The sequence below is a fragment of the Pipistrellus kuhlii genome, unplaced genomic scaffold (assembly GCF_014108245.1).
Source record: "Pipistrellus kuhlii isolate mPipKuh1 unplaced genomic scaffold, mPipKuh1.p scaffold_m20_p_4, whole genome shotgun sequence".
In the NCBI taxonomy this organism is placed as follows: domain Eukaryota; kingdom Metazoa; phylum Chordata; class Mammalia; order Chiroptera; family Vespertilionidae; genus Pipistrellus; species Pipistrellus kuhlii.
This window is the reverse complement of record NW_023425540.1, coordinates 32,416,590-32,560,768: the sequence shown is the minus strand read 5'-3', so window position 1 is coordinate 32,560,768 and position 144,179 is coordinate 32,416,590.

The window sequence follows — 144,179 nt, the reverse complement described above, 5'->3', positions numbered from 1 at the left end:
GCTGGCATTCTTCCTCATCTGAAGGTCTCAGCTCCTGTCAGCTCCACACAGCCTTGCCTCTGGGTTCTGCTATGTGGACCAAAGTGGGTAGCATTGCCTAGTAGGATTAGCTTTGAGGGAATACTAGTATATTATGCCTTGTGGTTTTTCCTACCCACTTCTCTGTCCTTACCTTTGTAAAGAGTTCCTTAATTAAGCTCTCCTCAAATTACCCAAGTTGAGAGTGGCCCCTGTTTCCTGCGGGGACTCTAACTGATACAGGAGGTTATTGAATAAATGATTTTGGCAAAAGAGTCCCGAAGGTGACTCTCAGAACCTGGCAGTGAGCACGGACCACCGGACCTTGCAGGGGAGGGAAGTGCTCCTTGCTCCTGATTTCTGCTGCTGATTCTGAGGTGCCACCTGGGTGTCCAGCCCCTTGCTCCAGGAGCAATTGCACCACAGCTCTGGTGCCTGGGAGAGAGGAGGAAGCAGGTCTTCTCTACTAGTGCTGCTGGCACAGAAAGAGGTTCTGAGTCAGCAAGTGAGGAGAGACGGTTTCATAGCATCGCCTGTCTCCGGTGTGGCTGTCTCTCCGCTGGCACTGGTGGCCCTGGTCCATCCTGGCGACAGACCTGCCCTGGACCAGGGGGCCTGGTGCCTCCCTCCTGCAGTCCTCTTTGGCATCCATCTTCTTGCAAAGCAAAGCCCCATTAGCAAGTGAAATGTCACAGAGTCAAGCAAACAAACAGGCCCTGCAGTCTGCCAAGTCGTCTGGGAGAAATCACAAAGGAATCTCAGTGTACTGTGTCTCCTTGGGGCCTCCTCTGGGGAGGCCCAGTAATCCTTTCAACGGGGAAGTAGGACTCTCCTCCTGCTGGCTACTAGGTGACCATCTCCAATGCTGTGACACCTTTCTACCAGTGACTCTGCCCACGGAGCCTAGAGAGTCCCAGGGAGCTGGGTCACTCTTACCCACTGCCCATTTAAGCTGAGTGGCCCTTGGGACTTAATCCATTCCCTTCCTGGCATCTCTTCCCACTCACAGGCTCCGGGAGGGAAGCCCCTCTCTCCACTTGCCTTTTCTTGGCCAGCTCATGGGAAAAAACCCTCAGACTTCTCTAGACTGAAAAAAAGTGGTCAGGGGCGCTATTTCTTCTCAAACCAGCAAAGCTAACAATTGAGCTCGTATAGCCCAGGAGTAAGAAAGATGTGACTAGAGTTGAGTTTCCTGGCAAATAATAAACAGCGAAGCAGTCATTTAGAAGCCAAACTGTTTGCCTCACTAATAAAGCATGGCTCATGATGGAAAATAACTCAGAAGAAAGTAGGGAGCAAATGGATTTAGTTGCTATGGGAACGCAGTTGGGAAAAAAAACACATGAAATATGTAAATACTGTAATTTGGTATTTTAATGCACTTCTTTTCCATGAAGAAAATTCCCTGACAACTAAACCTAACAACTCATTCCTCTGCTATATGCAGCAGCACTGATTGACAGAGGCTAGGCAGGGGGGTTTATGAATTCAGTTTTGCTTCTAGGAGCAAATACACTTTTGTTGTTAGCGGTTCTTCACTCTGGATGCACACTGGGGATCACTCAGGGAACTTTTAAAAAACCAGCCACATCCCAGACTGATTAGATCATAACTATGATTTGTAAGTTAGGAGCTCTAATGGAAAAGTAGACAACATACAAGGACATATAGATAATGTAAGCATAGAAATGGAAATTCTAGGAAAGTTTGAAAGGAAACACTAGAAATAAAAAATACTGTGGCAGAGATGAAGCCTGTCTATGATGGTCTCACCAGCAGACTGGAAATAACCAAAGAAAGAATCAATGAGCTTGAGGGCAGGTCCATAAAAAATTCCTAAGCTGAAAAAACAAAACAAAACAAAAAAACACACCTTCCATAAAAGGCAGAACTGATCACCCAAGAACTGAAGGTACACTTAAAAAAATTTATATATATATATATATATATATATATATATATATATATATATATATATAATTTTTAATATATATATTATTGATTATTATATATATATATTATTGATTATTTTTTTACAGAGAGGAAAGGATAGGGATAGAGAGTTAGAAACATTGATGAGAGAGAAACATTGATCAGCTGCCTCCTGTACACTCCCTACTGGGTATGTGCCCGCAACCAAGGTACATGCCCTTGACAGGAACCGAACCTTGGACCCTTGAGTCTGCAGGCCAACGCTCTGTTCATTGAGGCTTTCGATCCACATGTGGCTCTTTGGCCCCTTGAGAGTGGCTCTTCCATAAAATACCATGACCTGGGTGAGTCTATTTTGAAGAAGTGGTGTTAGAAGAAGTTTAAGTTTTTAAAAAATGACTCTCAAAAGAAATTTCAGTCGTTGTACTGTTGCTATTTGACTCTGTTGACTAATGAGTTTGCTGATCACTGGGTTAGGGCAATGGAAACTCTTTATTTATTGCAAAATGATAAAGCCACTTTGGAAACTAGAACAACAATTTCTCACAAATTTAATTATAGTCTTGCCATATGATGCAACAAACATACTTGTAGGTATTTAGCCAACTGATTAAAAAACGTATGTTCTTACAACAACCTGCACGTGAATGTTTGTAACAGTTTTATTCATAATCAGCAAAAATTGGAATTAACCAATATGTCCTTCAGTGGGTGAATAGATGGCAGACTGTGTTACAGCTATACAAAGAACTATTATTTTGTGATATAAAGGAATGAGCTGACAAGTTATGAAAACACAGGCCTGAATTTTAAACATATATTGTTAAGTGAAAGAAATCAGTCTGAAAAGGCTATAGATACAGTATGATTGCAATTATATGACATTCTGAAGAAAGCGAAACTGTAGAGCAGGCGAAAAGATCAGTAGTTGCCAGGGATTGGGAGTAAGGGAGGGTTGAATAGATGAAGCATATGGGATTTCTTTCTTTTTTTTATGGTGGTCAAATTATTCTGTAGGACACTATAATGGTAAATGCATGTCAATTAGAATTTGTCAAAACCTGTAGAACTTTAAAGTGCAACGAGTGAACCTTAATGTCTTCAAATAAAAAAATGTAGAAAGTTGGAGGTTCCCAGGATGGAATAGAGAATGTGACAGAACAACAACCTAGCTGCCTTATGAAGTAAGAAACAACCTCCCGAGTGGGGTGGAGGAAAAAGGTGCTGACCCAAGGAACTTTGGAAATGAGCAGAGTCTATAGGACTAAAGGCAAATGGGAGTGTACATAAGCATCGTGCTCCAATTAGTAAGGTTGCTTCCCATTGGCGCTCTGTGAAAGCTAGAGCTCCCGTGCAGTGATGGAGCTCTGCATCCGCCCTCCTCACTCAGAGGGGGCGTTTGCTTCCCACAGAGCACACCTGCGCGACCAGATCCCACTCCACACAGGGAGGCTGCGCTACCTGAATTTGAGCCTGGGCAAGTGGACACAGGGAGTTTGCTTCCTTCAGCGCGCACATGCGACAAGACCCCAATCCTGCAGAACCTGTTTCCCATTGGGGCATGATACGAAATGATTAAGTACATGAATGGTGGGTGGCGGGAGGCAGGATTGTTACTGTTGGAGTGAGAGTACAGGTAAGCAAGGGGAGGAGGTTAGAAAGATCCATGTAGTCTGAGGTGTCAGTATGAACTCATATTGAGCCTAATATATCATAGAAACAGCTGGTTAATCTATGCTCATAAAAGGTTAATATTCTAATTAGACCAGGCATTTTTTATGGATAAAGCCACAGTGGTGGGGGTCAAGACAGAGGCAGTTAGGGGCGATCAGGCCATCAGGGGAGCATTTAGGGGGCGATCGAACTGGCAGGGGAGCAGTAAGGGGTATCAGGCCAGCAGGCAGAGTGGTTAGGGGCAATCAGGCAGGCAAGCAGTTAGAAGCCAGTGGTCCTAGATTGCGAGAGGATTGTCTGACTGCCGCTTTGTCCGACAGTAGTCAGACATCCCCTGAGGGGTCCTGGATTGGAGAAGGTGCAGGCCAGGCTGAGGGTTTGCCCCTGCCCCCACCCCCCTGTGCCTACCCCCCCCCACATGAATTTCATGCACCGGGGCTCTAGTATAGACATATTTATACATAGGACCATATACGTACATGGGGTGGTATACTCACATGTATTTCCTTACTCTGTCAGCTGAGGAGTCTGAAAGCAACACCTCCCCTATAGCAAGAAGTGCCCCTAGTACCTGAATCTTGGTTCTAACACCATTCTCCAATAATAGAAATAGCTGATTCTAGGAGTAAGGCAGGACATATACAAGATGATCCTGGAGCATCTTGTAGTACCAGAAAGTAAATAAATTTGCAAAACTTTTTTTACAAATACCCTCACACAACAATGGGGGTATGTCAAAGGGGCAGAGGAGCTGATGGAAAGTGCTCCCCGTGGCAAAAGCTGAAACAATCTGAGAAATAATAAATAAGATAGTATTGGATCATAACTCAAATATAAAATAAATATACATGAGTACATATTGATATAAGTAAATAATTGAATAAATAATCCAATGGGAGAAAGTAGAAGTCTTCCATGTAGAAGAATTCCAAATAATTTATGTAGTTACTCTGCCCTCAAGGAGGGGGTGCTTAACTCCCCACAACTTAAGTGTCAGCTGTGCATTCCAAAATGCACATGTGGGAAGGGAAAATAAGTAGTAGCTTCACAGTGGAGAAATCGGACAGTTGCTGCCTGAGCCAGGTGATCAAGATGAACATCAACAATGATAAGTCAAGTTGACGATAATATGTACCTTTGATAAAACGTGATGAAAATGCTATTTTACCTCTGGGGTCTTCTCCCCAAGAACATATAACTCCAGCCTAATTATGGGGCAAATCTCATCTGAGAGACATTCTACAGAATACCTGCTAGGACTGCAAAGTTGTTAAAGTCATCAAAAACAAGGAAAGTCTGAGAAACTGTCACAGCCAAGAGGAGCCCAAGGAGCTATGCGTATTGAATATGTTTTTCAAAGACTGACTTGTGTTTTAGGAGTTATTGGGGAGATTTTTTCAAAATTTTGTTCCATCCAGTATTTAGTTTGAATCAGGTAGTATCTTTGCTGACTTTTGGTGTACTGGCTTATGTTTTATATTTACTCTGAGGAAAGAAAGCCAAGCACAGAAGCCTATGTTAACCTGAATTGCATGAGAGGAATATGAAATTTCTTTTCATGTAACGTCCTAGTGTAACAGGAGGAAAGGCTACAAGAAGGGTTTCGGCTCATTATAAGAAAGACTGCCACCAAATAAAATGAGCTGTTTCCTGAGGTAGTGAGCTTCCTGGCCACCAGAAGGACTCAAGGATAGGCTAGGCCCATGGTAGGCAAACTGCGGCTTGCAAGCCACATGAGGCTCTTTGGCCCCTTGAGTGTGGCTCTTCCACAAAATACCATGGCCTGAGCGAGTCTATTTTGAAGAAGTGGCATTAGAAGAAGTTTAAGTTTAAAAAAAATTTAACTCTCAAAAGAAATATCAATTGTTGTACTATTGATATTTGGCTCTGTTGACTAATGAGTTTGCCGACCACTGGGCTAGGCAGCCACCGATTGGGGATGTGGTAAAAGGGACTGAGATATGGAGGGATGCATTGAGTTGGACAAGAAAGCTACGGTCCTCTCTTCTGCTTGCTCAATACTGGTGGGCACACCAGACCAAGTCCGTGACATGCCCCGGAGGAAGACTCCCTTCCCTGGCCATCTGCAAGTTTAAAATAATGGCTTGCCAGGTCGGCTCTCTGCCCGCACATGGCTCTCGACACCTGGCAGCAGAGCTGTCTGGGCCTGACAGGCTTTGCCAGAGCATGTGATGCCTTGGTGGCCTGGGCCTGCTGTTCACGTGGCCATGGTGTGTCTTGGCCACGTTGCTGTCAAGGGGGAGGTGTACTGGGGGCAGAATGGGTGAGTGACAGGTGTGAGCAGGAGTCTAGACAGAAAAGTATCCTTATATCCCCAGGGGGATTCGCTTAAAATAGCTTTTCCCCAAATATTCTTCTGGTGGCCTGGGCCTGCCTGTGCTGGGGTTTAAGATCATTTGTCAGTTCTTGGTCTTGCAATCAGAGATAGCTTGTGGGGCTATAAAATCACCAGCAAGCTCCGCCAGGAGAGGATTAGACACATCAGCTCTAGGACGAGGGCAGCTTTGTGCAAGCTGATGTTACAGAGCTTCAGTGTTTTTGTTTGCCCTGCTTCCTTTCCTGAGGGCAGTCATAGCTTACCTGGGATGAAGTGCTGGCAGGTGAGGCCTTGGGTGCTCTCTTAATTGCCCGTGGAGAAACGGGGTGAAAAGTGTTCACATGCTCACGCTTGGGGTGGTTAGGAGAGGACTGCCCTGCCATCTGTGTGTATGAGGAGAGCAGTGGAACACCCTTTCCCTCAGAAGGAGTTGGATACTCTCACATGGTTCAGTCATGACTCATACTCTCACAGGGTTCAGGGATGGGCTCTAGAGAGATTGTGGGTGTCCTGAGGGCACTGGATGGAACCCAGGTTGATAACGAGGTTAAATCCAAAGGGTCAGTCCACATGTAAACACGAGGGAGTTGTTTGTGTTAGTGCAGATCAGTGCTCTGGGTTCATGTGGGATTGTGGATAGATAATGCCACGTTATTCTGGAATGCAGAGGAGAGAGTCCACAGCAAGACTTGAGATTGTAATAGGATCCTCTCTCCCCGATGGCTTGTTTTTTGTTTTAGCCCTTGTTACAACAGCACCTTGAGTTGCAGAGAGACAGAAGGATAGAGAGTGAGAGCGAGAGCGAGAGTGAGAGCGAGAGCGAGCGAGTGAGCGAGAGAGAGAGAGAGAGAGAGAGAGAGAGAGATTGAGAAGAGAAAGAAGAGAGAGGAAGAGGTGGATCTGTAAGGATATACATCAAAATGTTAACAGTAGCTTTCTCTGGGTGTGTGGACTTTTTAAAATTTTCTTTCTCTCTCTCTACAGAAATAGAACTACACTCTTACCATCTGCTTTCCCTCTTCTTATATTGATTTGATCAACAGATATTTAATGAATGACTACTATGTGTCTGGCCTGTTGTAGGCATTGAGGGTACAATGATGAACAAAACAAAGCCCTTGTCCTCATGGGTCCGTGTTTATGTAAGCATTCTGTAGTGAGCATTCTCCCACAACCATAGATTAATTTGTGGAATAGCATTTTGGGAAGCTAAATATTATTTCATGATAGAGATAGACTTATTTGTAGCCTGTGGTTGGACATCCAGATAGTTGGCAACCTTTTGGATGACAAACAATAAGTTGAGGAACATTATTGTAGCTAATATGTGTGTACATCTTTTTGAAAATTAGAGGCTATAATGGGAATTAACAACACAATATTTCCTCAGGTGGGAAAATAAATGTGCATTCTCTGGTTGTGACCTGCAGGCAATTTGTCCCAAAGACACTTGAGCCCAGAAGGGATCGCTGACAGACTTGGCTGGCTGCATGGGGCTTGAGTTGGTTCAGGCCAGCCATGTGTGGATGAATGTGTCGGAGCTGACCCCGGTGGACTAGCTGGCAGCCCTCGGACCTGTGAATCAATTAGGGACATTTATGGCTTTTAGGAGATATTAGAAACCCAGCTGCCTTTAAAATTAAAGTGTGCTGCTCCATGATGATAAGCTACTTTAAATTGTATTTTAGCAACCCAAAGGAAAGGATCCTCCACAGCACACACAGAGGAGTCGGGCATAGGCTGCCTTTGTGCAGCGAAGATGGGCCTGGACAGCAGGGTGTGCAGAAAGACCAGCTTTCAAGAAAGCCTTTCTATGTACTTTGCCTTTGGAGCAGAATGAGAGATGAAGCAATGAGAGGTAGTAGATCATAGGAAGCAAGTGTTGGTTCATGGAGCTCCCTAACTTTGTAGCTCGGTTTTCACGGGGCATTAGGCTATCTGTATGCTCCAGGGTCTGCTCTTATGCTCGCTGTTAGAAGTGCCGTTTTCTCTCTGCTGGACATGGCAACTGCTCTGGTGTATAAGCCCCAAATATGGGTATACTTTTAAATACTTCCCTCCTTGACATGTTCTCACCTCCCGCATTCTGTCCAATTTCCCAGTTTCCTGATCTGTCTTCAAACCCTGATTCCTTCTGACTTGAATAACGGCAGGAGCTCTCATGGGCCTTCTTGTCCCTACTTCCTTCCAGTCTGTTTCCCACAAGAGAACCTAAGTTATCTTTGTGATGTGAACTTTTATGTCATATTACCACCCAGTTAAAAACCTTCAGGGATTCCTTTCGCGTCAAATTCAAACTCTTTAGAGACTGAAAAACTTCTAAGCTGCCCTGGTCTACCTGCCCAGCGCTGCCCCCAGACATGGGCCACACCTGTTTTCCAGCTGTGAGTCACTTACAACTGTCTGGGAGTGACATATCCATTCAGGACCGAGTATCCTTGCACATGCTTATCCCTTTTGCATGGGATGCTTTTCACCTTTTGTTCCTTGGTGTGTTCCTGTTCATAGCTAGGCTCCCACGTGGCCATCTCTGTAGTATAATTTACCATGCTGCTCATTTACTTGTCTACTTATCTGTATCCCTTGGACTGTGACCTACTTGGGGATGAGGATCGAATCTGTCATTTTTGTGTGTCCTATTCCATAGCAGTGTTTGGCATCTATGTGTTGCTGAATGTTGGAGGAGCTGATACAATCTGGACTGCAAGAATATGCCCTTTGATGCAGACCCAACCAGCTAGATGGTGTTTACAGCATTTAATTCTGATTTATATTTTCAGACATCATTTTAAAGATTTTTTTTTTTTACAAAATTAAAAAAAAATATATTTTAATGATTTTTTACAGAGAAGAAGGGAGAGGGATAGAGAGTTAGAAACATCAATAAGAGAAAAACATCAACTAGCTGCCTCAACCAAGGTGCATGCCCTTGACTGGAATCAAACCTGGGACCCTTCAGTCCACAGGCCGACGCTCTATCTACTGAGCCAAACTGGTTAGGGCAAAGATTTTTTTCTAAAGACTATATTGTTACATAAGGGATGCTTATTAGATAGGGTTGGTTGTCAGACATGTTCTCTCAGACATGATTTGATGCTTCAGATACACACCAGCTATTCAACTAGCCAGTGGTGAATACACAGGGGCTCTCAGACTTCAGACTATGCTCTGACTTCTATACTCTAATGCCTGGGAGTGCTGGTATTTGGGCTCCAAAGAGAAAGTTGTAAATGGAGAAATATGGAAAAGAAGAAACAAAAAACACTCCTCCATGACTCTCAGTGTATTTATATAGATGTCAAAAGATGTTAAAAGACAGACAATTGCTTTCTCTTTCAGTCTCTGTTGCCATTTGTCAAATGTAAATAATATTATTCTCCCAATAAGATAGTTGTAAGGATTAAATAGAATAATGTATTTTACATAGTACATACTAAGAAAAGTAGCAATTATATTTATTTTCCTAGGATTCCTGGCTTTCTCTTCTCCCACATGCCCAGAAATCTGTGAGAGGACCCTAATAGAAATAAATCTTTGCAGAGGGGAAGCTCAAGATGGTCTGTAATTGATGAAAAGGAGACAGCGATTAAATGCTCCTTCAGGAGTTTCTGAAGATCTCCATGCACCTTCTGCCCCACCACTTCTCTGTTTACCCCAGGAAATCCCACAGTCAGACTTCACCCAAGGCCATGTTCATGGAGCTGATATCCTTATTAGAGTTACTAAGTTAACACTTCTACTTTATAAGTCCATGGGTTTGAATTTGAGTTCTTTTCCTGAAAGAGGATTTTTTTTTTCTTAAGCAGCAGACCTGAATCTAGGTTTGATAGAGAAGTATCTTGTGAGAAAAATGCTGAAAAAAAGAAGTAGTAGAATTAGGGGTTCTACAGAAAACTACACTGCATATACTACCTTCTTCTTCCTGAAATCTTATTCAGGATCATCTCTCAAATGATTTCTTTCTTTCTTTCTTTCTTTCTTTCTTTCTTTCTTTCTTTCTTTCTTTCTGTCTGTCTGTCTGTCTGTCTGTCTGTCTTTCTTTCTTTCTTTCTTTCTTTCTTTCTTTTTTAAAAATATATTTTATTGCTTTTTTTACAGAGAGGAAGGGAGAGAGATAGAGAGCTAGAAATGTCGATGAGAGAGAAACATCGACCAGCTGCCTCTTGCATACCCGCTACCGGGGATGTGCCCGCAACCAATGTACATGCCCTTGACCAGAATTGAACCTGGGACCTTTTAGTCTGCAGACCAACGCTCTATCGCTGAGCCAAACCGGTTTTGGCTCAAATGATTTCTTTAATATCTTAGTTCAATGCTTTGATGTAATTCTGTTGGTCAATTTATCTCTGGTGGGTGTGTGGTGAAGGAAGTATGTTGGGGGCAGAATGAGGGAGCAAGGCCTTTACTCACTCAAATATACATCCTGGAGATGCCGAACTGAGTTTACTGGTGGCTCCAGGTCAGGGCACAGCCCTGGGGCAGAACTCCTGGGGGATAAGATGACTTCACAGCATGGGATGTGGTTGAGAATTTCACTTTCCCAGCTGCTTTCCACCCCCTCTATAAAATATTGCAGTAAAATATACATAACATAAAAATTTAACATTTTAAGCATATGGTTCAGTAGTATTAAAGTACATTTATGATGTTGTTCAGCCCTCACCAGCATTCATCTCTGGAACTTTTTTCATCTTCCCAAATGGTAACTCCGTGCCCACTAAACAGTAGTTCCCCAGTCCATTGACTCCGCCAAACCTAGCCCGTAGCAACCCCATTCTATCATCTGTCTCTGTGAATTGGACCACATTAGGTACCTCATGTAAATGGAATCATACAGTATTTGTTCCATTGTGATTGGCTATTTCACTTAGTGTAACATCTTCCAAATCCATCCATGTTGTAGCCCAGAGCTGCTTCTGGAAACTCTCTTGGAAGCAGAAGGATGGGAGTTGACCTCAGACCTTAGGCCTGAGTTCAGAAAGGGGATTGGTTCCTGGGTGCTCATTTCTCTTTAAAGAAGATTGGCGATGGCATTGTTGGCATTTCCTGGACACCCCGGAAAAAATCTGCTCACCATTCTCCTTGCCTGTTGCCTTCCCCTTTTTAGGGACCATTAACATCCACAGCAGCCAAGCGCTTTCCACTGAAGAGCCTCTGCAGGCTTGGCCATGAGTCTGGGCACCGTTGGTAGCCAGGACAGACTCTGCTCCTGTTTAGGAGCTAGGCTATAATGTACCATGTTTGGGCCAAATTCACGTTTTGAAACAGCATTTCCCTGCCTCCGGTGGCTCCTGCCCCAATACATAATGAGTGGCTTCTGTGGTAGACTGTAGGAAGGCTGCCGCCTTCTATGCTGGTCATGCTGACAGCCACGTGGGGGTATTGGCAGAGCTGGCCAGTGGCTGCCAGTCTCCTGGATGATTGCCTTGTCTACTGCTTGGAAGTCTTGTCATGTCTGATATGGCAGGGTCCGGTTTCTAGGGGAAAGGTTCATCTGGGATTTGGATGAAATCTCGACTGTCCTGTCCTATCCCCAGAAAATTCTGAGCAAGCAGCAATTGTAATTAATACGTGGTGAATTGTGCCCACTGGAGAGTTAACTCTTCACAGCCCAGTGTTCTGAATGGGTGAAACACATGGTTTTGGGTGCTAGCCATGCTTGCTAATGAAGAATTCTCTTCACTTGTTTTGGCCTTGGAGTTAGTCAAGGTTAGAAGCCCAGAAATAAAGTAGGGCCCTAAAAGCCACTTCCCACAGCTCTGATTGCTTTTCTTTCCCCTCCTCAGGGAGTCATCTCAATTCAACTCGCTTCTATGTATTTTACCTTCTGAGTAAGGCAACTCTTTAAACATTTTAAATTGAAGTATAGCACATATAAAAAACATAAATCATAAATGGACAGACCCATGCGTTCTCCCAAAGTATAAAACCCGTATAACATACAGAACAAGAAACAGAATATTTTTAGAATCCCAGATACCTCATGCCTCCTTCCCAAGGAAAACACTATCCTGACTTTTAATATCCTCGATTAGTTTTGCCTGATTTTGAATCTCTAGTGTCTACAGTTCTGTGCCTGGCTCATTTTACTTATGAGCTTCATCTATGCTATCGTGTGTAGTTGTAGTCCACTCATTCTCATCACTGTATCGCTTTCCTCAATTTATTTCTCCTTTCTATTCTCAGTTCTATGTGAAGCCAGAATGGAGCCTGAGGCAAAGGGAAGAATCAGTAATACTGATCCTGCCTTTATTTAAAAAGTGGATATTTTATTTATGTTTTTTTGCATTAATTCAGTGCTTTAAAATTATTTATTTTTACTATTTCCTTCCCCCACCCCTTATTTAAATCTTGCTCCTGAGAGAGGTTAAGGAAGAGGCATGGTCCAAAATCCAAGGATCTTAATTCCATGTTAGCAATTTTTAACTTCATTCTGATGGCAACAGGGAATATTTGAAAGGTTTTAAATAGAAGAGTGATATATCGAGTTTATATTTTTAGAAAGGTTATTTTGCATGCTGTGTGGAAAGTAGATGAGAGGTTGGCAACATTAAAACCATGAAAACCAGTTGGGAGGATGTTACAGTAATGCAGGCGAGAGATGATGGACCCTGAATTATGGTCATGGTAGCCAGCATAGAGAGAAGTGCTCAGTAGATGTAATTAACAGGACTTGGATGGGAATGAAGAGGTGGGAGGTGGGGAAATGGAAAGGATGATGAAGGAGAGGGGAAGTAAGGAATCTGACTTCTAAGTTCCTGCCTTGGGTATCTGCTATTCCTTGATGTAGGAATATGGGAGGAGGATAAAGGTAGGAGTTGGGACATTTTAAAACAGGTGTCAGGAGGAGATCCAAAGGGGCAGATATCTGCAGATTTTGGTTTTAAGGCTGTCAGCCTAAAGGCAATAGCTGAAACTGCAGGATCAATCAGATGGCCCCAGGAGAATATATAGAACGAGATTTACGAGAAGAGGAAGAAGCTGTAGAAATAGGAATCCTACCAAGGCTGCCATTTAAAGTCGGTATTGCTTTTTCATCTGGCCATGAATAAACCTCCTGTCTCCTAATTTTCAAAAAAAGGCACACAGAAAGGCGGGTAGGAGGCTGCACGCGTGTGCGTGCCTGAGGCCAGGGTTTCCTGATTAAAGCTCTCCTTGGGGCTTGTGGTGTTGCACCTGTGGCTTTCCTTGGCACCACCTTTATTTTGAGAGAACGTTTTTGGAGGGACTGATCTTTTCTTCTAGTTTCTCCTCTGGTTCAGCCTTATGCTATAATATTTGTGTTGGCCATTTGCCTTTCTTTTACCAGTTGGGACTAGTTGTATCCCCATAACCATTTCCTCCCTCTGTTTTAGAGAAATAAAAAATAGAAATGCCAGGCTTAAAACAGAAAGTTTGCCAACGGTGTCTTTCTTTTGCTGACACGAGAAAGAAAGCCTACCCATGACAAACCAGCCCATTTCTAAATCTAAATGCACACTTGCTGCCCTGGCTGTGGGGGAGTGAAAGTAGAATCGGCTTCAATGATTCCATTTTTGCACTTTCCATTGGTAAGTTAAATTCATTTTCCACCACGATCTGCAAATTGTGAATTATTAATAGCCTCCTCAAAGTATTCCACTGGCTTAATCCGGTTCTGCCCTGTGTAAATTGGTTTTGATTCTTCTCATTTTGAAGAGACTTTTGCCATTATTGAGACCAACCCTTATTTGTATTACTACATGAATCTCCACCTGAACACATTCTAAGAAGCCTATTCAATTTTTTTTGGTATGTATTTGTTGAAAATCCCTTCCTTTTCCATGCCTTTGATTTGCACTTCAGAATCACACAGAATAACTCTAATGCCTATTCCAAAAGACAGGCTGTCAAATATTTAAACTCCCCTATGGTGGTGGCCTCTTTTCTCCTCTTTTAAATGTCCCTACTCTCCTCTTTTACAAGACTTACACTGACATATACAAATTAGTCACTGTCTTTTTGGAGTTAAACCAAATCTGTGCCTTTTCAGTTTAGGTTCTACACTTTAAGAGGAAATTTAATAAATTAAAGTGATCATACTTGTGAAGATACTTGAAACTCTATTTGGGGTATCACATTTCTATGCATATAGCCTGAGATCCAATAGTCCTTTGCTTGGCAAACCACTTCATACTTTTGCCTTGTATTCTGTTGACTATCAGATAAAACTTCATATTATTTTCATGAAAACTACCATCTTCCTTCTCCTGAAGTTGGGTGGAGGATTTTATATTTCTTTGAATTAAATGGCATCTTGCTAGACCTACCCCATTGTTCCAGTTTGTTTATCTCTTCTTGGATCTTGATTCTATCATGTAAACTATTAGTCATTAACTCAGGATCTTGTAATGTGCATGCTTGAGTACTATTTCCTCTTTCTAATCACTGATTATAATAGGTATTGAGAAGAATATCAAGGAAGGAAAACTTTAGTAAGGTGCCAGACACTTTTGTCTACATTGACGTTACTCTATTAGTCAATTCCCTTTGGCTAATGTGTAACTTAGCTAAAGCTTAGTTAGGTTATGCTGCAGTAATCAACAATCTCCAAATCCTAGTGGCTTTCAACAACAAGGGTTTATTTCTCACTCAATTTATACTGACTGTTGTTCAGCTGTGACTCTGCTTCATTTGTCTTCATTGCAGGACCAGGAAGAAGGTAAAGTCCCAATCTGCAATACACTTTTTTTCATGTCAAAGAGAGAGAAAAAGATATTGTTAATCTACACACACAGTGGTTCCTAAAGTTTCTACTTGAATGTGGATGTGCCACACCCCTCACGGACTATTGGCCAAAGCAAGTCACATGACCAAGTCCAACATCATTAGGCTAAGGGTACATATTCCTATAGGAATGTTCTGGAAATATGGTAATGAGTGACAGTGAACAATTAAAAGTAATTATATAATCATTTGGTAAAAATATTGAACAGTTATCTATTTTGTTCCAAAATGTTTCACCTCCTGTGTTAATCCCCACAACCACCTTCTGAGGCTAGGGTTGTTATCTCAATTTATCAAATGAAGTCCTAAGAGGTGAAGTGTCTTTTGCGGCTGGTAAGTAGCAAGTTAGGACTTAATCCCAAATATTCTGAAGCTTATAATGTCCTTTCCAATACTGATAATGATGACAACAAATGTTACATTTATTGAGTGCATTTTACCCAGCAGGCACTGTGGTGAGTACTTTATTATTCTTATTGCACAGGATAATGAGCTCTAGTGACTTCAGTAGATAAACCACAAAATCCCATTGTCTTAACACAATAAAAGTGTATTTCTTGTTCACATCATATTACAATGTGGGTTGGGTGACACTTTAAAGTAGCTCTTTCATTTAAGTCACATGTGTCAAACACAAGGCCCGCGGGCCAAATCCGTCCCGCCAGGCCTTGCAATGTGGCCCGCACCACGCTGTCATCACTGCACTCCGCTGCGTTTCCATCACAATGACAGTTTATGACTGTTCAGTAAACCATTCGGCCCGCGATTTAGGCTGGATTTTAGATTTTGGCCCCTTCTCTGATTGAGTTTGACACCCCTAATTTAAGTGGTGACTTGGGAATCCAGGCTGCTTCTGTTTTTTTTTTTTTTTTTTTTTTTTTTTAATTTTAAACTAGGCCATCTGGAACATGTGACCTCTAAGATTGCCATTGCAAGGTGAGATAGAGGGAGGGAGAGGGGGATTAGGGGAAAGATTTATAAATATATAGAATAGATAAATAGGTAGATAGATGATAGTGAGACAGAGATATATGGAGGCAGGGCCAAGAAAGGAATTGGCTTACATGTCTTCTACCCACATCCCATTATCCTGTATTAGTCACATGATCTCCCCTAGATGCAAGAGGTCTGATAAGAAAGAAGAGCATTGGCTATTTGGTAAACATTAATAGTCCCTGTCCCAAAGTAAGAAGCATTATCATCCCCATTTTTATAGATGAGAGAAAGAGGTGGAGGAAATTTAAGTACTTTTCCTAGGCACATATATATAGAAGTGAAAAGATGGGATTTGAACCCAGACAGTCAGGTTTTGGAATTTGTGCTCTTAGCAACTATACTAGATTGCCTTTCTTCTTTTATCATGATTAGTTAGATTATGAATATAATGACAATGATGATATCCGGCCACATTTACCCATTTTTTCAAAAACATTAAAACATTTTAAAACTACTTCCTTGAAATTTTGGTACACTGGAGATACGTATCATGAATCTAATCCTCTTAAAATCTATAATAATAAAAGCATAATATGCAAATCGATCAAATGACGGAACAGCAGAACGACCCTCTGAACAACCTTCCAGATGACCACCCTATGATGCACATTGTGCCAGGCCAGCCAGCCAAGGTGGGTGCCTGATCGCTGGCCAGGCCTAGGGACCCTTACCCAAAGGGTCTCGGATTTCAAGAGGGCACAGGATGGCCTGAGGGACATTGCTTTAGTATGCAATAAAGCTAGTACAGTAGGGTTAATTATCAATGATTACTGTTTTGTTTTTCCCTACTGAGAGGTTAGTACTGTTGGACTAAAAATGTCTAACACCTCCCCCCCTCCCCTCCCCCCCCCCACATCCTTAAAAAATGGGACTGGCTGTTCCAGTACCTCTCCTATGAGTCTCTGGTTCCTCATTAATTACTGACTATGAATCAGCCATTTAATCTGCAGATTTTCATGAAAGAAATATTACATGTCAAACTCAGGGTACATAACTGACTCTGAATACCTAGGTAATATGTCATGAGCTCTTCGTTTATCTTGGGTTTTAATTTCCTCTTCATCAAATTTATCTCATGTTTCCAGAATATCTTTATTGACAAAGAAGCTGAAAGCAAAATTGGAAGTAAAAAGTTATGGTTTCTTATTGTCTTCCATTGCCTAGCTTGAATCCCAACTTTACTCCAGAGTACTCATTCTAGAAGTTAGATGTGAACCTGCCTGTATTATGGAGCCAGCTTGACTTCTTTACTTGAAGATCTGAGGATGCTCCAGGGATAGAATTACCAGAAAAACAGAGATAAAAGAGAATGGAGGCCAAGAAATTGGTCTAAGGAGAATGGGCCAGTTATCAAAAGGAGGGACAATTCTGAGCATAAACCATTACATGTCACTACAATTGTCCTCTGGCCTAATCATCATGAAATCATGCCCTTCCCCAGGGTGAGGATGCTGTTACAAAAGCAAGAAAAGCAGAGAGGGTCATTTCTTAGCAGCTTTTGTGGGACTTTGAAAGAGCAAGCCATGGTGTTGGCAGTAGATACATTGACCAGGAGGTGGTGGCTTCTTTTACCACTGTCAGTAGCTGCCACATATAGTGCTGACCTTGACATGAGAATTTGCCATAAAGAGTCAGAATAGGAAAAGAGAAAAATAGCAAAGACAGCAATGAAATCTGGAAGACTTGGCATTATCTTTAACCCGTGGGCTTCCAAAAGCCACATGGAAGAAACTTTGTGGAGAGAGAGAAGAGAGAGAAGAGAGAGAGAGAGAGAGAGAGAGAGAGAGAGAGAGAGAGAGAGAGAGAGAGAGCGAGAGCGCTAGAGAGAGAGAGAATATGTATGTATGTAAACATATACCCATAGTTATAACATTAGGATCATACTACACATGACATTTTGTAAAATTTTCCACCTATCCCTATAGCATGATTCTTTCCCATGTTATTTATTTTTCTGAAACATCATTCTTAAAAAAAATATTTATTTCAGAGAGAAAGGGAGAGGAGGAGAGAGAGAGAGAGATAGAAACATCAATGATGAGAGAGAATCCGCTGCCTCCCACACACCCCACACCAGGGATGGAGCCTGCAACCTGGATATGTGCTCTGACCGGGAATCGAACCGTGACCTCCTGGTTCATAGGTTGATGCTCAACCAATGAGCCATGCCTGCTGGGTTGAAACATCATTCTTAATGACTACAAAATATTTTAAAGCTTTTGACACATCTTGCTAATTTGCTTTCCAGAAAGGAGATGACAATGTGTGCTCTCACCAGCACTATTGCTGTTTTCCCTGCATTCTTATTAACACAACACTTCATAAGAATTTTGTCAATTGTGTAGATAAGAAATGGAGTCTTACTGTTATAATTTGCATTCCTTTGATTGCTAATAAGACTGGACAGTTTCATGTTTATGGTTGCTTGTATTTTTCTTTTATGAGTTGCTTATTTGTGCCTTGTCATGCATTTGTAATGGTCTTGTTGAAATTTAATTTTTCAAACATTTTCTAATTATCTTGCTCTCATTTCTCTATCAAGAGTCTCAGACAATGTGATCCTGTTGATACCTTATCTGAGATTTGGAAACTTGCCTTCCTGAAGTCTATATCTGACTATACTTAGCCACTACCTCCCTGACAATTGCACAATGAATGGGCTTCATTTGTCTCCAATACCTGACTGATCAGATACGATAGATTATATCACATGGCTTACCCTCATTCCCTTAATGTCACAATTAGCATGGGATTGCCCCAGTGATGCCAGAAAACTGAATAAAGGAGAGGAAGGGAAAATCCTTGAAGGGGGTTGGATGTGGAGAAGTAAGCTACATGTCAGCAGGGCACAGGAGAGGGTATAATTTATGTGTGGGTAAGGAGTCCTAAGGATGTATTTGCAGAAAGTCCACCGAGGCAGGCATTTGTTAAGTTGAATGTGGTGTCATGCTCCAGAGAATTTTGGTTAGAGACCAGAATCTTATTCCAGAGGGGAGGACAAATATAGTTTGGAGCTTAGATTGTGATAAAAAGTTAGTCGAGGAAGGATGGCCAAAAAAGAACAGGACCTAAATCCTGGGACTATTAAAATAGAGCATCATGGTGGACTATTCCTCTAAGTTACCAGGAACATGTAGGAAAGAAAGACCTTTCCATCTAAGCCAGGAAGCCAAGGACAGCAACGTTGAAGGGGCAAAGGTTGGGGTGAGGCTGAATATGAGAGGGAGACCTGGGTTAAAAGTTGACTATGTCCAACCAATGTTCAGTGGTTGAGAGTTGACCTATGAACCAGGAGATCAAGGTTCATTCCCGGTCAGGGCACATATGCCTGGGTTGCAGGCTCGATCCAGTGTGGGGCGTGCGGGAGGCAGCCAATCAATGATTCCTTCTGATAATTGATATTTCTATCTCTCCTTCTCCCTTCCTGTCTGAAATCAATAAAAATATATATTTTTAAAAAGTTGGCTGAAATTGAATGGAGTGAGGACTAAGAAGGTTCAAGAACCTCCTTTTGAATTCCCACCCACCTCCCAATGCCACAGACTCATCACTGACCGATCCCCCATATTTAGTCCACTCTCATCCCTTTACTGTACCCTATGAACATCATTTTATTTAACTTTTCTGTATTCTGGACTTCTTACAGAACATTCTCTTCATCTTTTTCTTTCACTAAAATTTATTCCTTCCCAGAATCTGCTTTGTCAGTGGCCCTTTTGAGGAAAGGAAAGCCATTCCTTCATATACCACACATCACTGGGCCAAGGGAGGTGTTTGTATTTCTTCATGTCCCACTAAACCATTTCTCTTGGATCCTCTTGCAAAAGTCTCTTTTCCTTTGAAATTTATGTGGTCTAGCTATGCCACACTTCCCCGCCTTCATGTCATAAATGTTGGGTAAGCCAAGTCTTTGAAATTTAGCGTATAGGTTTATTTTTCGTTTCACTTCTTGATTGACTTCCATTTCTATCTAAAATTTCTGCCTAAAATTTTGTTTCTTTGACTCCTATGTCCTTCACCTCTACCCTATTTAAGGAACCCATTGTCACCGTCTTCTCTATTTCTGTCATCAGGATACTGAATGCTACTGGAGAAACTGCACAAGCTTGTCACTTGGTCCCACTAATACTTGATGGTTTGACCTTAACCTCACCTCAGCTCATCAGTCCTTTCATTGCCCCTGGTCAGCCATCTTTCCATGTCCCATAATAGTTATTCCCAGTCCTCTGATCTTCTCAAGCTGTCAATTCTAATCCCACCACCTTCTGTCTAAACAGATGCCCTTTCTATCTCCTAGGGGAAATTGAGGTCATTAGTTGTAACCTTACTAATTTCTCTCCTTCCCTCCTCACTTACAAACTCATTTTCCTCTAGTATCCAAGTAAAAATGTTCCTCTCCTGCTCAATTGTAATTCTTCCCTCTATGCTTTATATCATATATCTCCTCTTTTCCCTGGGAGCTTGTTAATATATTTTACTCACTCTGTTCTGTATCTTGATTCTTTCTCCACTGATTCTTTCTGTTGGCACATAAGTAATTTCCTGTCTCTTCCTTCTTAACAATCCCTCTCAATACTGCACTGCCTTCCTTCCCAGCAAAACTTAAAAAAAAAAATTTTTTTTATTCCAGGCTTCTAGTGTCACTTATATGTTGTTGACTCTAGATCTCTTCTTGCATTTGAAACCAGAATATCCAGCTGCTCATACGAAGCCTCCATTTGTATAACCCTACAAAGCTCAAACTGGAAATGGTGCTTAATTAATGATTGTTTTATGAATCAGTGTCCAAAACTCAATTCATCATTTCACTATGTTTCCAAATCTACTTTTAGTTTTCTGTGCTTAAAATGAACACGTTGTGTCATACTTTCTTAGAGTATCCGGAAGTAAGACTTTCTGTGCCTGAAAAAGACCCCTCTGTTTTATTGAAGAAAGAATAGGGAAAGATGAGATGCCTGTAAGATATAGTTTTGATTATCCGACATAGATATTTACCTTTTTTGCTTTCACCAGATGGAAATAATCCCCCTTTTTGCTTTTGTCTACATCCTGCTCTATATAGGTGTGAAAAGCTTAGTTTCCTTGGCCTGAACATGTGTCCTCATTTCTATAACCCAGTGGTTCTCAAACATTAGAATGTAAAATATTCACTTGAGAACTTTTGATTGTTTATTTTTGTTTTTGCAGAGTAATTATAACTCTATCTATGATATTCTAGGACTAGGGTGGGGCTTAGAAATCTGGATCTTCAGAAGCTTTCTAGGTATTTGTGTTAAAAGTGGTTCACAGACCACATTTTGAGAAATACTGTTCTAGTATCTTGGAGCTGCCAATTGCCGCCTGCCATTTTCTTTACCTGTTAAAGATCTCTCGCTGTCACTGAAGTGAGATATCAGTATATTTTGGGGCTTGATACTTTAATATTTGTATACATAAATCCTACTGGGAACAATATTACATCCATCCAAAATAGCATTCCATTGGTGAGCTGTGTTTTTCCTTTGGAGATGGAATTAGTTTCAAATTTTGAACAAACTGACTTGTAAAGACAAAGCCGTCATTTTTAACTTGTTTACTTGGAGAATAGATAAGCTTTTTTGGTCTGAATATGCTTCTTGGATTTTGAGTGGAAGAAAACTGTTGTCTTCCCATCTCATTGTAGAAGAGCAAAACAGAAAAATGGAAGCTGCTTCTTGCCGAGTGTTTCAACGTAGGCTCCAAAGGTGGCTGACTCAGAACATGCATGGGATGGGTTCAGGGAACAGGTACCTGCTCATTCTGTGATTTTGATCCTCTAAGGTCTGTGCTCTCTATTACTGGTATCCTGGCCAAGGCAGTGTTTACATCTCTCCCTTTCCACTGCTTTGTATCGAAGAGGTTTTTCCTGCTTGCCAGTAGTAGAACTTACATCTGAAAACAAAGGAATTATCCACAGCCTCCTGAATTTTTGTGGGCTTTATAGCCAGGAACTGTACAAATGCTGAATAGCTCAATAACAACAACAGCATTAAGGCAAGCTAATGCTCACAAACTTTACATAACCTCAGAAACGACAGCACAGTGAGCCATTAATCAGCCTCTAAGATTTCAATGGTGTGTTTTTTTCCCCAGCTGCTTCTGTTTTTTGTCCCCCCCCCCCACCCCAATTGCTTCTGTTTTCTTCTCCAAATGTAATAAGATGTTCCAAGTGACTGTTTCTTATGACTTCAGTGAAATTCAAATGGCGACGAGTCCCTTTTGCTATTTGGTAATCGTGAATAATTCTGAGCTTCAACTGGGGTGTTTCCAAATGTGGCTGCATGGCTCAAGAATAATTCCTGTTCTCTGACTCTCGCAAAGCCCTTTAAAGGGTCAGCAGGAGGGGACTGCAGGGGATAAATGTGCTAGAGAATAGATTAGCGAGATTTCCTATTCATTATCGGGTTTCCTATTAGTGGTGTTTCAGGCCATGTAGAATTGAAAGGTTGAACGTGATTGTTGTTGGAGGCATGTAATTAGGAGTCAGGCGGGAGTTGTATGTATGTAACTCCAGCCGAAGGAATTCTCTGCCCTAGAATAGGCTAGTGGTTAAGGGATCAGAGTTTGGAATAAAAAAAGGGATGGGTTCCTATCTTGGTTCTACCACTTATTAGCTAGGTAACATTGAACACGTGATCGAACTGCTCTGAGATTCTATACCGTAGGTTAGCAATGCTCACAAATCACTCTTTGAGTGGGAGATCATTAACGTCCTCTGGCAAGGAGTTGTTTTGAGGACCAACAATAACTATCAGGTAATAATTATTCACTTATTTATTCAGAGAATTCTTATGAGCCAGCCACTGTGCTAGAGGCTAGAGACAGAGTGGTGAGCATGAAAAATAAAATCATTAACCTCATGGAGCTTGCTTTCTAGCTGTGAGGCAGACAATAAACTAATATTCAAAGTAATTACAAATTATGATTCATGCTATCAAGAAACGAAGCAAACTGGTATGATAGAGAGTAGCCAGGGCAGGGAGGTCAGTTTAGATTGGTTGGCAACATGTGAGTGAGGAATTAAGATTGAGAATATCTAAAGAGCATATCAGAAAGAGAACACCCTGTACTGTTTTATTCTCACAAAACCCGAGGCAGAGGGAATTAGTATCTGTATACTTAATAAAGAAATTTAGGTTTAGAATATGAATATGTTGCCCAAGATCATTTAATAGGTTGTCAGGGATGGGATTAAAGATCCAAAGCCCACATTTATAACCATGACATGCCTGGGATGATGCATTTTAGAGGAGGGTAGGAGGGTTAGGTACCATCTAGCTTAGGGGTGTCAAACTCAATCAGAGAAGGGGCCAAAATCTAAAATCCAGCCTAAATCGTGGGCCGAATGGTTTACTGAACAGTCATAAACTGTCATTGTGATGGAAACGCAGCGGAGTGCAGTGATGACAGCGTGGTGCGGGCCACATTGCAAGGCCTGGCGGGACGGATTTGGCCCGCGGGCCTTGTGTTTGACACATGTGATCTAGCTCATGCACTCATATTTTGAATAAAGACAAATGGGAGAGCCCATGTGACTTGTTCAAGATGGTGAGCACATGACCAGAAACCTGGTCTGCTCTCGTGTCCAGATTTTTCTCACCACTCACCAGTCACTACTGTCAAATGGGTTTGAAGTAAAGGTCTTAGTGACCCAGCCAGCTTCTCCATTCAACTCTAGTTTCTGATAAAGATAATAGCTGGCTGATTTTTAGATTCTTAAAGTATACAATAGTTTGTTGAAAGCTAAATCCATTTGACAGGTTTTGTTTTAAGATGCATTTTTACTTTTGTTTTCTTTAAATGCCTACCTGCACATTATAAAAAGAAATGGAATCAACATATAAAAGGGCATTTATTTATTTATTTTATATATATATATATATATATATATATATATATATATATATATATGTTTTTTTTTTAAAGAAGGAATTCTTTTTTTTAAATATATTTTTTTATTGATTTTTTTTTTACAGAGAGGAAAGGAGAGGGAGAGAGAGTTAGAAACGTCGATGAGAGAGAAACATCGACCAACTGCCTCTTGCATACCCCCTACCAGGGATGTACATGCCCTTGACCAGAATCGAACCTGGGACCTTTCAGTCCACAGTCCGACGCTCTACCACTGAGCCAAACAGGTTTCGGCTTTTTATTAATATGTTTTTATTGATTTCAGAGAGAAAAGGAGGAGAGAGATAGAAACATCAGTAATGAGAGAGAATAATTGATTAGCTGCTTCCTGCACACTCCTTACTGGGGAATCGAGCCCACAACCTCGGGCACATGCCCTTGACTGGGATCTGACGCTCTATCCACTGAACCAAACCAGCTAGGACTAAAAGGGCATTTAAATAAAGCCCTTTCCTTCTACAGATGTTTCTCTGTTCCCCGTTTTCATTTTTTTTTCTCCCTAAAGGCAACCATTTTTTTTTGGTGTAGAAATATTCTGTAAATATGCAAGCCTATGTATGTGTATATCCTTTTTACATAGGACATGATATAGCATATTGTACACAATATCTTCACCTTACTCTTTTCACTCAATATTACAAGTTAAAGCTCTTTCCTTGTCATCAATATAGAGTTGACTCATTTTTTTTAATGGTACAGAGTATTACATTGTATGAGTAAAATATATTATTCCCATCCCAATCAATCAATATTTAGGTAATTTCCAGTCTTGTGACTGCAACATGCTGCAGTGAACATCTTTGCAGAGATATTTTTGTGCACGCATGCAAGTCTATCTGTAAAATATATTTGCAGTGGAATGGCTGCATCGAATGACATGCAGATTTTAAGTTTTGATAGGTGCCAGCTCAACGACTGTGTGGATGAGTATCATCTTTAAACTGGATGGTTTATTGGGGGAGGGGAGTCCTTTTTTTTTTCTTTTTTTTTCTGTGATGCCAGACTAAATTGGCGGGGGGCAGGGGGTGTGGGGGAAGCTTCTGAGGAAGCATTCTGATTTCTCTGCTCTGGATTGCCTGGAGCACCCTCCTCTTCCCAGCATGTTCACAGGGGGCATCTGAACCTCCGTTGTGCTTGGTGTCAAGCCTCTCTGTGGCCCCCGCTCTGAGTCCTAGCTTACCTAGGCCCAGTTCTGAACATGGTTTTCCTGGCTGATATCTCATGAAGCACAGCTTTAGGCAACTGCCCTGGCCTTTGGGCCCTTGCTGGGCCTTGGTCTGGGGAGTGTGAGAAAGGATGAGAGGGAAAGGAACAGGGTGGGATGTCAACCTCCATGTTTCTGTTCTCACGTCTGTCTCTTCTGGGTTTACTTCTTTAGACTTTGGACCGCCAGCTCTTCAGCCATTTTAACCTGTTCATCAGTGGGGTCTTCAGGGTCAGCTGCACCACTGCTGCTCAGCTTGCTTCTTTGCTTTGTGCCATTTGAACCCATAGGAAACTAAAGCTGCAAAGGATCTGAGGGAACATCCAGTGACTTCCACAATGTCCTCTTTGGGGAGGGACAATCTCCCATGGAGGTGCCTCAGGGAGTTCTGAAGGACACTGAGGGTCATGACCTATAGTGGGCTCTGGGCCATTAGTTTTGCTTTAACCAGAAAGTTAAAAAAAAAAATCCTCACCTGAAGACGTGCTTATTGATTTTAGAGAGGAGAGGGTGAGATAGAGAGAGAGCCATGTGAGAGAGAAACATCTATTGGTTGCCTCACATACGTGCCTGATTAGGGATTAAACCCGCAACCTAGGTATATGTCCTGGGAATTGAACCTGCAACTTTTGGTATACCAACTGAGCAACACTAGCCAGGGCTTAACAGAAAAATTTTCATCCAGTTTATATTATTGTACATTTGTGTAATATTATATTGTTAAAGGGACTCTGCTGCCTAATAAAATACATTTTTAAAAGCTCTGGCCAAGTAGCTCAGTTGGTTAGAGCTTCCTCATGATAAGACAGCGTTTCAGGTTTGATCCCTGCTTAGGGCACACAAAAGAATCGACCAATGAATGCATCATTAAGTGGAACAACAAACCTCTCTCTCTTCCTCCTCCTCCTCCTCCTCCTCCTCCTCCTCCTCATCCTCCTTCTTCTCTCTCTCGCTCTTGTCTCTCTCTGTCTCAAAAAACCCCCAAAACAAAAAAACGGGCTTTTAGAATAAAATACAACAACAACCCACCAAATTTACTCCTTTAGGTGTACAAAAACTGGTCTAGAAAGAAAAGTTGACTTATCCAAGGTCATTTAGATATTTAAATAACGAAGAAGGAATTTAAACTCTGCAGACTTCTAGTTCCATGCCCCTAGGATGAATCTAATAAGTGCTTCTTACAGAAACAGAGCCAACCCCTCCAATCACCCAGGAATGGAGAGGCCTCAGTCACTAACTTAAATTCAAATCAAACCTTTGTTGAAATTTCTTTGCCCCTTAAAAAAATAATTTTCACTTTTGCACTGAATCCATCTGGGGATAAATGTGTTGAAAGACTCTCAGAAAAGCTGTTCTCACTGTACACATTTCTTTCCATCTACAAATTCCATAAGGACTTGCCATATAGCGTATCTCAGGAGAAAACTGTTAAGATGTATTTTTCTAGCTATATTCAGCTGACTGCCCATCTCCCCTCCAGAGAGCTTGGGGAAGACTGAGAAGCAGTTAGGTCTGGCCCAGAACTTATTTCAGATCTGTTGGAAGCGTTGAACTTACCAATAGGGTTTGGCATTTTATTCCTCAAATCACCATTATTGAGCTTATTTGTTTGTACCAACAAATGATGCACACCTGCTGGCCTCTAGTGCCACAAGACCAGGCCACATACAAATCACATAACAGGGAGTACAGGTAAGAAGTATAAAGAAAGCAAAGACACCAGAGGCAACGAAGTACACGTGAAAAACGCACAGAAAGTATGGACACAAGAGACAATACTCAAACATGTATGTCCCAGTCCAGACAAACTCACTGAGAAATGGATTGGGAATGGAAACACAGTTTCTGGAGAATAGAAGTTTCAGTCTAGGGGTTGTACTGACACCAGTTTTCTCTGTATAATAGACCTTTCTAAAGGTAGACTTTTCTTCATAGTTTAGTTTAGACTTCCTTTTGCTAGTATTTCCCAGTTACAGCCACTTGAACCATCTTAAAAAAAGAAGCCCCTCTTTGTGGTGTTTGGTTACACCTTTCAAATGCTCCCGGGGAATTTATTTTCCATTTCGGACGTCACTTAGCCAAGTTCTGCATACTTAATTATTTTACTTTCCCCCCATAAATGAATATTTCTGGCCCTTTGATCCTCCCATCTTTATTCAGGAACCAGCTGAACTGAGCTATTGGCAAGTTCAGACCTCCTTCCCTCCCAATCATGGGGGAGTGAGGGCAGGTACTTAGTATGCTGCTTATCCTAGTACAAGTGCACAGATTTTCTTCTTGCAAGATACAGAGGAAGCTGTGGTTTTGAAGGTTGTTTAGATGGGGTAATGAGAGAGTTGCACGGGGAAGCAAGGAACGACAGAAAGTTATATCAAAGGCTTGGCTCCTCATACGGGGCCTTCTGGAATTTCCTTGCCTTGGAATCCCTCCCTATTCCAAGTTGAACTGGATAAATAGACCTTAAAAAATCATAGAGCCTGTGCTTGTTTACCCTGGCCGCTTTGGTTTGATCACTTGGATATTGGAAGTATGGTGGGGTTTGGTTTGGGTCCCATCTGGAGCCTCGTTTGATCTCCCTCCTTCATGGGAGCATTGGGAGGACTAGTGAATCCATTCTGATGAACGTGTTCCAAGTCCAAGTGCAAATGCACACCATGATGATTCTTGTCTGGGTATCAGTTTTTCACATGTGTGTGTTTGTATGACTATCCACACTGTTCTGTTATTGCTGTAGCTGTGTTAAGTATGTTTGCACACTGTTTATTATGGGGATTAGTGACATACAGATAGGGCTGTAATTCAGAAACTCATTATTAGGATAGATTGTAAGTGTAGTTTCACTACTTCGTTCGAATGGAGCCTTGTTGTTAAAAGAGCTGATGTGGGCAGACAAGTGATGCTCGTTGCTGGAAGAGCAGTGGGAACCCTTCACTTGGGGTCTCTGGGCTGAATTGCTGCAGCAAGTTCTCAGGGTTCTGATACGAGAGGAGAAGGGAGGCTGTATCTCCTTTCCTTTCTCCTGTCCAGTGTTGCTGTGTAGCAAGGGGTAGGCTAAGGTTAAAAGAATAGAGGAAAGAATTAATGAAGACACAGGAACTAGACTCTCTTATCAACCAGAGATAACCACTTCTAACCCCAGAGATTTTTTTTTTTCCATCCAGAATGCTTCCTTTGTTTTCTCTGCTCTTCTTATTAAGGATGAACTTGAGGCCAGACATATTTAAGAAAGATACAGAGAACTCCTGGGCCTCTGTGGGCTTTTCTGCCAAAATGTCTAATATGACAAGAATATGTTTAAAAGAAGAGAGAGAGGGAAAAAAAAGAATATTTTTAGTCAACATAGCCTTGGTTTTCACAGTGTATTTATTCATTCCATAAACTGTTAGGTAAGTGTGTACAGATATGACCTCTGTTAGCATTATACAATCGATGTGCCTATTTCTTCTCATTAGTTGTAGTCCCAGCCTTTCACTTTTTACACTTTTCAGGCATTTATTCATTCTTTTATCTATTCAACCATTTAACAAATATTTATTGGACACCTAATATGTGCTTGAGATAGATTCTAGCTGAGACAAGTGTGAGTTGTAGGTCAGTCTCTATCCCTTCAAACTCCAGGGAATGCAGGCCAAGCTCTCAAATGGTCCCCTTCAAGCTTTTTCCATAGAGATTGGGTAGGGTTGAGAAATGCATTATGTGCTGGTAACTCTTGCCAAGGAAATCCTTTCTCCTGATTTTACAACTTGAACTTATTCTATGGGCTAGAGGTGGGTTTAGGAGCCAACACCCCCTTCCCTTACCACTATGTTTTTGTTTCTTTTGGTGACTCTTGCAAAAGTCTGAGACAACCAGAGAGAGAGAGGAAGAGTTGCACATGGCATTTAACATCTGACTATACTTATATGCTCTGTGAATATATGGTGCTGGAGAGATCACAGGGTAGCATTCTAGGAGAGGGAAAAAGAAAGGGGTGGGGGAGAAGGAGAGAACAAGAGGACTTAACAGTGAGCAACTCAGTCAAAAGTGCAACCAAATCCTGATTACTAGGTGACCTTTTATCATCCTTTAGCTTTCTTTTCTCTACATCCTGTATCTTACCCCCTTTTTTGCCCTATTCCACCTGGGTCATGCAAATTCATCCTCTGTCATTTTACTTAACTTTTCATTGGCCATCCCCACCCCTTCTTCCATGTTTCTCCCAGGGCACAAGAGCCCCTTCTTCAGGCTCCCATGCAATGCCTATGCTCTCCAGAATACATGTATGCCTTGGTTTTTGGCTATGCCTTGGTTTTTGGCTATACATTGGCAAATTCCCAAGCAGTTGGGGCCATGGCTTTGCTGTGTTTTGCTGAGTGCCCCGAGAAGCCCCAAGCCCCCCTAAAATTCTACTCATCATTGTTACATAAAGGAAACAGGATGGGTCTGAAGCCACTGTGGAGTGATCCCACTTTAGTGAGGCCAGGGACTGGGGTACCTCTGTGCTGGCATTTGCTTCCCCAGACCATTTGGATTTGTTTTTTGCCTTCAGGCCCCTTCTGTTGTCAGGAGGATGTACATAAACAAACAGAAAAAGGGCATGCGAGAAGGTGCCAGTGAGGGACACAGAAGAAGGTGCCAACATTGGCTATCACAAAGGCGAGGCTCTTAATTGGCATCGAAGCAGAATCAAAACACAGCCCTCAGTCTTTTCAGGGCCACAGCTGTTTTGGATCAGAAAAACTGTCAGTGAGTGTAATGGATAATGGAAACTCTTCCATGCTTGCCTATTAGGAGAAAGAAAAACACTTTGTCATGTATGTCTTAATAGCCATTACGATTAGTGGTGCTCAGGTTCTGTGAGGAAACCAACTGCCAAGACCAGGGTGGACTGCCCATAGCTAATAAGATGAGATCGATGTCTTACCATAGGCATTTTTTAGCCTCTTAGTGGAAAATGCCTGGTGACTCTGTACCCATGATGGGCAAGCTGCACTGGGTGAAGCCATAACCACAGGGGTTTCTCCACTTCGAGGTGATTCCGCCACTAAAAGTAGGGTTTGTGCTTTGTTCGTTGGTGCCCTCTCAGTGCCTAGCATGCTATCCAGTTTGTAGTAGTTGCCCAATAAGTGTTTTTGGAATCAGGTAGAGGGGGAAAAAAAGTGTTAGAAATATTAATTCAGAAGTCTGTGAAACATCCAGTGTTAAAAAAAAAAGTTTAGCTTTTTTCTTTAGATTAGTGCTATTGGGCAAATGTTGCCAGTGTTACTGTTAAGTCCTGCCTTGGGGCTTGGAAAAGCAGATGAGATGTTATTAGTCCAATGGTAATGGGCATTTTATATTTGAAATGGAGTTGGACCTGCCCAGCAGCCAGCTGGGAGAGAGGGACGTTCTGTGAGGTGAGGCCAGGAGGGAGCATTGTTTTTGACTTGGCTGGGGCACCAAAATGGGCTCAGCAGGGCCACTGATTTCCATGCAAATAGGTGGCAAGTTTCCTTCCCAGCTGCAGCTTGTGGCCTGTGTCACTCAAGTACAGGTAGAAGGGAAAAACCAAGGCAGGTTAAATGGTGCTGGCGTGCCAGGGCCTGGTGGCCAGGATCACTGGGGCCCAGCCTCTTCCAACCTTCTCCCCAGTGTTCTTTTGACATGGTTTAAGAGAGAGGAAAAGACAGTGCACCAACTAATAGAGAAAAAGGCTTTTCTTTCCCAAGGTTGGGGAGTGTGAGGAGTGTAAGAAGGCTCTTAATCACTTGCTCAGAGATGACCCAGTTTTGAAGGGAATGAAAACCAAACACCACCACTGCCCATTACAAACAAGACCCCAAAGATGACAAAGAAAGACAAGTATGTGGCGACAGGACAAAACAAAAATGTCAGGAGAAAATGGTCCAGTCTCCTGCTTTCCAACTTCCCCGGATCCCATCTCTTTCTAAGGGAACGCACGGACCCCTACAAAGCCCCTCCACTTCAAGGAGGAGGGACCAGCCCATTCTGAGCCTGCCAGGCATCCAGCGAGGGCCGAGAGGGCATGAGGCAATTATCTGGCCTTTGCTTGCCCTTCGCCTGCGTCTCCCCAGGCCGGTTTTGATTTCTGTTCCAAAGTACATGGGTTCTTACATATCCTATTTCAGTGTTGAGATCCAAGCACTACATTTAAAAATTAGGCATATCTATTGAAATAATACTCCAGCTAGAGTGAGAAGAAGAAAGCTTGGAATTTGTTTGGGAGCTCTCACCCCTTTCTCACTGAATGGAAAAAAGTTCTAGGAGATGCTGCCAAGAATAAGGGGATCCCGCAAAGGATTAGGAAGGGTCTTCCTTGGGGGGAAATTTATTGGAAAAGCATAATATAATGAAAAAGAATGTGAGCTTTGGAGTCAGACAGCCCTGGGTTCAAATCCCAGCTCTGCCCCTTACTTGGAGCAAGATCACAGCCATGGGACTTGCCTTTTTGTGGCCTAAATTCCATCAGCTGTGAAATGGGTAATAGTAAGTAAGGGCATTGTTGTGAGAATTAATGTAAGCAAGCCTTTGAACAGTGCCTGGAACATGGTAAGTGTTGGGCTTACTATGCCCTTACTATTGTATTTGTTAAAAAAATATATAATTCATAACCATTATATCATTACTCATAAATTATGAGAAGGCAGGGAGAGGAGGGAGTGACCAGACCCTCTGCAGGTGGCAGCCCTGAATGGAGCTGGGAAGTAGCCCAAGCATCCTACACTCTTCCCCCAAATCCCAATTCCTTTCCTTCTGGCTATGAAGAGCCACACAAATGGTGCCACAGTGAAGCAATGGCTCAAGGGGCTCTGCCCCAGCAGGACAGAGGCCTGGCGAATGGGTTGTTTGCCTCCTAGGCACACGGCCTTCTGCAAGTTGCTTCATGGAGGAGAAGGAGATGTAGTTGCTCTTCCTCTTAGCCTGAGAAAAGAGTCACTGGGAGTGAAGTCAGCAGCAGCCCTGCTCTTCATCCACAGATATGAAAAGCCAGAAGCCCAAGGCCACCTTTCCAGAGGAGCCAGAGACCACTGGCTAGCCAATACACGAGAGACTGTGGCCTTTGCTCAGAGATCAGAAATCTAGTTAATTTTGATTCTTCCCATCTCTCTTTCCCTGTAGTGCTTAGTAGTAAACCCTGAAAGTAAAACCAATCTCATATGATGATTTTGGGGGGCTACAAGAAAGTGAGATATCTGAGGTGAATGCCTCCCTTTACAAGCCACCTTGGAGAAGAGGGAGAGGAACCCCAAGAAGCAAGATGAGGTGTGAAGGCCTTGAGAAGAAATGAACAGCTGAGGCAGAGGCGTTGGGCCTGCTTAAAAAAAAGAAAAGAAAGAAAAGGTGGAAGCTTGCTAGAATCTGAGATAACAAACATGACCCCCCTCAAACCAGGTTGAATAAAAAACTTATGTGGCCAAGGGACTGTCTGCCAGGACATTCTGCCAAGGACGTTCCATGTGTTAGATCTCATCACTGCAAAGGTCCTGCAAGGCCATTATCATTCCTATTTTGCAGCAGAGGAAACTGATACTCAGGCTAGAAAGTGGCAGATCCAAGAATGTGCTCAAGAGTGTCTGATAAAACGTGTTTTTGCCCTCATGACTACTCCAGAATTATCCTTCCTCATTTCATTTCATGCAATATTCCTATTTTTCTCACAACTTTTATCTCAGCTAGCAATCCTGAGTAAAAAGTAGCTTATAGACTGATTCTGAGTGAAGTGGTAAAGACCGAAAATCACTCACTCTCCTCCCTGCAGTTCTGGAAGAGGACTGGTAATAGGCTAAGAGGTGAGGCAAGAAGTTGAATCTCAAAAGGTGGGATTTTGTTGACTGTGAAACAGAATAGGAGGAATAGGAGATAATATTTAGCAGTAGTTTCTTCTTGGTAACTTTTTTTTTTCTTTTAAGATTTTAAAATTATTTTTAGACAGGAGAGGGAGTGGTAGAGAAAAACATCAATGTGAGAGCAAAACATCGATCCCTCACCTCACGCTTGCCCCCACAGTGGGGAGGAGGGGGATCCACCCTGACCAGGAACTAAACTGGAAAACCAGCAACCCTTTGGTGTATGGGATGACACCCAATTAACTGAGCTACACCAGCCAGAATAGTGCCTGTAACTTGCCTGTTTATTATTGTCATCCTGGATTCCTGTAATTATTAAAGTGTGACTATAGCTCATTAGCTTCTGAGCCAAGTCTCCTTTGCTGTTTCCATTTTAGAGCAGACTGACAGGGAGTTTTACTCTCATTTGATCATCTGTACCCAATTCCATGAGGGGGCCAACTTGGAGTTCATGCTCTGACGCTGCTTTTGCTTCTTGGGGTATGGGATCCTTGAGGCCCTTACCCTGTCCTCCAGCCCCATCACTGGCGTTAATTACCACCCCGCTGGTATAGTGGGAGAGTCAGAAGATATGGCAGTTAGAAGACAAGTTTGGCAGCAGCAAAATGGATAGGATTTTGCTCAGAGATCAGGCAGGGGACATGGTATGGTTAATGCAGGGAGTACCCTGGGGCCAGTCAGAGAAATAGAAATCACAAGAGGGCTTTCAACAGTGAAGACCGAACATAGGGAATTAGTTTAAAATGTTTCAGAAAAAGCAAACAGGGAGCACCGAGGTAACACATAGGTAGGAACTGTGTGAAGTCTCAGGACTGGGGGACAGGACTAGGGGGAGTTGGGGGGTTGATTTAGAGGGGGTCTCACAGAGTTGAGACTCAGACCTCTGAGGGTGGTGGTACCACCCAGCTCCAGATACCTCAGCAGCTTGGGGGAGCCTCCCTGCGCTGGAAGCAACAAAGCTGGTTCTGCAGCAGGATATTGGGACCAGCTGTCACCGGCACGATGAAGGGGCCGTTGTTGGGGTGATGCCAACCGGAACTGGAAGAAAACAGGAAGGAGAAAGCTTTCCTGACTTCTACCTTGCAGTTCCTCTGCCGTCCCCTATTGGCAGAGTCGAATGTGGAGTATCTGACAAAGGAGAAATGTGGTTTGCTGTGCTATGCTCCAGCACCCCAGAGCAGAGTTCTGGAGGTGAGAGAGAATACCTTAAACGCTGGCATGTAGGGTGAACAGTTGTGTGGTTGCCAGTGAATCACTACCCAAAAGAAGCTTCAGTCTTGGTGTTTGAAGAGAAAGAGACTGTCTTTAGTGAAGTGTCAGCTACCTCTCCCTATCTGTGAAACTTTCACTGCTGTGAATATTGGCCGTGTGTGTGTGTGTGTGTGTGTGTGTGTGTGTGTGCATGCACTTGTTTAAGGATTAGGAAGAGGGCTCGGCCTTTTTAAGGTCTGCAGGAGTCCACTCCGTCGTGCTGGGAATAAACACTATCACTCTCCTCTGAGCTGTTAATGAGACTCCAAAATAAATGTTTTCCTTTAGATTGCACCTTATAATTTATGGTCCAGTCCCAGAAAAGAAACTTTAGTGTATTGGGAAATGGGTGTACTCAAAGAAACTTCATGGGGGCCAGAGCTGGAAGGATTTGGAATCAAGACAAACCTCAGTCATGTCTCCAGATCTTAGAAGCCAGCTAATGGTTTACAGTTTTCTCCCCTTGCTTACATAGTTCCAGGAAGACAGGCAGCTTGCAGTCCAGAAGGCTTAGTAACTGAACTTTCCATAACACCTGGGAACCTAAGCGAGCATGTGTGGGGAAGTGATGATGGGGCCATTTTCAGGTTGGAGCCAGTGCCTGGAAACTGTTCATTGCCTGCTCAGCATGCAGAACCACTAGAAATGAGGTTGACGGTGATTATGCAAGAGAGGTAAATGTGAGCAAACACCACGTGAAAGGCATCATGATTGTTCAGTGAATTCAATAGAACCGAGTTGCAAAGTTGTGTTTGTTGGCTGGGTCTTGTTCAGTTTTCTGTCAAACATCGGTTCAACTGGAACCCACCATGAAAAAGAACAAAGTGTAAAATTGCAAGTGTGCTGTTTGGAATCTCCTACATGGCACCGAAATAGATAAGAGCTGATCTGATAAAGAGCATTATTTGTTGGCTGGGTAATTCTCTGATATGGAAAATGATCAGTGATAGAGAGAAACCACAGTAGCCAAAAACATTTCTGAGGGATAGATGGCTTATCCTGTTCTGTTTGTAGGATTCCTGTTGGTGGCACCTAAGGGTTACTATGATTGGTTACTAGTACATAATGAAATTTATCAGTCAGACTAAAGAGTTTGCATTCTGGAGTCCGATGTACCTAGATTTCATCCCTCTCCTCCCACTTATTATGCATGTAATCTTGATAAAATTACCTAAAACTCAGTTTCTTTTATCTTTTAAGTGGGGATAATTATACTCCCTCGCCTGAAGTTCCATTGTGACAGTTACCTGAGATGATGCAAACAAAATGTTTAACAGAGTTCTTGGTGCAAAATATGTGCTAAAAATGTTTGCTGCTCTATCTTTATTATTACGACTGCTACTATAAATACGTACTTATTGAAAACTTACTCTATTACTAGTGCCAGGCCCTCAACATAGAAAGATGAATTTGACCTATTCCCTTCTGTCAAAGAGTTCATGACCAACTGAGAAAGGTACTCAAAAGCCTTGATTTAGGGAAGATGAGGCAGCTCAGATGACTGTGTGTGGACTCATTGTGGGAGATCTTAGTTCTTGAAGGAAACAGCAGGGCTATGGAGGAACACAGTTGTACATGTCAGGAGAATATTGAGATCTGCCTGTGCAGACTGGCTGGCCATGACTGAGGAACCATGACTGAGTTTCTTTGCCTACTGCTTACATTTTAGGGCACCATGGAGCAAGATCGATGTAAAAGACACACCTAACTCCCCAATTATATAAATGATGCAACGGTGTTGGGCTAATGACAGAGGCTCTGTTAGATACTCCTGTGAAGGGTTGTGGATTTGTGTCACAGTGACAATTCTCCTGCCATCCAATGGTAATCTACTTGCTGCTGAAATTGGTTATTGAGGATTGGGTGTGAAATATAATGATTACAAAATTTTTGGCAAGACCACGATGGACAGAAACTCCTCATAATCCTTGAGCAGGTGGGCCTCCTCTGGGCCTGTCAGCAGACCCCAGTAAGCCCCTCATGGCTCCTGACAGATGGGCTTTCAGCATATTCTCTGAAGAGAAACAGGGTGGCTGGTTCAAAAAGGCCCCTTGAAAGGTTTCAGTGTGCTGCCTTGGGGAAGATGAAGGGTGGCAGGACCCTGAAGACCACAGAGGAAATAGCTGTGTGCTGCCAAGATTTAATACACAGAGAGGTTATTTTAGGGGCCCTCTCTACCTTAGTTAAAGGAAATAAAGAACCTGTCAATTAAGAGGGTCATTAATTGTTCTATCCTGTCATGTAATAATATTACATCTCTATTAACACATGTGTTTACACAACTGGGTTTCTGTGCAATTGCTAGTGCTCAGCTGTCAGCATTTGCTTATCTTTAGTGATTCCCTTACACATTTTGTGAGAAATTCTAGGGTTGATAGGCAATCACTATTCTCTTCCATGTTTTTATAGAAATTTGATAAACCACCAGACTAAAAAAAAAAAAAAAACACACCACGAACTAACACTTCAGCGAAAAGGAGAGCATGGCTTTTGGAGTATAACTTTTTTGGTACACTTTTTTTTTTCTTTCTTATATGGAGTCTGCTATTTTTGGTTGACATGTGCAAACAGACGAAAGAAAACTTAATCTTAGGTTTAAAAAAAACCCCAATAAATGGTTTATATTTTTGTGAGCCAGTAAAATCCAGATTTTTCCTCTGGAAAAAAACTTTTTCCACATAGTATATCTTTCCAGAAATAAGAAAAAACTGGATCATTTTCCTGTGTTATCTGTAATTTGGTTTGACTTTTGGAAAGGGAGGACCATATGTGAAGTTTATAGGGAATTCATTCATTCACGGGACAGTGGAGCCTGCTAAAATTTTAAGGTGAAATACCTTAAAATTAAATCATTTCAGATCTTATTTTAGTGCTTTGGTGAGTAAATCTCACAGCGAGAAGTTTATCAGGAGGCTTTTATAAACATATGTGTTCCAATGACAGGTTTTCCCCATTCAATGAAGAGAAATATTATAGATAGTCAAGTTCCAGAAAGATATTAAAATTCATTTAGCATATTGCATCATTTTATCATATATTTCCACTGCCCAGTTTTGAATAAATTTGGATATGCATATCTATATGCTTTAGATTTAGGTTTAATTGCAAAAGTTTAAATATTAATTAAAAATTTAAAAATTGCTCCCAGAAAGCAGTAGTTGGTTTAAAAGAGGATGCTATCTGTAACATTAAAGAAAATGACTAAGTATGTTAGAAAATCAACTGCCCAAGTGTGCTAGATTAGAGCATAGCTACCCTAGGAAGCTTGCTGTCCCTGACTCTCCTGGTCTGAATCCTTTTCTCCTTGAATATCCTTTCTCCCCTGTCCAGAATGCTCTGTAGGGTCTTCTTCCCGGAGGGTCTAGGTCCCTGGAGTTGTCCATTGAATAGTTTATTTTCCCCTCAAATTTCTTCTACTTAATTTTTTTGTTCATTATAAATCTGATTCTCTATCCTTGGCCCATAAAAGTTATATTTCTTGGTGTAGACCAGGTAGCGACAAACCTACACTGGGCTTGGAAATGAAAAGATATAGATATAGTGATAATAAAACCATAGTTATGATTTACTACTTATTTAACTAGAGGCCTGGTGCACGAAATTCATGTATGGGGGTGAGGGGATTGTCCCTCAGCCCAGCCTGTACCCTCTCCAATATGGAACTCCTCAAGGATGTCCAACTGCCCAGGATCTGGCCTAAATGGGCAGTTGGACATCTCTCTCACAATCCAGGACTGCTGGCTCCCAACTGCTCTCCTGCCTGATTGCCCCTAACTGCTTCTGCCTACCAGCCTGATCACTCTGTAACCACTCCCCTGCCAGCCTGATCAATGCCTAACTGCTCCTCTGCCGGCCTGATTGTCCCTAACTGCTCTCCCCTGCAGGCCTGGTCACCCCCAACTGCTCTCCCCTGCAGACCTGATCACCCCCATCAACCCTCCCCTCCAGGCTTAATTGTGCACAACTGCCCTTCCCTGCTGGCCATCTTGTGGTGGAAATTCTAGGGTTGATAGGCAATTGTGGTGGTCATCTTGTGTCCATATGGGGGTGACCATCTTTGACCACATGGGGGTGGCCATCCTGTGTGTTGGAATAATGGTCAATTTGCATATTACCTCTTTATCATATAGGATTAATAGCAACTTTATCATAGCATTTTTATAATGGCACCCAAAAATAATCTGAATGTACATTAATAGTGGAAATTTTGAATATATTGAAGTGCATTTATATTGTAGAATATGGTGTGGCTATTAGAATTAAAAGGTAGATATAATGACCTAGAAAGATGACCAAATACTTTTTAGTTGTTTTATAAGAAAGATAAATTTACTAGAATCAACATAATTAAAATGTTCATACTACCCAAAGCAATCTATAGATTCAGTGCAATTCCTATCAAAATACCAATGGCATATTTCACAGACCTAGAATAAACACTCAAAAAATGTACATGGAACAAAAAATGACCCCAAATAGCTGCAGCAATTTTGAGAAAGAACAACAAAGTAGAAGGAATCAAAATACCAGATATCAAGTTATACTACAAAGCAACTTTACTCAAAACAGCCTGCTACTGACACAAGAACCGGTATATAGATCAATGGAACAGAACAGAGAACCCAGAAACCAAACCAAGCCACTGTGCTCAATTAATATTTGAAAAAGGAGGCAAGAACATACACTGGAGCAGAGGCAGTCTCTTTAATAAATGGTGTTGGGGAAAATTAGGTACATACAAAAAAATAAAACTAGACCACCAACTTACACCATACACAAGAATAAACTCAAAATGGATAAAAGACTTAAATGTAAGACATGAAACCATAAGAGTCCTAGAAGAAACCATAGGCACCAAAACTACAGAAATCTCTCATAGCAATATGTTTACCAGTACATCTCCTAGGACAATGGAAACGAAGGAGAAAATAAACAAATGGGACCACATGAAAATACAAATCTTCTGCACAGCAAAAGAAACCATCAACAAACCCATGGACACAGACAATGAGGTGGTGAGAACCTGGGGTAAGAAGAGGATAGGAGTGGGATGGAAGAGGTTAATGGGAGGGGGGGAAGGAGGACCCATGTAATACTTCCAACAATAAAGATTAAAAGAAAAAAAGGTAAATTATATATTAGAGTAAAAGAAAAAAGGGAAAACTCTCTATATGAGCATTTCTGTTTTATGCATTTGTACGAGTACAGAGAATGGTGTGAAAAGATACACACCACACTTTACACTGAAAAAGTCTGAGGATGAATATACTAGTAGATTTGAGAGGAAGATTAGGAACTTAAAAATTCAACTCTATTTTCTTTTCTTTTAAAAAAATATATTTTATTGATTTTTTCTTACAGAGAGGAAGGGAGAGGGATAGAGTGCTAGAAACGTCGATGATAGAGAAACATCGACCAGCTGCCTCTTGCACACCCCCTACTGGGGATGTGCCCGCAACCAATGTACATGCTCCTGACCGGAATCGAACCCGGGACCCTTCAGTCCGCAGACCGATTCTCTACCGCTGAGCCAAACCAGTTTCGGCTTCATCTCTATTTTCTATCGGTTACCATAATCATGGATCACTTTGGTAACTAAAAATTTCAATCAAGTAAAAAAAAAAAAAAAGTTTTTATGCCCCCATGAAACCTAATATTTAATGAGGTCTTCCTATGGGAAATCACCATCTTCAACTTTAATAAATTATAATAATCTTAATAATTCTACAGGTAGCTGCTAATATTATTTACACCTTATAATAGAAAAAATGAAAGGTTAGATAATATGTCCAAGTTCACAGTGACAGAACTTATTTGATTATATTTCTATGCAATAAAAAGGAACGCAGTACTGACAGACGCTACAACATGATGAAACCTTGAAAACATTCTCAGTGAAAGAAGCCAGTCACAAAAGACCACATATTACACGATTCCATTTATCTGAATGTCTAGAATAAGCCAACCCATAGAGACAGAGTAGATTAGTGGTTGCCTAGGGCTGAGAGGATGAGGAATGGAGAGTGACTGCAAATGAGTAGAATTTTTTTTACAGGAACAAAAATGTTCTAAAGTTAGATTGGGGGGTGGTTGCACAACACTGTAAATATAATAAAACCCATGGATCGTATGCTATAAATATGTGACATGGATGGTATATGAATTATATCTCAATAAAATTGTTATAAAATAATAACTCTATTAATGAATATTTTTTAATGGAGCGAAGGGACTCATACACCATTCTGCCTACATTGTTCCTAATTCTCCTGGGACAGGACTCATTCTGGTCAGATTGCTCTGATTTACTGATGTTCAAGGAAGCTTGCAAGACAATGTCAATGGAATAAATGCTCCCAAGGATGTGTGTGTGTGTGTGTGTGTGTGTGTGTGTGTGTGTGTGTAGAATGTCATGTTCAAGAAGTTTATATAGCTCTCTCTACTTCCTTGAAAGGATCTTAATAGTCCCTATTGTTCAGCAAAGGCTGTCCTAATTTTGATAAAGTCATCACGTCAGAGTTGTGAAAAGTTCTGGCTCTGGGGATTATTGCTACTTCTTTCTTCAGCCAGTTCTTTCCCCCCAATGACTCCAAACAAATTCAGTTTTTAAGTACTGGTTTTTAAACCTGTCATTCTTTTCATTCACTCTTTCCTCTGACCGATTCATTAGTACAGGTTCAATTGTTACTTTTCTGTTGCTCAAACACCACTAACAATAGCTATTGTGTTTTACTAGTAAAATAGTTACAGCTGCAGTTGTTTTTAAAAATTAAAAATAGATGATTACTAGCAACCAGTTAAGATCACTCTAAGAAGCTTTCTGTTATAATAGGCACTGTAACCATTTGGGTTATGACTCACAACTACTGAGATGACTAAAAAACAGACCCCCCCCAATATATCGAGAATGATTTGTAAAAAAAAAATCCAACAGTTATGTATTGAGCACAGATTATGTTTAGGACATTGGGATTTTAAAAAATTTATGGGAGTAATATTGTTTACTAATATATAAGTTTCAGATGTACAATCCTGCAATACATCATCTGTATACTGCGTTGAGAATGCTTGGATTTTTATGGGAGATAGAAAACCTGTTAGGAACTTAAAATCTTTTAGAGGGGCTAAGATGTGAGGACCAGTAAGGTTGAGAAACAGTGTTAAGAGTTAAGAATAAATACCCCAGATGCTAGGATCATTCATTGATCAACGTGTAAAAGGAGACTGCTAATTCATTCACTAAACAACTGTTTACCGTATTCAGCATCTCTTATAAGCAAGCTCTCGGGGTGAAGTTGATACTATATTGTGGGGTCAGGAGCTGATGAGAGTGCACTCTCTGTCCTTTTCCAGGAAGTGGAATAGGAAGCTACTAAGACTCAGGGAGCTTATAGACTATGAGAGGACATGCACTGGAGCAATGACTCAACTCCAGTCCTCAGACCCAAACTTCGGGTCTTCTTCCCTGGGCCCAGCCTTTCAAAGCCCCGCATTAACCCTCTCTGTGGAGTGAGGAGCCTGTGGGGCTTATGGGAGGTGCCCACCCAGTGTCCACATCACCCTGCTTAGCCACTGTAGGTATGCAGGGCTGTGGACTTCCCTGCCTAGATGGCCTGAGTCAGCATTTAGAACTTGCACAGATCCCCTCTTTGGAGCCACCTCTGCTGCTGGTGTGAACATCCCTGGGCAAGAGGAGGAGGGTCAAAAGGCAGGCAGCTCTTTGTAAAGGACATGGACAGAACTTAAACATGTCAGTTGGGGTGCTTGTCAGTGCATGTAAGGTGGATTGTGATACAAGAAAAGAAGGGGAGTGGGCCACAAACCAGGGGCTGTCTCTCCCCACCTGTCTGGTTCTGAACTGGAACTTGGTGGAGTCCAAGAATTGTAAATTCCAACCTGGCCTTCCAGATCACCGTGAAGGTCATTTTTCAAAGGAGGTAAAGAGGATGAACCTACTTTATTTGACAGTCTTTTTCTCTGGGTCCTGCAGATGTCGGGGGTGAGTCTGCAGAGTGTGAGGGGTCATCATAGAGGGAGGAGCAACACATTCTGATGAGGCAGCTTTGTAGGAGGGTGTCCACATTAGGCCTGGAAGGATCTGTTTAATAAATATTTTCCCAGCACTTGCTTGCAGGAGGCACAACCTGAGGCACTCAGATACCTAAGAGACCTGTTGTGGTATCTGCCAGCAGGGAAGGGCCAGGAAGTAAACTAAGCACCAAAATGGAGACTCTCTATTGCATAGTGGGGACATAACTGGGGACTGATAGCTCTTCCTGGAGGTAATGTGTCAAGGCTTCACAGAAGGTTGATTTGGGTCCAGAAGACAGGAGGATTTGAGGTAGATGTGAGGATAACGGAAAACCTTTCCAGGCAGAAGAGACTAGCATATGCAAAGACATAGGTGTGGTATGTTTGGGGAAATGCCTGCAGTGCAGACTTCCAGGAAAAAATAAAAGATAGTACGTGTTGGGGAAATAATGAGCAGTACATTTAGTTTATAGCAAGAATTCTTAACCTTTTTGGTGCCATGGATTTGATGAAGTGTATGGCCTCCTTAGAATAATATTTTAGATACCTATGTTAAAATAATAGGACTACAAAAGAAAGCTAGTATATTGAAGTAAAGTTATCAGTAAAATAAACACATTTATGATACATTAATATACACATTTCCTCAGTAAAACAATAAATAACAGGTTCAGGCAGCAATGTAATAATCACAGTAATTTCTAAGTTGATGAGCTTAACTGATGTTTTGGGATATCTGTGACAACTATAAATTGATATGCAAATATCTGAGACCTCAGTTGGTGACACAATTACTGGGTACTGCGAATACTGTGCCTACAATCGTAACAGGTACAGTCAGAATGCAGGAAAGTAAAAGTTTGAGTGATTATTGAAAATGAAGATGAATATTTTCCCCATACAACTTCATGCACTCTGTCAATTCTATCCACAGACCCCTGGGGAATCATGGACTCCAGTTACAAACTCCTTTAGAGAATGGGGTTCAGCAAAGGAATGGACCACAGTGTTACTCTAATTTGTAAGTTCTTCTAGGGCTTTCAGACAGAATTTGATTTACAAAATCAAGCTTTATTCAACACTGGAAAGGACATGCTTACTGAAAAAAAACCAAACCAAGAATGTCCACAATGTTGTAGTTTTTAAGGCCATCGTAGTGTTTTGCCCTCTGTTGCCTAAGAAGACCTCTTGACAGTATTTGCAGAATGAGAGCATTCTTCCCAAGTCCACAGAAAGGCATAAAGCGCAAGGTGTAGGATAGAGTCTGAGTAGCTCAGGTGGTCAGTGACACAGTGTGTCCTTTATTTGTCTTCCAAACCTTGGGGAGGAGGTGGAGGGCAGGAGAGATGCACCCTGTTGTGCTATTACTATGTGCTGGTCCCTTAGCTACTTGTTAGTTGGAGAACTCTTAGTAATTGACAAATGGAGCAAGTGGTTAGACAGAGAGATGGAAGGACAAAATAAGCAGAAGGAACAAAGAAAGGGTGGCATTGGCGGTAGTTGTGTCTGCAGGGCCCACTCTATACTCTCATATTTTTCTCTGTGCCCGAGGCTCAGTTTAGATGACTGCGCTTTGGGTTTGGAATGTGACAAAAGCTGTAGATATGGCTGCTTACATTAGAGACAAATAAGGGCCCCTTTGTTTTCTAACAGTCGAGTAGGAACAAAAGGTCTTTACCTACGGATGTGGCTCCAGTCACAGCCTGACCACACAGAATGGGAAATCTTGGACACTTGGAGCTCCTGAGGTAGAAATAAAATAAACCTTTTTAGTCCTGCAGCTTTCCTACCCGCTCCCTTCTTCCCTGGGCAGTGTGAGTATACAGTGATGTGGTCAGTATTGTGCTTGTGAAATGAGCTCCTTTTTTCAATTTATGACTGCTGTTCCTTGTGCCTCTTGGCCCCTGGAAACACCTGGCATGGCTTTGAGCTCAGAGTCCTCAGGGCATCTCAGGTAGGCGGCTTCATGGTTCTTGTCATCCACCATCAGATGCCCAGGCTCACAGAAAATGCCAGTTGTACCACTCTCTGCACAAAGGAGTGATTCTCTCTGCAAAGGCAAAGAGGAAATATCTGATGTTGTAGCCAGCCATCTGGCTATCTTTGGGGACTGAGCATGCATATTAATGTAATCTTTTGTTTATTACCTAGATCACCCTCAGATACTTAGATGGTGTTAATTGCAACGAATGTAAGGCAGGCTCCCCACTGCAATTCATCCTTTCAATCCCAATCGCTGGACAATTACCACCACCAATTTACATCTAGTTGAGTGTAGTACCAGCAAGCAATGTGGACTGCCTGTTATCTTTTTCTGTGGGATGTTGATCAGTCAGCTATTCTGGATTCTTTAAAATGTAAAAATGAAATACATTATTGAAAGACTTAATTTTCTAAAGTTAAGAAATCCAAAGGGAGTTCCTTGGGAAAGCAGCCTATGTTGATGGAATTGTATGATCTGAAACTTATTCACATGAGAGGTACAAAAGATTTGGGTGGGTCAGATCTTCACTGGGGGTGTAGGCAAAATAAATCCCTAAGACAGATAGTTTGGAGTATTTTGAGTGGGTTGTAGTCACTGCTTTGCAAAATTGGTACACTCAAAGACCACACGCCCCATAAATATCCTTTTTCTGTTTGCCGAGGATATAAATAAGCCTGATGACAATCTAGTACTGACAAGGGCACCTGTGTTTATGTGGACTTCTCCTTTTGTGTCCTCTTATAACACATAAACTACCAACAGCAAATGAAAATAGTGTCTGCTTCTCCACAGCAGCAAGTCAAGTGGAGAGACACTGGTTGGTTAACCAGATCACCATGCACACTAAATTGATCTCTAATTCCTCCTTCAACTATGGCAGCAAATGTGAAGTGGCAAGTTGTTCCATCTCAGAAGGTGGTTTGGCAGAAGTTGCAGAGATAGGGATGGAAACAGAAATATAAGGAAGTAAAAGAGGAATTTAGGATAAAACTCTGATATATCATGTTTTTTCTTTAACTGACATTTCAGTAATGTGTGATAAAGAAATTTCTATATGGAATGTTTGTAATTTCTATCCCTAATCTGTCAGGGCATGGAATTTATTGAGCACTAGTATAAAAGCTTGAAACCCAGAGTGGGAAGGAGAAAGAGAATTGGGAAATTTAGGGATTTTTAGAACTGCTTGTTTAAGGAACATGAAATGTGAATCTCTCCCAGAATCAACATTTCTAAATATATTCAGAGCTTTATGCTTAGCATCTTTTGATACACACACACACACACACACACACACACACACACACACACACACACCTTTTATTTGTTTGTAATTTCATAAAGACAGGTAGCTGGGTAGTCATTTGTCTTTCATGGTTCTGCTGTCAGCACACATTTCTAGGTGTCAGAAACACAACACTTGTTTCCTTGTCCTTGCTCTGTGTTATGTAGGCTACACTGAGACATGTACACTTTGAGTAGCTTGAAGGGAAACCAGAAATGTTTGTTAACCTTGTTTGTACTGCTTTGCAAGGACTAGTTATGTAAAAACTTAAGGCAGGTAATAAACACACATGGATTCATTCTCTACAATTGGTCTTATTGGAAGAGACTTTTAGAATAAAGGTGCAGATTGAGTATTTAACAGTTTTTGGCTATTTTACATTCCCCCCCCCGCTAAAATTCTGGCTTGCCAATACTTTTTAAAAATCAAATTAGTTTGGACATTAAAATCACTTCCAAACCAAAATCTGAAGCACATAACATATTATATTACCAATAATAGGCATCCAATGAATTCTTGTTGCATAAATGCTGAGCTCAAGTCTAAAATCTTATGGCTTTCTCCAGATTCTAGACATGTTTACAATCACAACATATATTTTTAATAATTACCTTTTCTCAAAGTGTGTTTACATATATTCCTCATAACATTGTTATTCCTTCCATTAGACTAGGATATTGAAATTCATAAAGTTTCAGCGCTTACACATTTTCACTATTTTTTGTTCATCATTTTATCATGAAAAAAATTTAAAAAATTCTAATGTGTTTTTTTTGTGTGTTTTTTTTTTCTTCCTGAGGATCCATATTTCCATAAGCCTGAAGAACTTCCTTTTGCATTTCTTATAGTTCAGGGCTCCTGGATAAATTCTATCTGTTTATTTTTGTCTTCATTTTACCTTTATTCTTGAAGAATATTTTTACTGAATCAAGAATTCTGAGTCTACAACAATTTCTCTTTCAGAACTTTAAATGAGTTTGTGATGTGAAGTCAATTATCATTTGAATCATGTTACCCTGTAGGTAATGTTTTTTTCTAGAACCCCTCCCCCCACTTCCCTTTATTGTTGGTTTTGAAGTTTAACAATGATGTGTTTAATCATGGTTTTGTGTTCATTCTGCTTGGGATTCACAAATCTTTTTGAACTTGTAAATTTATGTCTTCCACCGAATTTGTGGTTCTTAATTTTAAAAATATATTTTCTGTTTTTTTTCATTCTCTCTTTTCTGTCCTTCAGTTCTCCAGTTACCTTATGTTGAGTAACTTTAGATATTGTACCATAGGTTCCTGTTCATTTTTTTCTCAATATTCTTTATTTTTTTTAGATTAAAAAAAATTTCCATTAATCTATCTTTAAGTTCACTGACTCTTCCTTCTCTGTCACCTACATTTTGTTGTCATGCTTGTCCAATGAATTTTTTCCAGATATTTTATTTTCCAATTTTAAAATTTCCATTTAGTTCTTTTTTATAGTTTCTGGTTTCCTATTAAAATTTTATTTATTTATTTTAAATTATAGTTTATTTTAATATTATTTTATATTGGTTTCAAGTGTACAGCATAGTTAGACAATCATATACTTTAGAAAGTGTTCCCCTGATATTTCCAGTAGTCCCTTAACACCATACCTAGGTATTGCAATATTGACTATATTTCCTATGCTGTACTCTATACTCTTGACTGTTTTGTAACTACCTATTTGTACTTCCTATCCTTTCACCTTTTTCACCCAGACTCACAATCTCCCCCCGCCCCTCCCCCCCCCCCCCCTCTGGCAACTGCTCTCTGTGTCTATGATCCTCTTTCAATTTTGTTTGTGTATTTTGTTCTTCAGATTCCACATATAAGTAAAATCATATGGTATTTGTCTTTCTCTGACTGATTTCACTTAGCATAATACCCTGTTTCCCTGAAAATAAGACAGTGTCTTATATTAATTTTTTCTCCCAAAGTTGCGTTAGGTCTTATTTTCAGGGGATTTCTTATTTTCGGGGAAACACGGTACCTTCTAGGTCCATCCATGCTGTCACAAATGTTAAGATTGTATTCTTTTTAATTGCTTAGTAATAGTCCATTGTATATATGTACTACAGTTTTTTAACCACTTATCTAGTGATAGGCAGTTGGGTTGCTTCCATACTTGGCTATTATAAATAATGCTGCAGTGGGTGCATATATTCTTTTGAACTAGGGTTTTGGGTTTCTTTGGGAAAATCCCCAGAAGTGGAATTGCTGGATCATAAAAAATTGGAACTGCCTTATGAAATTTCTTATCTCTTTATTTGTTAAAAGCACATTTAAAAAAATTCACTGAGCATAGTTACAATAGATGCTTTCAAGTCCTGTTTGATAATTCCATTTACTAGCTTCTCAGGATTATATTTAGAATGGATTATACTTTCCATATGTGAAGAACTTTTGGATTATATCCTGAAGATTATGAATTATCTGTTGAGTAAACTCTGGATGTTGTATAATTCTTTGCATAGAATTGATTTCTTTTGTTATAGGAGGCAACTGACTACTAAAACTGAAACTGCTGTCTCTTGGATGGCAACTCTAATATCGTCTTAGTTGTTTTACTCTTGGCTGGGCTGCTTGGAGTCTGACCACACAGTGTGGTTCAGTGGCCAGAAATTTGGGAAGAGTTTATATACAGAATTTAGGGCTCCCATTGCTGACTTTTGATTTCTTGAGATCCTACCCTCATGCCAAAAGCTATGAAAGAAAGCAGGACATTCACCCAGTGTTGCTTTCTTCTTTCAAGTGTTATTAACTTCTTCCAGAATCTGTCTGTTCTTGGTTGCTCTTCAGTGTGTCCAGGTAGTTGGGTTTTTTGGCTTTCTTTTGAATTTTGTCCAGAGTTTATAGTTGTTGTCTGGGGAAGATTCAGCCTGTTAAGAGCTTATTTGGTCATTTTAAATTATTTTTGAGCCTTTGGTTATAGCCACACACTGGCAGAACTAGGACTCCTTTTCTAGCTTCCTCCCTGGTCTGTTGTTCTTTAACTCAGTTGTTGCAAACTAGTTTTTCTTAGGTGAATGAAAGTGAGAGGGTTTTGTTGTAGATCATAAAAATATATGTCAGCTTGGATCTGACTATGGTGTTCAAGCCAAATGTTCACCTTTTATGGACCTATCTTAGAAGTCTAAATAATTAAAGTCTTCTTCTGATACTTTTATATTGAAACTGTGCAAAATTAGTTAAAATAAGGACCATTGTAATTATCATTTTATAACAAAGTTAATTTCAAAGTTAAAATGCCTCATTTATTTCAAGTCATATTCAAGACATGAAAATTGTCACTCTGATAAAGAACTGGGGCAATCTTGTGGATTTGTCTATGACGGGATTTGAACTATTTTAATGGAGTGCAAACATGGGAACAGTACACATAATCCTAGTTAAGTCATTTAAAAACAGAAAATAATGTAAACTCGTTGACTTTTCTTTTGTGTTTAATATTCCATTAGTTTAACTCTTAGAAACATTTTTCATGGAGATAATTTTCATTTGACATAGTTTTCTTATTACATAGCTGATTTTCAGCCTACTAAAATATCAGATACTTATTTATAGAGTTGTAACAGAACCCAATAATATTGAGCAAATATCCAATATATTTAGCATTGAGTAAGGTCAGTCTAAATAGAAAAAATTCTGTTTTTATTAAAATCACCACTGGAAAAATTCTTCATGAAATATTTCTTATATTAAACAGGTTTTATATTATTATTTTGGAAATGAGTATTATAAAAACCTTTTTCTTTTCCTCTATTTCTTTGTATTTGTGATATTATTCACTTGAGATATTATTTGAATGGACATCATTCTCTTCAAAATTAAAGATTGCTTGAGAAGCAAAATGATATACCATTTCATGGTATAGTTTTTTGGTTTAAACTTGATGTTGATTAATTTTCCCCTCAGTGGCTGAATACTTTTTCTGCAATAACTTTAATGAGCTCAATCACTTACTTATTCTTCTATTGTTTTTCTTTTGATTTGTCCTATTGTAATAGGACAATGAAAGTTTCATCAAATTCCCTCCAACACCTTTTATTAGATGGCAATCAGTGTAATTTAAGAAGAAATTGCAGCCTTAGCCACTTTGGCTCAGTGGATAGAGCGTTGGCCTCCAGAACAGAAGGTCCAGGGTTTGTTTCCGGCCAAGGGCACGTGCATAGGTTGTGGGCTCAATCCCTAATGGAGCGGGAGGGTACGTGCAGGAAGCAGCCAATCAAGTATTCTCTCTCATCATTGATGTTTCTAACTCTCCCTTCCTCTCTGAAGTCAATACAAATATTAAAAAAAGAAGAAATTCCAGTTTGTATCTTTCCACATACAGGCTCACTGACATATTATGTAGGAAATACATTTCCTGGGATTTATGTTTTAATTCTGTATCTAGTGTATGATGCAAGAAGTCTCTGTTCCATTGGAAAATAGCTAAACCAATTTTTTTTGTTTCATTCTGATAGTGATATTCAGACTCACTTATTCAAAGCATAAATAAGTGCTTTGCTTGAGAGTTCAGCTGGTTAAACTGATTGTTAGGATGTTATTCTGAAAGGGTAGAGATCATTTTTTTCTCCTTCCAGTAATTATGTGTCCTATACAGAGTAGGTGTTTAATTGGAATATATTTAACTTATGTCTATAATTAAAATTCTAAACAGTGTTTTTTGGCAATATATAATTTTCATTTAAGAGTTTATTGAATTAATTTCCATTAACTTTAAACCTTTTGGTTTTAGGATAATTAAATGTTGATGGTTATGCTATGACAAATAATATTGTTCTTTAATTTAAATGATATTTTTTATTTGATGTAAACATTAAAGACTTAAAAAATTTTCTTATGTACTTTACCAGTGAGGGGGTGAAATTCCCAAAATGTTATATAAACTAATAAAGTCCCTCTAATTCAGAATGCCACTTGAAATTAAAACTATTAAACTTAGGGAAGGAAATTGACACATAGTAGTCATGCCATAGATGCCTATGCAGTTGAATTTTATAATTTTGGGTGCATTATTACAGTCTTAATAACATCTAGACATTGGTGAAATTGGAGGATGACAGTTTTTAAGCTTAAAAGAATTTTGAGAGAAGGGGATGGGAAGAAAATTATAAAACTGTATGAAAGCTTTTCCCCCTCTATGGATTTCAACATGCTAAATTGGATATTTTGGAGAAGAATATTTCTTCATAATCTGTGTATGAATGTATTTTTTTATTGCTGTGACTTATTTCCATTTTTACAGATCCATGAGCAATATTGCATCACCCCCCCTCTCCTATTCAACTAAATCTTCTTCTTCTGTCTAAATGAGGGTGTAACTAGAGATTGACAGAATCTGGTGGGTTGCATTTGCATTATGGTGCAGTGGAAATTTCAAGGCTGGCTAGTTATATTTTTAGCCTGCATTAGGTACTAACTGTCCTCCTCCTCTCTCCCCTATTCTCATTCACTACCTTCTAGTTAGTTAGTACAAGGACTTGTGAGCTTTTTGAAAGCAAGAGCTCAGCTTTACCCATCTTATCCCAATGCCTCACATAGGACATGATATAAAGTGATGATTATTATACAAAATAAATCACCTTAGTTGTGAAAGAAATAACAGTTGATATTTTCATTGTCCTTGACCGAATGAGTGAAGTGATTATAAAGTAATGATATGTAGAATCCTCCTTAGCCAGATTGTATAGATCATTGATGGGAAGCTGAGCCAGGGTCGAGGGTTGGAAATCCCTGCCAATAACCACGAATACAAACATTGTGCTTCTCAGGCTGCTGTCAGTTTGTGAGAGTGACCATTTCCTTCAGAGAAATCAACAAATAGAAGCTAACACAGATTACCTATGAGACCTGGATTACTCAGTGTGGTTGCATACATTAATTAAATTCTCCAAATGTGTGCATGATGGAGACAAAGACATGCAAACTCTCCTGGTGTTAATTATAATAAGGAAAGATGTTTGAATAATAGTCAGTCAGTTGTCTGCTGTTTGGTCTGCCTAGAGCACATGTGTCAAACACAAGGCCCGCGGGCCAAATCCGTCCCGCCAGGCCTTGCAATGTGGCCCGCACCGCGCTGTCATCACTGCACTCCGCTGCATTTCCATCACAATGACAGTTTATGACTGTTCAGTAAACCATTCGGCACGAGATTTAGGCTGGATTTTAGATTTTGGCCCCTTCTCTGATTGAGTTCGACACCCCTAGCCTAGAGTATCAAAACTGTGATTTGGCAAAATTGAATCTAAGATTGTTTGGGCCTTTAGCTTTGTGTGTGGAGTTTCAGCAGGGCTGACTTTTTCAGAATTATTCATGAAAAAACATCACACTAAGCATTCTAGGACAAAAATGAGCAAATTTATCATGTAAGAATTAGTGCTATCTTTACAATCTGCCAACATCCTGAAACAACACTAGCAAATGTGTGAAGTAGGTCTAAAATTATTGACATGAACACCAATGAAATTGTAATGTAGGCATTAATAATCTTTAAATAACATCAGGACATTTGAGGGTAGATAACTGTTTCCTTAGCTCTGCCTTTATGGGTAGCTGGGAGCCCCCTTCTGATTGACCAGATTTTGAAACAGTAGTTCTGTACTGAGGTTGTCAGATGTACTGGTGGCAACTTTTTCATAATCCTTGAAAATAATGTTCACTGTGAATATGGAGTCGCATTGAATAAGAATGTGTTGATATTTATGTCTAATGGAGATATAGAGGATTAAAGAGAAAGAATTAGAGGTGGGGGTGGGAAATAAGCCCCTCCATTTCCATAAGAAGGATACAGAGAGGGAAAAATGATTATAAGAATTATAGAATTGTGGAATTTTAGAGATAGGAAATACCTCAGACTTAGATTAGGGTAAATATGGATAGTAACATTGATAGACTTAAAATTTTCTGGTAATTAGACTCAGTTAGATGGTAGTAATTCACTCTCAAGAAGCTCAAAGCAGTATATTTTGAACCTTTTTATGATGTTTGTAACAGTTTTCTATGGATTTGTGCTATATGTTTAGTTATAGGACTTTGGAACAGTTTATAAAGTTAACGCCCTGTCAAACCTTTATTATAGGACAAACCCTTTCCTAATTCTTCAATAACCCTGAAATTTCAGAGCGAGTTAATTGATGTTAACATTTGGTCTAGACAATGAAAAACAACACTTAAACAATAGAGGAATGTAGAATGAATAGGGGCAATGAACCCAAGGTCTTAAAAATAATTTCCAGGAAGTCTCAGGAGAGTTTCCTAAGGTGTCTACTTCCACTAGTCTACAGAAGAAGTTGTCTGAACAAACCACATTTCTGAAGTGCATATCTGCATGTACTGTTCTAAACTCCAATCCTTTCATCTTTTTGTACTTGTTCTTTTTACGAGTTTCTGATGATTCTTACCATAAATGGAGTTGGTCTTTCTGTATTTTTCCCATCATTTATTTTATAGGTCTCATTAGGAATTACAATATCAAGTTGAAGTCAAATGTCTATCTTTTCTCTTGTCATGTATCTATTTTGAGATCTTATCTTTCCTAAGACTTAAGTTTTACGTTGCATCATAGTGTGGGGATCACACCTGACAATGGGCAGGCAGCTCTAAACTGATGTCATTACTAAATCCATTGGTTTAACTTCTTTTTGTTGTGAGACTAACTCCTAAGAATGGGTTGCGTTTTGATGTATGGACTTTGTCTTCTATGTTCTTTGTGAATGATTTTCAGAGATTTTTATATGTTTCCGTGAGGTCTGTAGTCAGAATGTCAAGAGTTCAAGGTATTGCGAGTTGTCAGTAACCTGAGTATACCCAAGGAAACTTTTTTTCATAAAAATGTTCCTAAGTTTATTTCATTTAAATAAATCAGTTGAGAAAGCTGGTGACATGAGTAAAAGATAGATGTAGACAGGTAACTTGTAATAAAGTTACTCATGGGAACTAACTTAGGTAGTTCCCATCATGAGTGATGGCCCACTATGGGTCGAGGTAAATAGAGTTTCTCAACCTGACCCAAACACTGATGCTGTGCCTCACATTCTGCCACTTGGTTGCAATGTAGTACAAGTCATAGCCAAAGATGAACTCTGAGTGCTATGTCTAAGTAGCAGTAACATGAATCTGGTCCTCCTCTGAAAGTCAAGGGCATTCTCCAATGTCAGATGGTGGTTTCCACAGGCTCTGGTGAAGGAACCAGAAAGCCTCTATATGGAAAAGAAGGCACAATGGAAATCCAGACACTTTGGCCAGGAGAGACCTTGGAGAGCAAGGGGTGTGACATGTGTATGGAGAGTTGTCTTTGGCTGTCATCTGTTTGGACTCATCTAACATGGAGACAGGAAAAGCACTCAGTTTCTTCCCACCTTGGTCTCCTTTATTTGTACATATATTTCACTCTTCCGTAAGACTTCTCTTCCAGGACTAATCTAAGTGACACCAGCTGTACTGAGCACAGTTCTTTATTCTAAAGCAAAGCTCTTAAATTGAAGAATGGCTCATTTGACTTCTGGATATCCTGTACCTGTATTTGCTCAATTTATCTAATTGCCATGAAGGCTTTCAGTACAGATTTTCCTTGGGTAGATGAAAAGACTTGTGGAAACACCCAAGGTTGTTTTTACTTTTGCTTCCCCTATTTAAATGGGAAAGCGTTCCAATGCCCAGAGCTGAAATTTATGATATGGCATTAACTTTTCTGAATAGGGTAGGGTAGGGCTTGTGCTTTAAAAAAAAAACACAAAAACAAAAACTTTTTTTTTTTTTTTAAATGCCAACTAACCACTATGAAGCTGGACCAGGAAGCTTCCTGGCAGTACAATGGTCCTGAGGAGAAATGTGGTCACTGATCAATAAAACCCCAAATGTGGGGAAAATGACAAGAGGCTAGCTGTAATATTAAGAATACTCTTCAGCTTCTTTCTCATTTCTCCTAAGCCTGTAAGTTTGTGTGTGGCAGGCAGCTCTCTATTTTCTCACATAAAAGCTCAGTGGAGGAACTGTTCTCACTAATTGCTAATGGGCCAAATGCTGGTGCTCACAAGGAGAGACTCTGATGGCCGATAATTATCTAAGTAGCTGAAAATGTCAGGAGAGAAAAATGATGTCTTCACCTCATCAGATCCATTTTTTAAACTGTATTACTTGGGCTTGTTTTCTCCTCTTTCCCCTCATTTGTATCAATGAGAAAAATTCAGAGAAACCGAAAAGAGCATCAACTCCAGACTTCTTTGCCCTTGACCTAGATCTTAAAGGGTGCATAGGGGCCCCGGAAGCCACCAGAACCAGAGTCCCTAAGACTTCCCTTGTTCTTTTGGAGAGGGTTGTGCTTTCTGTCTGGAATGAGCAGTACTTTCGTAGGGCACTTTTTTTTTTTTTTTTTCTGGAGTAGAAGTGGATGTTTACCTGTGGTGATGAGTAGGGTAAGTACTCTAGGACAGTGCAGGGACTCTCTAACCAAAAGTTCAGAATAAATAAAACGACTGGGGAAGGAGAGAAGAGGGTTTTAGATTTAAAGGGAATCCTTCTGTGAATTTTTTTTTAGTAAAATATTGAATCTTTTTTTTTTTGAAGCAAATTATCACATCCCAATTTATCCTGTGTAAATCTGGAATGCCACATGGAGATTTGACTTTAACTGGAACATGCCTTCACTTAGCTACTTCAAAGCCAACTCTTCCCTTCCCAGCTAGAAAGGAAACTCCATGAAAGCCAAGTCCTTAATGCTTTATGGACTGGTGTTGCTTGAGAGGACATAGTTGGTACTCACTAAATATTTGTTGAATCAATGGGACATTGCAGAGGCAGATAAGGAGCTAATATTCTAAAATGTGATCAAAGAGATAAGATCCAGAGTTTCTTATCAGAGCTAATATTTAAAAGAGATATTTTTGGGCCCAGCTGGTATAACTCAGTGGTTGTCAACCTATGAACCAGGAGGTCATGGTTTGATTCCCGGTCAGGGCACATGCCTGGGTTGTAGGCTCCATCCCCAATGCGGGGTGTGCAGGAGGCAGCCAAGCAATGATTCTCTTTCATCATTGATGTTTCCATCTCTCTCCCCCTCTCCCTTCCTCTTTGAAATAAATTAAAATATATTTTTAAAAAGATCTCTTCAGGTTAAAACTGAAAAGAATTTGGTTTGGGGTCTTCACATAAGAACTGATCACTAATTTTACCCCAATGCAATTTCTTCAGATCAATGGCATCCTTTATCCATTTTTGCAGGCCACAAAGAGTATCTACATGGAGAGGTGGCCCAAAGCAGGCTATTTGGAGAGGCTGGGTCACGTGTTCTGGTTGCTTCCTTTTTCTATATCAGGCAAGGTTGTAAATTCACGCACAGGTCATGAACTGTTCACATGTACACTCATAGCACTTCTCATCCCATGCTATGACCTTCCCTCATGAAAAGCGTAAGTGGGAACTGATATGGGCGGGGGGTTGGGGAGCACCATTAAATGGAAACATGGGCCTGCTGTATCTCTTACTTACAGCGACGGGAGGACGGGAGACATGTGCCCCCACAACATGACTCCCCTGCTCATGTTACACTCCGAGAAAACCAGAGCCACGGGTTTGAGTGGCACCTTTTGAGCTCCTGTTTCCAAATTCAAACTGAGCTGACACGTGGTATACACAATTTCAACCCAGGAGCAGATTTCACAGGGCATCTGAGTTACATGAGTACAAAATGAGAAACAGACGTGACTGCAGGTGCTTTCTGCCCTGCTCTTGTGCAGCTCACTCAGAGGTATCTTTGATTTCAATAAGCAAGTTGGCAGAGCTTGTCCATAAAGCAGTTTAATGGCACTGGTTTTTGGTAAAAAGGCTTCTCTCTCCCCCTACCTCACTCTCACCACACACGTTCAAACACACATAAAACTTGCATTAGGAAGAGTAGAATGACTGTGTTAAAAATAAAATTTAAAGGGCAACCTCAGTAACCTGTAAGTTTCCCATTCTCTCCATAAATGGCCATCGGTTTTCTTGCTTTGCCTAGCCTGATTGTAACTAGGTAATAATTATCCAGTAGTCCAGAATGGCTCCAAATCTATTGTGTCAATAAAATGGCTTTAAAATATATTAATGAATAAATATTTAACCAATAAACCAAAGCAGCTTCAAAGAAATCAGTCAGTTCCAACAGGGACATAATGTATTTTTAAAAAGTTGCCTGAATAAGGATTTGTTCAATAGGCCATAACCATTCATGGCTCACAAAAGAGTATGTTACCTTTGTGCCTGGAAATGTTTCTAGCCAAGTCCTCGTTTCCTGGACCAGAGGTTGTGTGACCAAGCAAATCTCTGCCCTACTCATACTCATGACCTGAGTCCTTTGGAGAGACCCTTTCTGTATTCTCAAGGCTTAGCATGTAGAATGTGCTCAATGAATGTTAAAAGATGATAATGATAAAGAAGACTCAATTTTCAATCTTGGTGGATTCACAACCAAATGTCCTATTTTGACCATGGATGGGAAGCAGGGAAAATTTGTTTCATCTTTTTGACATAGGCTTGTTGACCTTGGGGAAAACATGTCATGTCTCTCAGCTTCCGTGACCCCATCTGTAAAATGAGGGGATGGTCCAGACAGCCTTCAAGGTCTCCCCTGGTTATAATTTAAGGTATGTTTCTGTGGGGAGTTTGGGTTTCACTGTGTGCATTAAGAATTTTCTGCAGAATAATCCACAGCAGTTTAATATTTTTCTCAGACTAAAGCAACCACACCTGTGTCGAGGGTATTGTGGTCACTTTTCTGACTTAGATACCCTGAACTGGGCTAAGTTTGGAGATTCGTTTCACAGGTGTATGCTGCACAACTCCAGGGGGCTCCATTCACATAGCCTGTCAAGTGAATGGCACCCCTACTTTCCCAAGTTATGCAACGCTCCTGCCTTGCTTTAAACGTACAATATATTTTCTTTCTGGCTAGTGAGCAGATGCATGTTGTTAGATTTCTTTCTTAACGCTTATGTTGGTTGGAATTCTGCCAACTTCTTTCTTCAGACTCCTTTTTTTTTTTTTTTTTTTTTTTTTTTTTTTTTTTTACTTTTTGAGATGATGCTTTCTGCAATCCTGTTTCCAAACCTTGATTAGAAGGAAACTAACATCTAGTCTAAAAGGTAATCATTCTCACTCAGTTGGGTTCTGCTCTGAAAGTGAGGGAGAAAATATCCAGAACTGGGCCACCAAGCTATTTGGTTACCCCCTCCCTGGTATGAGCCTGTAGAATAGGATGGCATCAGACAGCAAAAGAAAAGTTTTTAGTGGCCTGAAGGATAGGTAGCCTGTATATTTTGTATGTCCCTCATATAGAAAGGAATCAGCAATAGATTATTGTTTCTTAAAACTCTGCCCAGTAGTTTGGCTAATGGGATTTTTCCATCTTGCATTGTGGAGAGGGTTTCATCTTGAACTGGGGCTGATCCCATCCCTAGGCGGGCGTCAGGGGTGTGGCCTGGAGAGGGCACAGGTGCAGTGATGGCTGACTGCTTCTCTGTTCCCACACTCAGAAGAGACAAAGACCACTGGGGTTTGCTCATGCCAGTCCTCTTCCTTGTGGGCTCTTTTAAGAAACATTATTGCTTAAAAATAACAAGTAGGAGCTGAAGTGCTTTCAGCTAATGGGTCAAACCTAGCTCTTTCTTATTGAAGTCAAATTAATATTTAAAGCCTGGATTCTGGGCTTTGAGAGATGTTCTTACTAATTTGGAGTTTTCACCACCTGCTACTGATGCAAGCTTCTTTCTGTCAAGTGTATTCCCCTCTAGAGCGAGCTATGGGCACAGGCTCTAGAGTGTGTAGTGTGCAGGAGTTACCCTCCTCCCCCATCACGTGTCCAGATGGTTTAACTTGAATGAAGAGATTATTTGACATTGAAAGTTAAACCTGTCTTACCAGGTAGCCTATATATTCAAGCTTCTAAGAAATGAGCAGCCCAATGTCTAATAGTCCATATCATCATAGCAATATTTAAGCCAAAACATGGAGATTGAAACTCCTTCAACAATGGAATTCTAATGTTTGTATATGGCCCCTGACTCTATCAGATACAATAATAGAATTGTTAATCCAAGCAAGGATGCCTTTTATTGAGACCCTGCTTTGTGTCAGTCACTGAAGATATATTATCATGAATCCCTACCCAGACCTAAGAGGTCATACACTAGATTATTATCCCTATTTCACAGAAGAAGGTATTGAATCGGGAGCATTTGCTCAAGATGGAGTCAGGTTTCAGGGCCAGGAGGAAAGCCTGGCTCCAGCCTCCATGCCACATTGCAATCCCACTCTTCCTTCCTGCATCTCATTCCGTGCTCCCCTCCTTCCTCGGCCCAGCCCCATTCTTCAGTCTGAGGCCATTTTGCTGGTGTACTGTCAGCTCCTTTCCCATACACAGAGGATTCTTCTGTCTTTCCTCGAGGTTCCTTTTCTTGGCCACTTTCTGGGTATGTGGTCTCGAGGAAGTCATTTAGTTTTCTGGCTTAAAGTTTCCTCAACTATAGAATGTACATAAAATTATATGCTTCTCATTATAGGCTTCCCCCACCCCCCAAGGCTTAAATGTGATTCTGTGGCACCTTTAGCATAGTGCTTGATATATAGTAGGACTTCAGTAAGGTACCTTCCATATGGCAGACATTCAGAGATGGTGGAGTTGATGCCATATGCCAATTCCTGCCTCTTAGTGTCTCTGCCAGCTGTCCCACCTTCCATGTGCACTTTTCACGCACTAATTCATATTTTCAGGACTTGGTGCTTCAATGTATTGCAGTGGTCTCCTAATTTTTCTTCTCATGTCAGTTTTTCCCTTTTATAATCTGTCCCATATATTTCTGAAAAACAAGTTTTACTCAAAGCAAAGGTCTGATCATGCCACTTACCGCTCTAAAACCTTCAGTGACATCAAATGTCCCATCGACCTAGGTAAATGTTATGTGGTATTGTTCTAATTGTAAGGCTTAAACATGTCTCTTTCTACTGCCAACATGCACGCTCACTGGATTAATGTTTATCCCAGAGATGTGATCCTATCTGCCCTGCCATCACTCCTTCCACAGAAGCTGCCACAAGCACAGCCCTTGCTGAACAACACACACGAGCACAGCTGGTAGGACCCGAGTTGGGCCCTGATCCCAAGGCTGCTCGTGTGGTTGGGTGATCTATTAGGCCCAACTCAGGTCCTACCAGCCAGGGCACACGTGCAAAGTAACTCAGCTCTGAAAGAGGAACTGGTCCAGTTAGATTTTGTCTCGGGACTCTCAGCTAAAACCTAGGAAGAGTTGTCTAGATAACAGAAGAAATGAAAGCAAACAAACAAACAAACAAACAAAAAAAACCATGAGAAAGGCTGATGGAAACATGGAAAACCAAAGTCACATGCACAGGAAATAAAGGAGAAGCAGAGATGATAAGCAAGTAGGATTACCATGGCTTAACCCATGTCGGCCTTCAATAAATATTTGCTGAGGGAATGAATAAATGCCAGTTGGAACAGGAGAGGAAGAAGTGGATACACGGAATGTGTGTTAATAGTATTAATAGTGAACCAAAAGGAAAATTCCATAGAGGGAACTAACTCTTCAGGGCCATTTTGAAGGCAGAGCCCTCTTTCAGCTTTGGCCTATATGGGCCCTGTTCTTGGATTGAGAGACACTGTACCTTGTCACTCCATCTGTTTCCTCACAAAAATCCCCCTTACTGAACTAGCTCGAGTGGACCTCTGTTTCTAATAAAGCAAAGGGCAGGATTGCACCACCACTGGGATGTTAACTGAAAAGCATAGATTCTACTTCCGGTTCTATTACTGTTTTGTAGCATCAGCCAATCAATAAGTTTTACTGAGCGTCTGATCTGAGTCTGGCATTTTTCAGGAGTGGAGGAATGTGGCGATGACTTAGAAAATCTGCTCTCTAGGTGTTTACATTCTGTGAGGGTGACAGACAGTAAGCTTGCAAACAAAGGAGTAAAACAGTCTCAGCTGCAAATAAGGGCTATAAAGAAGATAGACTTGAGGAGAGTGACTGGGGGCTGCTCTAACCAGTAGTGGGCTTTCTGAGCCGAGACCTGAGGGATAAGAGAGTGGTAGCCATGCAAAGATCTGTGGGGAGAGCAATCTGAGCAGGAGGATTTACCCACTGTGCAGAAACAGAGCCAGGAATGAGAAGGGTCTCTTTATGGCACAAGGATGGCCAGGGTGGCCGGATTGTGGTGAAAAGGGGTGGGTAGAGAGAGAGAGTGGGTGGAAGGGTTGGCAGGCTGAGTGAGTAGGGCCCTGAAGGCATGGTAAGGAATTTAGGTTTTATTTTTAAGTGTAAAGCGTTTTAAGCAGGGATGGGAGATGATGCATTTTTGTAATAAAAAAAAAAAGATTATTTTGATTACTATGTGGTAGATCTATTGGAAAGGGAAAGAGTGGGAGGATAGAGACCAGTTCAGAGCTTTTGAAATAAAATAGGCAGGAGTTGACTGTATTGTCAACAAGGGTCATAGTAGTGGGGATTGTGGAAAAAGAGTTACAGTAGTGATTAATTTTTGGAAATGGAACTAGTACCTCTGTTTAGTTATGGGGCGTATGAGAAATGGAGAACTAAACGATGATAGCTAGGTTTGGGACCGGAGCAAGTTTGGAAGAGTCGTGCAGCCTATGGAGATGGAAAAGGGGAATAGGATGGGCGAGGCTTGAAATAGAAGAGCAACAGTTCCATGGGAAAGTCTGCACTGAGAGTAATTAATATGCAATGGCATTAGTAAACTCATGGGATGACTGGGCGAGCTTTGTAGAGAGAATGTGGGACAAAGAAAAGAGGAGGGTCAAGGACAAAGTTCTGGGCACTCTGGCTGACCTCAGGCTGACCACTTGTTTTTAATTTCCTCTTAAAAATGAGGGATGTGAATTAGATCTCTAAGCTCCCCTCTCACTTTTACATTCTTAGGTTCTATCGTCGAAACAAAAACAAATACATAAATCATCTGAATTTGAGCTTAAAATTTTATATTGTCGCAGTCACACACCTGAGCAGTGGCTTCCCCAGCCCAACAGCAGCCTGCAATGAAGTTGGGCTCACTTGGCTATGAGAAGCTGATTAATATTATGGTCTTTGTTCAGGAAGTGGTCTTTCAAGCAAGCAATGGCTTTGCTTATGAGAAGTAACTGGTTTTATGCTGATATAGAAGATCAACTGAGAGAAAGGGACAGAGGTGCAGTTATAAAGTGGAGGCCCTTCCCACCTGCTAATTGGGGCCTCAATATTTGTGTTTCATAAAAGGGAATCTGCCCAGTACCAAGCAATAGCACCCTTGATCTGGTCCCTTGGACTTATGTTAAACTAACACCAAGGAATTAGCAGCAGACAAATTCCAGCTCAAAGGAGGAAAGTGGCTGATAGAATGCAGCCCTCCCTGACATTCCATAAGGAGAGCTCCAGGCCAGGCTTTGCTGTCTGCCAGGGCACACGTGCAAAGTAACTCAGATGGGCCTGGAGCATAACTCTTGAGCTGGGGAGCGAGGTTGAGAGGAGCAATTAATCTTGGGACTTGTGTGAAAACTAATAACACCGGGCCTGACACTTCGCTATTACTCAAGGAGCCCGAAGCACTTCATAAACATGGAAACATTTATTCAGGCCTCCAAGTTTTCCCTGTAAGACAGCTCAGTGTTCTCCGTTCTTCCTCCCGCTGCTCTGTGGCTGGGGAAGCATGCTGAATCCCAGAGAGGGACGCCACCTCCAATCCCACCACAAACTAGTGACCAATTCCAGGATATGAAAATCTCAGTGCAAGTATTGTCACTCACCTTGCTCAATATTTCCCAGTTTAATGAAAATCGTCCCCATCACCTAGGAGACCTGGTACAACTTTGTAGATAGGCTGAAAGCATTTCTGAGTTGTACATGTGTCAGCCTGATTTTCTACCCTGGCTAAGACTTACCGGAATTGCTTATGTGGCTAAGCTGGAATCACATGGCAGGTGACTTCCTCGTGTCGGGGTGAGGATGAGATGAAAGCTATCAGGCATTTTTTTTTAATGTCTTCCATTTGAGCACATTCCTTTTACCAAAAAAATCTGGGACTCAGTCATGATCAATTAAGTTACACTCTGGGATTGGGATTTGGGCACCCATAATCTTTAAAGGTTCCCCAGGTTCTACTCTGCAACAGCTCTCCATTAGATGGGCTGGGCCAGTCAGGTCCTGCATCCCCTTGCATGCCCCAGAAGGCAGTACAGGATGGGCCAGAGGGAAGTGATGGCCCTTGTCTTATCAGAAGCAGAGCTCTGGCCACCAGGAAGGATAATCTGACTGCAGCCTGAGTTTTCCTTTGCTTAATTTGCTCCTCTGACCCTCAGTTTCCCTGGTGCTGGTGCCTTGTCCTTCCTGGGCACAGGTGCCCTGCTCAGATGTCTGTGGAGCACAGTTGTCTCTCTGTGACAATTGGTCTCTGTGCGGCTGGAAATAAAACTGAGCCAATGCAATGACATTTCCACAAAACCAGCTACTTCCTTTCAAAGGCTTGTGGCCCTTGGGGTTCCATCTTGGGGAACAACATCCCAAGTGCATACTTGGAGATATCGCTGTCCTGCATGATGAATAGGCTGCCAGAGCTCCTGGCCCTCCTCAGCTACGTCTGGGTGAAAGGTCAGTGGGCAGTGGAGGCTACAATTTCAAGCCCCTGCCCAGGCTCCCTCACCAGGATGGGGCCAGAGAGGGACTGTGCCTCTACCCCTCTCCTTACAGAGGGACCAGCATGAGAGGAAAGAGAAGCCAGCCTTGGGTTATAACAGTGAAGGTTACTATGTTCCACAGGTGACCCAGCATGGTTCTCTTCTGTGCCTTCTATGGAGGAGTCCACCTCCACCCCCAACTGTAATAGATTAAGTTTTGGGCAGCTGACTCACAAGGCAGGACAATGACTTAGAGCCCTCAGAGCTCTGTGGGTTCCAAGATCAGGCCCCGAGCTGCAGGGCACAATAACTCAAGCTGTACTTTCCAACATCTTAGTGTAACACTAAGGAAATTCCCTGTTCGTCTGTCCGTCCATCCATCCATCCATCCATCCATCCATCCATCCATCCATCTATCCATCATCTCCCCCTTCTTCCCTCTACTCTTTCCCTCCCTCTGTCCATCCCTCTATCCATCCAGCATTTCCTGGGCACCTGCTATGGGCCTCACACTACAATGTGTGCAAAGGTACATGGATGAGGAAAACAGCTTTGCTGTCAAAGATCTCAGGATTAGTGAGAGAGACTGACAACGAATAGATATTGGTTGGTTAGTGATACACCATTGGGTGAGGTAAGAATGATCACAGGATATGCTGAGATTCTAAATTTTTCAGTAGAAGCCCTGGTCAGGAAGGGGGAGAAGACATACTTCTAAGGATTTTCCTGAGGTTAATCAATGCCCTGGGCCAATGGACTCACCTCAGGGACCATCTGCTTTGAGAGGGACCCTAGGGGGAAGTAGGGAGGTTGGGGCTTGGTGCCAACTCCTAGGTGGAGGACTACTGCTGTCCATCCTTCCCTCCATCCCTAAGGGAGGGTTGAAGAGGGGAAGGACTGAAGCAGAGGGTTGCTCTTCTGTGCCTCATTACCCCACGCTGCTGTCTCAGGGTAAAATCCCAAAGACCCACCCATCCCATTTTATTATTTTGGAAGGAGTAAAGCTGCAAGTACAGGGATGACAGCAGAGGCTGCTTTCAGGGTTATATTTAGAGATCGACTCCTACATTCAAATGGAATCCTAAGCAGGCTTTCAGGTGGGTGGAGCAGTTGCTTGGCTGGGCAGCCTTCCTTTGGATGCTGGGAACAGCTACCTAAACCTTGGTCAAGGAGAATCTTTGGTTTGTCGGCAGGAGGAAATGTGAGAAGGTGTATTTTATGAGCTTAAATAAGCCCCCAGCCTCCACTCCAGCTGGAGCAGATTAAAATTTGTGGCTCCTTCTAATTTCCTGAGGAAATAGAGTTTTTTTTTTCTTCCCCAAAATGATATGTCCCTGGTTCTGCCATGAGGCAGTAAGATTTGAAAAATGAAGAAGGATGGATCCAAAATTCATTTTCATCGAAGCCAAATCTGGTTTAATGCCTGTTCACAATGACCTTAGGTCATATGCCTCATTACTAAGTGTGTCATGTTTGCATTGGGGGTTCTGAAAAAAAAATGTTAGTTATGACTGAGATATCACTATTCATCATAGATTGAGGATACCTTGAGGATAGAACTATGGAATGAGGATGGGTATGAGAAGAACAACAAAAGAAAGATGAGAACATGTATTTCCACTTTCCTCTAACAAGGGTGCTCCCAAATGAGCCTAATCCCTTTTCTTCTATCTGTTACATGGGACCTTGTTCCCCTTTGGCCTAGACTCTCTTGACTAATATAGCCCCATTGCCCTTGCCCTCATTAGCATCTTCATTGATTGGCACTGTGCAGAAAAGTTGAATAATATTTTATTCATGTGTTGTGGTTCCTCTTGTCCATGGCAGAGATTCTCCAGGAGAGCTCTGCACATACTCAACTCTACCATCTCATTAGTCAGTAGCCACAACTTGGGATCTGTGCAGCCCAGTTCTCTTTCCTTCGCCATCATTGGGAGAGTTTGTGATTGTTGTAATCTCAAACAATTTTACTGTCAAAAAAAGAGTCCCTAATATAATCTCCATTCTGTTGAGCTGATGCTGAGACAGTAGTTATCAAGGACCAAAGATGACACAGAAGCCAAAGTTTCTTGCACATGGCTGATTACAAACACCTTGCTTTCCTCCTTTGCCCATGTCTATAGTTCCTGCCTCTTATCCCACCAATTTATCAGAATTCATCTGCTATTCCTTGACAAAGCTAACACAGCCAGCACCACTTCTTCCATATTCAATTATTTATTCATTCAACAGATATTTAATCCAATACTTTCTATGTATAAATTGAAAGACTTGGTTCTGTTTTTAAGATGACTCCAGTCTAGTGGGAATACAGTCTTGCAGAACTGGTATACCATACAGGGGCTGGTGTTGGGGTAGTATAGATAGATATACACAATGTGGAGGGAACAGGCGAGAAAGTGAGTCTGAGTTGCCCAAGGGAGCCTGGGACATTTCCCAGGGGAAATTGCCTGCAGGGTTGAGGGATGACTAGGAATGACTAGGAATTTTCTAGGAAGATAAGACAGGAAAAGGAATTACAGCAGGAGGAATAGCATGTATGAAGGCTCAGAGCCACGTAAGAGAATGGTAATTTCTGGAACTGGAGCTTAGGTTCCATAAGGGAAATGGCACATGGCCTCTACGCCTGAGAAGAGCCCATAACTGCTTTGCAGTGGATGCTATAGTGTGCTCCCAATCAAGACACTTGCTCCCCAACTGTTGGGAGTAATGCCTGCTAATGTCTCAAACTGAGACCCTCCCAGAAAACTGGCTGACGAAAGCATCTTGACCAAGACCCTGTGGGCATATAAAGGCTTCATTTCAGCTTAGGACAATTCTGAAGGGCTGTTTCAGATCCAGGGTGCCAGCTGACACCTTTCTTGAGACCATGCCACAACTCAACTCCTCCTTTTGTCTAATTCTTTTTCATTTACTTCCTCACTGGTGATGTCCCAAAGAACCCTACCCAGTAAGCTCGTCTATGGGCACATCTCCATCTCAGAGGCTATTTCCCATGGGCCTCAACCTGCACTACTCTTCCCCATTCCAGAGAGTTGGTGTCCTGTCTCTCTTTGCTTGTGTCTCTCTCTCTCACACTCCTTTAAGTCTTCATGGCAGAACGGTTGGGACTCTGACACAGTATGTTTTGCAAAGGTTTTATTCTTCTTGCGAACCTAAACCTTTCTCCAGGCACTATTCAAGACTGTGTGGAGGCGAGCAGAGGTGGCCCTTGGCTACCACCCCCTCCCTCCAGTGTACAAATAGAACGTGTTTAGGCTCATCCCGCATTTGCTGCAAGGACCAATCAGATCTATGATTTTGTGGGATTCTACTGGGAAAAAGGACTTGGTTTGTTTTCTTGGCATTTGTCTTGGCTCTTAACCATTTCAAAGAGAATCCATGACTTAATATTTACTAAAAGTCATAGAAATTTAAATAAAAAAACTTAACAACTGCAGATAGCACAAATTTCATAAAGAGTTCTTTTTGAAATAAGTAATAAATGCATATAGCAAAACTATTCACAGGGTACAGTGGGGTGTAAGGTAAGCTTGCTTCTTTTCTCTTCCCCTAACCTTTTAATACTTCCCCTTCTACCCATTCCTATTCCTCACCCCAAACAAACATTGGGACTAGTTTCTTGGCACTTTGCAAAGGTAAAAGATTTATCTCTTCTCTCTTTTCTGCTGAATTGCTCTTCATTGGCAGGTCCTCACTAAATAAAGGTTGGGAACAAGGTGTGTTGTGTAATTGAACTGTTCTATTTCTTAGGCTGTTGCTGTTCATAGATTTTCAGTACTACAGGGGTCATTAATAGATGCTTAGCTTGAGAAGCCTTTTATAATTTCCCTCAGGAAATCTTTACCCACTTTGAAATGCTATGCCTTTGTATTTACATCTTAAGACATAATTTTCTTTAAAATGTCAAACATAGTTTTCATTTTTTAACTATAAAGTCATATTTCATATTGGGATATAGATAAGCAATACCTCTTCTATCACCATCCAGAGATAAACACTTATACCTTGCTATACATACTTGCAAAGCTTTCTCTTTGTGTGTGTATGTACATTTATATACATACTAGAGGCCCAGTGCACTGCAGGGGAGGGCAGTTAGGGGCAACCAGGCCTGTAGGGGAGAGCAGTTGGGGGGGACCAGGCCTGTAAAGAAAGGCAGTTGGGGGTGACCAGACTGGCAGGGGAGAACAGTTAGGGGCAATTGGGCTGGCAGGGAAGCAATTAGGCATTGATCAGGCTGGAAGGGTAGTGGTTAGGGGGTGATCAGGCTGGCAGGCAGAAGTGGTTAGAGGCAATCAGGTAGGCAGGCAGGCGAGCAGTTGAGAGCCAGCAGTCCTGGATTGTGAGAGGGATGTCCGACTGCTGGTTTAGGCCTGATCCCAGGGAATGTGCCTAAATCAGCAGTCAGACATCCCCTGAGGGTTCCTGGACTGCAAGAGAGTGCAAGTTGTCTGAGGGACACCCCCTCTACCTCTGAGTGCATGAATTTCATTCACTGGGCCATTAGTTACAAATAAACAGTCACATGCTGGATGTACACAGCAGCAGAAGTTTATTTCCTTCTCTTGTACCAGTCCTGAACATATCAGACCATGAGGGAAGTTTTCCTCCAAAGCTTATTGGCTCTCTGCAGCCTCAACACAGAACTTCTGTGTTTGATTGATCTCACCATCCCAACCAGCCAGAAGGAGGAGAGAGCATGCAGGCAGGATCTCACCGGCACATCATTGGAAATGGTGCACATAATTTCTATCCAGTTTTCATTGACTGGAACTCAGGCACATCACCACACCTTACAGCAGAAGAAGTTGGGAAGTGTATCCAGCTGTCTTCCCAGGAATAAGAGGGGATTCAGTGAGAAGCTGGCAGTCTCTGTCACATGTACATTGATATATCTTATGTGTGGTCTCACCTGTGCCTGAAAAGCTGAATCATCCCCACAACACTCTGGACAATACTTGGCATTGTCATTGCTGCTATTCCATATTTGTTGAATGAATGCATGGAGCCCACTTAGTTCTGTTGTTCAGGATAAATGATTATGAAAGAATTATGGACTAGAAAGCTGGCATCTGAGAAGGAAGAACCTTCTTAAGAGAAAGACAGGGTACTTAGGTTGGACTGGGAATGGAGTGAAGGAAATGCAAACTTCCTGGAAGTTAGGAAGGATCCTGCAGCAGAAGTAGAGTTGTATTTTCAGGAAATCTGTATGCTTACACCCCTGAAGCTGGATGAAGTGGATCTCTCTGTAATTGTTATGGGCCTGAACTGTAACCCTTCATGTTTTTGTAGTCGGTATTTTCTTTTTCCTAAGAAGATAGGGCATTGTTAAAGGCTTATTCTGAGAAGTAGGGAAGACTCTGTAGCCTAGGAAATGCCACAAGTCCCAGGGGACTGGCAATGGGACCCTGGGGTGGCACCCAGAGAGCAGCTGGTGAGGACAGCTGGTATCCTGACATTGTTGGTAGATGTAGGATCAAGACTTTCATTGATAAAACACATGTCATTTTTTCCCCTATGCATTAGGTCAGTGGTTCTCAACCTTCCTAATACAGTTTCTCATGTTGTGGTGGCCCCCAAACATAAAATAATTTTTGTTGCTACTTCATAACTAATTTTGCTACTGCTATGAATCATAATGTAAATATCTGTGTTTTCCGATGGTCTTAGGCTCTACAACCTGTCGCGACCCACAGGTTGAGAACTGCTAGCAGGGTCACCTAAGACCATCGGAAAACACAGATATTTACGTTATGATTCATAACAGTAACAAAATTATAGTTAGGAAGTAGCAACGAAAAATAATTTTATGGTTGGGGGGGGTCACCACAACATGAGGGACTGTTTAAGGGTCGTGGCATTAAAAAGGTTGAGAACTACTGCATTAGGTGATCTTGATAGTGATTCCAGACAGGCAGATGGGGGTAAAGGAAGTTCATGCCAGTTCTCCACATGCCCAGGAGAGTTTGAAAGGTCCATACTGTTTTGTTCCCCTTCTGCCAACCCCAGAAGCAGAGTGACTGGAGCCATGACAGCTGACAAAAGGAGGCTGAAGCCAGGCCAGAATGCCCTCCTCATTCCAAGCCTGGGTTTTACTGTAGTGTCAGGAGCCAGTGAGCTCGATGTATGATCTCCCCATTCTGACTTGGCCAGCTCTGCTCTCCACCTTTATTTGGGACATCATTAAGGCGTAGTTGATTTTTCCCTGTGCAATCTGATCCTCCCAATATGTACTTACTCTTGGAAACTACCTAAAGATTTTGGGCTAGCTGGTAGCAGGAAAAAAACCACCTGCAGATTCTCAGGGCCAGTGGCTGTCCTGTTAGAGGCCAGCACAGTGGCTCTGCTTCACAGTTGGCCAGGCTGGGGAGTGCACCGAGGACATCTGGGCATCTTGAAAGCCTTTTTTCCCCTTCAGGACTGGGCACAACCTACTTGACACATGGCGCTGGAGGAAGGGGGAGAAGTATTACTCAGCCCCTGGGCTAATTTGGTTGAAAGCTGGTGCCCAACCAGCCAACACCCAGAGGCAGGCACACATCCCTCTGGTCTCTGAATCCACCTTCTGGCCTCCTGCAAACAGAAAGTGGTTGGTCGGGCCAGGTAACTGCTTTGTTGGATACAACTTCTGGCCATTTAATATTTTACAACTTACATGAAAATCAGCTTAATGTGTTGAAGTCTACTTGCTTTTTCAGTGGAATTTTTAAATGGTGCAGCAGTTACTTTGGCTGCAGTAAAAGCTTAGAATGAGTCAAGTAAAGAGTATATATAGTTTCCTTTCAGCATCCCAAGTGGCAAGTGTAGTTATTAAGATTTAAAACATTTTGGTCTTCAGATCATAAAATTCCTAGAGCTGGGGGCAGGGGGCTGGAGATGAAGGAACAAAGGGAAGGAAAGAGAAGGGTAAGAGGATTCTTATAAATGTCCTTAGCTGTTAAATAACACTTTTATGGAGACCATCCATCTGAGAGTCTCAGAGCCCTTTGTGGGATCATACCATCAATCCTTGCACCATCCCCTCTAGGAGATAAGAGGCAAATGGCAATGAATATGAAATATGAAAGAAAAGGTGCTAACGATGGGGCTATCAGTTGGTTGCTGAAGGTCACCCAGGAAGTTTCTACACCGTGACTGTGGGGCCAGCTGTCCCAACCCCTGTTTGAACGCTCCAACTGCTCACTGGGCTGAGTCTTGTTTTAGGATCCATTGGGGGAGAGGAAGGGCACTAGAAAAGAACACACAAAAAAATCATTGAGGGTAGAAATTAGAGCAAGGCTCTTGGGCTGGATTAAATGATAGAGCTTTACTTTCTGTCACCAATTTAATTATGAAGTTGTTTGTTTGGATGTGGCTACCAATTTGAGGACCACAAAAAGGCAAATGAGAGCATAAAATTGTTCACTATTTAGGAAAATCAGTGGGAAAGAAATGCAATGCAGTGGGGAGGGGAAGGGAATATCATAACATCTCTTCTAACCCCTTCCCAGCACCTACTCCCCACCCAACAAATCTCATTAGTTGGTGTAAAAGGGAAGAATTGTAATTTAGTCATGGTTGAATGTATTCCATTTCCTTTTGGTAATTTAGAGACTTTTTTTTTTTGCTTCACAATTATGCTTTTGTGATGAGAGAGGTACAGGGTTTCTCTGGGGTTTGGGAATATCTTTACTTTATCCTGAAAGCACCTGTTTATTCCCTCTGTGCAATGGCTTCTAATCCTGCCTAGGATAGAGAGATATCAAATAGGCTTCTAATTTCATGGTTGAAGTGAGAAGAGATAATATCAGCTCACTTCCCTGCATAAAAATGATTTCTACTACCAATCTTCCAGAAGTTTGCCTTTGTGGCTGCAACATGGTCAGGAGGATAAGCATGCATATGTGTGTGGATATAGTTTCTATTCATATATATTTATAAACACATTGTGAGAAGAAATGCTTGTCTTAAATAACTCAAGAATTAGGCAGGGTGCTCTATGTTATCAACCTGAGTGGCCAAGGCAATTCCTTTTAAGCATTTTGCAACACCCTTGAGATAGAATCATGGCAAGTGTCAGGTGCACCATCCCTTGATGGGGAGCTATATTGTGGGCACCCCGAGCAGTGCTTCTCTCAATAGGATCGCCCCTGCACAGGCTCTGCACATCGATCACGGGCTGCAGTGTTATCTACATGTAGCCGAGAGAGGAGAGGGTTAAGGAAAATAAATGGGGTCCAGTGTGAACATTTCTCCCCCTTTTCAGCTTTTTACAAGATAAATGTTTTAGATTTCAATCTGTGGTTCCCAGCAGTTCTTTGGGAACACTGCAGTAGGCCCACAAAAATCGCTACTGCTGAGCCAACCCGAGATAATGCGTCTCAGCAGGGATGACATAATGTGCTAAAAGAAGACGATGATGTAATGCCCATCTCAGAAATCAGAGCCAATTTCCGTTACAAAGCCTCGGAGTGTAGCAGGAGGTAATGAGCTAGCATAAATTGTGCAGCCCGGAAAACTTCTAGGTCTGATGTTCCGATCTGCATGTTGAAAGGCAAGGAAAAAAAAAAAGGAATAAAATAGAATTCCTAGATCTGCTGGGCTCAAGGGCATCTGCTCAGCAATAAGCTCTGCCTTCTTCCAGTTTGAATAGAATAGTGCCCCAGGCTGCCCGGCTCACCTTGGTCCTGGTGGGGGGTTGCTTGTCTGGGTCTGTAATCTGCAGCAAGGTGGTGATGTAATGCTTAATGCTAAATTTGCTTCTGCTGATGATGTTCAGGAAGTGGGTATGGTGTGAGAAGGAGACTTGCCTTCCCTGGAATGTGGGGGTATCTAGGCTGACAAAGTCTAGGAGAGTCGGGGCTGAGGAGCATTGAAGGAAGTCAGGTTGACCTTGAGAACTTTCTTAGGTGCCACCTGCTCTGGCTTGGAGAAATACCTGTGTGAGAGGACACCTGAAGCTCCCAGATAATGGATCTCAGATCTCTGCAGCTTCCCCTTAATTAATGGTGCATTCCGACTGCCAGGTGTAGCCTGCCTGGCAACCAGAGTCCAGCTTTTTGTTGGGTTTCATAGAAATGTTGAAAGCAGCCATAAACCCATCTAAGCAACGATCTAGAATCTCAAAGAAAAAGGAAAGAAAAGCGTCCCACCCCATCCCTGCTACAGTTTTCTATTTTAGTTTATTCTTTCTGTCATTTTCTTTTTAATCATTCTGAGTGTTTGCCCGAGGAACTCATTGCTATTTTATTTGCCTTCTACAGTTTCTGTTACATATTTCTCAGGGGAGACTTGATCCTGTAACCCGCCCGGCACACCAACAACTCCCTCTGGATGGAACGGCAGTGGTTTTTTGTCACTTCTTGCTGCAGATTGGGCCTCCAGTGCCACAGACCTTAGTGTGACAGCATTGGCAGACAACTGCTGGCTTTGCAAACTGAACGCTGTGTCTTTAAATAGGGAATGAACATCGGGAACAGATGAGATTTTTCTGGTTTAAAAAAATGAGAGAAATAAAACAGAAAACATGACATACAGGCAGGCTAAAGAAGAATTGCTTCTGTGACATGCAAACTGAAATGGGCTTTGCTTTCTAGATGTCTCCATGAAGTGCTAGCATATCTTTTAAGTGTATTCTTACCTGATAAAAAGACAGTCACCATCACAGCTACTGCTGGCCATTTGCAGACCGATCATAGGTCAGATATTAATTTTATTAATGACAATTCTTATTTAGTACTTTTTTAAATGTATAGCAGATGCTGTCCTAAGCTCCTTACATTAATTGTCTCATTTAATTCTTACCAGAAGCCACCCTATGAGGCAGGTACTGGTATTATTATTACATCTACTTTATAGATGAGAAAACTGAGGCTCTGAATGTTTAAATAAGTCACTAAGTTCACAGCTGGTACATGGCCCAGCTGGCATGGGTGCCCTTTTATCCTAGGACCTGCAGTCCACATGCTTACCCAGTCTGGAGCACTAACGATCAGATGATGCCAGGTTTAGGTAGAGATGCTTCCTGTCTTCAAGGTGAGGTAATCCACAGGGCAGGATTAATATTTGCCAAAGCAAAGAAAGATCGTTGCCTTTTATCTCTGTGTCTGTGTCACTGGGCCCAGTCCTGGGCATACCGGTATACCCAGTGCTCACTAAATGTTTGCTAAGATGGGATGGGAACAAGCAGAAGAATGAGTACAGAATGAATAAACTCCACATCAGATAGAGAGCTCTCTTGAGGGTGACATGCAGTCAGGTTTCTTCTAGTTTGGCACGGAAGACTGCCTGAAGGAAATGGTCAAAAATATGTCTGTGTTAGCATCTATGTAAGACAAAGGGGTTATTTTATCCCCAAACCTTTAGCATCTGACTATGTGATTAAGGCTGTTCAGTGAATAAATGGTAGAGAAATGATATATGCAGATTGAATTCTTTGTTAATTAATAGAGGACCCTTTAAAAGCAAGTTCTAACCTATTCAATAATGTCAGGTTTTTTTTTAAAAAAAAAATATGTCTTCATTGATTTTAGAGAGAGAGGAAGGGAGTGGGATAGAGAGATAGAAACATTGATGAGGAAGAAACATCAATTAGCTGCCTCCTGCACACCCAGCTGGGAATCAAGCCTGCACCCTGGGCATGTGCCCCACTGGGGATAGAACCAGCAACCTCTGGGAGCATGGGATGACACTCAATCCATTGAGTCTCACCAGCTAGGCAATAATGTAAGTTTTAAAAGGATATAAAAATGAACTGGGCCACATAAGAAGAACAGGCTGAAGCAAAATTATTAATTTGGACAGTTTGTAATAGATCATCTCCTTTATATTCAACAGCCCTAAATAGGCCCACAACTACATATTGATTGCTATATTTATACACCAGAAAAGAGATTATGAAAATTCCTATGCTCTTCTTTAGTTTGATATATGTAATAATAATAGGTATTGTTTGTTCTGGTCTTTCTAAACCATAAAAAGACATAGAAGGGACAATAACATTTAATATATATATTGATTCAAAGAGAAAGGGAAAGGGGGAGAGAGATAGAAACATCAATGATGAGAGAGAATCATTGATTGGCTGCCTCCTGCACACCCCATAATGGGGATCAAGCCCACAACCTGGGCATGTGCCTTGACTGAGAATTGAACTATCACCTCCTGTTTCATAGGTCACACTCAACCACTGAGCAATAGTGGCTGGCTGGGACAATAAAATTTTAAAAATCTCACCAACATTCTTAACCTACAATAAGCAAAATCATTCAATCAACAAACAGTGGACAATGGTGAGACCATCTCCATGGAAAGTTTAAAATCTCATGCTTTCAAGTATCCTCTTGATGTGGTAGAATTTTGTTTTCATCACAAATAGCCTAGGAAATGCTCCTTTGGCCTTTGTACCAAGTTATTCCTGTCCTTTTGCCCTTTCTTCAACATAAGAACTGGTGCATCTGCCCTCTTTTCATTGTTTCTGCAAGTGCTCTTTACTTCTCATTTAGATCATCATAAAAAGCTGATCCCTTTTTCTATCTAATATCTGTTTCACTTCAAATCATTGTGTCCCCAAGGCCAATCCTCTGAAAAATTTGCAGTGGCTGCCCGTTGTCTAGAGCAGTGGTCGGCAAACCATGTCTCACGAGCCACATGCGGCTCTTTGGCCCCTTGAGTGTGGCTTGGCATTAGAACCACTTCTTCAAAATAGACTCGCCCAGGCCGAAAATCGACTTCTGTGCATGGGCCACGAAGTTTCAATGGCACTGTACATGTGCACCCACACGTTATTTTGTGGAACAGCAACACTCAAGGGGCCAAAGAGCTGCATGTGGCTTGCAGCTTGTGAGCTGTGGTTTGCCAACTACTGGTCTAGAGAATTTAGACCAACCTTCCTAGCTCATCCTTAGATACTCCACAATTTGACTTCCAACACACTTTTCTAGTTGTGTATCTCTCTTCATTCATTTATCCACACTTAATCCAAACTGTTCCACTTGCTATTTTCCAAACAGATTTTTATTCTTGTACCTTTTTTCTTACCCAGGAATGACACTCCTCTGTGTCCTCCTACCATTTAAAGATTTAATCTTTTATATCCTTCAAGTCCCAGCTCAAGGTGCTATCCCTTGATGGAGATTTCTTGGTTCCTCACACCTGAGAATGACATATTCCTTCTCTGAACTCACATAATATTCAGTCCAAGCTTCTCTGAGGGCAACTTCTCCTTGTGTTATAATTGTTAGTGTGAAATGTCACAGTATTAGAATTTTGCAACCAAGAGGGATTATTTTCTTCTCTACTTTAATTAACTGTAAATTTCTAGAGGCAAGGCTATATCTTCTTCATATTAATGTTCTTAGAGTGTGCAGCAGAGTTCTTAGCACATGGCAAACGTTCAGTAGATGAGTGTCAAATGAATACAATTAGCATTTAAATCACTGTCACAGTATTAACCATTGAGTCATCTATAGTCCCAAAGATGGACAATGGGGCTAACTCAGGTACTCTTGTCTCTACCTCTGTTTGTCCCTTGGGTATTGGTGACCACAGATTTCCACTGAGACAAGCTGATATCTGATTTATCTGAGGAGGCCTAAGAGCATGTAAACACAGTTAGGAAGAAAGGGGTAATGACAGGAAGCTACTCACTAACTAACTCTCTAATTTAAATTCCCCCCCCCCCCCCTTCAGGTGTCTCTTTTCTATCTCTTTGTCTTCTGTTCTCCACACTTTTGACCCATGGCAAGAACCATGAATGATTAGTAATGTTTAGAAAGATAACATTAGACTTCTTGCTCCATGGAAATTTTCCGGGTCTGCCAAATTATCGTTTCCATTGAGGAAGGTTAAATCTTGCTTTTCCATTCCATAAAATGAAAGGATGATAATGGATTAACCCTGAATTCCCTTACATAATCTGAATTTGTTGAAACCTAGGAAGACAGTACAAAAGACATTTTTGCTCACACTTGGGCTGTTGAATTGTTGAGTAGAACACAGATATTTTCTTTGCTTTAGATAGCTTTATGGAGCATATATAGTGCAGAAGCACATATTGCATCAGATAAAATCCATTCATGGTAAACCTTGAGAAGGTGAAAAGGATTTGAGTTGATTGATACAAAAGTCTCATAGAGCTAAAAAAAAAAATTCCCTTTAGTCAATAATAGGGTAATGAAATTTCCCTGTAAAAACCCAGCAAAGTAGAGAAAAAGGTGGATATTACTGTGGTGAGACTTATATGAACCAGACGGGTAGTTAAATGTAATAATGTCTTTCTGGAAGCTGGTGTAAGGATATACATCTATGAATACAAGAAAAAAAAAAAAGAGACTTTTCTTGTCCATGCTCAAGCACCTATTAAAAGATCAGTCAGTCAGACTCCATCCCTGAATAGCTCTGATATACATCTACCTCTGATATCCTTAAAGAACTGCCTCTACCTAAAGATCTCCACCCCTGCCAATCCAGGTTGACTTGAACTAGCTACTTCCTGCCCCAACCAAAATAACTATGAGCCAAGCCAAGTTTGCATGGATCAGTAGAAAAGATGATAATGAGATGAGAATCATCAAGATCTCCAGCCCATGTTGGGAGAATAGGGAGGGGAGAAAAGGCCTCCTGGGAGATATATGTGGATCATGGGCAGTTCCCCATGACTACCTTCCAGGAATGAACTCACCAACTTGACTTCTAAAGGAGCTCAGCCCACACCTGCCATTGACCACAGTCTTGTCACCAACACCTATGGTTAACTGAATCAAAAGCTTCCGACAGGTCTAAAATTAGACTGGCTAAACATATCATTAAGGATTTAGGGAGGGGTGTGAATGACCTTTCTTCAGCCCTGCTCTCCCAGATCCAGTCAGCTGTAGGGGCTCATTGGAGTGCTAAATTGGGTTTTCAGGGTCTTGAAATAAATGACCCTTTAGATTGTTGGTTTTTTTTTAATTGCCTGAAGGTGCATATTTTTAGAAAGTTTGGAAGTGTTCTGTTCATCTATTTTGATTCATTTGAGTATAAAAGTGTGGCATTTTCACACGTTGGGAATTCAAGCCCCCCCTCCCCCCCTTTTTTTAAGTCTCTAATATTTTTTTTAAACCTTTCAAATTAGTGTATTTAAAGGCCAAATTTGATTTCTTCACAGTTTCTGAGGTAGGAATGTAACTTTACCAGCTTTGAGGGAAAAGAAAACGGTGGTAGTTCATCGTACAGAAGTTATAAATATGTGTGAATACTATTTTAAGCATTATATTTCTGGTAGGGATTTAAATACACACGGAAAAGAGAGGCAAAGGCAGGGTCTGTGTTTCCACTTCTTGATACAAACCTTAATGGTAAATTAGAGAAAAAAAAGATTTATTCTATTTATCTCTGCTACTCAAGAACACGTTTATCCTCTATTTCTCTCCAAGTTTCAAGGGTGAAAGATCCAGGAGAAGAAAATGAGGATGACATGGTACCATATTTGAACTCTTGCTTGACATGAGCCAGACTGTTTCAATTTCTTTACTTTCCAACCCAATTATTCTGAAATTCATTTCTCTTCTCACTAAGCCAGTGTGTCTCTATGTATATTTTCAAGAACACCAGGTCTGTAGGATGTTAATAGATGTCACTTGGAAAAAAGAGTTTTGAGTTAAACAGATTTCTTTACTGCTGGGCTTCTTTCTCAAATTCCCTAGTGTGTGATGTGAATTGCCAAGAAGGGAATATAGTATGTAGTATGTGCTTATGTGCCCTGGGTCGGTCAGTCTCTCTCTCTCTCTCTCTCTCTCTCTCTCTCTCTCTCTCTCTCTCTCTCTCTCTCCCTCCCTCCCTCCCTCTCTCTCTCCCTCCCTCCCTCTCCCTCCCTCCCTCCCTCCCTTCCTCCCTCCTTCCCTCCCTTTCTGGCAAGAAGACTCATGTGGGAAGTAATAGAGGATGATATTTGTAATTTCAAAATTGCATCTTGCCCAGTTGGTGTGGCTCAGTGGCTGAGCATCCACATATGAGGCCACAGTTTGATTCCCAGTTAGGGCACATGCCTTGGTTGCAGGTTTGATCCCCAGTCTGTGGTGTGCAGGAGGCAGTTGATCAATGATTCTCTTTCATCATTGATGTTCCTATCTCTCTCTTCCTCTCAGAAATCCATAAAAATATATTTAAAAAAATTACATCTCTTTTTAAGTTGCCTGAACAGTTCATTTTCCTGAGCAGTGATCATCTAGAGTGCTACTGGTATGTCCCAGCTGTCCTACCACTGGCTGGTGGCCTGGATAGTCACCTGTTATCTTTGAGCCTTCCTTCCTTTCTGTGTAAAGTGAGGAGGCTGGGCCAGATGATCTTTTGGCCCAGTATAGTGTCTCCCCTCCCCATGTTCTGCAAGGTGGACAGTCACAGGCTTGAGCCCCTGTCCCTTAACCACAGCTGGTTGGACTAGGGACAGAATAGTGTTCTCTGTGCAGGTTTGAGTAATGCACTTTTGCCTTATTATTTTTCAGATGTTGCCAAGGCAGCATTAGTGGTCAGAGAATAAACCTAAGGAATTTTAGGCTCAAGGAAACCCTTTAACAAAGGGCAGGGATCTAAAAATAGGAGCGTGGCTAGAGAGTGGCCCCTCAGCCAGGATTTTAATACAAGTCTCACAGCACAGCTCAGGTCATTTCCATGCTTTTTAATTAAAGTGTGCCCGTGTTAATGCTGTAATTACAAATAGGCTCTGTCGAGTTCAGGAACACTTGCCCTTCAATCATTGAATTTCAAGGCACTGACTGCCCGTTTTTGACAAATGAAAAATGCTAGTTTGGAAGTCTACTAAAAAAAGATGTAGCTTTTAGAGTTAAATGACCATATTCTTTCTGGTTCTTCCACCTCAAATTCAGAGCCTGCTACAAACATTCGAAGAGCCCTGGACTGGAGGTAAAGCCCGGTTCTATTGAAAGACACTAGAGTCAAGCTCACTGGGCTTCTGTGTCCTGGTCTGTGAATTGATATCCTGATTGTACTGACTCTGGGAAGCACACCTCAAATGGCTTCTCTGTCCTCCTGATCAAAATGTACCTGCACTAGGGCCCCGCTTTCAGCTTCCCAATCTGAGTCTACAAAGAGGCTGTGGTAGGTTACATGTACATGGCTGAGAGCTTCATTGTTCTCTAAGGGACACTGGTCTCGTTCTCTTTGTAGCAGGACACTCTTGCATACACACTGTACAGTTTGAAGGAACACATTACTTTGGATGCAAACATCACATTCTGAATGTGGCAGTAGCATTTTGGAGGCTTGGCATATTTTGGAGCTGTTTTCATTCATACTTCCAAGGCAGCTTCCTGTTTTCCCAGTCTGTCCATCATTAGTAACAGTGTAAAGAAGCAAGGGTGAAGCCTCATGATTGATACTCTAACCCCACCTTGTCTCAAACCAGCAGCACAGGATCAGAGTGGTGGATCCAGCACCAGTCTGAACCTAGAGGAATTGTGGGGAAGATGGTCTTCCGCAGTGGAAATCATTGTGTGGCTAGCATGAGATTACAATTTGTCCCTAAGGTCTGCAAAGGCAGGCTTGTTGTAGCATTCCTTCCCACTGAACCCTTCTCATAAATAAGCTCACCTTCTCCAAGTTCCTCCAGAGACATTTCCCAAAACACCTGCAGAGACTGATGTGCAATCAAGTTGCTTTTGGCGCATCCTCAGGTTTCCCAGCCACAACTGATTGGAATAGGAATTGACACCTGATCCCAGAAGAATTGGTCTGTAGGCTGGGTTGATCAATGATATTTTCTCTCTCAATTTGAACTGTGAGAGTTAGATTAACCATGCTTGAAATAACAGAGACAACCCTGTCAACATTGGGCCATCATACCCCTGTGCCATGAGTGGCAGGAGCTGGGTGGCTGCTGCTCTCATAAGACATGCACTCCTTTCCAGTCCACCCCGGTCCCCACCTGTCCTCATGCATGTACCTGCCAGAGGACCACCTTGCCTTCCCACCATGCATTGCAGTTTGTGATTTATCTTAAAGCCTCATCTCAATTATGCTTTTGCCTAACCTTCCTATCATTGAAATTCTTACAGGAATGACATACCTATTGGTTTCTTTCCCATCTATATGGAAGCTTGTCTGATTGCCTATTAGTACATGTTGGAGAAACAACTGGGTGGATTTTTATCCTATTTGGAGAGTACATTTATATGGCCTGGCTTGAAATATAGGCTGTGTAGCATCCATGAGAATCACCTTTGGAGATGGATGGGGTTAGCTCAAAGAGGGACTCCCCCCCCCCCCCCCCCATAGACATTTCCCAAAACACCTGCAGAGACCAATGTGCAATCAAGTTACTTTTGGGCAATTGGCTCTAGCTATACTGAATGATGTAATTTGATGTAGAGGTTGGGGTAGGTTGGGAACTAAAGGAGATCTGAGTCTTTAAGAGTTTTGCTCATGGGAGTCTGGAGTGTGGTATGGACCATCTCTGCTCACTCTTTTGAAGGGGTGGCTTGGTTTCCTGCTGAAAATAGTTGAATCACTTTAGAATTAAAGCCAGGTTGATGAGGAAATTTAAGTAAGAGAGAAGAGGTGGCTTCCTACGTTCAGTCCCTAAGAAGGTAGTGAGACCGATTCCCTGATGTTCAGTTCCTGAGAGAAGGCTTCTGCAGGAGAAACACAGGGATTGAGACGGAGGCCCTCGAGTGGCACATTGTTGTTTCAGGGACCAAGGGGGTAAACTGCAGGACTAGTTGTACTGGCTATAGTCACATCAGGGACCTGGATCATGTTTGGGTTCAGCATTTCCCCCCTTAGCATGTCTCTCAGAAATGGTGGAAAACAAATGCTCAGGCATATGGGCTGCTGTCAGTGGTAACAAATGTGTGGTGTATATTTTTTGTCCTAAATTCCTGGAATCATATTACCACATGGCTGGATATAAAATAACCCCTCCCTTGTTTTAGGTTGTTAAGTGGGTTTTAAAAGATGAAGGAGACACATTTTCAAGAAATTAGAATTTGAGGAGAAATCTTGATGGTCTATCTGTGGCAATTTCAATGACATTTTGCAGCTTTTCTGTTGGTGTGGCACATCATTCAATCCTGCAGCGAGTTGGATATTACTTTAAACACCATGATTTGCAAACTTCATAAACTGAAGGCAAGCCAAGGTGGTTAAAAGGGCCCCCTTATTCAAATCCATTTAGTGTGTATGAAAAATTAAAATTTTATGAAGCCTTCTTCATTTGTTATTAAGAATAGTGGGAATGAAGAAAAAAACATTTTAAATAAGGAGACAGTATGAATTTATATACTGATAATACTTCCCCAAATCACATAAGGTAGGCAATATGGACATCTGTGTTTCACTGTTGATAGTTAAAGACATTAATTGACTTTCTCTAAATCACACTACTGAGTGTGGACAAAGGATTTAAGCCCTACTGTCCCATACTCAGTCCGGTGGTGTTTTCTCTTTACAGTTTATTCTTGGTGAAAAATTAGCCTGCAATGACAAACAAAACAAAGCAAAATGAATTAAGTATCCAAGAGGAAGTACCAACACATTGGCCAACACTTGTGCCCACCTCACATCCCCTTGCTCTAACTTTTACTTCAACCATTGCCATGGAAACCAGCTACCTCTCTCTGTGTGCTGACAGGACTTTCTGACTTCACAGTTTGGAACACCTGCAGGAACCTACTAAGCTCATGCATGTACAAATCTGGAACTGAGAATTACCACCAATGGGTAATCCTTCACCAGTGAAGGGTGATAGCTGGTCAGTTAATGCTTCCTTCCCAGATTCCTCTTCCTACATAGCTCCACAATGTCCTTGCATTAATTTTTCCTCCTTTCCAATTTTACTCTTTCCAGCTCCCAACTATTTCCTGGATTCATCTCTGTAAATTATTGACCCACATGCAAGCCTTTACCTCAGGCTCGGTTTTCTGGGGGAAACCCACCTAAGACAAAAGGTTTCTTCTGCAAACACCTGTATCCAAATCACTCACTAATCACAGTGACCTTTTGTTGTTTCTGTTGCTTAGTATTCATTCTTTCTTCTTATGCCTTCTTATGCTAGCTATAGCTTGAATTCCTCTTTTTCTAACTCAGTCCATGTGGTTTTGGTGTACCTGCTTTCATCTCCTGATTCCACAGTCAAGGCCACAGTCTAGGTTTGGGGGTGAACATGTGACCCAATCAGACGCTCTGAGACTTTTGCTGGGGAAAGAACTCTTGTTCCTGTGTGCTAGGCTGTGCCCCTGAAAGGCTGAGAGGTCTGTGCTACCACCAGTGCCATCATGTGGGACTAGAGGCTGGAGAATGCAGGACTAATTGAAGGGGAAAATGCCATGCCCTGATCATATATTCTGAGTCCTGAGTCCATCTATGCACCAAATCAGATATACCTCTGAACGTTTAGTTTATAAGCCCATAATTGCCTATCGGCCAGGCTGGTCACTTACAATGAAATTGTCTTAACCATTCTCCAAATATTTAGGATATCTAGATTGAGGCCTTTTCCTGGACTAGTGGATATCAGGACACATCTCTGTTCTCATCTCATAAGCATCTTTCCAACAACAGGATTATGGAAACAGCTAAGGGAAGATAGATTTTTCTTCCCCATTGCCTTCCATCCAATTAGGCTGAAATGTTCTGGGTGAAATAACTTGTGGCATGGTTTCAATCTTCCCTCCTAAAGAACAGCAGTTTCCCAATATCTTTGCTAATGAGATCATGGAAGCTGTGGCTAATATGGAGTAATTTCTGTCTTGATGAAGGGAGTGGGTTAGCTGTGTAGTGATGGCTTTGGTGTGACTCACTTCTTCTGGAGCCCCTAGTGTCCTCTTTCCCTTTCTAGACTTCCTGTTCTGGAGGAATTCTCTGTCCTAGGTGGTATTCTGATCTACACTAGGACAGGGCCTTCCCAGGCATCACTGATGGTGGCTTAGATAGTACAGGTTCTATCTTCTACCTTACTTTGCATCTCATATTTCACCTTCTTGTTCTTATTTATGCTTATTTTGTTTTTCCAAATTCATGGCCTTTTTCCCTAATCTAAATGAATGGTTTCTACAACCTTGCATCTTCTAAGGAAAGAACTCAGAATTAAAGGAATTTTACCAGGAAGAGTTTTCCTTTTCATTGTCCTTCATTTCTACTTTTTTTTTTTTTTTAAACACCTTTCCAATAAGTATTATTAGTTAAGCTATGTTTCGGGATCTCAGGGCGAGATATATCCATGTCCCCTTTACCCCTTTGGAAAAAGGACAGAGGACAGAAGGATGGCAGGTGGAGACATTTCAGATCTTCCCAGGAAACATGCCTTCTCTCCAGAAGTCATCCTAGGCCAGTGGTCGGCAAATTCATTAGTCAACAGAGCCAAATATCAACAGTACAACGATTGAAATTTCTTTTGAGAGCCAAAATTTTTAAACTTAAACTTTTTTTAACACCACTTCTTCAAAATAGAATCTCCCAGGCCATGGTATTTTGTGGAAGAGCCACACTCAGGGGCCCAAAGAGCCACATGTGACTTGCGAGCTGCAGTTTGCCCACCACTGTCCTAGGCTGACCCCCAGGATATGGGGCAGAGGGACTTGTATGAACACTGGTATCATTTGCACATGGCCATTGCCTTCTCACAGTGCTGGAACACCAGGTAGGCCTGCCTGTGGTTCCTGGTCTGGTTCTGGCTGGGGAAATGGCTGTCAAAAGGGGCCGGTTGGTAGTTTTTGACTTTGGTCTTGATAGTCTTCTGCCATGTTCCTGACTCCTAAAGACATGCTGGAAGTAGCTCACTGCTAAAAGTGACCCTCAGCAAAGAATCCTCCATCTCCTCCATCTCCACTTCAGCCTTTAGGTGCCAGTGCACAGATAAACTACCTCATGGTGTGACACAGTTAAAGGTTTCCTAGGGAGGAGGGGTAAGAGCCTCAAACCAATCTGGAAAAGGCCGAGGCTATTGAACATCTCCAAGGGAACTACCTAAATTCCTAGAGTTTGTTTGTTTCCAAACTGCCTCCCACTCCACATCAAGGTATCTCTGCCTCCTTAAAGGATCAGCAGATTCATAAGCTCGTCTCATCTGTTAACCATTCTAAAAACTTATTCTCCATAGGTGAGCAATTTTATAGAAAGCTTGAAAAGATGCCCAGAGTTACTCTGTGACAAATATGAAGCTTAGAGTAGACTTGCAGACAGATGTCCTGAAACAAAAGGAGATGGCAGACTGAAGAAAGGTTTCGTTCACCACAGCAGGCTCCCTGACCAAAGCCTTCTTCCTGGAGACCAGATCTACCAGTATCCATCTAATCATGTTCTCACTGTTAGTTTTATCTTTTTGAGGACAATGCTTTCCTTTGAGAAATGCCTCTTTATCTCTGGCATCAGGGTTTCTGTTATATTTGCCAAGGGGCCCTGCGGCTCAGCTTTAATTACTAAGTATGTTTATTTGTTACTTTGAATTATTGTTAATTTTTGCTTTTCGGTGAAAATGTATGCTGTGGCTAGTTATATGGTTCTTAGAACAAAGCTCTAGATAGAACCACCCTGCTTTTTCCTTTGGTATAACTTCGATAATCTGCTCTTTGGCCAAGACAAAGGGGTCCAACTAAGAAAAAAGACAACTGAGCAACCGGAGGAAGAAGAGAGGCTCTTCTAGTTATGCTGGTGGCCTTGGACTGATTTGGTGCCTCAGTTGTCTTCTCTCTGACCATCGATAAGGGCTCCACGCAGAATCCTGCTCTATTTAGGACTGCCTTTGGGGCCCCTAAAAAGGAACTTCTATAATTTTTTACACCTCTTACTTTACATAAACAAATAGAGTTGCACAATTGTTAGAACAGCCTCCTCACTACCCTGGCATCCCTTAGGCATTTGTGATTTATAAATCAAAGCTCTGGAGATTGCACATCCAACCTCAGAGAGTAAGCAAGCTGTCTCAACATGGCCAGATTTAAGGATTTCGTAGACACCCTGTTGCACAATTGTGATATTCCCAAGCTCTTTAATGGGCTTCTTGGTGGCCATTTTGTGAAGACTCTAAAGCTGGTCATTTTTATTACTGAGCACCTGCTCTGGGCAAGACACTGTACTTAGCACAGCAAGACAGTGCTAAGCAAGGCCTAGAAAGGGTTCCTGCAATCAACACATTTGCAATCTTGACTGGGAAGCCAGAGCACAAAGCAAACCACATTTAACTAAGTGTTTTGAAGGGACACTCACAAGACTGCAGTCCCAGGGATGTTATAGGGAAGCTGGGGATTACTAACTAGGTTTACTTCATATAATTCACCTTTCCTTTGGAAAATAAATGTGTCCATTGTTATGTTACATAGCCTTAGTATTAATCATCACCCAAAGGCAGAGATAGATTTTACATTTTTGATGGTGAATACCCCATGGCTTATTTTGCAGCTAACATGGAAACAAAGGTGCTGTTATTTTATTTACCAAAACTAACAGTGATGAAACTAGATTGGATATTTGTATGGCCCAGGGAAAGTTTTGAGCTGCAGAGCCACTGAGAGTACACTGTTACATGTTTTAAAAAGTCAAAGAAATAATATGTGCTGGAAAAAAAAATAAAAAAAAAAAATCAATAATCCTAGAGTCAGATGAGACTGACTAGGTTCATGTAAGACCTGACATGTAAGTCATGACCCACTGTGACTTCTGTGACGTTGTGCCATTTACTTCCTCTTTCTAAGGTTCTGTTTACTAGTGGTAAAGCAGGGACAATAACATCTTTCTTGCAGAAATTTTTTGAGGGGATAAACAATTTAATGCATATGACACAACACAATATATGAAACCAACAGGCATCCATAAAGAGAGATTTTATATTGTCATAACTATGTATATCCAAATTGCCTCTTGTCAGATCATTTTGAATTTTCACATGTAATGACCAGGGAGTGTCACGTATGTTAAGGGCTTAGGGGAAGTGATGCCAGACTATGTTTTGACTATAGTTCTTGCTGTATTAAAGTGCCAGACATGTGACAATAATAATTTGAGATGTTATTGGTCTCAATATTTAAAAATCTAGAATTTGTTTTCCTAACTGGTAATTCACAATCAGCAAAAACATTTTCTATAATTTTTCTTTTTTACAAATGAGATTCATGATGCCTGCTAAGATGAAAACTATAGTTGATATTGCTGATGACACTGCTTGAATAAAAACTATAGTTTGGTCACAGAAAAACTTATCTACATCATTACAGGGATGTATCAAAACCATTTAGAGAAAGCAGTGGTTTAAATTCCTGCTTGTCAGGGTCAAAGGCATTTATATTATACCACATAGACAACTTTGTAAAAGGAAATTGTTGGGATATGTCGGGCACTGAAATTTGTGTGCCCACCACAAACTCATATGTCAAAGTTCTTTCCCCTAGTACTTCAGAATGTAACTGTAACCTAATATGACTAGCGTCCTTATAAAAAGAGGAAATTAGGACATAGATAGGTACAGAGAGAAACAGATAGAAAGACACAGGGGAAAGGTGGTCATCTACAAGGCAAGGAGAGAGGCCTCAGAAGAAACCATCCCTGCCAACGCCTTGATCTCAGACTTCTGGCTTCCAGAATAGTGAGGAAATTATGTTTAAGCCACCCAGTGTGGTACTTTGCTATGGCAACTCTAGTAAACAAATAGATACCAAGGTAGTCCTATATAATTGGGAGCTTATAACTTGAGGCCTGGATCATTCCATTGAGATCTGACCACTATTTTTATTAAAAAGTTAAATAAAATAAATAAAAAGGAAAAGGAGCTTGGGAATTTGGGATTCTCTGAACCAGTGACTAGTGCTGCTGAACCACACCCACAATGTGATATTAAATATAGAAGCCTGAGAAGAAAGCTCAAATTGTTTTTGTCTTTTTTAAAACTGAAGTCATCTCAAATGTGTGAAAAATCAGCTTGACTAAGTAGGGGAATGAGAATTTGCTGTGAAAATAAAGATCGAAACTCCTACCATTTATAATTTGGCTTGTAAAGAATAGTACAGGCATGTGATTAAGTTCCTAAAGTGACTAGGTAGGAAGACCTGAATTCAAATGTATGCTTTAAAAAAAAATAAATTAAAAAATATATTTTATTGATTTTTTACAGAGAGGAAGGGAGAGAGATAGAGAGCTAGAAACGTCGGATGAGAGAGAAACATCGACCAGCTGCCTCTTGCACACCCCCTACCGGGGATGTGCCCACAACCAATGTTCATGCCCTTGACCAGAACCGAACCTGGGACCTTTCAGTCCACAGACCGACATTCTACCACTGAGCCAAACCGGCTTTGGCAAAATAAAATTTTTTAATGTCTTCAGAAAGGAAGGCAGAGGGAGAGAAAAATAGAAACATCAGTGATGAAATGGAATCATTGATTGGCTGCCTCCTGCACGCTCCCTACTGGGAGTTGTGAGTAAGCCCACAACCCGGGCATGTGCCCGTGACTAGAATTGACCTGGGATCCTTCAGTCCGCAGGCTGATGCTCTATCTACTGAACCAAACCAGCTAGGGCCGAAACTATACTCTTAATAGTTATGAATGGTGTGGTTTGGGTCAAGTTACTTAATCTCTCTAAGCCTCTGTTTTCTTGTGGAAAGGGGTAAGGCTGGTATAGATCAGTGGTTGAGCGTCGACCTATGAACCAGGAGTTCATATTTGGATTCCTGGTTAGGTCACATGCCTGGGTTGTGGGATCCATCCCTAGTAGGGGGCATGCAGGAGGCTGCCTATCATGACTTTATCTCATCACTGATGTTTCTATTTCTCTTCATCTCCCTTCCTCTCCAAAATCAATAAAACTGTATTTTAAAAAAAGGGGTAAGGTTGCTATAAGGATGAAGTGAGTTAACAGTGAGTTACTGTGTAAATGTATAATCAATTATACATTTAAAACACAAAGTTGTTTAAATAGTAACTTGGTGATGAATAAAAAATACTTGTGTTTGCCGGCAAACTGTGGATGAACTTGCAGTGGTTTGACTCGAAGGTTACCAAAGCCATGGATATAATTGATATCCTATTATTCTAATTACTGCTGCAATGGCTGACTTTGGAGATGCTGGTGGTTTTATACTCTCAAGTAAAATAGTGACTAATAGTACTTTCCAATGAAATATCCTCAGTGGGTAAAAACCTGTTCACTAAGTGGGCAAGAATACTTCTTTCGCATGGGGTGGGTTGTGGTTAATCACAGTGCTCTTTGTTGATTCTTTTAAACTATGGGTAGTTTTCTCTTCTAGCTACCTATGTATGTATATTAGAGGAAGTAGGATATGGTTTGTGACTTATTTTTAGATCTCACATAATTCTTAGCTTTGCCTCTATAGTTATAATTCAGACACTATGACTTCCTTAGTTACCCTTGCCTCACGAGCTCCTTTTGCATCTTGTGGTAAACCAGTTGATCATTGAGGCCGAGGAAAAGAAAGTAAAGCAAGGCTGAAAGTTGAGAAATATGTTTCTTTCATAAACTTTAAAGAGGAGCAGTGACTCAGACCTGGGTGAGCAAATTACCCAGGGCCTCTTGAAATAAGATATTCTTTCCCTGAAGCTGTAGGGATTAGTACTGTTGGCATGGGAGTTCCTGAAATGAGTGGCTCCCGGACCTCCCCAGGACAGAGTGTGGGCCCCTGCACCTTCCTGGGGAGGGTGGGGCCTCTCAGTCCCCATGGGCACCCTTCTGCCACCTGCCAGAGCTGAACTTCCCAGAAAGGAGAGGACAGATCCTGGGGGAGGTGAAGAGAAGAAAGCAGGATTCTCAGGCATCAAGGCAACTCAGAGAAGCCTATGGCAACTCCACGCAACCCCAGGAGAACTGATTTGTGTAGGGGAAAATTTTCTTTCTATATACTAGTAGCTCCAGATGGGGTGCATGAAGTATGGTAGCAACCATACTTAGGTAAAAACTGTTGTTTGAATTTTAACCCTGATATTCTGGCTTTGGCACTCGCTTGCCTGCTTAAACAATAGGGTAGTTGCCTCAGCTTCCAGATTGAGACCTGGAGGCTAAGGCAGTTTTCCTGTGCCTGTGGACCAGGACCACAGGAGATTGAGTCCCACTGACTCAGTAGCTTCAGGAGTAGAAACTGTAGATAACCTTTAGAGATTAACCACTCAGCTCTGCTTCTGTACTATCTGCTATTGCAAGATAGGGCCACATTTTCCAATGTCCAGCAGGATGTGGCTGGGAATGACCCTGCGGGCTGTTCCCAGCCTTTAGAATTTAGAATTTAGAACAAAGGAAAATTCTTGTGGTTTGGACCTTTCTAAGGACTGCCTACCCCTGGAACAGGGCGGTCATGAGTGTGGCCACCTGCGTGCGGTGCTCTTGCGGCCGTCCTGGCCAATTCAATAAATTCTTGCCTGCTTTTTTAATCAATTAGCAGCCTCTGGTGGTCTTATTTTGAACCCAGGGTACGACCCCACAACAGTGCACAGTCACCTTCACAAGCCCATCAAATTCTTTCTAAGGCACATCCTGCCTAGTATGTTGTATCACGTTCTCCAGAGAGCCTAAGATTACAAATAATTTCCCTTCTTGCTGTTTTCTTCTACAATGGAAGTTCCTATATAACTCCCTTAGTAGAGATGTTCATGGAAATTTGGGGGCTAAGTTGCAAACCAGGATGGTGATAGCTAAGAGTGCTGACCAATGGCCCATCTGAGTGAGGAGGAAAATCATCTCAAACATACACTTCGTGGGGAGAAGAAACCTGGAAAGCAGTAGTGCCAAAGGGGAGTGGGGTGATAGTGGACAGTCACGGAGCAGCCAGACTGCAATGAGAGAAGGCAACGTGAAAGGCCAGACCTATTTTGGGCCATGAACCCTGAGTCATGGGGTAACAGAGACCAGAGGTGACAGTTGGTCTCTCGGCTCCATGGTGAGCCAGCATCTGGAATACCACTTTGGCTTTGCAAAGCTCAGTTTAGGGCATAGAACCTTAGGGAATTTGGTGAAGGGCAAGGAGAAGGAGTAGGGAGGTGAGGATGACTCAGGGAATCTGATCAGAGGAAAGATTAAAGGAGCTAAATATGGGTAGTGAGTAGGGGGATGGTAACTCCTAACACCCTAGATGGCAAGAATTATTTATAATAGAGATGTTATATTTAGAAGTTAAGAGAGGGGAATTGAAAGACTGATTAGCGTGAGGAAATGCTCTGGCCAATTGTATTAGCTTACACATAGGAGCACCATTTCTCAGTCCGGGGTGTGTGTGTGTGTGTGTGTGTGTGTGTGTGTGTACCCCATTTCTTGAGATATTTGAAAATGGGTTTTCAGTACCATGGCATTGCAAACTTCTCTGGATCAGAGACCATTGCAGCACAAGGTGACCTTATCTGTAGAACTCAAGAACAGAGTCCTATGCAAATATTTTATAATTTTACTGCTTGATCAAAGTGAAATTATACCTGTAGTCACCTGATCTCTAAACTTGGCAATGTGGGCATGCAGCTTCTAGAATCCAGAGACTTCGCAAATTAACCTCAGAATGCTCCTCTAGTACGTAGCCTTCTTTCAAAAGAGTACGTTTTGGTTCTTCTAGTCCATTCTGTGATGAGAAGAGGAATTCTCCCAAGGCTGAGGAACACCTCATGTGGAGGAAGCAAGTTCCTTCCATGGGAGCCCAGAGCCTGAAGACAAGGCAGGGACCACCCTCTGGTCAAGACCCATCAATAACTGAGCTTTGTGGATCCTAGAAGATGCTGTGACATGTCCCATTCCTGTTCCAGGACTGGGGATCTGGCTAAGTGTTTGGAAAGCACAGCAGATGCTACCCTGTCTGTACAAGCAAGGATTTGGATTCAGACTGAAACAAAGCCTTCCTTTTGCTAAACCCAGTTTCAAAACAAGAGTTTGCTGCTAGGTATGGAAAAGCCACTGGACTTGGACCCGGGCGAGCCTGCTCAGGCGGCAGGAACCTGTGAGGGGCCATGCTTGCTGTCTGTTTTTATTTATAAAAAAAATCCTACCCCCCAGGTGCTGGAAAACTAATCCAGGCTGACAGATTCCCTGACTTGCCTGCTTTGGCTTTCCGGGGCCTGTGTCACTGCTATTAATAGTCAACTCTATGTTCTTAAAGAGCTTTTCTGTCTGCTCTGCCAGTCTGGGGCAGACCTTGGTGGGAAAGATCAAGTTGGGGTTAGGCTGGGGGAAGACAGAAGCAATTACACAGAGGGGGCAGAGAGGCATCTAAAGAAGAAAAGCCCGGAGTCTCGTGGGGGGAAATTAACCTTAAACTGACTTTGGAACATTTTTGTTACATTCTTCTAGCAGTTGGTTTTAAGGTCCGCATACACCAAGAATGAAGGAGCTCAGAAGGACTGGGAGGTAGACAGAAAGGGATTCTGGTAACCAGATTTTGTTGGCCTCTATGGGAAGGGGGACTCAGAGTGGATCTTGAGTAAGCTTTTTCTTTATTTGGCTTCCTTTTCCACAAGCAAATATAAACATAGCCCTTTTAAAACAGAGCAATTTGTATCTTTTTTTTTTTTTTTTTTTTTTGCTGGTCTCTTCCTTGGGCTTTCAAAGGGCATTGCACATTTTGGGAAAAATTCCAGTTCATTTGGGTGCTTTTGTGTCTGGCTTATTTATCCTACTGTCGCCCAAGGTCTCAGGCAGTCTGCACAGTGTCCCTGAACACTTTGGAAGCAAACCTTTATTAATGGAACTCCGGGGAAATAGAATTTATGCTTAACTCCTAGTTAAACATAAAACCCCTTTCGCTTTAATCCTTGATGTTGAAATCCATTCTAAAATGTTTACATTTGCTTTTATGTCTGCACACAGTCCACGGACATGATCTAATCTCGCTCTGATGAGTCAGCATCTTGCAGCCCCTTGGTTCCAATAACGTTTTATGGTGGAGGAGAGAGTACAGGAGATTGGGCCAGGTCTAAGCCTGGCCTGAACAGGCTCCTTTATCTAACCGTGTTTGTGTCCTAGGACAGACTGGCGTTCCTGGTTCAGGTCCAAATGCCTGCCGACGCCAGTCCCCCCAAACTGGCACTCCTTTAGCAGGTACAGAGTGAACCTTTCATTTACGTTATCTTCTCCTAGGAGAATTATGAAGCCCAGATCATGATGAGTGGGGGAATGGCTATGTCTACAAGCTAGGACCCTCAGAGGAACTAAATTGGGGCATGGCTGGGTGCTGCCTCACTGTTAGCCTCGAGGCCACCTGTTCCTGAGTGTTTGCCTTAACAGGCATGAGACCTGGGTGGGCCTTTGGAGCACATGGGGACTCCTCGCCCTCTGCCAACACGAAGAGCTGAGGGAGTGCAAATAATGTATTCCCTTACATGAGACAGAGGAGTCACGCTGCAGTCTGTCTTGGTGTTCCCTGGGAGTTCAAGGAAGGGTGCCAGGTTGGAAGGCATACACAGCCCATCCAAAGAGAGTTTAAAAAAAACCTCCTCCCTCGCCCTCTTTTCATGCTCATTGTCAGAGTGATGGCATGGTGGGCCCTGTGGGAAGGACAAGAAAAATAGTGGTTGGTCAGGAGTCCTCCTTGCCTTGGTTTCTCCTGCTTGTTGTTTCAAGGAGGAAAGAGCTCACTGCATCCAAACTCTGCACAGCCTCTCTTTGCTCAGGGACTTACCACATTTATGAAGTAAGTGGCCAAAGAAATTAGAGCTGGGTCAAGGGCAAGAGGATTTGGCCAAAGGAACCCTGTGGTTCCTTGCTTGTCATGAATGATGTATAGAATGAGGTAATGCAACCAACAATTAAGTGAGAGCTGCACAGTCACTTTCCACACAGCTGGGAGGGAAGCTTTTTGATGACTATGTTTATTTTTTTGTTTTTTTTTAAGACCTGGAGCAGCAGAAGGCCTGCATTCTAGAGTCACATTACTTTGCAACCTTCTGTCACAGGTACCGCTGGCCTTCAAGGAGGCAGGGCTGTCTCCACAGGGCAGTGCCACAGATATTTTGACATTGGGAGGTTTGGAAAAGCCTTTTTTCCAAGTGTCCCTCCCTCCCCATTTGTGGTTTTAGTTTCCAGCCTAGACAATCAGCTTGCTATTGGAAACTTGGGGGATGGGAAGGTGTGCTTAGGAGAAGATAAATTAAATGGGACCGTATGTCCAGAGAGAACTAATTGGCTGAGGCAGAGCTTATAAAGAGTAGCCTCCATAACTGACATAGAAACAGGACTAGTACCTGCCTCAAGCTTTCCTGCACTTGAGTTTGTATTTCTGATTAGCCCTTGGTCCCCTTTCCTGGCTCAGGGACTTTGCTTCTGAAAAGGGAGTCAGGGAGACATGGGTTAGTCTTGTCCTGGCTGGGTAGCCTTAGGCCTCATCTGCAGACTGAGAGGGAGTAACTGCCACAAAGAGTCGTTTTGAGAATTGATATGATATCAGTGTCTAACAAAGACCAATTCTTTCCTACTCCCCATTTTTCCCTCTCTCTCTTTTTCTTTCCTGTTGAATTTCCTCGTTATTATGATAGTAGATGCTTACCTTGCAGCTGATAAAGCTGCTGCTTCTAAAGTGAACTGTGGGCCTGCTCTTTTTGGAAACTGTATTAGCCAATTAGTTTCCTTTGGAGAAAATATTTTGAGAAGAGAGAGGCGGGGGGGAGAGAGGGAAGAGAAAGAGAGCACTATTTAGGGAATCATCATTTTAGGTGCATATAATGATTAATAAAGGAGTAAGAAAGAGGATATTTTATCTACCATGGGTAAAATGGACCAAGGTTCTTACAATATACTTGTCTTCTACAGTGTCTTGAGCATTAGCAAGATACTGCTTGAAGGACAAGAAAATATATCTTCTATATATCTGTTGACATTTGATTTTATTCTACCTACATTACTTCTGAAACCCCCCAAGATGGGAGATTTTTATAAAAATAGCTAATAACAGGTATTCCTGGCAGAAGTAAACACAAAACTCTTATGGTGGGATGAACCCTTAATCTGAGTCTCACAGGTAAATATTTCCTAAACATGAGCTCACGATGCTCATGATGCAAAATACACAAGAAAACAGTCTATCGTAACTGTGTATTAGTAGACATTACACAAGCACATTATAATTAGATAGTTTCCAATAACAAATTCAATAAAAAGGAAAAAATAAAAACATTAAAAAATGAATAAAGCTGCAAATATATAAATAAACAAACAAATAAATAAAGCCCCCTTCCGCTTCTGCCCCCACCAAAAAAAAAAAAAAAAAGTGAAGAAAGTCAGGATTTAATGAATTAAGAATCTATTAAAAGAACAGAGTAACTCAAAGGGATTAAAAGGAAGGAAAATATGAGGCTGGGAATATAGTCTAATAAAAAAAAGCTAAAAACTAGGAACAAAACCAAAGAACTGACCTTCTTATGCTCCTTTATGCATTCTGCCCCTAGGGAGGTAAGATGATTTACCTAACTGGCAAATTTTGGAGGAATAAACTGAGTTTACTCAATTAAGCTCTGCCTTTCATTTTTTTCAGAGCAAACCTGTCTGGAGTCAGGATAAGTTTTTCTCTGCTCCTCCATGCTATAGATTTGACCACGGTAGCCCTTTTGGGGGATTCTGCATACTCAGTCAGTTTAATTCTAGTTCTCATATTAAGCTACAATCACCAACCTAGCCTTTCTCAGTATAAAAATGTTCCTTTATTTGACTTCTCAATTTGTTCATAATCTGGGCAGGAAAGAGGGAAAGCACAAATAAGAATTTTTAGATGTAGATAACAAAATATTGATAATATATGGTAGATATTTAAAAATAAAAAGAATAGACAATGGCTAACCACATACCAATAAAAATTAAAACTTTGATGAAGTGGTTTATTTCATAGAAAAAAATATATTTGCCAAAATTGATTCAAGAAGAAACATAATTATAATCCTTAACAAAATCCAGTCTTTAGTAAAAGTCTACACATAGGTATGAGCATATGTATGTACACACATTTCAAATTTTCAATTTATGAGTAAGTTCTATCATTCAGTCTTATGCAAATGTTCTAGATAAAAAGAGTGCATGCTCTACAACTCATTTTATGAGACTAGTATAACTTCAGAAGAAAAGCAGATAAACTTGATGCTAAAAACAGAAGTCAACAATTGCTAATAAACATAGGACCAAAAATCATAAATAAATTTGCAAATCAGAATTCATCTGTATCTATGAGTTTTATAAATGTGCATTTGTGTGCATGTGCATATGTGTGTGAGTGAACCAAGTGGGGCTTACTAATGTAAAGATGGCTTAACTATAGAACCCCTTTCAATATTTAGCATATTAACTAATTAAAGAAGAAATATATAATCTTTGAAATTGATGCAGACAAAGCACTTGAAAAATTAAAAATGTTTTCATGATAAAAAAAGTCTTAGTGCAATGGAAAAGAGGGGAGTATTTGAGAAAGCATATCTACCAAAATATTAGAGTAAGCATTGGAATCTATGATATTATCTTGAAAGAGGAATGAGACAAGAATGCCTGTCATCACAGTGTCTATTTATCCATGTACTGGGGACTCTAGTTAGTGATGTTAGATAAGAAAAATAAATAAAATATAGAAGGATTGGAAAAGAAGAAAAAGCTTTTTTTCTTCTTTTTTTTAAGACAATATATTTATATGTGCAAGAGATCTGTCAAATAATTCTAGTAATAAAGTTGTAGGATAAAAGATTGTAAGTTGGGTTCCAGGGAAGCAGACTCTGAGTTGGAGATTAGCTTGGGAGAGAGTTTATTAGGTTGTACACTGAACATCAACTCCTGTGGAAGGGAAGGGTGTGAAGCAGGACGGTGCAAAGGGAGAAGCTGAGCTGTGATGTACTAGCAGTCCTAGAGAAGCCCGACAACCTCATGGGAAGATCTGAAGCTGGCAATCCCTTTAGAATTGTAACAAGTTGGGCTGAGGGGACCAGGCCCTTATGTCCCCAAGTTGTTCAATTACTGGGTGGGAGATGGCTTGGGGAGGGGTGTGGCCTTGGGGCTGGCAGCTCCTCAGCCAAGATACTTCTTCCCTTTCCTTCCACCCCTGTTCAAGATACTCCTTAGTGAGGACTAGCAGATAAGGTCTAATTGCTGACATTGCTTCCTGCACCAGAGAGGATAAGTTCTTAGACCTCAAAGGGGACCTGGGAGGCACTGGGATCTACTTATTTATTCAGTTGTGGAAGCCATTTCTTCTGGTTCCACAGGGAGTCTTTTCCTTGGGAAAGACTTGTAAGAGAAAGATGAGTGGCATGGACTATAGCTCCTTTGTTGTAACTGGCCTTGGGGCCACAACTGATCCTCATTGATCCCTGCTTTACTGTGCATTCTACACCCCCTTAACCAGCACCTCTGTTAGTCTCAGTGACCCAGCTGGTGAGGGACCCAGATCCTCCTTGCTGCGAGGTCTGATTCCCTGGTTACTGGTGCCCTTCTTAGGCCAGGGTTGCTGCAACTGCCCAATTACCATCAAAACTTGGAAAGATATTACCAAGAGGTACCCAGGTATATCACTTAAATGCCAAATATATTTTTCCCTGCCTGCATTGTGGAACAGCAACCCTACCTTTTCCTGATAATCGGCATTAATGCCCTTGCTTCTCCAAACTTGTTACTTATTATGATAATTGCATCTCCTTGGCTTCTAATAGTTAAGTGCTGCCATCTGGCCTCCATTATATCAGGGTCCTCATATCCCCATTCTCTCAGTGGGTGCAGTTCTGTAATGGCCTCTGCTCCTGGAGAGGGGAGCCAACGCTGAACTTAGGGAGGCTGCTGCCTCTATCACCAGCACATTCTCTATTGCTTTGGGCCCTCTTACGGAGCATTGTCATCCTGTGGATTTTTCAGTCTTACTCGACAAGTCCAGTTTTGCATGCCTACTTTTCTAAGTCTTTAATTATCCTCATCTCTGCCTTGGCAATTTAGGTATTTTTGCCTTCACTTATTGACATCTGGAATATTTGAAGAACTCCCAGAAAATAGTAAGAAAGATAGAAGTCACCTATAAATATGTAATTTTTATTATGATTTATTCCTGTCCACCTAATGATCCTCTTTCAAAGTCCCTGTACAGTAGAGATGGAGTTTATCAAGCTAAATGCCATGGTCTAATAAAAGGATAAGAACAGGCAATTCGGAGAAGAACTGTGAATGGCCAATACACTTTTGAAACAAATAAACATACTCTCCCCAGTAAGCAAGGAAAAATTAATTAAAACTACAATGAAATAAGTTTCACATTCATCAAGTTTTCAAAAATGGAGAAGCCTGCTAATTCCAGGTGTTTTGGTGAGGATTTGGGACAGGAAATATTTATTCTGCTAGTGGGAGTGTGAAGTGGGGCAGATAATGGAAACAACTACTTTGGAGAGCAATTTGGTAACATCAAGTAAAATTTAAAATGAACTTAATTTTAACCCCTGAGATTCTCTTCTACCCTAGAGAATTTTTTCACACATGTATAAAAATGAATGGAAATTGAAACAACTTCAATTTTCATTCATGGAGAATGGGTAAGTTGAAGTATATTCATACAAGGCCATATTATACACAAGGACATATTATACTGAAGATAATGTTATACAGAACCACATGTCTCAAGGTGGACAGACCTTAAGAAGTAAAATCTTGAACACCCTCAAAAAACAAAGCCAAAAATTGCAGAATATTTTAGTACAATGCTAAATATTGTTTATGAATATGTATTATATTAATGTGTTTAATATATGTAATACTATCACATATTACACACACTCATTACATATTTTAATTTCTTATATATGCATTATGTAAGTTATAGTATAATATATTGTGAAATACTATGAAAACATTAATGGAAGTGAAAAACACCAAATTAAATATAATTCCTTTTGTATAGGGAAGTGCAAGAAGAAGAATGGGATTAAGGAGGTTTATTTTTTATCACATCTATATTTTTTTCCCCTTTTAAAAATGCTTCAAAGATAGAAGGCAGAATTTTAAGCTTGACAAAGCTTAGTGCGGGTACATGAATGTTGGTTGTTTTATTTTCTATACCTTTTGGTATGCTTGAACTACTTCAGAATTTAATAAAAGAAAAAAAAACATAAGGAGTTTAAATAGACTAAGGAACAATTTATATTGCAATTTAATTAAAATTAAAGTTGCAAATCTTTGTTTCTGACCAATGAAACCCAACTTTCACAGACCATGGCATTTAGCTTGATAAACTCCATCTCCACTGTACAGGGACTTTGAAAGAGGATGGTTAGGTGGACAGGAATAAATCAAATGTACTGAGAACAATCTGATGTGGTCTCTTTAGTCTCTCTGGGGACTTTGAAGGTAAGATAGGGAAAGCATTGATTCAGGAAGAAGCTCAGCTTAGGGATATGTAAGGAGATTCAGCAACTTGTGGGGCACCTAGTCCAAGGCCCCTCCATTTAGATTCTCAGGATCAGGCTTCCTATCATTTCCTGAGCCATCTGTGGGCTCAGTAACTCACTGCTCTAGGCACCCGAGTGACTAAGCTGTGATCAGAGCCATGTGGAGGAAAAACTAGGAAAGTCAGAGTTAGAAGAGACCTCAGAGTGCATGAAGTTAATCTTTTGTGTGTGTTCAAACGTTTTGTTTCAACAGAGTAGGTAAAATACGTGATCATGAAACTGCTCTGGTTAAAGCAAGGGGGAAACCCTTGAAATGAGTTCTTTGTGCTTCTGCTTCCCCCTCTCCATCCTTTTCATATCCCTGTCAGCCTGGTGTAAAAACAGTGTCACAGAAGAGAACCCTGACCTCCAGTGGGATGCTGTGCTTTGCTCAAGGTCACACTCAGCTGGTGAGGGCAAAGCCCCTGCCCCTGCCTGTGCTTTTTCTACTTTACTCTTTGAGCAATTTCTTCATTTTTTCAGAATCAAGCCAATGTAAACAGGTAGTATTGATTCTTTCTTCCTTCTTTTGTTTGTTTATCCAGTCTCCATAGTCCAGATTTTTAAAAAGACAATTTTGAGCATTTCTATACCAATTCATGATCTTTTAATCCTGTTGTGTTACAACATTATGTCACCAGCTCCATGTGAAGCAATCAGGGTTAATTTTTAAGTGTTAAGATGATGGAAGAGGGACCAGACTAATTCCATGTGAGGAAGACAGGAAATAAATGTTAAGAGGAAAAACAACATCTGACCCTGCCTCTTCTCCTCAAACAGCTCTCTCCTAAACCCCCCTCATTTAAGTAATAATTTGGTTTACCAAGCTGCACCTTTAAGAAGCCAGCATCTTCCCTCCAGGCAAAATCCATTGATTGGCTGTACCACAGAGGGAATATTAATAACATTTCCCTGGCATTTTCTACATGCCAGGCACTATGCTAAGTGTTTCACATGCATTATCTTATATAATCCACATAATAATGGCATGAGGTAAATACAACTATATCTTCACTTACAGAAGGGTAAGTGGAAGTTTATAGAGGTTAAGTATTTCACCCCAAAGCTAATAAATGACAGAGTCAAGATTTGAATCCATGCTCTTAGTGGCTAGGCTATCCTGCAATGGAGAGTAATAATTAAAATGAACTTAATTAAGTTTCAGTAAGTCTGAAACCCAACTACCTGGTTAGAGAATTAGTATTTCATTGAATGTGCAGAAGAAGGGAAAATTAATAGGTGGACATAGCTGGGTGTGGCTTTCCTCTCCAATGTACAATCTGGCTTATCAATTTTGATTAGAGATTCTTAAGAATAAAGTATAAAATAAAAAGATATCTAGATATAACTAAATTGCAAGAATAAAAAACTGTTCTTAAAGTATTATATATAAGATTTTCTGTAAAACACATAAGTGAGAGCATAGTTTCTGTGGAAGCTATATGCTATCACCCCTGATTTACTGCCTTGTAGACTTTCAAATCTTAAAATCACCTTTGTAGTGAGAAGGGACAGAAAAGGACTTACAAAGTAATTTAAAAGTTAATTACTGGTTATCCATTTTAAGGAGAAGTAAACTGGATATTTGAAATAAATACTTTAAAAAATATTTTTTTTGCAAATGGTATCAGTTTGCACATCATTCAAACCCATTTGTAAGAAACAGACCACCAAATTCAAATTGGTTTAAATGACCAAGATATTTATTAGGCCTTATAGCAGGTGATACAGAAGTAGAGCAGGCTTCATGTTTGCTTGATTCTGTGACTCAAAAATGTCATCAAAGGGTCAGGTTTTCACCATCTTTTCAGTCTGTTATCTTAAACTTTGGCTTCATTCTCAAGCTGTTGTCCCTGTGTCCACACTACGGTGCCAGCAGCATCTGGGCTACTCCTCTCTGTATTCCCATATGCAGGGAGAGAACACCAGCTTCCTATTGCTTTCTTCACAACCAAGGGCATTCTCAGAAACCTCCTTCCCTTCTCATGGGACAGAATCAAGGGTCACATGACCATTTCTTAGCCAATTTCTGGAAAATGGGTTGAGATTACTCATTGTCAGCCAGGTCCATCTCTTTAAATGATGTCATTCCCACCTAGCCAATGTTGCTCAGTGGTTGAGCATTGACCCATGAACCAAGAGGTCACTTGCTTGATTCCTGGTCAGGGCACATGCCCAGGTTGCAGGCTCGATTCCCATAGGGATTGTGCAGAGGGCAGCCAATGAATGATGTTTCTCTCTCATCAATGTTTCTATCTCTCTATCCCTCTCCTCTCCTTTCTCTCTCTAAAATCAATAAAAAACATATTTTTTAAAAAATGAGGTCATTTCCTCAGACACCATTGCTTTTCTTCAACAAGATAGAATTGGAATGCATGTTACAAAGGAAAATACCACCTCCAGTGTAGGATTGCCTGCATCAGATGGGTACCATGATTCATAGATACATTCAAGAGACACGTACTAAATATTGCCATCTGCTCAGAACCAAGAGGTTCTAAAGACAAGTCGCACATGGATCCATTTTCCTATTAGGTGACAAAAAATGACAAAGTGTGGCTCATGCCCCTTCTGCTTTCTCCTCTCTACTCTTTGGTGTAAGCACTCAGCAAAATCCTAACACAGCCCAAGGCTGGACAAAAGATGGAAACTGAGCCTAAATTGATGGTTCCAAAATGAGGAAACTGGCCTGATCCAGTCAACCATTTAGTTACTATTCAACACAAGCCTTTAAAAGAATCAGTCTTTCTTTTGCCACAGACCAATGTCCTTTATCAGGTGATAGATTACACTGACTTAACCTTTAACTCTTGAGAGCACTGGGCATTCATCTCCATCACGCACAACTCATCAAGTTGACAGCTAAGAACATTACTCGTGGGTTTACTACGTTGCATCTATATGTATTTAATTTTGGAGTGGTAGGAGCGGGGCTCAAAAATTCTTATAGGAAAATATTTTGGCAAAATAATTTCATTTGTTAGTGTGAAATACCTTCAGAAGCACTTTCCTTGAAAGTGAGTAAGGTATGGATTCTGGGAACAAGTTATGAGTTGACTTATACTGCGGTTTAGCAAGATTTAAAGTTGGTCAAATAAACAGTTTTATCCCTCTCCCCCTTTTTTTCCTAACAGCCCAGCTGACTGCACCTGCCTCTTTATTAACCGCAGAAAACTGAAAACCTAGCAACGTGAAATTAAATCTTTCTCTGCTTTGGCACCAGTATGCCCACGGAGAGTTCTAAAGACGTGGAAGATTTAATGCTTAGGGAGAGCGAAAGATTATTTGCTTCTGCCCCAGCAACAGAGCTATTCTGAGAGCTCCAATTGCTTAAGAGAGGCAGGGCGCAGGCATGGCTTCTCTCTCTGTCTCTAGCTCAGATTTAAAAACCCTTGTTAGTTTATTTATTTGCTGAAGAGATTATAACATAATTTAGAGCAGTATTTTTTTTTTTTCTGAGTTTGTTCTTCTGGGATGATTACTAATAGTATTTGTATTTGCAAAGAGATAATAATTTACATTTTTTTAATGTTAATCAGCTTAACAATAACCCACAACCTTCGGACCAACTTAATTTACATTTTTTTAAACCGTTGACATCATTTTATCATTTAGTAACTACCTCATCAAACACAAGAAGCATCCTATTCTGATTCTAGCAAGTGTTTCGATGGTGGAGGTGAATAAAGAGGGGTGGGGAGAGGAGGGATATAGGAGTCGGTCCCTGAGATTATTTTGCTGTGCCAAAGTGAACAGGGGGCTTTGGCTGGCCACAGTCCTACATTCATAAAACTTTCCAGAGCTTAGCCTGTTAGCTTTAAATCACTCTGTATTTTATACTTTTGCTTCTCACAGAGATTAGACACCAACTCCTAAAACTATTCTATACTACCCATGTATTTTTACCAGGTAAACCTTTATCCAAGTGTAAGTATGGATCCCACCTGTGACAGAGTCTCTCATGCAGAGTGTGAGACCCACTGCTCCTGAACATTAAGAATACACTGAATACACTGAAGATGCAATTAGTGGCCAGTTGAGAAAGCAAAGAGGCTATCTGCTTGAGTCTACTTCCAACCTCTGTATATAGCTGATTTTTCTTTTTAGAAGGACTGGGTGAGTTGTTTTGATGGTTGTAGACATGTCCTCCCCATTGCTCTTGAGCCCAGAAAATAGAATATAGTTTATCCTTTGTTTATATTGGAAACACGAGAGCAATCCTTAATGCTTTCATTTTTATTATTCCTTACATCTGATTCATCCTGAAATCCTGTGGTTCTCTCTACTGACTATACATAGGGCATGTCAACTTCCTCTTGGCAGTCAATATCCTAGTCCAAGTCATCATCATCATCATTTTTAATCCTCAAGAATTTTCTGTTTTGTCTCCTTGGCTCAATTTATAATCCACTCTCCACCTTGAGGTCAGAATTTTCTTTTAAAAATACAAATCAGAGTATGCCAATCTCCTTTATAAAACTCTCGATGGTCCCCAGTACTCTGGATAAAATCAATTTCTGTGATCCCCTAAGCCCTATTTGATGTACAGTATCTTCTGTTAACTCTGCCAAGCTCTCTGTTGCTTCATCACTATCCCTGAGGTTGCTACCCTTGCTTTTTTCTTTCTTTTTTTCTTCTGTGCCTAGAAAATGTCTTCATTGGCTTTTCACACAGTCTTACCTTAAATGCCATCTCCCCTGGAGGCATTTCCTGATTATCCTTCCAAAGTGGTGTGGTAGTTACCATGGATCAGCTAGTGTAGCGTCCATTCAAATTCTCTTGTTCTACGCTAGAATACAAAGCTAAACATCACGTTTCTCCAACTCTCTGGGAGTTTGAATACTACAAGTGATTTAATTCCCACCAACACAGTCACCATGCAGGGCCCCATTGGACCACAGGGTCTCCATTCTGATGGGACCACATGTTATTTTGTGGGCATGGATTGTGGTGGAAGTAGCATGGTTCTGGAGCCAGCAGTTGTAGCTGTGGTGACAATGCCTAGCAGGACGGGCAAAAGGCAGCTTAATAGTAGCAACAGCTGTTTTAATTGCCCTGGGGGCTAAAATGTTCTGCCATCAGCAGGGATGTAGCACCTTCTTAAATACAGCAGCTTCTTCTAACAGATTCTGCAGAGGATGATTCTTGAGAGGTCAGCCTCCTCCTCCAGCCCATTTAAAAACAATTTTATGATCACGGGATTCCATATATGGAATTATTTTCTACTTAAAGTGGATTATGTTGTCTGCAATAAAGTCTGGACCAATATACGTGCCTTCAATAGGTTACTCTTCGGTCCATCTTTTTCTGTATTATTATAATTTAAATGATACTGTTCACATTGTCTCTCTCCACTACAATACAAGCCTCGTGAGAATGGGGTTTTGTCTCTCTGGTTCACAGCTCTGTCCCCAATACACAGGATAGTTCTTGAAGCAAGGAAGGCATTCCATAACCATGTGTTGCCTGAATGAATGGGCCCTATGCATTTGCTCAGGCACTCCACCCGAATGCTCCAGCAATCTTAGCAGCAGGGGGTTTGCTCTGCAGCTACAGTCTTTCATTTGACTCACCATTTGTTTCTGGTCCAGCTGCAATTTAGTGCTTCTGACTCAGCAATGGAAACATGCACTTCTGATGATGATGACAGAGCGAGTCCTTGAACTCTCTAAAAGCTCTGCACCAGGAAACTCCTGCTAAATGGTGCCTCACACAGTTATCAGCAGAGCAGGGCTCAGCTGGATTTCACTATCAGCAGTGCAGGCAGCCAGGCGGAGACTGAACCAGGAGGGCCAGTCCAGCTTGGCCATTGCAGTCCCTTCTTGCATGATGCACTGTTTCACAAATGATGGCAAATCTGGGTTCTCTTCCTCCCGAAAGACTGCCCAAGATCATCACATTCATTCTTTCCCATAACCCTACATGCTTTCTTCCTTTGCAACATGTTCCCAAGTGGATAGCATGCCTAGCTAATGTAGCCCTCTATTTGCTCTTTCTAAGAGTTCTACCTTTCCTTTTGCCTATTTCCAGATGAAGCCAAAGTCCAGAAGTGCATGCAAACTTTTGTTGCTTTGTTTTTAACAAACTAAGAATTTGGATTCCCAGCATAAAATATTGAATAATAGATTATTTGCCTAAAATAATCTATGCCTTAGTCAAGTTTTTATTCTAGTGCTCAGCACAGGGTCTGGTACCTACCTTCAATAATTGTTTGAAGAAAGATTGAATGAGTGAATCATCCTAGTTTTGTGCTTTTGTGTTTTTCTTTTCTTTTCTTTTTTTTTCTTTAAGCTGACTAAAGGTTAATGTATGCAGAGGAGACAGTATATGAGGGAAAATTTCACATATGACTTTGATTCTATTCAAATGTGTTCCTGAAGTTAGGAAGGATTTCATTAACATTTCCCCCCCATCATGCCTGCTGAATATCACTGCTGGGTCTAGTGAAAACTGCCGTTCACAGGCCACATCCGATGGGCTCCTGCCAGGTGGGCCCTCCTGTTCCCAGTCCTGACACAAATAAGATGGCAAATATCAAATTCTCTTTTTTTTTTTCCTTCCAAACTCATATACAGAATGATGTGCTCCTCCAAGGTCAGGGCAAGCACCCATTTTACTTTGCATTCATGAGCAGGAATGCTGGTGACAGATAACCTTCAGAGAGGGTGGCTGTCATTGGCAGAAGGTGCACCGTCTGGAAATTGAATCTTCCTAAAAAAGTCACATCTGCCGGCTGGCAGGAGAAGGAACTCCTGTCAGGGCAGGCAACTAACTGGCAGTGGAGGGCTGCTGGTTACTGATTAAGCTGGGCAAGGCATTTTAAAAGCAAAGAGCACTCCCTGAGTTGAGATTAGGCAGGCTCTTGCAGGCTCTCACACCCCGGAGGGGAATGGGTGGGTGGAAAGGGTGAGGTCAGGAAAAGGACAGGTAATGGGTATGCCCTTGGCTTGGTGGGCGGAGAAGTTCTCTGGCAGGAGTGGCCAGGCCCTCCACGTGGTCTCTGGAGCTGCCTGAGACATGTCACGTCTATCTCCAGAGCAGGAATGTCTGTCTCTGAGGTGTTGAGACACTGCATGGCTTTGCCAGTTGTCTCAAAGGTCAAGGTGAAAATTTCAAACCAAATGGGTTCCAAGTCTCTTGACTAATATGTAGATCACAGCGTTACCTTTGAATACCTTGTGAAGCGTGAATATTTCCACTCTCAAACGCCTGTGATTGCTGTTTACTATATAACAAGCCTTGAGTTATGTGGTTTGCAGATGGTACATAGCTGTTAAATGGAATCCTTACAACCTGGCAAAGCAAGTGTATTTATCCCGTTTTATTGATGAAGCACCTGAGGCTCAGAAAGGCTGAACAACTTGTTCCATGTCTCAAGAGCTGGGAAGTGACAGAGCCAACTCCCCCGAATGAAGTAATTCTGCCCTTGTCTAGGGGTCTGAGTCCCTAAATAATGGTTCTCTGCCAATTGCAGAAGATTTTAAGATATTTGGCCCTAAGGCATGCTTTTCCCCTGGGAACTAAATGTACATTATTGCTCTTGTGTCCCTCAAACAGCATTTTATTAACTATAGACCAAAATAAATTCTTTTCCAGATTCAATTAAATGAAGCAAAAACATGGGCCAGCCACAGAGTGGGCAGCAAGCACAGGAGGAGTGGGCAGCTGGCTTATAAAAGTGAGTGGAGAAGAGCCAGAAGCTGCAGCCTCTCCCTCTTGCCCGTCTCCCATGCCAACCTGCCCCAATGCCTGAGATCCCCCAACAGAACCGCTCACTTAGATGACAGATCTCACAGTCTCTACTAAAGTGTCAGTTTGCTACCTGTGAGGATTAATGTGCAGATAATGACAATATCATCATGTCACCTGTAAATATCGACTTCTCTTATTTGATTCTTTCAACAATGGTTTTTTCTTTATCAGAGTCCACAACACTGAGAGAAGACCTCAGGGAATGGGATACAGGACCTTAGGTTTTGATGATAGGAAGATTATCAGGAGGGGATGTCAGAAAAGGTCAGAAGCATTAGGCTTGTCCTTTGGGGACCGATAGTGATAGAAGCTAAAGCAGCCAGAGGTCAGTATGAGGATGAGTGTAATAGGAAGTGAGGATGGAAAGGCATGAAGCTAAAATGTGGAGAGTGTTTATCTAGGGAGGAGAACCTACAGATAACTTTGAGCTTTTTTTTTTTTTTTAATATATTTTATTGATTTTTACAGAGAGGAAGGGAGAGAGATAGAGAGCTAGAAACGTCGATGAGAGAGAAACATCGACCAGCTGCCTCTTGCACACCCCCCACTGGGGATGTGCCCGCAACCCACGTATATGCCCCTGACCGGAATCGAACCTGGGACCCTTCAGTCCGCAGACCGACGCTCTACCACTGAGCCAAACCGGTTTTGGCTAACTTTGAGTCTTTAAATTTCTTAACTTTTTGGTAAGATTTATCAATGTACCGCTCAATAATTATATTTTATCAAAGAAGTAAACTTTATCTCTTAGCAACTTGGCCTTGGCAGTCCTAGAGGAGTATAGTGGAGATGTGGGAAGAGTGTTGTGAGTTGATGAACATGTTTCTTATGCCGGGATCTGGATAGGGCCACCTAATGTTGCCAGTTCTTTCTCACATACTCTCTCCCTCTGATATCAGAAATCTAAGATGGGTTTGGAGAGGCAATTACAGATGCTTGGCCACAGTGTGAACTGTGAAGGCACGCCAGTCTCCCCGGGTAGGGGCCCAGGCACAGTCACCCAACAGGTGATTCCAGGGGCTCTGACTTGCTCCACTCCTCCCAACCTGGAGAACTTCTGACCCTTTCCTCCAACTTTCCTCTGCTCCTGCTCTGCTCCTGACACTCAACCCACTCTCACATCTTTGAGAGCCATTGTTCCCTTAGGAGTGGTGCCAAGGAGGGCAGGGTGTCAAAGATAATACCTGCAAACTAGTCACATCACCTTTCTGCTGATGTCTCATCCTTGATTTCTAGTAAGGGCAATGCTGGCCTGGGGAAAATTTGTCAATTCGGTCAAGTCTGGTTTTCATTTTTTTCTCCTCCTCCTGCTCCATTTCAAACCAGCCATGTGTCTGGTGCCCTCATTCCCTTTCTCTCACCCTCCAGTGTTCCCCCTTTCTATTTCATGTATTCTGATCCTAGACCAGCCCATGCTGTGGATCATTCTCCTCTTCCTTTTGAACCTACTTATCCAAACTTACCTGACCGGGGTCTGTGGTAAGTGCCTGTTCTTTTTGTAGGTACCAAGTTGTCCAGATAACATGAAACTTTACCAACATGTTAGGTAACTAATATGCTACCTCTTTCTAATAAGCAAAACCTTAAAAACATTTCAATATAGACCTCTGTCCATATAAGAAAGCCTTCTAATGGAAAATCAAGAACTATCACCAACCAAAAGGGAAGACATCTCAGTCACATATCTGTATTGGTAGAGTCAGCTGCTCCTTCTGTGGAGAAGGTCCTGGGGCAGAGATCTGAAAGTCTAGATAAGTGGTTCTCAACCTTCCTAATGCTGCAACCCTTTAATACAGTTCTTCATGCTGTGGTGACCTCCAACCATAAAATTATTTTCGTTGCTACTTCATAACTGTAATTTTGCTACTGTTATGAATCATAATGTAAATATCTGTGTCTTCTGATGGTCTTAGGCGACCCCTGTGAAAGGGTCGTTCGACCCCCAAAGGGGTTGAGACCCACAGGTTGAGAACTGCTGGTCTAGATTGTCACTTTATGACTTCAAACAGTTCTTGGCAACTAGCTGTAAACCTCCCTCGAACCTCTAGGGTTTCTTTCTGCAATGTATGGTAAGGGTTGATAGTGAGAGGGCAATCTCCTTTCCCTAGGTGGTGACTTGGGAGAAGGCTCCAAAATTATTGCAAAGTCCTCTGCCAACACTGAGCATTTGGGAAAAGCTTAATAAAAAATTGTGATGAAATTTCTCCAGAAGTTAGATAAGAGGTTGTGATGGGATCTTTGGCAAAACCCAGTACTGAAGAATGAAAATTTCATATAATGCATTAGGGGAGGGGAAAAGGCATTAAATAAAGTATTCATGGCCATTAGATGCTTTCCATCCTAAAAAAAACCAACCCACAAAAACTGCCAGCCATTGTACAATTTTGAGATTCTATCTTAAAGGCATCTTAGAGGCATATTGTGCTGCGAATGTTTTTAGGCCGGTAGAGGAGGAGCGGGGGGAACATGCATGCTTCCAGATTTTGGCCTGAATAAATCCTGACTAGTTGTCTTGTTCCAGAAGCCACCTAGAATTGGATTTGGTAATATTAACAGGCAGGGCAGAGTGTTCCAGGAGAAATTCAATGATCCCGAATTGCTCATGAGGGCATCTTGACTTTTTTTTTTTTCTCAGCACTTGGGGCCACATCTGTGGTCCACATTGGTTTCTGTGGAAATGTACCTCTTTGAAGACCATAAATTTTTACCTCTGAGAGTTTTTACTTGGATCCCATAACCAGTCCTGTATAGCCCAGGGCAAAATCAGACCCTATTTTAGGTAACTGGGTTCTATCTAAAGTCTTGACCAGAGCTGGTTTGGGGTTGAGACAAACCATGAAATGTGAAGCCTGAAGTGTTTTGCTTGATAGAAGATGAACATAATTCAGTTCTCTTTTAGGTTTCCATTGATATCTCATGTCTGCATGTTATGACAAGACAGAATAGAACACCGAACATGTGACTGAATATTAGTCTCTCCCCTGATTCTCTCAACTGTGCTACTCTGTGGGATCTGCTGTGGGTTCTCTGTGACTGCATATTATGCACATCAAGAAGCAGAGGCAAGGCCAGCCTGCTAGGCTTCTTCTTCTAATGACTTGTGGTCATGTTTCCTCAAGCAACTGTTTTGGGGGATACCATTAAGGCTCAGTTCCCTGGGGAAATGGAGAGGAATCAGTACCTCCCATCAGCCATGGGATGGACTTCTCATGCCAGGGAGAAATCTCCATCCTTGGAAAACCCATTAGCCTTCTCTTTCAACATTGATGATTCTGACAGTTACCTATTTTTATTTTCTTTATCATTTTTGGAGTGCCCTTTTGGTCCTATCAGTTTCTTTAAGAAGAATTTTTTATTTTTATTCTTTTGTTAATCCTGACCTGAGGATATTTTTTCATTGATTTTTAGGGAGAGTGGAAGAGAGAGGGAAAAACAGAGAGAAATATTGATGTGAGAGAAACACATCGATTGGTTGCCTCCTGTATGTGCTCTGACCAGGGTTCGGGTTGGGGAGGAACCAAGATACATGCCACGGACAGAATCGAACCGAGTCCCTTGAGACTGCAAGCCTACACTCTATCCACTGAACCAAACTGGCCTGGGCAGGAAGAAAATTCTTTATGATACTTACATATCTTTGATATCTTGTCTTTTTAATCAGGAGGAGGAGACTCACCCAGGGCAGTCTTACTATAAGACCAGGAGGAGCAATTGTTGAAAGAAGAGGAGGGAATTTAGAGCTGAAGTTTTAATGATACAATTGGATTGAGAGAGAAGCCAGTAGTGGATTAAGGTAAGAGTGGTTATTCAAAACCCAAAACCTCTGAGTCTGTGAACCAGATTGGTGTTCCTGAGTTTTTTCTTAGAGACAGTACCATCCCAGTGCTGGTTACAGTATGAGCCCTTGATAGTTGATTTACTGGTAATATCCATTCTGCACTGTGCCAAACATCTCTTTATTTCTATTGCTTATTTATTGTTCATGATCAAAAGGTTTATAAGGATAGGAAGTGAGGCATACAGTTAACTATTAATATCATTTGCAAATATTTCAGAAATAATCCCTTTCATGAGGTCAAGGGTACAAGCTGCCATTTCCCCATTCCTAGAACTTAACAGTATAATGACATAAATACCTCTTGTTGTGGACAGGAAAGAGGCTGTGCAGGTGGGAGAAATAGAAATTCCAGGCTCATTCATGGAAGGTTGATGGCTAAGTTATGGAGAAAGAGGCCCTTTCAAACTCTATGGTATAGAGACCGGTCTTTGACAGCCTGGGAAGAGCCAGGCACACTTGTCCAGGGTTGATAAAATGATGGAAGAGATGCCTTATCTAAAAAGTCACAGGCTTGCTTGCTTCTCTGGCAAACCTGGTCTCCCTCTCTCTCACCTCTGCCAACAGAGAGAAACAAGCTCACAATAAAAGCCTTGGCAGAAATAAACGTTCAACTGTTTATCTTACTGAAAGCACAGGGTCTTATTATTATTATTTTTCTATTGCAAAGGTAATATATTGATCTTAAAGAATATTTTGAAAAACTAGAAATATTGATAGTGCTTTGTATACTTTTTATATTTTTTCTAAAGTTTTATAATCAGTATTACTTAAAAGGAAAATAATATTAAGGCCTCAAAAATAAATCACTTATAACCCTCAGGCTACTACATCTATTTCCATTATGAGGTATTCTCTCTTTCAGTGTTTTTCAATTTTGTCCAATTTTGGCATACTTTAAAAATAATTTATTGAGATGAAATTTACATAACATTAAATCACCCATAATAATCCAGTGGCATTTACTAGTACTGTGTTCACAGTGTTGTGTAACTACCACATCTATCTAGTTCCAAATCATTTCCATCTTAATTTAATGAGATTGGAATCTGTATTAATGGGTAAAACCTCTTATCCATTAAGTGGTTTTTCTACATTTCTCTGCATCTCTCTCTTGTCTCAATCCCTGGTAACCACTAATCTGTGTTCTGTCTCTATGGATTTTTGCATTCTGGATATTTTATATGAATGCATTATGCTAAGCGAAATAAGCCAGTCAGAGAAAGATAAATATCACATGATCTCACTCACTTGGGAATATAATGAACAACATAAACTGATGAACAAAAATAGAACCAGTCTCACAGAAGCATAAAACAGACTGTCCAACCTATGAGGGAAGGCAGGGGGTGAGGGAGTTAGAGATCAACCAAAAGACTTGTATACAACCATAGAGCATAACCTATGGACACAGATAGGGGGGTTGGGGTGAGGGCTTTTTCTGTGGGTGGGGGTGGGGCGGCTGGGGAGAGGTCAATGGGGGGGAAAAGGAGACTTACGTAATACTTTAAACAATAAAGAATTTAAATTAAAAAAAGAAATCATATAATATGTGACTTTCTTTAGTATACTGTTTTGGAGGTTTATGCTGTAGCATAGGTCAGTATTTTTTATGGGTGAATAATATTCCATTGTTTAGATATACACAATTTGTTTATCTATTCATCCCTTGGACCTTTGGGCTGTTATAATATCTTTGGCTCTTGTGAATAGTGCTACTATGAATATGCATGTTCTTTTTCTAATGTTTTCAGTTCTTTCAAGCATGTATCTAGGAGTGGAATTTCTGGGTTATATGGTGATTCTGTTGAACTTTTTGAGGGACTGCCAAACTATTTTCCACAATTGTTGAACCACAGTGGTTGAAACATTATGCCTTCTAACCAACAATGTAGGAGGGTTCCAATTTTTTCACATCCTTACCAACATTTGTAATTTCCGTTTGAGATACTTTCAACCATTTTGAACTTATCATTTTATGCAATCAATTAAGTATTAAGTTTAAAAATTTATATTAAACTCTAGCATTTATGTATACTGGGTTGCCACTTTAGAACAATTTTGTTCCATTATCATGCTTTTTCTCAGATCGTATAATTTCATCCCTGTGACACTGCATCTGATAATTTTTGAGCATAGCATTTATGGTTTGAGCCAATTTTCTTGCATCTTAGAGCAATCTCTGTATTAGATATGAGAGATTGTACCTACCTGCCCCTACCCTATTTGTTTAATGAACTTTTTTTGAAGTATGATATTTGAAATAGAGCTCTGTCCTGAAAGCCGGAAGTGGTGCTCACATTTGGCTTCTGTTGATAGCTCTGCTGAAAATAGGAATACATGTATGATGCAGAAAAGTGATCATGCTGGGAGTGCCTGCTTTCCTCAGCCTACCCACATTTCCACATTACCCCTGGCACAGGGCTGAGGAGAAATGAGACTGCCCAGCTAGGCTAGCAGGATTTGGGAATGGGAGAGGCAAGGATGGCCATGTGCCTGTAGGAATAGACAAGATAAAAGGCAAGAGTGATTACCTTAAGCTGGATTTGCCTGTTATAATTTAACTGGTCAATTAAAGGATTAGGAATAAATGACAAGGCAAAATTCAGGATTTTTCAACCCTGGTATTATTGACGTTTTGTGTTGGCTTATTCTGTGTGGTGGGAAGGCATCCCTGTGCATTGTAGGATATTTAGCAGGCTCCCTGGCATCCATGCACTGGATGCCAGAAGTATCCTACTGTGCCCACGTCTTGCCCTGCCTAGACATTGCCAAATATCTCTGCAGTGGGAGGGTGGGGGTGGGGGCAGAAAACGGGGGTAAAATGACTCCCAGTTGAGAACCACTGGGCAATGTGAATATTAATTTTTTTGCTTATTAACTGACACTATCAATGGGTTCTTTAAAAGCTGGTATTTATAAGGCCTCATTTTGTGCCAGGAACTAGGCTCAGCATTTTCACTCATTTATTTCTCAGCAAATATTTGAGTGTCTTTCTGCTAGAAACGGAATCTCTAATGTGGACTACCGCCTTGCAAACTCCTGCCCCATGGAGCTTCCATTGCAGCGGAGAGACAGGCACAATGAAGGACTCACACAAATGTATAATGGCAACTGCCCAGTGATGTGGAAGGGGGGCCTTTGGAGACTGTGACGAGAGCAGTTCTCCAGAGCTCCCTATGTACCAGGCTCTCATGACCCTTACAACAACGGTTTGACGTGGTGCTAGTATTCATGCCTGTTTTGCAGGAAGGAAGCTGACTTCTAGGTGGCAAAAGTCACATAGATAAGAAGTAGTAGAGTTTGGGTTTTGATTCTGACGAATTGTCTTCAGAACCTAACTACCCCAGATAATGAGGTAAGATGCGGAATAGATGTTAACTGATTGAAGAGGGGAGGGGAGAGTGCTCCAAGGCAGAGGCAAAGGCAGATGGGTAGACCTAGAGGCTGGAGGGAGGGTAGAGGACTGAAGAGCCTACGTGATAGCAGTGCAGGGAATGCTAGGGGAGAAAGCAAGAGAAGGCCAGGGGGGTGGGTGGGTCACTGCACTGCCAGTTTGCTGGCCACATGAAGGAGATTCCTCTTTATCTCAAAAGGGAAGTTGTGGGAGTGTTAAATAGGAAGAGGGCACTCATAAGTTTGCCCTCATTACCATATTTACTATTTATAGCCCGCCTGCTTTTGAAGGTTAATAAATTAGAACATGGCAGAACTGGCCTTTACATTCCAGCAGGTCCCATTCCCAAGCCCATCCTCTGTACCACTCTATGCAGCACTTGTTGCCAGGCCACTGAGCACACCTCCCTCGGGGCAGTGAGTTGGGTCTGATGTCAGGAAATGCTGTCTCTGTGCATTTTGATGTTGGTGTGTGAATGCAGACACCATTCAGTGCATCTCCGCAGTCCTTCTTTAACGTGAAGTCTCTAGTCTCTGTTTCTTGTCTTGCGCTGCAACTCCAATTCACCCTTTCACCCTGCCCACCCCTTAGCCCTGCAATTCTGCCCTGGGACACTGCACACGTGGCCTCTGATAAGAATCACTCCATTCAGAGTAGCTGGCAGGTAGATGTCCTCTTTGCTCAGACATGCGTGAAGGTCTCCCCTCCCCGGATCTCATGGCCGCGGAGTCTGGAATGCTTTGGCTAGCCTTACTCTGTTCTTTTAGAGATAGCGCGTTTCCCCCTCCAGGTAAACGTCAAACCAGCGTTCATTTAAATATTAATTTGCAGTTGCACAATCTCTGCTGTGATATTACCACACTCTGCGGGGATTAGGCTGAGCGAGCCTCCTCGCTCGCTTCAATCACACATTTCCTCAGTGCTGAGACTTGCCACCGAGCCGGATCCTTCCTTCTGCACCACCCAAAACTCTCCGCAGTGCTAACCAAACTGCAACGAGCCCCTTCATCTTACACATGGATAATTAAACTTCAAACACTGTTTATCTCAGCTCCCAAATCCTCAGAATGCAGAAGCAAATTAATTGTAAATCTATATCTGCTTTAAATAGTAATTGTTTAATCAACAGGCTTGATGTATAATTATATTCTTTGTTCCTACTCCCTGCAGGCTTGAATAGACCACATAATTCCTGGGTTGCTTTCATTTTTGTAATTAGATCATGTGACAGACCCTTACTCTATTACAGTTGCCTGCAGTTGCTTCTCTTCCACTCGCTTCTAAATTCATGAATATCAGCTTTTGATGTTGTTTGAGTTGGTTCACCTGGCCTGCTCCACGATCTTTTCCGCTTGATATTGTTGTAAACAACCCGTTTTTCATCGCCAGTTATCAGTCGTTTTAAAAATGGATCATTTTCATTACGTTTCTTTAGCAAATCGCAGCTGCTAATGCGTTGCGTTAACTGTGATTCTTTCAGTTCGTGAGGAACCCATGTATCGAGTTTTTGAACATAGCCAAGTTGTTTTAAGTGATTTTCAATGCATGTATGTGATACATGACCTTCTCTGCAATCTCACGTGTTGTACTGTGACAGTCCGAATTGATTATTGCTTTGATTAGGGCGTCATCAACTTCAACTGGACGACCAGAGCGTTTTTCATCTTTGAGTGAAAAATCACCAGAACGAAATTTGGCAAACCAATTTTGACACTGCTGTTCTTTTAAGGCTTCATCACCATAAACAGCACATAACTTTTTATGAGCTTGCAATGCGTTTTTCCCTTGAAATGGTTCTCATGAATACTTAGATTATAACAGCCCAGCTTAACCCGGAGCTGTAGTGTTTTGCTTTAATTCTTCACTCTCCTTTCACCTAATAATTTACTTGGGAGCAAGTGATTTTTACTGGTGGCTGCTACATGGTGCTGGCTGTATCCTTTCAGAGCCGTGGGTTCTTGTCCTTACTTTGAACTCCTGTTTTCCTAAAAGAAAACCCGTCTTGACCACATAGAAACACACTGTCTGGACCCCTTGCAGTCAATATTACCCTTGTAGAAGTGGTATTTAAGGTACAATCTGAACAATAAAAAAACAGTATACTAGGCTTTTCTTCCCCCTCTGGGGCTTCATGGAGAAAGAGGAATGATTTTCCTTATTAGAAAGAATAGTTTTGTCTCTAAGAATTTATTTGACTTGCCTGGATTCACCCCATAAAAAACGAGAGCTGGACATTAGATAATTAGGTCAACATTGAAATCTATTCTCATATTGAATTTGTTTGTTCCACACAATATGCCTAATTTTCTAAGGGTCTGTGCTAGAAATATGATTGTTCAGCCAATCTGGCTCTTTCAACTTCTTTTATTATTCATATCACCCAGTTTATTGTTTTTCAGATTTTATTTCCCAGAGTTCTCATGATTTTTAATAATTTTCTCAATTTTGTTATTGAGGAATGCAAAATTGGGTGAGGCATAGCATGTATGGCCTAGTCAATACTGTATAAATTGGCAGGAGTGATTGGAAGTCAGAGATAGAGAGCATACCATTTTTTTTTTAATCATAAGGTGTTTATTGTTTGAGCTCAAAATAACTAGACTCTTTTCCTCCACCATGTTTCAAAATTACATCCCAGTTTTCACTGCTACTCTTTAATCTTGTTTTATTCATTACTTATTTTTTTTCCTACCCATGGAATATCTGTGTTTTGATTTCTTACCTATACAAATGTACATTTTTTAGGCTATATCTCATTTTGCTATTTTGACCCAGCTATGCATTTTTATGATTTTTCACCAACTTATCTCTGCAATAGCTAGGTTTAAAAATTTTTATTTATTTTATTATTTCACTATTCTTCTGGGTATTTGTAATATCTACCAATTATATCTGTGGAATTAATGTCTGTGTTTGTTATTCACCTTTTCAGATCACCCATGCAAATGCTAAATTAAATGTGACATGCTCATAGCACCTCTACATTTATAAATTAATAATGATCCTGAATTAATGTATCTATAATTTTTTTTTGGTTGGAGAATTCTGACCCCAATTTCTCTCCAACTCTTCACTGGGAGATCCATCGTTATGCTGCTTCATTTGTATATTTCTCCAAGATTTAAAAACCTACATAATCATACAAAAATAATCTGAGGTGTATTTTGATTTAGATGCTTTATCAGTTAAGGTCTAGTTAGGAAGTACAAATCACTTTTGGTTTTTGATAGAAGGAATATAATACAGGAGACTGGTATTGTTACCCAGGTGATGGTAAAATTGAGAAGTCAAAGAGGAGAGGGGACAGCAACCCAGAAGTTGGCAATAGCGGAAAGCTGCTCCCACCATGAGGCAAACGGACTATAGAGGGAAGAGGTGTTATCGAGCCCAGAGCTGGGAGCACAGAGGACAAGGTTGCCTGTGGGACCAGGTGGCTCTTGGGAGAAATGGCACTACCTAAGACAGGGAGAGGGAAGGACAAACATCTTAGAATCCTGTCCTCTCTGACTGTCAAGTCTTTTAGCCCTCTATTGACTGACCTTACCTGGAAGCCAGTTGGCAAGAAATCCAGTCTCTGAATATACAGGTTTGAACAGGGGAGGTTCAGAAGTAGATCTGGGAGCAAGGACAAATGACCAACACAGATGGTCAGATGTGCTGAGGAAGCTGGTACAAAGTCTTTTATGTGTTCCAGTGAGCTTGCCAATTCACTGCTACCCATCACCTGCCTCTCTCGTCCATTCTAGACACACTGGTAGGCATACTCCTTTGCACAATGGCCCTTACTTCTTGCCACATCAAGCTTGAACTCTTTAGGACTTTCCTAATCTGGATTATCTTGCCAACTTTGATCCAGATTTAATTCACATTTGTCTTGGTCTAATTCTTTGCCAGAGGAAAGGGAGGAGGAAAGGTAAAGTAATATTGGCTGACCACCTTCTGTGTGACATAACCTTACCTGGGAACTTTGTATACTTTGTCTTGTTATTTAATTCTTAGGAAGTCCTTCCATTTTCAAGGAGGATAGTGAGGCTCAGTCAAGTAAAGTTACTGCTCCAAAGTGACATAATCTGGCTAGAACTGGAGCCAGGTTCATCTGACACCAAATCTTGTGTCCATTATGCCATATCATCCTCCAGTTTTATTAATCCTCAGATAAAATAAGTGATTCTTAAAGTTCACATGGCTGGTAAGTGACTGACAGCTCAATGCATCAGTTTTGGATTTAGAAGATCGCCCTGGTAGTTATATTTTAGGAAGATCATATCAATTTCTCTTTAGTTCAAGTCCTATTTTCGCCATGATATTTCCCCAACCAAGGAATCCCACATCAAACTCTCCTTTCTTTCAACTTCTCTGGCACTTTCACCATTTAAATATATAGTGTCATTGAGTCTCTACATGTTTTATATATTGGACATAAATTTGGAGTCAAGATGTAAATAGTAAGAACAACTAATTCTTATATATTCCCTCTGTCTCTATATAAAATCCCATCTTAGTGACATAGTTGGCCTTTAATGATTTCCTGCTAACCTGTAGCCAGGAGCATGATAAACGCCTAGCAATTTAGACAGAGAACTGTCTATTTCTTAACAGTGATGTTTAATCTTCAATGTGTATGAGATACTATTAAAGTGCAAATTTTGACTCAGTAGGTCTGGGGTGAGGCCTAGGTCCTCCTGATGCTCTTAGTCCAGGAACCACACTTTGAGTAGTGAATCTAGAACAAGATGTCCACATCAGAGGCAGCTATCAGCCTACTGAGGGCACATATCACAATGAACATGATGGACAGACAGCTACATAGTTTCAAATCTAGGGAACTGGGACAAATGGGCATTCAGATTAAAGGTCATGATGTTGGAAGACAAGAATGTGAGAGCAAATAGGTGTTAGAGTAAATTTTATGGTATTGTATGGTAAAGATTTTTCTTGAAAGAAAAATTCTCCAGTCTGTTACCATTTTAACATTTTACTTGAGGGAAAAATGATTGAAAGAAATGTGAGGTCTTCTTGAAAGGGAGAAAGAGAAGGCTGTTAATACACTCAACTCTTTATGATCTCCAAAGACGACAAGAAGGTGTTCTTTTGGACCTTGGTGAGGGGAACGTATCGGAAGATAACTGTGTGTGATGGCCTGAGTTTCTTGCTCTCTTTGTCATGTTCTAGCCAGACTATAGAGAAGAAGTCCTTCTAGGGAGGAAGGAGGATAACTTGATGTCCGGTGATGAGAGCTCCCCACTCAGCCACCTCTCCTGACTGTGTGTTTGACAACTCAGTCAGGTTTAGATTTAGACTATATATCTAAATCTAGACTCAGATGGAAATTCCATTGGGGCAGGTGTGCTGGTCCTCCAGGGTTATGGGTAGGACTGCTCTGAGAACATAATTGACTGCCTCCTGGGAATTCCTGGAGAAAAATGTGAAGATGGGCCCTTCTTTCTGCATGACCTCCCCTGGGTCTCAGGAAAGTGTGCTGAGGTGCCTTCTTGATTGTTAGAATCAAACTGAATGTTTTAACAGAGATTGAAAAAGATTACCTGAGGTACTGGTCAGAATCAATCTTACTTACATTTCCCAAAAATCAATACAGTATTTCCTATAATTCAATCTTCTTATCTCTCTCCCAAATCCCTGTTGCTGATTAAAAAAAAAAATAATTACTGCCTTTGTCAGACATTTAACTATCTATGATCTATACCATCTGCTGCAGACTTTTCAGTTTTATTTTAGGATTTTAATGAAGTTTTTTTTTATTTGTTCAATTCATTTCTTTTACACTAACCATTACATCTAGGACTTCACTCTGATTTCCTCAAACCATTTGGAAGAGTATTGGATCAATGTCATGTACATTGCTGATTTTGGAACTGAGTCGGAAAAGAATGTTTTTTTTTTTTTTTTTTTGACAATTTATACAATTTTCCCTCGTTGATTATGCTTCAGAACGTCTTTGATATTGATATTGATATTTTTGGGTCATCATGCTTAAAAACAATGGGGTGAAAGAGTGTGGCAAAAAGAGATAGCCTGTTAGAAATAAATATTAGGTGTAAAATATTACCATTCTCTTCTATCTCCTATTACAATAACTTTTAGGAATTTCTGGTTTGAATTTGGCTAAGTACATTGCTTCTCAACCTCTCTTCTAAAAAAAGACTCCACTAGTGTTGCCATCATACATTGTCATCTGTGTCTCTAGTACTTGGCACATGAGTGCTCAGTAAATACCAATAAATGAATCAATAAATGACTTTATTTATAACCTATATTATGAACGACTGATCAGAGCCTGTTTGAATTTCACAATGGGTGGCCAGGAGGTGCAGGCAAATCTTCTTCATATAATGAAAATCAGTTTCCCTGAAATTAATAGTTTTGTTCCTTTCTATTTTTATACAAGCACAGATACTATATTCCTATATGGATAGATACTATATAGAAACACAGACTTGATTTATAATTTATGTTTCTAGTGAAACATATCACTTGGGAAGGTAGACGGGACTGCAAAGGGAGATAGTTAGGCAGCAGAGAGGACACGGGCTTTGGTGTTAAACAGAAGTGGGTTTGAGCACTGGCCTCACCTCTTTTCCATGATGGAAACTGGGGTGTGCTCCTAGTGCTATGACTCTATAAAATGTGGGTATTAATACAGTACAAATGAGATAACACAGTGTCTTAATAAGGCCTCTAAGGCCCTGCCTGACCTGGTCCTCATGTGCCCTGCCATGCTTCCCTTGCTCCCTGAATTTCAGCCATACTGCCTTCTTTCAGTTCTTCCAATGTCCTAAGCTCCTTCTGACCTACCACAGGGCCTTTGCACATGTAGTCCCTTCTGCAGTCTCCAGTTTTGATCTAGTTAGTTCTTACTTGTGATTCATAGCTCAGTCAGAGCATCACTTTCTAAAGGAAGCCTTCCCTGATCTCCTTCAAGTAAGATCTCCCTGGAAGGTGTGCCATGAACTAATCAGATTTACCATTATTGTCATTAAAAAATAATGGTACAATTAGTTGTTCCCTTCCCCTATCCTTTCTACTCATGAGAATGCAACCTCCATGAGAACAGATGTCATGCCTATCTTATTCATCTTTGTGTCTGCATGTTTAGCAGAGTGCCTGGCATAAAAATAGTTTATTTAAATGTTGGAGGGATGAATAAATGAACGAAAAACAATTAATAAAAGCAAAACAAAAACTAGGTGCACAATACTTTTCATTTCTACCCCCCCCCCCATTGCCATCTTTTCTGAGGCTTTGCAAGGGAGAGCAAGAAAAAGAAAGAGTTCATGATTTGAATGGGCACACGGTCTGAACATTTCTCCCTTGGCCATGTCTCTGAGTATGTGATTCTCAAGCCTCACCTTGCACCAGAATTACCTGAGATGCTTTTTTAAAACCGCAGATAATTTCTCAATTATTATAGGGTAAGTCATTCATATCAGCATTTTAAAATGCTTTCTTGGTGATTCTAACATGTAGCCAGGGTTGAAAACCACCTTTAGCTAAGAAATTATTTTGAAAAGACTCATTAAAATTCAAGAATGTCTTTGTATGTCTGTTGTCCACTGGAGTGAGTTAAACACCTTAGCATCTATGGACACTTTTGCCCTGACTGATCAGATGTCCTTCAGATAAGAGGAGGGAGGGCAGACCAAACATTAGACCGGTAAATCATCATATATTGGTACATGTCTCGCATTCATAATCAGGTGGAATTCTGCTAAGACAAAACTCATCTTCTCAACATTGCCAGTATACAGACTTTTTGTTGTTGTTAATCCATGGGCCCCTGATCGAGGTACATGCCCTTGACTAGAATTGAACCCAGGATCCTTCAGTCTGGGGGCGACACTCTTGAGTCCACCAAACTGGTGGGGGCCCTATATATACTCCTTATATACTTCTTATTTCTATAGAGTGAATCACAATGGGCTAGTCCTTCAGTGCCTTTTACTGGATGAAGTGGTTTTGGAATGGGTTTCTAGTGTGGTAATAACTTCAAGGACATAGCTTCTGGATGGTGCACCAGAGGGGAGTGATCTGAAGGTGCTATTGGACAGGATGTTGGTTGCCAGTTGACAAAGATGGTGGGAAAGAGCAAGCAAGCTTTAGCCTCAAAGAATGAATTTGTAGAATCTTATGGTTTTGTTTTTTTAAAGAAAATAAGAAGAAAAAAAAAAAACCATAGAAAATAATCTAAAGCAGCAGAGTTCTCTGGTGTAGCCATAGCTCTGGAGTTGTAATAAAGGAGACGTTACCAGCTCTGGGCCTGGAGGGTTGAAGTAGAAATGCTACATTTTAGAACTCTGTTAAAGCAGGGTTTGCCAAACTTGACTGTTGTTGTGGGGTTTGTGAGCTAACAGTGGTTTTTACATTTTTCAAATGGTTGAAAAATAATCAAGAGAAGAATAATAGTTCATGACCCATGAAAATTATATGAAATTAAAACATCAGTGTTCATAAATACAATGTTATTGGAACATAGTCATGCACATTCACTGCGCGTTGCCCACGGCCGCTTTTGTTCTACGAGGGCAGAGTTGAGCAGTGGTGACAGAGACTGTGTAGCCACTGAAGCCTAAAATATTGACTCTCTGGCCCTTAACAGAAGAAGTTTGCTGAGTTCTCTGCTAAAGAATCAGAAGAGGAATTGGCTGGAAGGTTTTAAGCAAAGATGGAAGAGAAGTCAGAGGCAAGAGAAAGGAGGATATACATATGGCCATCATCGTTTACTAAATGCCAGGCACAGCTAATCTTCTCCACATCCTAAGGTGGAGTCAGGGCCCCAGCAAAGCACAGATTAACACCCCCCCTCCCCCCAATTAAGGTACCGTATTTTCCGGCGTATAAGACGACCCCCTAATTTTACAGTTAAAACATAGGTTTAGGCCTATATTCGCTGTATAAGACTACCCCCCACTTCCGAGGCAACACCAGTTCTTTTTTTAATAGACCGCCTCTCTGACTCTGGCCAATATGAGCAGGCTTTTTACTAGAACACAGTGTAGTTTCGGGTACAGAACATGTATAATTTGCATGCATAAAAAGCCTACTCGGATTGGCTGAGTTAGAGAGGTGGTCCGAGCAGCCTTGCAGTGATTGGTGTGGGATCAAGTTGGAAAATTCATTTAGCAGCATATCAAGACGTTTTTCGGGATATACTCGGAGTATAAGACGACCCCTGGATTATTATTATTTTTTTTAATTTATTTTTTTTTCTGGTTGACTTTTTCGTTTCAAAAGTTGTCTTATACGCCGGAAAATACGGTAGTTGGAAGAGGGTTTCATAGACTATTTACACAGTGAGAGCAGTGGTAGGGATCCACCAGAGATAGAGCCATGACCCTGGGGTTGTAACAAGGGAGGTGTGACCATCTCTGGGCCTGGAGGGCTGGAGGAAGGGAGAGCTGCAGAACCCAGAAGGAAAGAGGTATGTAGACAGGGTTTCCTGGGGGACACAGAAGCCAGAGAGAACTTCACAGGGATTGTCTTCAGTACCCTCCCCTCATCCTTCTCACACTGGAGCAGGCGTCATCAGTTGAGGAATTTCATAGAGGTCAGTCTCCTGAGGCAGAAGGGAGGACAGTGAAACCAGCAAGGGACCTGTGAGGCAAATGGAAGATATCCTAGATAGGAGGATACCCCTGTCTTCATTGTCTCCCCAATGTGAAAATTACATTTAATCAGGGTAAATAGTGTGCCTCAATAAATACTGGGCTTGGCTTTGAACACTCTGATGCTACGGCTCATTCTCTTATATTCTGAGTTCAGAATGCAAGGGCTTTGGGAGGAATCCAGTTTTCCTCTCTCCGAGGGACGGCTTTTGCAGACACATTTCAGGTGGTTCTTTGGCCATTCCTTGGAAATGTGCCTATATGAGAACCAACCACACTCTTGTGGTCATTTGTTCTTCCACGGAGGGATCCTTCTTGTGACTGGAAAGTTCTCCCTTAGATTGGAAAAAACCAGGAGGTCACATTTACTAATAATAATAATAAAAAAAATCCCTTTTATTTATTGGTATATAGACATCTGGAGCTCTGATTTTTCTTCCTTTCCCACTTTCTTATGTTTTTCTCTTCAATTACTATAAAACTTTCTCAATTTCTATTTTCTTTTCTCTGGCCCGCTTGGTGCCCTTGTCTGTATTCAATAGTATTTTTTATTTTTATTTTTATGGATAAGCCCTTCTCCAGCCAGATGGTCACTTCCCATATCCTCCTTCATTGTTCAAAGTAACAGCTTTTGATCTAAAGGAACTTGGGGTGCAAATTTTCATTTTAAAAAAAGATTGAGCTTTTGAAAGTCATGAACGGTATATCACTGGGGTTTTGGCTGGCTGTTCAGTCCCATGTGAGTCAGCGGAAGGGGATGGTGGTCAGTGAGCTAGATGCATCTTGGCAGGCTTTGCACTGTGACCCACAACACTACAGAAATAGTGGCCACAACAGGCCCCAGATCTGCTTTTGCATGCCAATGTGGGAAGGCACACTGCACACCCTCTTATCCTGGATGTGGTAACAGGGTGCCTCAGACCTGCTGGTGCTTATGAGTTCTTCATATTGTTCCATGGAACATAGCAGGTGGTTTCTTTTTCAGAATAACTCTAGGACTTGATGAAACTCTGTGCACTCATGATAATAACAACAAGATTATATTGAGTGTTTATTCCTTGGTATACCAGGAATAGTTCTCAACATTTACCATTTGAGTCCAATGAACCCATTTTATAGTTTTATATTTTTTAGCTATTTAATGAGTAATTTTAAAAACTAAAATTAGAGATGTTAATAACAACTTCATTAGAAATTTTAATAAAAATTTGAACAGTAAATCTGAATTTTTCATTTCAGGCTTTCCTGGTTTAGAAGGTATATATTGCAATATATATATATATATATATATATATCTATATATATATCTATATATATATATATCTATATCTATCTATCTATCTATCTATCTATCTATCTATCTAAAACAGGAAATTTCCTTTGAATGCCTTAACTGGTCATCAGCTGTCATGTATGATTCCAGAACATACCCATCTTATATATACTAATTCCAGGTTTCAGAAAGGTTTAGCTTATCATTACTTCTGATTTTATCTTTTTGGAGTTATATCATTAGAATACATTTTTGAAAACTTTGGTGACTCATACTTTTTTGAGAGAAGAGCTATCTTTGTTCTATAACCATAAAACATTTCAGATTTATAAGCATAATTAGAATTTTTGATTTTTACATTATTTATTTTCTTCAACCAACCTTTCTATACAGACCTGCCTTGTCTACTTATGGCCCATATAAAGTACAACCATCATAAAAGATGAAAGGATATTGTCACTAATTCTTTTAGCAAAGTAGGTTGGTCTAGGTGCTGATCACAAAACATTGCATGGTAAAGTTCTTATTGATCTAGCTAGTAACTCATTGAGAATATCACATTTCCTTTTGTCCTTAGAAATAAAGAGTCCATTCATTGATTCTAGAGTTTGAGAAAGTTCATTTAGGATATTGTCATCTGAAGACTCACAGTACTAAATTTTACTTATATAAAATATTTTTTTAAAATATATTTTATTGACTTTGTACAGAGAGGAAGGGAGAGAGATACAAAGTTAGAAACATCGATGAGAGAGAGTCATCGATCAGCTGCCTCTTGCACACCCCCTAATGGGATATGCCTGCAACCAAGGTACATGCCCTTGACTGGAATCAAACCCAGGACCCTTCAGTCCCCAAGCCGACGCTCTACCCATTGAGCCAAACCGGTCCCGGCTACTTATATAAAATCTTTTTGCATTATCTTCTGATTTAATAATTGCAAAGCACCTTCCTCTGTAAATTTTCTTATTTTTGTCATTATGAATAGAAAATAAAAATGATGGATTCTCAACTATGTTTACTGAAAGATTGAAAAACTATAAAGATGTTTATCCTTGGAAGATGCTGCAGTAGTTGAGGTGAGACAATTGGTAAACTGAAGGGTGATGTAATAGCAATGGTTTATTTCAATATTATATCAACCTTTAAGGCAATTCCATCATTTTCCGATTTCACACTATCTTAGTGTTTATTTGCTTTTTAGCATTGTTTAGAATAATTGGTGAATAATATCAAATCATGTCTAAGATGATGAACAACAAAATATGTTTAAGGTATAGGAAAAATAAAATTGCGAAGATCCCATAATGTATCTTAAATTTATAAAAATTCAAGGTAGAATGAGTTTTATTCTATTTTTAAACGGCAAAATTTCTCTCTGCTAAGAAAGAGTAAAAACAATAAATTATTACATAGGATAACATATGATTCTTTTTGTCACTAACTTGCAGAAAACAATTCTTTAGCCAATTACCACAATCTTTTGAATTAAACCTATTCCTCTTCAAATGGATAGAAAAGGCTCACAGAGCCTAGGTAATTCACCTAAGATCATGACTAGAGGGTGGTAGAGAGGGGAGAAGAACTTTGGCAGAAAGTCCCCAGAGCTTCACACAGAACTACTGCACCAGCCACTGTTCGTGTGCACCTGGCGGGCCAGGTTCCTACCATGGTCCCGTGATGCAGAGGCTTCCTTTCCCCACTGGTGCCACCACTCCACTCCCTCTTCCAGGTTTTAGTGTAGTTTGAGATTCCTTCTCTGCCTCTGGAGCATATTTTTCTTCTGATTTTTAGAAATCTTTATATGTAAAGTCACATGCATTTTTGGCCAAAATAACTGATATCCTCAGAAGAGAAGATAAGCACGCTTATGTGCAAAAGGGCAGAGGAAAATAGCCTTCTACTCCCAGCCTTTACTGGAGTTGGCTCCATGTGGCCTCCTCCCCCAGACTCTGCTTATGAATGGCCATGACACTTTCCACTACTCCTAGTTACCATTCACCTGCCAGTTCGTAGTAACTTTCACTAATGTGCACAAGCTCCATAGATATCAAGACCAATTTGAGTTTATTATGTGTTTTAGAAAGGTAATGTGTAATTAGCTGGATGTTTTCTGCAATTAGGGCGAGGAATTCACTATCTAATCGACATTTTTAAACATGAAATATGAAGGTGAGCATTATTATTCTAGTCTAATAAAATCACATTGATGTGAATAAACAATGAGAGGCACCAGAATAATGCCCATTATTTGAGTGGAAAAAATTACTATTCACAATTCAAAAATTCACTTTAGGGTAAAAAGATATGATTGGAGTGAAGAGGTGGGAATGCCTTAGAGTTGTAGTTCCTACCTGGACCAGGTGAGGGCAGTATTTCTGATGAGATTAATAGTTCGCCTAGATTCCACCCATGATGTCTAGTGAATGGTCATTTTGAGTAATTAGGAGAAAGATTATCTCTAGCCCTCAGAGTACTCTATTATCATCTCTTCAAGTGGAAGGAAAGGTTGAAGACTCTAGAAAAAACCAGGCTAAGATTAAATGTCAAAGTTTATGGGATTGTTATAGTGCCATGCAGGGTCTGATGTGGGATCTCAGGAGTAGGAAGGCAAAAAGAGAAGTTTCAATGAAGAGATCTCTCAGGAGACGATTAATTTACTAGCCTGGTTGGAAATAGGAAAATGGGAAGCAGTGGTGAGACAGAAACAACCATGAATGCAAAGTTGGGAACTTGGAATGCTTGAGGCAGGAAAGGCACTGGATGGGGGCAGTAGACCTCACTCTCAGGAGGACTCAGAGGGATGCACCACAGAGCAGGACCTTGGGGCTCAGTGCTGTACTGTCTCAGCAGTGAGCCTTCCTCTACTGTCCATGGTATGAAACTCTTTGGAGAGAACTTTATTTTCGAAGTGAGGATTTTCGTTAAAATAAAAATCTATTCTGTAACCTGATTTAATTTCTTCAAATTCTGTCACTTCAACTCTTGTCAAATAATGCAGTGGCTCCTCATCATCTTCCCCAAGCAGTGCAGACACTTATGGATGGTTGACAATTGTTACCCCAAAATTTTGGATTTTGGGTATCAATTCTGACCTCTTCTGAAAAAATGGTTGGCAGGGTTTGTTATATTTCTGTTCTACTTTCAAAATCTCCTCACTGGCTTGTCATTAAGTCTGTTTCATTTTGTACTTCATCAGTATGTTCAGTTGCTTCTTGCTGTTCTTTTTCTCCCTTTGGCACGTCTTGAGGGGTCGGCTTCTTCTCCAGCTTGGGGGCTGTAGGCAGTTTAGGTTTCTTCATTTGAGATGGGAGCAAGGTCTGGCATTTGGGGGCCAAGCTGTGAGGAAAATCTGAGGATCTGAAAGCTGGGAAGTTGCCGTGCTCGAAGATGCTCTGAGCACTGGAATGTTAAATTTCTTGAGTAAACTAATTGTATTGTAGAAATGATCATTTTTTCTTTTTCTTTTGAGATACACCCTGAAGTATGTTGGGGTGGAAGTGTCACAAAGTCATAAAGCTAAAGCAACAAATTCTCAAATGGTTAAATAAAAATATGTGTGTGTGTATATGTGTATATATATATATATATATATATATATATATATATATATATATATATATACACATACACATACAGCCAGGTGGGGACAGTATGAACAACTAACTGGGGAATCTGGGTGAGCAGTGTTCATTGTACTTTTCTTACAATGTCTATGTAAGTTAGAACATTTTCAAAATGAACAGATGGAGAGGAGGGAAAACATGTTGGATTGAATGAGAAAGGCCAAGGAAGGCAGGGCTGAGGTGGGGCAAAAAACCTTCCACATCTGCAGGGCATCCTGGAGGGGTTTGGGAAGGTAGTGCTACATGGTGGTTAGAGGCAAATGGCAGAACACAGAACATCTGGAGCAGCCGTGACTTAGGGCCTGCAAGCCTTGGGATTTTAACGGTGCAGCTGCCTATTTGTTTTACACACACATATAACATCATTTCATTTCATATCCATATTTTACACACACAAAATTGAGGTCATCTTCCAGTCCCTTCCACTTATTGGCTGGTCTGGTCGATGGGTTTTCATCCAAAGCTCATCTTCATGAGTATTTCAGTTCTTCCTCCTTAATCTTGCTGTAGAATCACAGGTAAATAATTGTAGAAGAGAGTACATCGAGGATATCCGGTGATCAGCAATGTGGTTTATTTTCTGTCAAATGTGACTGCCGTTTTTATCTGATGCTGACCACACAGATTTGCACAAAAAGAGGTTTGCTTCAACACCTCCTCTCCTTCCTTCTCCCCACTCCAGCCCTCCAGCTTCCATACAAATTTGTATTTCTGGCATCCTGCTCTTACTTAAGAGGCTCCAATTTTTGTTTTGTCCCCGGAGTAAAGCAGCGACTGCTTTAAACTGATAACAATGCGACTTTGCTGCCCCATAGACAGTCATTTAAACCATGTGACATGTGGCCATTGCCTCCAAATTCAAGCAATGGAAATGACATCATTATCAGCCGACTCTTTATGATGAAAAATGGCCCACATTAGAAAACAATCTGAACCCAAGGAAACTTCAGTGATCAATCATCACAATTATAATGTGCTGGTCTTTTATGTAAATCCAACCCACAGTTGAGCCCGGTTTGGGTGAGGGAGTTGGGGGAGGGGAAATCCTGTGGAACAAGAACATTAGTAACAATATAATTAAGCAAAAGGGAAAGCTTCAGATAATATGTGTTTCTCAGGGGACCGTTTCATGCCTTAGGGACCCTGACAGATCTAGGCTGAGAGGGTTGCATCATCACCATTAAAAGCATTTGTTAAATGCCTAGAGCTGCACAGAATTGGCCTGGGTTTTGTGCTGTGTGAAGTTAGTTGAAACAAACCAGGGCCCTCCCTCCAGAAACTGGGGCCTTCGAAGGGCTATCTCATCAATGGGGAGGGGCAGGGACTCCCCTTGCTGCATGGAGGCCATTGCAATTGCCAGAGGATAAGGTTCCATGGGGTGGGGGTGGTGTTGGGGGATAGGGTAGGTGTGTGTGTGTGTGTGTGTGTGTGTGTGTGTGTGTGTGTGTCTGGCTTCCCTCATTCTACTTCAGTCTTTTCTGACCAGCGGTTTTTTTCCAGGGCTGTGGTCCAGTCACAGGTTCATGTGGCCTGTGTATGTCACTTTCTGCCTGCAAGAAGATAGATCATTTTCACAGAGGACAGGAGGTCTGGCCTTGGTGGTGAATCTTGCCTTTATCTGTGGGCACAGACAATTGCTCTTGGCCAGTATTACCTGTCCACACATGGTTCTTAGAGTTTGTGTTTGTCTAGTCCATTTTTCTAAAACCTAGGAAAAGGGGGAGTGTGTGGGGAGATGTAAGGAAACTGAGGAGGGACAGAGAGGTAATTGATGTGGCTGTGATGGTCCCAGCATGTTGCAAAGAACAGACTTCATAAGGTGTCTCTCAGTTGCTTGTATCCTTGGACACGTGGAAAGCAGAAGGAAGTAAAAGTTTAGCTCAGTCATCCCTCACCAAGGACTCCCATGGGTGACCTGAGGGCCAGGTAGCCCTGAGCTAGTGAGTGTTACAAAGAGGCTCTCCACATCTCAGCTTCCATCTGGACATACTGGGTACCCACCAACCCTATTTGCTTTGGAAAGAACTTGGTGATTCTTCTTGATTCTATCTACAAAACCTATCTGTCATATATGTATTCTTCTTGTCCTAAAATCAATGTCTAGCTTATGAGGCATTGAAAGGAGGTTCCTAGTGCAGCCACCCAGCCCTGCCTCTAGTCGCAGGCAAATTGGTTGTCTTTGGTTGTAATAGAGATATGTGTCATGGTGGCAGCAAGAGGCCACACCCTGTCTGGAGAGACCCATGGGCTTCCTCCTTTATTCTTTAATATTCTCCTATAGGTGCAAAAGACTTTCCCACCTGCAAGCCAAATATTCCCCAGATTCCCTCCTAGGAGTTTGTTCTTTGTAGCTAAAGCTGGAATACAAGTGCTCCTGATAGGGCAATACATTAGCCATGTGTAGATTTGTGGATTTTGGACCCTTTTCCATAAGGCAGTTGAAAGCAGGTTTCAAAAAGGTAAATGGAGGAGCAGCCCATAGCACAAGCACCGCCCCAGCAGGACAGACAGGAAGGAGTCTCGGGGCAAGGGGCTTCATGATAAGGATGAGGGAAATTGAAATCTCACAAGACTCCATGTTAACTCAGAGTCAGACACTGTTCTAAGTCTTTAAACCAATCTTACAATTTACTCCCACAACAACTTCAGTATGCTGTGTGGAAGCTTTCATTATCCCCTTTTGTAGAAGAGGAACCTGCAGCTCAGAGAGGTTGAGTGATCACAAGGTTTGTGGGAAGAGATGGGATTCAAACCTTCGAAGCTCAACTTACAACTCCTGCCCTTCCCCATCACACTGCATTGGAAAGAGGAGAAGCACCTATGGTAGGGGTGTCGAACTCAATCAGAGAAGGGGCCAAAATCTAAAATCCAGCCTAAATCGCGGGCCGAATGGTTTACTGAACAGTCATAAACTGTCATTGTGATGGAAACGCAGCGGAGTGCAGTGATGACAGCGCGGTGCGGGCCACATTGCAAGGCCTGGCGGGACGGATTTGGCCCGCGGGCCTTGTGTTTGACACATGTGACCTATGGGGAAGAAGTCTGTCACGTGTCCTGGGAAGGCGGTTCCCAGTGCAGCCTTGCCACTAGTCACAGGCAAACTGGTTGTCTCTGGTTATAGTGAAGAGATGTGTCATGGTGGCAAGAGGAGGCCACACCCTGTCTGGAGAGACCCATGGGCTTGCCAGCAGAGGCCCTGCTCTGCTCTGGTGAGGTCAATCCCAGAGCAGCCATGAGATCTTACCCTTGGCAGAAGCCAAGGCCCCCTATTCCCTGACCCCCATCACACACACACACACACCCGGATAGCCTATGTGGTGCTAACAGCTTCCTAATTTGACCTACCATGGCAACTTAAACACTGCCAGTAAATGCCCAACTCATTTGTCTGCAGAGATTAATGAAATCAAACCTTGGGATCTACTAACGTCATTGAGCATGCTCCAGCTGACCTCAGTCGCAGTCAAGAGGCTGCTTATGTTTAGCTCTGCCAGTTAAGTTAGCTCAGTGAGGGGGTTGTGTGGAGTGTTCTCTGACCCTGTGGAGGGCAGGGCTGTGTTCTCTGCATAGGAAACAACCTATTTTATTCTGGGATAAAGGTGAAGCAAGAAAACCACTTTGGAACATACCCTAAAACAGGTAGTCACTTTCTGTCCTGGGTGTAGCTGACATTCAATCGAGGCACTGTCCCTTTCCTCCCCACAGTGACAGAGTCATGGAGTTATTAGGCTCTTTGGAAGATTTGCATGGTGGCTCTGACTCACCCTGAATATCCACTTCCACTCTCTCACCTTCAGGTCTGGTTGGGGAAGGGCTATGTGGGATATTTTGAAATAATCATTTCTTAGAAATGGTTTAAATCATGCTTTCTCTGATGAATAATCCATGTATGGTTACCAGGAGCCATTAATGGTTGTCAGTCTTCATTTTCCAGGTGGTGGGGAAAAGGGAGGGTGAAACAGACATTACTGGATCTGCTTTGCCTTTCCTTGTGAGCTTTGCTCTTTGACAAGCTCAGGTCTTTCTTCCTCAATTAGCAAAGAAGGGATAGGGGCCTAGGTACTCCCTGAAAATGGTGTTTGGAAGGACAGAAATAATTCCTTGTGGCTGGGAGTTCAAGAACTGCCTGTTTGTAAAACCCTCATTCCTTTATATCTTTAGTGCAATGATTAGAGGTCTATGGGACACCCTGTCATTAAAATTAGCATGGCATTTACATTCAACAAAGTGAATCACTCTTAATGCCCAGTCTGTTTCTTAAAGCTCACCAGTGAAGAATCTCCCACTCCCATCCCCACCTGAAATTCTTAGACAATATTTCTTTACATTAAGTCCTTTTGTATCTGGTGCATATTCATGACTAGATTTTAAAACCAGATATTTTTTCCATGCCCCATTAACTCAAACTCTTCTTCAAAGCCTGTACAGTGGGCATGTTTCTAACCAGAGTCAGATTGTATTAATGAGTGCCAGGTAGTGAGTGTGGTAGGGATTGTGGTGACCAGTTCTCAGTGGGCAGAAAAAGCTGACCAGTGTAGTGCAAGAACATTGGGGTCAGAAGTCCTAGAATCAAGAAATAACTCAAACAGGTATTAGCTGAGTGACCTTGGCTTGACTTATAAGACATTAGCTTCTTATTTGTAAAGTAAAGATAATCATACATACCTATTAATAGAAAGATTTGGGGAAGGCTCAAGTAAGATAAGGTATGGGCAAGTGCATTGGAAATGATAAAATCTTACACACACACACACACACACACACACACACATTGTGGCTCCTGGACTTAAGTTGGATCAAATAGTTCTTGAAAGAAGACAGTCTAAGTCCGGAGCTTTGTTAAACAGATATTTCTTATTGATTTTTCTCCTAACAGGATTTAATCTATACTCTGTTGTCTTGTGTCTAATTTTTCAAAAGATAGAGCCAGAGCACTCTCTGCAATTCAAGGAACAGGCACATGTCCTTTAAGGGGCTTCCTGCATGACTGCCACAGCGGACCCTCCCATGCTGCCCCCTATGGTGGATCCCCCACTCTGCCCCCACAATAGACCCCCATGCTGCCCCCATCTTCCACCCTGGCCAGGCTTTTGAGCTGCCACATTGGTGCACCCAGATCCGTAGAGGTTGGAGGCTGTGATCACATCTGTGCCCAGACTCTGCAGGCTTTTCAGAAAGAGAAGTTGGGCATTTGGAGAATTATAACAACTTCTACCACTTATGGCTTACTGTATGCCAGGTGCTGAATTGAGCACTTTAATCCAGTACCCCATTACATCTTCACAATGCCCTGTGAGGCAGGAACTCTTATCATCCTTATTTTACAGATAAGGAGACTGAGCTTTAAGTCAATGGTGCCAGGCAAACAGTTAATGTAATGAAGAGAATGAGTCCAGGTGGGTCTGTCTGACTTCAAAGGCTGAATGCTGCTCTAATGCCTGGCTAGGCTGGGACTGGACACAGCAAACAGAGCCTCAGATCACACAGTGAGATCCAACTTGACCCTGGGAAGTGTTCGCCTCTTGCTGAAGGGAGGAGAGGCAGAGGGCTGGGACTGCATGTGACTTCCATCTTGTGTCACTGGTACCAAATCCAACATCAGTCCCCAATTGAAAATGCCACAGGGGATTCAGCAGGTATGTGGCTATACAGAGTGCAGGTTTGTGCCAAGCCTGTTTATTACCTGGCCATTTAAAACATTTATTTTCCAAATAGCTACTCCATATATATATATATTATATATATATTATATATATAATATATATAATATATATATAATTTTAATTTTATTTTTTTCGGCAGTTTAAAGGGGTGAGGTAAGCTACAGATCATTGGGATTTTTTTTATCATGATTTCTAAATGTTCATTCATGACTTAAAAGTTACTGTCCAGCCGGGACCGGTTTGGCTCAATGGATAGAGCGTCGGCATGGGGACTGAAGGGTCCCGGGTTTGATTCCGGTCAAGGGCATGTACCTTGGTTGTGGGCATATCCCCAGTAGGGGGTGTGCAAGAGGCAGCTGATCGATGACTCTCTCTCATCGATGTTTCTAACTCTCTATCTCTCTCCCTTCCTCTCTGTATAAAATCAATAAAATATATTTTTTAAAAAAAGTTACTGTCCAAAAACAGAAAAGAAGAAGGAAGAAAGAAAAGAAAGTTTACTCAAGGAAGGCAAGGCAAAAGAGAAAAGGAATGGGGGGGGGGGGAACTGAATGTGATCCAGAGTTGGGTAAAATAGCATGAAACCAAGGATTGTTATGTCTTCTCCACCCACCCAATACAATCTCATAAATCTTTACATTGCATTCCACTAAATGTGTCAGAAATGCAACTGTGCTTGCAAAGAATTGCTGCCATTGAATGGATCCGCCTTGGCATATCCATTTGAGCTCAAAATAACCCATGTAACCTAAGAGGAAATCAGTGACTGGACATCCAGTGCCAAGCATAATCTCAGGCAACGTTTAACTAGGTTCAATATTTATTTCCCTGCCTTGAGTCACTTTGAAACGATCTGGACTCAGTTCAGACAGGACCAGCCCTAATTTTATGGTGCTCTTGGCACTGTGCCAGCAGCACCAGGGCTCAGATGTCAGGGAGTTCCAGAAAAATGAGATTTCTCACAGAAGATTTCACAATTTAAGGCATCCTCCTTTCAAAATTTTGCAACATGTGGGCCTGTTGACACTTTTTGAGAGTTCTTTGAGCACCCTTAAGAAGTACGTCTACCTCACACCCCAGCTCCTCTCTCCTCCCAAGGGATAGGGCAGGGCGGGTAAAGTTAACCTGGTTGACAGCTCGCATAAATAAAACCTCTGAATATCTGTAAGTTACAAAAGTAGCTCACAACTTACCACCATTTTCCAAGCAAATGACATCTTCCACACAAGTTGGGAAGCTTCAGGACACACTGACAGACAGCAGATCACACTGCTCCAAGTGTGATGGATACAGGGACACATCAAATAAATAGCAGCCAATTTTTAAGCTTTTGTATCTCAAATGCTCAATCAATAGAAAACCAAGCAATTTTAGTGTACATCAGAGATAAATCCCAAGATGGCAGGATCGACGTATAGCTCCCTGTTAAAGGGGTATTGAGCTGACATTGAGTGACCTCACACTCAGCCCAAACATTTATCATAAAAGTCTGACATGGTCAAGAGAAATGATTGATATTGGTCCATGCTGCTCTAAAATGCAGCCTTTCATCTTTTTTCATTGGGAAGAGAGTAAAGGATCTCACTCATGAAGTCAAACATTTCCTCTTCTTTATTTCTATTTAATCTATAGATGATATATCTTAATTCAGAATAGCAGAGCATTTCCTAGTGCCTGAGACATCTAGTTCATGTCCTAGGACTGTGATTTCCTAGCTTTTGAGCAACGTTTTGAGGACTTCTTAAAGCACATTTTTAACTCTCAGGGACAATTTTCTTATCTATAGAAGTGGGAGGACTGGGATGAGGTAATGTATTTAAAATAGTAAAGTTGCCCAGGCACATACTCAAGAAATTCTAATCATATTATTGTTATAATAATAGTAACAATAATAATAGCAAAGTTGTTATGACTCCTGACTTCACAGTTCCATAGACCATTATGCTATCAGCAGAGGTAAAAGTAACCATAACAAGAATAATTATTATATATGACTTTTTAAAATATATATATTGATTTTTTTACAGAGAGGAAGAGAGAAGGATAGAGAGTTAGAAACATCAATGAGAGAGAATCATCAATCAGCTGCCTCTTGCATACCCCCTACTGGGGATGTGCCTGCACCCAAGGTACATGCCCTTGATTGGAATCGAACCTGGGACCTTTCAGTCTTCAGGCTGATGCTCTATCCACTGAGCCAAACCGGTTTCGGCTACATAACATTGTTTTTTTGTTTGTTTTTTTTTTATATGTACCAGGCACTGTGCTCAATGCTTTAAGTATTTCTTTTCTCATTTAGTTCTTACAACAACCCTTTGAGGCAGCTGTTATTATTACCCTAGTTGTTAGAAATGAGGAAATGGAGGTTCAGAGAAATGAACAAATTTACTTGGGGTCACACAGTTTGTTGGCAAACACCCAAACATACCACTTACATTGACCTCCCTGCCCCAAGTCAAATAGATTATTGCTTTTTGTGCTCTTTCACCCTGAGGGGAATAGAAACATTTAAGACTTTTGGGGAGTCACTTTATCTCTCTGGACGTTGGGTTTTCTGTCTGTCAAATGAAAAAGTTGGAACAGATTATATCAGACCTTTTTGGATTCCAGGACCCTACTGGAATCAGTTATGGTCAAGAGAGACCAGCTTGGGAAATGTATAAAAGGATTTATGAATGTTTGGAAAGGAGATTGTGTACTTGTCTGGCATGTTCAGCCTGGTCTCCTCATCCAGTCAGGCTGGAAGGAGCAACACCCCTGCACTTTCCATAATGGCTTGGTACCCTCTCCTTAAGTTGCCTGTTCACACTCCACATATTTTGTGGACTATTCTTTCAATATCACATATTAGAAACCAAGAAGACTCTTAATCTGAAAGGGATTAGCCCTCGCTCTGATGATTTGTGCCTCACCATGAAGAGTTGGTAGAAAGTCACTCATTGCTGGCATTTTCCATGGGAGGATTAGCTTTAGCTTGTTAAGTGAGAATTGCAATCCTTTAAACATTATTTACCAAAAATGGGACCTAGCTTTTTTGGGGAAAATGTACAAAAGAAATAAAAAGGTCTATTTTTTTCCTCTGTCGTCTCCTTAAGCCTTGCAGTTCAAGTCTTGTCAGAGATTTCACCAAACCTGTTTTTCAGGGATTTAAAATCTGCTCATAAAAATTAACTGCAGGCTTTTATGCAAGTTAAAAACAGAATTCATGTGGTTCTTTTAAAATCTTGTAAGTCTTTAAAAGAAGGACTAATAAAAATATGCCTTCCTAGATGGCTTTTCCTGTGGCTGGAGGGCTGTTTGTTTAAGAAGCCATTACAGTTCAGTGGCTCATCTCACCCCACCTCCCAGCAGCACAAAGTATTTCCAGTTTTATTCAGAGCCCTCAATGGAAAATACCAGCTATTCATCCCCCACCAACTGAAATAGAATTAAGAGCTCAGGAAAAGTATAAGATAACTTCATAGTGCAGAGCTTGAATCCCCTGTGGGTCTCCAGGGACTGAAGTCTCACCCTGGGCTCAAGAACAGCCCCCATTTTCCTTGGAGCCCACAGCATGGACCATCTATCTCATCCTATCAGGCTTTGGAGGTCAGACCTGCCACTCAGCCCAACCCAGTTATAAAGGAGGATGTACTTCCAAGGTCACATATCATCTACCTGTCCAGGGTCAGCCTCTTTTAATGCTTTGTCTTAGCATGGTGTCACAGTGTCCTAACCAGCAGCATTATGGGACTGTATCAAAAGTAACTCTTTGGTGGGAAGAGGGACTGTATTACAGAAGTTATGATTCCTTCCTCCATTTACTTACTTTTCAAGCATTTAGTAAATATGTACCAGGCACCAGGCAAAATTCTAGGTGCTAAAAAGGGAGCCAGAGCCTCCAGGTGAGAAGCACACAATTACAGTGCAGTAATGAGTAAGTTGGTATTGAGACAGGTATTGGGGAGCAGAGGAGTGGCATCCAAACCAAGGGGGGGGAGGGGCTTATGGGATACATTCTGGAGGGTGTAACTCATGGATGAAAACTAAAGAACTGATACAAATGAGAATCCTATTACAATAATTACAATTATCAATTCATTTCCAATGTAGAGATTTTGATGTTCTGTAGTTTTAGTCCCAAATGGTATAGCCATTCAGAACATAGCCTCGCGTCCTTTCTTTGTACCTGTTTCTTTGAGGGGGAAACCATTTTATTCCCTAACACCTGGTGTGGTCTCTACATGGCTTTATTCCATTTATAATCAAAGCACAAAATACCAGAAGATTAGGTTACAACTTTGCCACGCTTGGATTCCCTTCCACAGCCTATCATCTTATATAATAAAGAGGTAATATGCAAATTAACCATCACTCCAACACTCAAGATGGCTACTTGCATGTGGACACAAGATGGCTGCCACAAGATGGCCAGCAGGGGAGGGCAGTTGGGGGGGGGGACCAGGACTGCAGGGGAGGGAAGTTAGGGGCAATTGGGCTGGTAGGCAGAAGCGGTTAGGGGCAATGTGGCAGGCAGGCAGAAGTGATTAGGGGCAATTAGGCAGGCAGACAGGCAGGTGAGTGGTTGGGAGCCAGCAGTCCTGGATTGTGAGAGGGATGTTCGACTGCCCGTTTAGGCCCAATCCTGGACATCCCTCAAGGGGTCCCAGATTGGAGAGGGTGCAGGCTGGGCTGAGGGACACCCCCACCCCCATGCACAAATTTTGTGCACTGAGCCTCTAGTTTCTATATGTAAGACTAATCTGGTCACTGCTGCTTGGCCAGGTCACAGTGTCTGATACAATGAAGGATCTGACTGGAGTTTACAGATGTTCATTACTTTCCTCAGCATAGTGTTTTAATGATGCCATGTCTGCAGTCTCCATGGAATAAGAATTAACAAGTCTGTGGTATCAAGAGGGTTCCTCCTGCCAAAGCCAAGACTGAAACCCAAACAATGTTGCCTCTAAGTGGAGCAAAGCTTCCTTAGTGTGAAAGAAACCTGACAGCCTCACTTGTCTGTGACTCCTTTCAGAGGCCAGCAACTAGCAGGTGTCACAGGCTCATGACGTGTGTCATCACAGGAGCAGCTCAGGTCCCCTCTGGTCCTATAACTTTATTCCTGATTTTAATAGGCTTGAGTGTCTTGCTTCTGAGTCCCCAAATGTTAGATATGACAAAGAAAGAAAGGGGAAGGGATAAAGGAGTTGACTTATAGGGATGCCTGGGAGACGCTAAAGCTTTGTGGCAATAGGTAAAGAGGAAGGAGGACTCATGAAAATTAGAGACCCATGGATTTATAAAGTAAGTGAATTCTGACAAATTTGCTGGGCGTGGAGTTTTGGTAAGAACTTTGGTATTTTCCCCCTCTTCAATGAGTCTTTGATTCTGCTTTCCTGGCATTTTGTCCTATTGAAAAATGCATTGAATATTTTGCTAATTTATAATTGACATGAAAATTATGGTGTTAGGATAGGATTTTCTCAAATTACTTTATAAGTTACGAGAGGCCTGGTGCATGAATTTGTGCACTAGTGGGGTCCCTCAGGTTGGCCTGCACCCTCTTGCAATCTGGGACCCCTTGGGGGATGTCAGACTGTCAGTTTTGGGTGGGGATCAGGCTGAAACTGTCAGTCTGAAATCCCCTGAGGGATGAAGTAGTGTGTAAAGTGGCAGGTGGCCGTGGAGGAGCCCAAGCATGGGCCAGGTGCCTCATCTCGGCCTGCTTTGCCTGCCACTGCCGCCCCTTGGTAGCACTGCAGTGGAGGCTTGTGTCATTGCAGCTGCATTTGCCAGCCATGAGTCCAGCATCTGGCACCCGTAAGTCAGCTGAACGGCACTGTAGGAGCACACTGACCACTAGGGGGCAGCTCCTGCATTGAGGGTCTGCCCCCTGGTGGTCAGTGCGCATCATAGTGACCAACTGGTCATCTGGTCGTTTGGTCACTTAGGCTTTTATATGTATAGATTACAAAGGTATTGCCCTCCTAGATGAGGACATAGTTATAATTTTATTCTTTTAAGCACTGTTTTTTAAAAGAAAAGTGACATTGCTCAATGGATAAGCAACAGATTGTATACCTGGAATTTATTTCTGGCTTTGCTTTCCCTAAGACTAAAAATAATTCTCTCCTCCCATTTTTCCCCCTTTAAAATGGGGCTGGTCGACCTAACAGAAACTTCTGAGTGATATACTTTTGTAATGGAGGTGTGTATGCAGAAAGATTTAGAAACATAGTATATATCTACATGGGATGCTTGGAAAAGGAAGCTTGGCCACAGATCAATCTCAGGTGACATACAGAATGTGATTGAAGATTAAAAGAGATTGTAGTCTCCCTAGTACAGATGGGGAGACAGTGACTGGTAAGGGTTCTTTGAAAGGCAATTCTGGAGTTCATAGGATCCCCCCGGATCCTGAGATTTTTCAGTAGATTGTGATACTAACATTAAATTTGTGTGCCATTTAAACTAGTTGACCCACCCTTTAATTTTTATGCATTTTCTAAACTTTATTACATGTTGGAACTCTTCTTTTGACATTGCATTTAAATTTATTTTATAGTTTATAAAGCAGTAGCTGTCTAATAGAAAGTCAATCAGGAAGACTTCCATTTGGCACTGGTTTCCAATGATCTAACTAAGCCATTTAAAGATTTACAAGGGCGCCTAGTAAAATGCTGCAGTTGTATCCTCAAGCTGATTGTCTCAAGTGATCTTGGCTCCTCCAAGAAACCTCAGAAACTACACTACTTTTGTGGCAGAGATGACACATCTCCTGGGGATTTCTCTAACACTGCATCTATGCCAGACCTCACCTGGCCTCACCTATTTAAAAAAATACATTTTATTGTTTTCAGAGAGGAAGGGGTGGGGGAGAGAGAGATAGAAATATTAATGATAAGAGAGAATCATTGATTGGCTGCCTCCTGCATGACCCTCACTGGGGATTGAGCTCACAACCTGGGCATATGCCCTAACTAGGAGTCGAACTCTGGCCTGGTTCATAGGTAGATGCCCAACCACTGAGCAACCCAGGCTGATGGGCCTCATCTACTACTGAGGGGCTAAGAGAACCAGAGTGAACCCAAGCCAGATGATTTATTGACTTCTGGGGGTCTTTTTTTTTTTTTTTTTTTTTTTTTTTTTTTTTTTTTACATATCACCAACATCCTGTCTTCTTCTCTCCATCCACTACGCTACAATAGGATCATTCTTATAAAGCCCTTTGAGAGTCTCAAAAAATGTGCATATCCATTCATTTTATACCCATTCACAAAATAAGGCACCTACTAAGCACCTAGCTCCATGCTAGACAAAATAGGGATTATATACATACATGATCCCCACTTGTCGCCGGAGTAAATGCCATTGTGCAGATGAGACACAAACACATATAAGAAGATACAAAATAAATAGAAAGTATACAATGCAAGCATATTGTGAGCTACACCAAAGAATGGGATATAGGATATGGGAAAGAAATGGGCTTTACTGATGACAGGTCTTGGATTAAGTGCCATCTCCACCACTTACTGGGTCTGTAACCACAGTTTCCTCAAATGTAAAATAGGTCAGGATAGCTGTGAAGGTGAAATAAGATAATATATGTAGACTGCTTAGTATAGGACCTAGTAAGTAGTGAGCACTCAATATATACACACATACAATAATATTATTGTGATATTATTATATAGGGGCCACTAGAATTCAGAGCTGGGGGAGCTCAGTGTGGGCTGAGATAAGAAAAATAAAAGCCTATAAATTGGGAAGAGATGGGTCCTTGAGGAATGAGTTCAAGTTAGACTAGCATGGAGTTAGGAGAAGGAAGGGTCTCACAGACAATTCCAGACAGCCTAGCAAAGGTCTAGAGGCAGCGATGAGAATGGGCTTGCAGGAAGACTTCAAAGGAGAGGTCTGTAAGGGGAGCGTGGGGGAATGAGCTGCAACCAGATTTTGGGAAGTGGCAAAGCCTCCATCTCTTCTTCCAGATGTCCCTCACTGGCCTTCATCTGCTTTTCCCCATTGGCCTAATGCTTTTGAGATGTTCTTGGCCACCAGATGAATCTCAGGTGACATCTAGAATGTGACTGAAGATTAAAAGAGATTGTGTCTTCATACTATCAATACAAATGGGGATACTGAGGCACAGCAAGGTGTCTTGTGCCACAGTCACTTGTGCCACATTTCAGCAGGTGAGGGCCGGAGAGGACATCCTGGTCCACTGCAGTAATCCCATGACTAGTAATCAAGAATCTTTTTGTTACTGTTGTCATTGTTGGGGGGAAGTGGAGACATTGGATATACTAACTGAGGAGAAAGAGCTGGAAGGTAAAAAATGGTCCCGGAAATAAGACGTTTGCTTATGGACTCCTCCCTCTCTTTCCAGAGCCTTGTAAAGTCCTGCTTATTTAAGATTTGGGCAATATTATGACTTTCTTAACATGAGAAAATAAATCCCTTTCTCTACTTCCAAAGAGATTCCATGAATATCATTTAGACTTACTTGTTAGTGGATTTTCAGTTTGGCTTCCACAATAGTTGTCTTTCCTGCTATTTCCTGCTAATTACATGGAGAGGTAGGTTTCCCCTGTCCCAGAAAACACATTAGCTCTCTCCATGACCATTCAAAGATCTGCTTAGCTGAATGGCAAGAAGACCTCTACAGCCAACTTTCTCTTTTGAAAAAATGATCACATGTCCCTTGAGAATTATTTGAAGTGTGTTTCTTGGTAGCCTCACTGAGAAGAGGAGTAATAGTACACTTCCCAACCAAATAGGTATGGAAAGTTCATTGCAAATGACTTCCGAAGTTAGGGGTCAATAATAGCTGGTATCTGGGCCATCTGGCTAGTGCTTTTCTTAAAATAGAATAATGGAAAGAACTCTGTCCACTCTCAGCAGGCTCTCAGTCCTTTATATTAAAAAAGAATTAGTGTAGCCTTTGAAATTGTCTTCATGGCTCCCCAAATCACAGAGAATTAGCCTGCAAAATCCAAAGATCACAAACTCACGCAATGTTAGCTACAAACTGGAATGACCAAGCTATTTGGTGCAAGGATGTTGTTCTATCCCTTTGGCCCCCCTTCATTGTTGTGCAGAGAAAATTTGGTGTCATTTTCCTATGATCTATTGAGGGTAAAGCAGAGCTGTCCAAAGAGAACGCATAGAGGATTGTTTTAATTTTAAATTTGCTCCCAAATTAGTATTATTTAATTTGCTCTTCTATTTTTAAAGCAGTTGTTTCATGTGCAGCATTGGCTTCAGGCACAATGACAAAGAATGGACACATTCTAATAAGTAAGATGTTAAATAGCAACAGTAACCAGCTTATTGTTTTAAATATATAAATGGTTTTCTTGTTTGCTTGTTTTTCCCATGGATAGAGCGTAATGAAAATGAATGGCCCTCAAACTAGATGTCCATTTGGGGATTTTGTATCCTTATTTTAAAGGCCTGTACTCTACCCCAAAGTACTTAACAACCCAACCCAAACCAACCGGAAACAAGTCAGCTGAGCTAGCCTGTGATTGGGAAAGAGGTAGATCCTCTGTTGAATATGTTAATATTTATTATGCTATGAGAGGGGAGCAGGGTTTTGGAGACTCTGCTTATAACAACAATGACAGAAAATCCTCTATTCAAAGGCTTCAAGGGGAACACTACCATTCTAATTCACCAGCACGCCCCCCAAATAAAAAGAAGGGGCTACTCTCTGATGTGTGACATAGACGTCACTTCAAGCCTCTCTGAAAGGCAGTATCTGTCTCAGCAGACAGGTATCCTGTCTGCCAAAGGATTTGTGGCAAAAGAAATCCCAAGGATAGGCCTATTAGAAGGGGGAAAAAACAAAACAAAAGGAAATGAAGCACTTCACATTAGAATTCAGATACGTCTTGAGTAAAACAAACCAGGCTTTGATTTTAATTTTCCTCTTTTTTTAATCACTACCTCTTTTGATGGATAGTCCCTGAGAAAACAAATAATTGCTAGTATCTAGGCCTCTTTGGGTAAATATTAAGAATGACTGTTAGGTTTAGCCCTATATCCAGAGCTGGTTATTCCATTTTCTTAGAATCTTAGGTGAAGAAGCATTGGAAACAATCTCTTTCTTAAAAACATACCATGGTCAGTTTCCCAAATTTATCAAATTCTAGTGTTGATGAATTATAATCTTTTTGAAGTGTTTACTTTCCTCCCTCCCTCCCTCCCTCCCCTCTCCTTCCCTCCCTCCCTGTTTTCCATCCTCTTCTCTCTTGATCATGTTCTCTTGGTTTTTATTTCACTGCTATGTTGCAGTAAGATTCAACTTATTTCTCCCATTCTCCCATTATTTCTCTGGCTTCTGTCTGTCAGTTTGTTGCCCATAAGAACACATCAACATCTAAGACTCAAACTTAAATTCCTTGTCTACAGCTTAACATGACTATCACGAAAAGTATAACAATAACATCTTCCTGTAATTAGGAAAGGTGGCCAAGCCTCACAATGACAAAAGGAAAGTGTGTCTCATGCTAAAATGCAGTGACCTATTATAAGCCCAGCATATGGATCAATTGGTGCAATCCTTTTGGAAAACCTTTCAATAATATCGATCCCATTGGAAACACGCACATTTAACTGAGCAGCTCGTGGTCAGGAATTTATCTTATTGATATAGATCTGCAATACACAACAATATACAGAGGAATTTCATTGAGCAGTGTTTGAATAAGAGTGAACATTAAAACATATATCTTACAAAATAGACCTAGATAAGCAAATTCTGAGACAACTTTGCAATGTAATATTCTACAGTAGTTAGAATGATAAAAGATTTATTTAGG